This window comes from Pogona vitticeps, chromosome 1 (assembly GCF_051106095.1).
Source record: "Pogona vitticeps strain Pit_001003342236 chromosome 1, PviZW2.1, whole genome shotgun sequence".
NCBI lineage: Eukaryota > Metazoa > Chordata > Lepidosauria > Squamata > Agamidae > Pogona > Pogona vitticeps.
Genome location: NC_135783.1, coordinates 222,694,696 through 222,838,874, shown reverse-complemented (window position 1 = coordinate 222,838,874; position 144,179 = coordinate 222,694,696). Strand labels below are relative to the sequence as shown.

At 40.6% G+C, this 144,179-nt stretch overlaps 1 long non-coding RNA gene across 1 annotated transcript; it reads left to right on the top strand.

Annotated features, from left to right (window-relative positions):
* Positions 1-76,665: 76,665 nt before the first annotated feature.
* On the top strand, positions 76,666-134,796 carry LOC110086138 (uncharacterized). Its single transcript, XR_012080923.2, has 3 exons — positions 76,666-76,833; positions 130,930-131,126; positions 134,402-134,796. It is a non-coding gene; the product is annotated as an uncharacterized LOC110086138 (long non-coding RNA).
* Positions 134,797-144,179: the final 9,383 nt, after the last annotated feature.

Here is a 144,179-nt window from a genome sequence, read left to right as displayed (position 1 = left end):
ACTTGTCTCTTGTAAAACATATTTCTGTGATGGTCTCAACTAGAAAAAAAGACAGGCAATATTTACCTGTCTCAAGTGGAAAAGTATTCATAACACTGAAGACATGTTAGAGAACACTTTCATGCACAATAATATAAATTACTTCTGTTTGTATGTTTTAGGACCTCCCAGATTTATGGTAAATCATGAAAATGCTAGAAGAATAAAGATTTGTGTTACCTTTGACTACTTCTCAATATGAAATATGCAGAGAGGGGCAAGATACGTGGATATTTTTCCTTTCTGTGTTTTACAGAATTGTCATGTAATCAGACATTTGTTTATGTAGTAGTAAATTTAATGAGACTTACTTCCAAATAGGGTACCCAGGGTGATGTAGTCGATAGAATAACGGGCAAAGAATAGGTGACCTGAGTTTGACTCCTTGGTTCTGCCATGGAAACTCATTCTAAGGATGAGGGCGGAACTGGTAAAACCACTTCTTAAATATCTCACTTAACTTGAAAACCCTGTTAGGGTCACTACAAGTCAGTTCTGATTTAATGCCATGTAACTTCAAATTTCCAGAAGCATGCCGAGGATTGCAGCTCTAATTTCTAGAATGATGGCCAGCATTCAAAGGTAGACATACTTACTAGTGAAACAATTTCATTGGTTCCACAAGAGCAACAAAAATGTTCAGTACTGAAATTTCTGAATGTGCAGTTGAGATTTAGCAGTATACAGAAACATTGGGAAATGCTTATGTGATTGCCCTTACGTAACTCCACGAGCAAATAGAATTTTGGCCACTGAAACTTGGGAAAAGGTTTGCAGATCACTAATGTATAGTGTAATCTTAAACAAGTCAATTTTAAAAAATGCCATGGTATGTAATGGGGCTTACTCCAAGATGAATTGATATAGAATTTCAGACTGATGGTTGGATCCAGAATTAGACCCATTCAAAACAATGGCACTTGCATTCATTATGAATGGGTCAGCTTCAGGTATATCAAATCTGGATCCAGCCGTTAATATTCTGCCGGGGTTTAGACTGATCCTCAACCATGTTATTTCCCCCTATTTAATATGACAAATGACTCTAAAGTGTGGGAAGTCAGTTTTTTCTCAGCTACTCAGAATGTGTGAGTGGCAGATATTTAGCTCTGCATCATTAAAAAATTAGGAGAAAAAAAAACATTTTTTAAACTGGGGAATTCTTAACAGTCATTCAGCAAGGGTTTAGTGTTTTTCCAGGTCCCACAAAAGTGTTTAAATTAAACTCATCTGGTATCTAACAGCCCTTAAGCTAGGGCCTTTGATACTCATAATACATGGTAAATTTATTTCTCATACCCAGTTTATTAAAATAAATCTGATAATAATAGGATAGCTAGAAGATTTAATGAAGTCAAAAAGGGTTCAGACAAATGCTTCAGAAGCATTTAGAATAATGGATAAAGAATAAGAAGAGTTTGTCCTCACCTAAGAAAAAGAATTAACGTTATTAATTGTTTTTTTTTTCAGAGATGACAATTAGAAATGGCATCAGGGGACTGTTACAAAGTTTAATCAGAATAGTTTCTTTGAGAATAAACCTCTCGGGTGGGGAAAGATAACTGAATATTTTAGTTTGGTTCCAAGGGAATCTCTTCACTTAGTTCTATTCTTGCCAGAGAATAGTTTTCTGTCAGGCCTTTAAAACCATCTAGAGTTGCAGGGAAGCTCTTCAACATCATGAGGTTGCATAACTTTCCTGTGTTTCCCCAAAGTGCTGACTGTGGAAAGAAGAACCTGGGAATGCAGCGCTTTCTAGATTTATTTATTCACAAGGCACACAATAAGTGGTTTAGGTATCTGGCTGTGGAGCCAGAGGTTGGGAGTTTGATTCCCTATTGTGCCTCTTTGACAGGAGCTGGACTCAGTGTTATGTGGAGTCCTTCCAGCCTTGGAGTTTTAAGATGATGGTGATTAAAAGCCTAGGCAGCTGGATGAGGTAAACACCACTACCTTGATGAGTCTCCCTTTGGTCCTTCAAGGCTGGGTTGGAATAATCCCAAACTCCCTTCTCTTGTATTTATCCAGATATATCTGCAAGTGTTCGATTTTTAAATGTTCTCAGTGGAGTTATTACCCAACGTTTTGAAACATTACCAGTGGAGTTCTTACCCATCCCTACTTAAGGCTTGGTGTTGCCTTTCCCCTGAAAATACTTTGTCTTCTAGAACTCTTGCCACTTGCTTTGTTAGCAGTGATGTTTCCTTGCTGGGTTGGGAAAGGGTTGCAACTGTCACCGTTCCTTCAATTCCCAGTTCCATGCGTGAGGCCACCTACACCCTTTTCTCTCATTAGCAGATCATGTATACTGTACTTCCCACTGGCAAAGGAAACATTCTAGCCCTCATCCCTCTGCTTATGTCACTCTTATATACAGTACAGTGATGCCTCACGAGACGAATGCCTTGCGCAACAAAAAACTCACAAGACGAAAGCCTTTTGAGATTTTTTGGTGACTCGCAAGACAAATTTTTATATGGCCATGCTTCGCAAGATGAATAGGAATGCATTAATTAATTTTAATGCATTCCTATGGGAAACCGTGCTTCACAAGGCAAAATTTTCGCAATGTGAAACGGCTCACAGAATGAATTATTTCAATATGTTCCTATGGGAAAATGTGCTTCACAAGACAAAATTTTCGCAATATGAAATGACTCACGGAACAAATTATTTTCATCTTGCGAGGCATCACTGTATTTGGAAATTGAGGGACTTTGCTACCCATGGAGGCTCTACATGGGAATTGAGGTGCTGATTTTCCAGAGTCCCAACTCATAAGGAGTCCCCCACCCACCCAGGAATATTGGAGGTGCTTCTCTTCAGACTCCTCACTCTACATATGTGGGAGTGCAACAAACCCACAAATGAAGGCAGTGAGTCTATGGCTCCCCTCTGCCCATAATGATTTGCTAATGATTGGATACGTTTCTAGACATGGCCACAGTGTTATATACTGTCTTCACTGCCTTCAAGTTGGCTCTGAGCTTAAAACACTTTCCTAGTTTCTTTACTGGGCCATCAGTGTGTCAATCAAGCTCCCTTAATCCATGCCTTAACACTTTCTTCAAAACTTGCCATATCCCACTTCTAGCAGGCCTTCTCAACTTAAGGCTCATAACTGGTCAGAGTTGTTTAGTACTGACAATGATACCATAGGAAATGATTGGTGGTAAACTTTTGAAAGAGATGCTTGGGGTGTTGCATCTTAAGACTCATTACAACATACTGTTACATGGGTATAATGATATGAAATATTTGTGCAAGGAAATAAGGAACCATTTAGCACTTTTGGTTCAACAATAATTATTAGAAACATCTGCTGTTGAATACATTTCAATCTGTGAATTTTAATTTTCTAGCTGGTTCAACCAGGAAAGTCATATGAATGTTTCCTGGGAAAACATCAAATATTTGAGAAGAGTATATTTTATGGAATGATATATTACACTTACCTCAAGTGGATTTCTAATTTCTTCCTGTTGGGTTTATAAAAACAACGGTTTTGTAACAGTCAATAAAAGATTCATTAGAGGGTATGTGATTGGGGGGGGAGAACATTCAGGTATCCAAGTAAAACCACAGACTAAGCTCATCATACATTGCATCACAGCTCCACAACTTGTGACCCACCAAGCTGAACCTAGCTTATCCTCTATATTTTCTGTGGGCAGCCTGCTGACCATTCATTCCCTGTATGAGTAATTCCAGAAAGGTTGCCCAAACAAGAACAGCATGAAGGTTGATGGGCTACCACACAATGCTAAGTCACTGTGTTTGTCATGATGGGTCACAGGTTAGGCAGGTCTTATCTGCACATATACATACTGTTGGATCTGATCTGTACTTCAACATTCATAAGGGTGGAGGGGATAGCCTACGTGAATATTCTTTTACAAGCCAGTGTTTTATTGAAATCTGTCAGGCAACCCAGGGGATGCAGAGTGTCCTTAACAGTGCACACGCGTGCACGCGTGCACGCACGCACGCACACACACACACACACACACGCACACACTTACTTCTGAACTGGGGCAGCTGGCTCCATCCTGAGCACAGCAAGAAATCTATCAAAAGAGAAAGGGGGCATAGGTTCATCTTCCCCTACGGCGTAACACGTATTATGAATTAAACATGAAAATAGCTAGTTATCTCTCTGTACCTTGGGGGCAATGTAATAATGTTTTTACTCTGATGATTTGCTGTGACTAATGCTGATCCAGAATATCAGTATGTTTGCCTTTGGGGCTGTATTATTGTTAGGGAGGGGGAACGGCCTTTTCTGTATAGGATTAGCTGTCTTAAAAGCACCTAAATGCTTGATAGTAAAAGCTGACATTCTGCTGGCACGATGTGCAGAAATGGACTTTTGGATTTCAAATCTACTTCAAGAGTACAGTTTTTTCTTTGTTTAAATCTGGAATCTGGGCAATATAGTTCTGGGTGGGTGAAGAGGAACGTGTCACAAGTTATGACTTTACCTATACCATGATATCTTTGGGTTAATAAGGTTATAACAATTTTACTTTTAAACAACTAGCTAACAGCTGGTAATGTCACCACTTGTGTGCGTGCGTATGTCATAAGGAATGTTTTCATGTCACTCCTGCAAGTTTGGGGAGAATCCATTGGGGAGGATTTGGGGTCATTTTTATAATTGTAAGTGTCTTTAATAAATGTCACGTCTGGCAACATGCTGATAATACATCACTCTGCAAAAAAAAAAAAATGTAATGAGGAACAGTGGTAAATCACTTAAAATGCAATGCATAATGAATGGCTTTTTAAAAAAAATAACATTGCAAGCCCTGGGTAGGAGCCAATGCCTTTCGCCATAAATATTCCCCGAAGAACTCTTTGATTGTCTTTAATTCAATTTCCTTAGCACAACTATGGATACTCCATGCATTATGTGGCTAATGAGATGTCAGATCTGTTAGTCATAAAATTCTACTTTAAAGCGTAGATCAGGCGGGCAATAATGTATCTTCACTCTGTTCCTCCACCCTGTCATTTACAAAAGTGACGAGAATACTGGGTTTTATTTCTGCATCAGTATATACAGAATGGAAGTAGACGTTTAGGCACTGGGCCTGATAAGCCCACCCTGTCCATGTACCTGACTCTATGTGGCTTCAGTGTGCCACAGGAATGCAACTCCGCCATTTGTCTTGGGCTTTGTAGATCAATAGGATTAAATTACTGAACCATGCACTGAATAGTGATGTAATCAAACTAGCCATACTAGAAATAGAAAGAGGCTTCAGTATGTTGTTTCAGGGATAATGGAAGAACAACAGCCCTGTAGTGTGGTGGGTTGATAACTAGACATTAAAGCTTCTGTTTTCCTCATATTGTGGTAATCCAGACTGCAGGGAATGATTTTCATCCCTTTTTTTTCCTCTGCTGCTGGTGCTACTTTAGGAAGAGAGGAAGCTACTGGCAAAGCCATCCTATTAGTTAGCTGCCGGAGAGCTCATGAAATATATTGAAAACAAGGCTCGCCAGGGACCATGCTTTCCATAAGACCAGACTTTTCCTGAAAATCATTCTTTCATTTCCTATTCGCAGTAGGATAGAAAATGTTCCTTTGAAATGAAGCAACTTGTTCCTTTATCACCCACCTTCAAAACCATGTAAAACTAGTACAGCAAAAGTTTGGCATAAATTTTGTGTGGATATGGCCATTTGTTTTGAGGTAGTAAATTAAGAAAACTGATTGGATATGTCAATGTATGCTTGCTTGTACAAAACTCATGTTGTTTGTGTAAGGATATAATTTGAAGTCAGTTCTCTGGGAAGAGAAAGTATATTCTTTCTTTCTTTTTTTTTCTCCCTTTGAGCCTTGATAGATCATTACAAATATTTAAACCAAAGACTCTTCGGGGTAAGATGTGACAACAGTGGAAGTTTGTGCTTACGTCTGGCCTTGGAATAAGAATGTTATGCAAATAAACCTGATTCGAAATTGCTGGTGACCTTTGTGAGGTGGAAACACTTTTCTACCTGGAACATTTGTTATGTGAGAAAATGACATTCTGCAGCCACATTCTTTCTCAGTTATTAAATATTGAAGAAGCTTCTTGGAAGATGCCTTCTCTTTTTCTCCCCTCCGCCCTCCCCTCTGGGAAATCTTACATTGTAGTACTTAAGGCATTGTTGAACACATGCAGGTTCTGCCTTCAGGCAGAAAGAACAGAGGGGCTGTGGGGGGGGGGGAAAGATTAATACTGTGCTGTTCTTTGCAGCGTTAATGAGCTGAAGTGCCCACACATTCTTGCAAAGGAAATTGGTAATAAGCAAACAAGAACAAGGAATGCTAATTAACAGGGACACCATGATGGAATGTAGGTAAATACGATGGAAGCTTACACTCTCCTCCACTGATAGCTATATATTAAAATCAGCCTTTCAAACATAAAGGAATGCAAAGAGAAGGTGGGAGCATATCAAGCTTTACATGAGGGAGCTAGAGCTCACCAAGGAAGGAGGGCCTGCTGAGATAATTTAGGGAGACATAGAGCAGGTCCACGCAGGCATTTGTTCCCATTCGGTGTGTTGCTGGGGCAGATTGGAACACTCTTTTTTCCAGCAAATACAAGTGGACCAATTTGCTCCAAGTGCTTCATAAATGACCCACTTCACGATACAGGCCGATCGAACGATTTAAGACAGCAAAGGCACACAGTTTGTGTGTGTTTAGTCGTTTAGTCGTGTCCGACTCTTCGTGACCCCATGGACCAGAGCACGCCAGGCCCTCCTGTCTTCTACTGCCTCCCGGAGTTGTGTCAGGTTCATGTTGGTTGCTTCGCAGACACTGTCCAGCCATCTCATCCTCGGTCGTCCCCTTCTCCTCTTGCCATCACACTTTCCCAACATCAGGGTCTTTTCCAGGGAGTCTTTTCTTCTCATTAGATGGCCAAAGTACTGGAGCCTCAGCTTCAGGATCTGTCCTTCCAGTGAGCACTCAGGGTTGATTTCCTTTAGAACTGATAGGTTTGTTCTCCTTGCAGTCCAGGGGATTCTCAAGAGCCTCCTCCAGCACCACAATTCAAAGGCATCAATTCTTCGGCGGTCTGCTTTCTTTATGGTCCAGCTCTCACTTCCATACATCACGACAGGAAAAACCATAGCTTTGACTATTCGGACTTTTGTTGGCAAGGTGATGTCTCTGCTTTTCAAGATGCTGTCCAGATTTGTCATCGCTTTCCTCCCAAGAAGAAGGCGCCTTTTAATTTCAGGGCTGCTGTCTCCCTCTGCAGTGATCATGGAGCCCAGGAAGATAAAATTTGACACTGCCTCCATATCTTCCCCTTCTATTTCCCAGGAGGTGATGGGACCAGTGGCCATGATCTTAGTTTTTTTGATGTTGAGTTTCAGACCGTTTTTTGCACTCTCCTCTTTCACTCTCATTACAAGGTTCTTTAATTCCTCCTCACTTTCTGCCATCAGAGTGGTATCATCTGCATATCGGAGGTTGTTGATATTTCTTCCGGCAATCTTAATTCCGGCTTGGGTTTCTTCCAGTCCAGCCTTCCTCATGATGTATTCTGCATATAAGTTAAATAAGCTGGGGGACAATATACAGCCTTGCCGTACTCCTTTCCCAATTTTGAACCACTCAGTTGTTCCATGACCAGTTCTAACTGTTGCTTCCTGTCCCACATATAGGTTTCTCAGGAGACAGATAAAGTGGTCAGGCACTCCCATTTCTTTAAGAACTTGCCATAGTTTGCTGTGGTCCACACAGTCAAAGGCTTTCGCATAGTCAATGAAGCAGAAGTAGATATTTTTCTGGAACTCTCTGGCTTTCTCCATAATCCAGCGCAAGTTAGCAATTTGGTCTCGAGTTCCTCTGCCTCTTCGGAATCCAGCTTGTACTTCTGGGAGTTCTCGGTCCACATACTGCTGAAGCCTACCTTGTAGGATTTTGAGCATAACCTTGCTAGCGTGTGAAATGAGTGCAATTGTACGGTAGTTGGAGCATTCTTTGGCACTGCCTTTCTTTGGGATTGGGATTTTTTTTCTCCTCTTTTTTAGTGATGGTGGTGGTGGGTTTGTTGCATTCAAAAGAGAGATAACTCTTTTGTGTGTGTGTGTGTGCATGTGTGTGTATAATACAAGGTGCAAAAGGGGGGTGCCTCTTTTTTTTGTTTCCATTGACAAGACCAGAGGGCAGCGGGAGATTGTACGCACTGCTTCTCTGCACATCCTGCTCCTTTCTTTTGGCCTCCCCCTCTCCAAATAGGAGCACAAAGGGCAGACGGGTGTCTGCTTTTGGTTGACTGCTTTTTCTCCTGTTGCACCACTCCACATAGATTTCCCCTCTCTTTTTATGCCATTTGGACACAAGAATTGCACTAAAAGTCATATCACTCCCCTCCCCGACCTCAACAGACCCTTTTTATTGTAAACCAACCAGAGAGTGCTTTAAGGACTTTTGGGGGGAGGGTTATTATAAGCAGCACACTTTGTTTTGTTTCACTTTCAGTTAGACATGACAAGGTCATCTTGATTTTAGTGGGCATGCTTTAAGTATGGCTTTTACATATAACCTAGGCAAGTTAACTTTGTCAGAGGATAGGTTTAACTGGGGCTCAGTAGGGGAGGCTTCTGGGCTGGACATGATGAAAAGTCTGCATATTAATATGTGGAATGTTAAAATAGTATTTGTGTGCACCTGAATTTGTGTACATATTTGTGTGCATTTTGCTTTTGTAGCTCTGACAGTGCCACTGATCCCTTGTAGACAGGTAATTCAGTGCTGCAATTCTTGTATTACTTTTGCATTATGAATTACAAGGTAGAATGGAGGGAGCATTTTGTGTTGCTTGCCCCAGGTACCAAAATGGTAAGTTATGGCTCTGCCAGTAGGGTTTGTCTTTCCTCAATCCATGCCTCCCTATATGTTTGTTTTCTCTGTGATAGTGGAAAACTAAGAGCTTGCTGTTATTTGTGGAATTGCTAGAAGGGTACGTGTGGGTAGAAGTAGTATCCCCATCTTTACCACAGTGCAGTGTCAGACTCACCCCATGTAGATCATAGCCATTTGTGTTTTCATGGAAATGATTTTTTTTAATGGGTATCTTAAAATACACAAATAATATCACTGTCCTGGACAAAGATTAGGTGGAAGTGTCACCAAAAGGACTCACAGGGGAGTGACCCTACCATGTGTTCCCTTGTTTTGCGTGCAGACTAGGGTGTGTGTATCTACATATCTGTAGAGTTCATCAAACCCAGGTGTCTTGGTCTGAGAATATCCTTTTTCAGAGTGAGACACTGAGGGGGGAAAGTAGCAGAAAGGGCAGCTGTCCTCTGTCCTCAGGCACTGAGATATCGTGAAGTGTACCTGCAACATGAATACATGATGTAAACAATATGGATGTCTAAACCTAAGACCCTTGACTAGCCGTTTTTAAAAACTATTTACAATTTACAGGGAAACACTGGGTCTACATTTAGGCCTGAGTACATATCCATACGAAGAGGAGAAGGGGACGGCAGAGAACGAGATGGTTGGACAGTGTCACCGAAGCAACCAACATGAATTTGACTAAACTCCGGGCGGCAGTGGAAGATAGGAGGGCCTGGCATGCTGTGGTCCATGGGGTCATGAAGAGTTGGACACGACTAAATGACTAAACAACAACAACATATCCTTTAGCCTGTTGTAATGTGCAATCTGTAACATGTCCGTTCTCTTTAATGAACAAGCATGGAAGGAACCTCATGTGTTCCCTACAGACAACCAGCCTTATAAATGTAGTTTTGTTTCACTCACATTCACACACACCCTCCCTCGGATGGTGCGATACTACATGCAAGGCATAACCTTTGTGTTTGCCTATCTATTGGCGTTACCTGAAATGCTGATGCATATGTTGCTCAATTGTATATGGTATGTATTATAGTTTTTAGATGTTATGTTTATTTCTTAGGGGAACCCCGTGTACCTTATCCTCAGAGGTTTAGTAAAGTGTATATTTAAACATATATCTCAGTGTCTGGCAACCTCCTTTATAAATTACACAACATAGCCAAACATATCTGCCATGGACTTTGCCTAAAATAATACAGTGGTGCCTCGACTTATGAATGTCCCTACTTATGACCATTTCAAGTTACAACCAGCTCTGGCTGCAAAATTTTGCTTCTACTTGCAACCGGAGCTTCCACTTACGAATAGAAAAAGGCAGGGGGAAAAAGGTGGGAAATTCAAAATTCTGACTGTAGGTGGTGACGAGGCTGCTTCTTTGTAGCTCTTTTGCCCCAGCAGTTAGAGTGTGCGTCATTGTCAGAGGCTTCAGAACTGCCTCCTTCTGCTTCTGACTGTGTGTTTGCAGGGAGGCTTTGGGGTGCCTAGTAAGGTAAGGTGCTGTTTTCTGCTCTTTAAAAACTGTTCTGTGTGTTTTTGCAGTGTGATTTTTCAGCTGGGGGTTAAGCTTCTGTGCTGTGATGGGTCTTGGGAGGTTTGTTTGTTGGTTGGTTTTTCCCCATTTCCGATGGGTCTTGGGGTTTTTTGTTGCTTTTTGGAGTGTTTTCCCCATTTACGATGGGTCTTGGGGGGTTTGGTTGCTTTTTTGGGTTTTTTCCCTCATTTCTGATGGGTTTTGGGGGGGTTTGTTGGCTTTCTCTCCCCCATTTCTGATGGGTCTTGGGGGGGTTGGTTGCTTTTGGGGGTTTTCCCCATTTCTGATGGGTCCTGCATGCTTGCCTTACGTTTTCCTTTGTTTTCTTTGCATTTCTGCCCTGCCCCCTTTGTTCTCTGTGCGTTTCCAATATGCTCCGTTTGTTTTCTATGCATTGCCAATGGGTCTTGCACTCTTGATTGCTTTTCTTCCCCCACCCCCTTTGGCAGGAAAGGATTAATTGCATTTCCAATGAGTCTTGCAGTGATTTTTGGGGGGTGTGTGATTTTTTTTCTTTGGCCAGAAAAAGATTAATTGCATTTCAATGCATTCCCATGGGAAATGGTGCTTCAGCATACAACCATTTTGAGTTATGTCCACCTTCTGGAATGGATTATGGTCATAAGTCGAGGCACCACGGTAGCTGATATCACACACTGGGAGAAAATAGTGATTTGTATAAACTAACTTCTGAAAGTAAGGGTGTACTATTAGTGGAACCTGTCCATCCTCTCATATCTGGAGTGGCTCAAGTGTAGCTCTTTTTATGTCGTGGGACTGCAAATTCCATCAGTCTTAATCAGCTGTGTCAATGATAAGGAATTATGGGAGCTACAGCCCAGCAACATGTTGTGCATTATAACTTGCCCTCTCTTGGTCTACACTGATTTGTAGTAGTAGAGGAAAAATCAGCAATTGTCAAACATTTGAACCCACCCAGTGGTTGTTTAAACTTTTGGATTGGCATTTGCCACTATTAGGAAATCATAGTTTCATGGTTGTAAGACTAGGCATTGCCTTGAAGTAGCAATCCTAGGGAGAAAGTTCAACTGAATGTGTCCATGCTTAGGGTTAAGCTGAAGCCCAGTGTAACAAGTTAGTGAAGGAAGAAGACTGACAAGTGAATTCTACAGTAACTGAAATGTTTCTGGATGCTTTTGGAACACATTCTTAAAGGTTTCCAGTTTTGTGTAATGTCATTATCACATACTCCACATTTAAAGTTCCTTTCATGTGTCAGTGAGATTGCAGGAGCAGCCTTATAAACAAGAGGCAGCTTTCAATGGCAAGAGAACTTCTTACAACATAAACATTACATTACCATGTGAATAGATTTTGTATTTGCATGTATCTGTAGAGGCCAGACAAGCTATCCAGATGAATGGCTTTCATAGCCTTGAGATACAGTCCAGGAACACATTAAAGGTACTGGAATGCTACCATCATTTCCTATTTGAATCGTATTTTCTTTAATGATTTTTCCCATTAAATATACCAAGACCATCTAAGTCCATCTGGTATCCATGAAAAGTCATGTCAATGTCCTTATTAATATAAGTAAAAGCTTATAATCTTATGGAACTCATGGAACACGAAGATGTGAAAGTGAATGTTACACAAATATGTGTTGTTACTAATACCCTATTTTATATGGTATAAGATGATTTTTTTAAAAAAAGTATGTGTGTGATTGTCTAAGACTGCAATCCTCTGCTACTCGCTTGGCAAGAAGTAAGCCATATTGAACAAAATAAGTCTCCCCTCTGAGTCAATGTTATATATGCAGTGTGATATTGTACTGTATAAGACCTGATGCATGTCCATATTCATAAAAATGTTTGCATGGTAGTGTTGTCAGCTGTGAAAGACGAGGAAATTTTCCCAGATGTGAAAGACAAAAACATAAAGCAAGGACGGGCAACTCTGGAGGGCCTGAGAAAATTGAGTTTCACTCTCTCTGACCCCCTCTCCCTGCAATCGACATGGATTGGCTTCTGCCCACAGTGGCTCCCCCCTTCTCTAGAACCCAACAGTTGGCTAAAGCTCCTTCAGGAGCTGATTCAGTTGAGGTGACTTTGGCCTTTCTTCACCTCCTCTGCAAAGGGAAGGCAGAGAAGGAGTGAAGACATCTTGACTCAACAGGAACTTTTACGACCTTGGGAACCAGCCAGTGTTTTGGATCATTGCCTGAGTGGGCTACTGCCTTTGCTGCTCATTTGCCTTCCTCACATAATGAATGAATACTTTATTATGGTCAAAGACCAGAAAAACCAAATCAATATAAAATAGATACATATAATTATGGCTTGGTAAGATAAATCAGGGTAATAAAATTCCATTAAAATATGATAAAACAACCCTTCTTTCCAGTTAATAACATCATGTATCCTTAATACAAATAAAACCTCAGTCAGTGTTATATTAAAAACATATCCATCTAAAATCACCTACCCAAACATTTGATTACGAATAACCACTGCTGCAGCACAGAATTTGGCTACTTGTCTCGTAATATAAGGGGTATTGTCAGAGAGTAGCAGCTGGACATAATCCTCCTCTGATCTCCCGGGAGATTTACAAATAATAGATGATAAAAGCTCCATACGAAGATCCCGATAGCAGGTACAGAAAAGGAGAACATGACCAACTGATTCAACTTTCTCACTATTTCAAGGGCAGAGACAATCTGATGTAGGCAAACCTCGAAATTTTCCCTCCAAAAGCTTAGAAGGAAGTAACATTGAGCCTAGCTAGCGTAAAAGCCCTTATGGCTTTAGGTGACATTGTGCTGGCTAAATACGAGGAGGTAACAAAAGCAGATTTCTTAAAGTAGTTATATTTCCCTAACTGGCCAACATGGTCCTGTAGTTTAATGTCCCATACCCTTAACTTCACTGCTTTGATGGCATCCTTGAGACCCATTGCTATAAGTACACTGGGGGAAAAGCCAGTTCTCGATAACTCTTCATTTAAATGCTTCTTCCACTTTGACTGATAGGAATCTAGTAGGATCAGTGGGGCCAAGCCTTCTAATGCAAAAATCAGTTTAAGCCAGTATTTCACCATAAGGACTTTAGCCCGTGCTTTGATGGATATTAACCCAACCTCTAAGCGAAGAGTCACATTGGAAGTACAAGGTGGAACTCTAAGAATGGCTCTCGCGAATTTGGTCTGGACAATCTCCAGAGGTTGTAGATTAGCATAAGTGAATAGTTGTGAGCCATAAAGCATTTGTGAAATAATCCTGGCCTTAAAAACTTGTATTGCCGATGGCACATGTTTACCCCCATCAGTATGGAAAAATCTTCTTTGTGCTCCAGTATTTTTCTGGGCACTCATTGCTGCGTAGTTTACATGAGAAAGCCAGGATCCTGAAGAATGAAAAACTATGCCAAGGTATTTGTAGCAAGCTACTTGCTCTACAGGGTGTCCATTTAGAGACCATTTATGCTTTATTCTCCTACTCACAACCATAATCTTGGTTTTAGCATAATTAATTATTAGTTGTTCTTTATTACAGTAAGAGGAGAAGGATCTCAAGAGTCTTCTAAATCCTACGCACTTTGTTGACAATAAAACAGCATCATCAGCATAGGGTAAGATTGCAGTTGGGCGAGAGGCAAGTTTGGGTTGATGAAAATTTGGCTTACTTAAATTCCCAACTAAGCCACTGATATAGAAGTTGAACAAGGTGGGGGCTAGTATGCATCCTTGTCTCGCTCCATTAAGTACAGGGACTTGGTTGGAGAAGATCCCTGCAGAGTTACAAAGAACCTGCAAATCCGTATTTTCATGAAATCGCCGCATCAATAGGAGAAGCCATTTATCGATACTTGTGGATTCAAATTTTGACCACAGGCGTTCCTTTGGAATGAGGTCAAAAGCAGATTTGAAATCTATGAAGGCTGCATATAGAGCACCACCTTTGGGGGCAGAGTATTTAGATGCCAGGTGGTGTGAGATAAGACCCTGGTCTATGGTGGATCTTCCTAGCCTAAATCCTGCTTGTTCCTCTGCTAGTATATTCTCCTCAAGTAGCCAATCTTGTAATTTGCCCAATAAATGCCTTGTATATAGTTTACTAATGGTGTTTAATAGACTTATTGGTCGATAGTTAACAGGATCCCCTCTGTTTCCTCTTTTATAAATTGGGACTACGATGGCTAGGCCCCAGTCCCTTCCTCACATAAGGGAGACAAACAAAGAGTGAAGTGGCCAGCTCTTCAAGGAGCCATCAGAATTCTGATATTGGGATCAGCCAGCACCATAAAATCCCACCTGGGTGTGTAGATTTGACTTTTCCCTCATCTTACCTGCATGGTGAAGATCTGAAGAGGAGCAAAGCACCTGAGGCTACATATCAATCACTCAAATACCCTTTTCCCATCCAACTTGGCAGTTCTAAGATTGTTAAGATCTAGGATCACATAATGTTTCAGTCATCATGTGACAGGCAGGCTTAGTGGAAAAAGCCCTGTGAACATTAAAATATAGCATGCAAAACCTGGGGGTATTCCACCCGTCAAGAAGCTACTGTATTGTGATATCAATGTAATTGCATGCATGGAAGATGCATCGTATCAGCAAAGTGAAGAAATAAATTCCTGTCCAATCCACAGGCCACTGCTCCTTGAATCACATAAGGCCTTCCACTAAACAAATCTTGCACAGGACACCAGCAGCATACGAGGCTTTTCAAAACAGCGGCAAAAATTTGCATGAAAAATTCGCAGAAAAAATGCAGGCATAGCAATATGCTTATTGCTTAGAATTGCTGGTAAATCTCGGATAATACACAATCAACAACACTGAGTAAAGGAGATGGTGCTATCAATCTAGACAAAGGAGCATTATGGATGGAAGAACTTGTTCTGTGCAGCAAAGAGGGTCTGGCCTTATACATCTCTCACAGCAGTTCTCACATATACACTCCATCACCCATGCTACTGTACAAGCAGCTTCTGAAACCCCAGACTTTCTAAAACAGTGTGTGAAGTGACACTGGCCTCAACTGTTTAAACGATGGCAGCCAGATTTCCAGTGAGTCTGCCCTTCGCCATGCCCTAGATAGTCACTCTAGGTGCCAGCCTGTCTTGGCAATATCATACTTTCTTCTCTGTATAGGGGGGAAAAAGGATTATATGAAATGAGGAACACTAGTCCTTTGCTCAAGAAATGTAAGTGTGACATGTGTAATGTAAATGGAAGCGTTCTGGTGGCTCCTGTTCTCAAATTACCATCTTCGTCTGGAGCATTAATAGCTTCAGACCATTTACTGGTTGAAGCTGTCATAGTAATGATGCTTTTTGCTGCTCCTGAGGGGCCATGCAGTGGCTGAGGAAACAGGCAAACTGTCCCTCCCTCATTATCCAACACCACTCCTTGTAACAATTTTTCCCTATATTTTTTTTTCCTATTAATGTCTGGGTTTCAGAAATCAACAGAAACCAGAAGCAACAAGGTGAGAAGTGATTCCTCGACTGACAATGACCTGGTTCTTGTGCAGTGCAGTTGCACCTGGCCAGAACAGATGCAGATGTGCTGGAGTCACGCAGTAGCTTCAAACAGAGGGTGAGGGATCTCCTCATGCTGGCCAGAGGGCGGTTAAGTTGGATGGAGCGTGAGCTCTACCGCCTGTGCTAATATGACTGGGATATTTGAGTTTTCCATATTTTGCTGATTAATGGACGACAGTATCAAGGACCCTATAAAGAACATTTATATTTGCTGCCTTTCTGTCTGTCAATATAAAAATAAATTTATCCCTGGCATGTTCATTATTAACCGTGCACTGTCCCCTTAAAGACAGTCCCATATTCTAGCCTCCGTTGCCTCCTTCTCCCGTGGCATGGGAGAAGTCTTATGTTTATGAGCTCTATAAAGGAACTGTATATAATCTTGTCAGGAAACCTGTTACAACCGTCTATGTGAAGTCACTGAATTAGTAGGCAAGGTCCAGCAGGCATCCCGATGAAACAAATTTTAAACCCTCACAGCTTTTTAAAATGTCAAACAGGAAGGAAACAAAAAAGCATATCTATATGACCTTACTGGCAACATTTGGTTTATAGCAACCCACAGTGAATAACATATAAATACTGTCAAACAACCTGTTACAAAGCTTAGCACTGGTTTCCTGTTCTTTGTTTAAAATATCAAAAAAAAGAAACTAAACTCCCCCATTGAACCATTATATGCTAAGACCATGGAAAAGTAAATTTAGATTGGGAAAAAAACATTCGGATAGTACTGAAAGTGTGGAGACGAGAATGCATAAGTGTGTACTGGTTTCACTGTGATAGAGGACTTCTGGTCTATATGTCCTTGCATGCAATGTAATTAAAAAGCTCTCGAATAAAAGGAAGATAATCCTGAGCAGTAGTGTGGCAACACAGCTTTCTTAATTTCTCTGGAGTGTTAGATGCATGGATAGATAATAGATAGAGAAGTGTAATCCAGGGATATTGAACCAATGTAAGGGCATTTGACCCACAGTTTACTACAGGCTGGGGATGGTTGATTAACTTCTTTTACTGACCACCATATGACATACCATGAGTTACCCAACCTCTGATTGATGGCTACCAGTACCTTTTTGAGGTCCTTGCCATGGGCTATTGTTTCCTTTGTTTTGTTTTGTTTTGTTTGTAGTGGGTGGGATCACTCTGTTTTGGTTTGATTCCACTGTGTTTAATTGCTGGGATAGTACCAATGTGGCTGGCTGGTTGACTCTTTGCGGAAGCCAATTAATGATCTTGAGAAATCTGAAGTTTCCTTTCTGCTTTCCTACATAGAGGAAGGGAGATGAAGTTTTATTTTTAATTGTTGCTAATGCTGCATCAGCAGTGGGCTGTCTAGTCACACCCTAAGATCAGCCATTGCCAGACACCACATAAATATAAGACCATCATGACAAAATATGTTGTTTACATGGTATCACTTGTGGATGGGATTAGAAGAGTATCTTAGTGGTTTCAGTGGTCTCTACAAAATTAGCCTTTTCCCGTCTCCTGAATTGGGAGAAGAAATATGCCTTGCCTCCAGAGTCCATATATTTGCTAAGCTTATACAGTAACGCATTTGGGGGAAACAAAATATACACAAAACAATGTTCATTTTATCAAATGAGAAGGCAAAAACGAAATAAAACAAAACTGCAGAGTGCTTTAATCAATGGAATAATGTATGCAATAGGTAAAATATGTAAATAAATGCACACATTAGGAGAAATTACCATAAACCACCAACTCCTCACAATCCAATAAGAACCAAGAGCAAAAAGAAAATGTGGGTGGGATTTGGAGAAGAACAGTGAGACCAAATCAGAGAGATTTTCATACTCCAGGGATGACCTCTGTTTCTGATCTGAGGCTGCAGTAATCCATCCCGTGACATCTATTGTCAAACAGAAAGGTGCCCAGTATGAGGAAATCTTATCTGGCTTTCCTCAGACTCCTTCAGATGTTTTTACTGAATCATCAAATTCATTTTAAATTCTTTTAAAATTCAATTCTGATTTTGGCAGTCTTCCCTGCTGCCAAATGTTCCTCTTCATCATGCACCTGGCAGAGGAAAGAGGAGAGATAGGATTTCTAAGTGGGAGAAGGGAGCGTCTGATTCTACAGCCCTTTCCCATTGCTTACTCTGTGGCTTAGCGAACAGGAGTGTTTTCTTGTACATCTGTCCAAAGACACTTGTGGGAGGGAGATGCCTTTGTGGAGCAGGCTTGGTTCATTGTGTTATTGGACTAGGGAAACAACTTAATTACCAGCAGCTTGCATTTTTGCCCCTGCTTCTCAATTCAAGTAACAACCGTAGAAAGAAGATGCTGATAACTCTTCTGTCTCTTCATGTAAAAAGAAAGATGAAAGTGCAAAAATAATGAGAGTTCCCTTAATCACTACTTCTCCAGCCTTGTAAATATTATCGAAGAAAGTCACAAAGTTGTGCTCTGTTCTTTAAGGCTTTCTCTCGGCCTTTAATGAGGCAAGCATCTTCAGAAAGCTATTTGGTTTTGCTTCCCCTATCCACAGCGGAGTTAGCAGATTTGTTATCGCCAGAATATAAAAGCAAACAGCATATGGTTTTGTTAATATTGCCATAATGTCACAGCACAATCTGTCACAATGTAAACCCCTTCCAAGCAATTTCATTTGAGTGGAAAATGCAGCAAGAAATGAAGCGGGGGGGGGAGACAAACACATTGTTCATGATTCTTTCATAATGTTCAGCTCCTTTACTCATTTGCACAATGTAAACTCTGTGCATTTCTATTTTGATGGCTATAAATATAAACACTACCTTCCATGACTCTAATTCCTAGGGTGGAAACCAGTTGGCTTCAGGAATTAAAAGGTTATTTCTCCTTGATGCAAAGTCTTTTCTATCAGATAAGTAACTGCTTAAGCTGGGCAATCCATCAAAAAGGTTTAGAAATTAGAGGCACTGTTTGAAGATCAAGGAGATAAGGTGGTTTGTCTCACTTTTCTCTCCTGGAAGACCCTGCTAGGTAACCCTTTGATATTCAAATTAAGAATGTTTTAAAGGGGTCTTTCTCTTTCTCTCTCCGCCTAATGAATGCTATCCATTGATCCCTTAGAACGTCTTGCTTATGCAACATATTTTCAGGAAGAATGCAAAGAGATTTGCTCTCATGTTTCAGCAGCGAACCAATGATATCCCCCCTATCCTCACCCTTGAATCCCTGATTTGTGCTACCAGCCATTCATTAACAGGTCTTCTCCATGCACACACAACATTACCAACTAAAACACAGTGAAGGATTATCCATCCAGCTGAGAGTCACTGACCCTTTTGGCAGAGGGATTCTGGGAATGGTAGTCCAAAAAAAAAAGTTAAAGATATGGTAAGCATTTTAAAAAGGAAATGCTCCAATAGAATAGGAACATTTACATTAAAACTGAATTAATCCTTACTATGTGACCGTTGATAAGCTCATCACCCTTGGAATCTCTTCTCAAGACTTAAAAGGCCTATACGTGTTTTACAGGCTGCTGCCAAAAAACTGTCACACTGCTTCATTGTCTGTGAGTTGGATCCTAGAAGCAGCAGCTTGGTCCTTTCTGCATCTGGAGGTCCCGACATTTTCCTGGTTAGGGGCAAAATATATTTCTCCTGTCTGCCCTGATAGTACGGGCACTGGAATAAAACTTGCTCCATGGACTCAATCTCCCCCGAGCCACAAGGGCATACTTCTTCTGAAAGGGATATCCTTTTAAAACGGCCTTCAAGTGTGGCCGAGGGGAGCACTCCCCATCTGGCCAGAGAGAAAGCCCTCCTATGATGCAGGACTTCTAATAATGAGAGATATGTAGCTTGTTCGGCTGCATGCTTCTTATCCTCTGCAGCTAAGAAGTTAGGGCATTGATTAATGTAGCTATGTCTTTCTATGTTCAGTACTCTTTGTCTCAGGACAGTTTTTGCATGATTTGTGTCCACAGGCAGGACAGCTTCTGAGGGAAATCCCAGGTGTCTCATCTTTGCTTATACCATCTTAGTCCAAGAATATTGGAAGTTTTCACGTAGGACCAAGGGTGCTAAATCTGATGTTGTATGATTAAGTTTGAGCCAGAGGTTGATGGAGGAAAGTAAAACTCTGGCCTCAACTTTTATCATCCCTGTCTCCAGTCGTAAACTGGTATTAGATACATAGCTGGAGACTGGGAAGATGGACCTTAGGAATTTTGATTGAACTCGTTCCAATGGGGCAAAGCTAGTGGAAGGAGGGCCCAATAAGTTCCTGTATAGTAGTTGGGGCAGGACTTTGGCTTGATATAATTTGCCACAGGAATGTAATGGCCACCTTTGGTTCATGCAAACTTTGCAACAGCTTGGACCAACTGATGACCAACTGAGGCTACGTGTTCATGATGGACTGTCCATGCCCCAGTTGAGTGCAGATTAACCCCTAGATATTTAAAAGCAATTACCTGTTCAATCCTGTGTCCATTAATTATCCACACCCTTTTTAAGGCCTCCTGCCAAATGATACAACCTTGGTTTTGAGATAGTTATGCTCTAGCTGATTATCATCACAGAACTGGCTGAACCGACTCATCGCCCTTTGGAGGCCCACTGGGGTTCTAGATAGAATGACTGTATAATATGTGTATAAAAGTAGCGGCACATTGCGGTTTGCTAGAGTTGGGGGATGTGAATCAGTGTATTCATGAATTTTACCAAACCATTAATATAAAGTGGTTGTTGTGGGCTTTTTGGGCTCTTTGGCTGTGTTCGGAAAGTTGTTCTTCCTAACGTTTCACCCGTCACTGTGGCCGGCATCTTCAGAGGACAGAATATTATTAAATAAATATTAAACAGTATGGGTGTCAAGACATATCCCTGTTTTACCCCTTTGTAAGTAGGAATTGGGTTGGAACGGTGCCCATTTGCAGAGCATCTCACCATGAGGGATGTGTTCATATATAATACTCTAATCAAACACATCAGCCTACAATCAATAGATGTGCCCTCAAGCTTCTCCCACAGTTTTATCCTTAATATAGAGTCAAGGGCTGTTTTTAGATCTATAAAGGCTGCATGCAATGTCCCTGTGTTACCTGCTGCATATTTTTCTATTACATGTTGCATTATCATAACCTGATTCTGTGTGGACCTTCCCTCCCTAAATCCTGCCTGCTCCTCTGCGATCATATTTTCTTGGTTTACCCAACTTTTAAGTTTATATAAAGGGTGACTAGCATAAAGTTTGCTGATTGTACTTAATAGACTAATAGGTCTGTAGTTAGCTGGGTCATACACCCCTCCTGACTGGAGGGTTCGATGTTTATTTTGGGCAGCTTTTTAAGATGGACTAACTGGGGAGCTAAATCTATATTTAGAAGAAGAGGCAAGTGATCGCTCTCCAGGTCTGGAAGGACTTAGGGGCTTGTGACTAGCGGTAATACGTTATTGCTAACAAAAATGTAATCTCTGGTGCTGCACCTTGTACCAGCCATAAAGGTGAACTCTCCAGGATAATCTCCTGTGGTAGACCTGTTCAAAATTTGGAGATTGAGTTGTCTAGTCATTGTTGTTAACTGGGTAAAGGTAAAGGTTCCCCTTGACAATTTTTGTCCAGTCGTGTTCGACTGTAGGGGGCGGTGCTCATCCCCGTTTCCAAGCCATAGAGCCAGCGTTTGTCCGAAGACAATCTTCCGTGGTCACATGGATTTGCGTGCTTTCGAACCGCTAGGTTGGCGGGAGCTGGGACAAGCGACAGGAGCTCACTCCGTCGCGTGGATTCGATCTTACGACTGCTTGGTCTTCTGACCCTGCAGCACAGGCTTCTGCGGTTTAGCCCGCAGCGCCATGCACCATGTTAACTGGGAGCCAGCAAAATTGCCTTGCTGTCTCTAGAGAGTCGTGGGTAATTGGCTCTGTGACTTTGTTCAACTACGGGCTCCTCATTTAAGGGGGAATCATGTGGCATATTTATATTTATTTCCAGAGTGTATTTACCGGAACTGGCCACTACAGGAAGCCGGAAACCATGCAATGTATAGCATTTGATACACATTTTCCAGCATCCACCGGGGGGGGGGGCGGCAGCTTGGAACCGATCTCCTGCAGATACTGTGGTCCTACTGTACAAGGACTCACATGGCTGTTTTAGGCTCACAATATAAGATTTGCTACATAAGCACACAGAGGCATCATAATCATACACGTTTAAAATGGTATGTGGAAGCATACCACATAAAGTTGAGAGGACCTCAGAGAAGTGAGGGTGGCACTGTAGCGAGCGCGCTGAAACCTCTATTATCTAAGGCCTCCAGGAGGTGCTCACTCTTTTTCTCAGTTGCTGCCACCAATATTTCAGTTCAGTATCAATTATTTAAGAAGACAAGTGTTGCTTTGAAACTAAAAATTGTTTATTTGATCAACAAAATAAAATAGGTAAATCACAAGTTGATAATCAATATCTCTCACTCACTGACACACAGACCCTTCTCTCACTGACTTATTGGCTCACAGGCCCACAGACTCACTAAATCTCTCTCACAAATCTCAAATCACTCAAAAATCTCCCTCACACACTCCACACACACCCCATTTATATCCCAGCTCCTCCCCCTTTAGCACCACCTTCCGTCCCCTCATTGGCTGCTGTTCCACTGCTCAGCTGTGACGAACAGGTGAGGGCAGGGCTGAATGCTACAGGCACCGTGCAGCCTGAAGTTATTAAGCACATATAAGAAAATAAGCATAATAAAAAATGTCTTCAGCATTGTTTGTGGCACAATAAACAACTCCAGTCAGATGGAAAGATAATTGGTAGCCTCCAAGAAAAAAGCAATATATTGCTATATCCTTCCATTTTCCCAGATCCTGTAGGATCCTGTATCTGTGGGAGGTTGGTTCCAAGCCCCCCCCCCAAAACAGTACATAGATAATAGTGAATGGTATACATAGCATTGTCTCTGACTCCCTCTAGTGGCCACTTCTGTTAACAACATCATGGGATTTTATTATTATTGTTATTGATATTTTTCTTTTAATATTTTTAATATTTTCAGACCATGGATTAGTGAAACCATGGATACTGGGGTCCTACTGTATTTTCCCATTAAATGTTCAGAAGTAGGTAGCATTGTATGGTGCCATGACCACCACACATTTTAGCCTCTCATAGTATTTTACTAACCCTTTTAGGGCTATTCTCATACCTGCTCATATATATATGCGCCATGGATGTTATGCATATGCCATAAGAACTCAAAACCATAAACACTAAGATGAAAGCTACTGTAAGTGTTTATCTAGTCAAGCATTGATAATAACATATACTAGAAATGTTATTATCATACACTGCAATCAGATAATTGCTGCAAAATTATCTGCTAGGATGGCTTTATTCTGGAATGCTTCATTAGATACACCAAGACAGAGGACTTGGTGCACTAAAATTGGCGGTAGCAAGAATCGGCATTATTCATACTTTATACAGTATCTCAACAATGCAGGATTAACATTCTTCCCACTATAACTTTTGAAATGTAAAAGAAGTGGTTACTTCTACCAATAACATTGACTGAAATCCAATCAAAAGTGATAACTACAGTAGGCCCATTGACTCAATAGAACCTTATAGAGGAGCTGATTCACTAAATCCCCATTGATTCAATGGGGATTTAACTGTGACTTACTACGAGATTCCAGTCATTACCTGGCTCTCCGGGTGGAAATGCTGGTATGCCAAGTAATTGCATAAAACTCTCATATACAGTGAGATTCTTTTGCCACATGATGTACATATTACATAGCATTGAATAAAAACTGTTATTCTGAAACAGCTTCACCACAAGTATTGTATAAATTGGACATAAGAACTTTTGACAAGATGTATCATAGAGCACAGGTTTTGGATGACTATGGACAAGATGGCTTCAGTCTAAGTTCCTCCTTCCTATTGAGGCTCCATCTACTTCCTGAAAATATCACTGCTGCCCAGAGGGAGAAGGCAAGACAGATGAAGGATGCTACTGCAGCTTGGAGGCAACTTGCAAATAAACAAAGGAATAAACATTACAAAGGGTAACATTACTTCTTTTGCAGTGGAGAAGGGATACCACATAGCGTACGCCCTGCCTCATGCTGTGCCCCGTGCTCTCTGGTGTATATTGAAGTGATGACAAGAATAGATGAAAGAAGACTGTGCTCTTTTCACAGTACAACCTCTTGTAAGATGGAGGCTTCTTTTAAAAACAATTAAAATGCTACTGTTTGGTAGTTATTTTAAGGAAATGGGAACAGAATCCTGTTGGGGATTTATACCTGCTTATGTTAATTTACATAATTAATTGCAGTGGATTGTCATTAACTAATAAGGTGCCAGTCATGTTATGAGGCATTATTCATACAGTAACGCATTATTACACAACAGATCCATGTTTTCTAATACAACCAGCACCTTATTAATTAGCAACACTTTGCCACCAGGACTTACATGCCTTATGTATATGTAAACCACCAACTGGACTGTGGCCTAGAAAAGAAAGAGACATTTGTTGAAAACTAACTCTAACAGAGCATTACCTTCTCTTTTTTTCTTTTCTTCTTTTTTTTACCTTGGAGGTGATTTGTTGAATTTTTTAAAGAGTAACTTTGCATGCTCTGGATTATTCTGCTCTTGCTCCTTCCTCCTTTTATTGCTCTTTATTGCACAGTTAGGGAGGACCGAGGCATGGAGGATAACAGCAAGGAAGAGCCTGCAATGAAGAACAGAGCGATTAAGCTCTCTGCTGTGGGGTAGACCTTGGCAAGCACTCAACAGAACTGAACCCTGAAGAGAAGTCAGTGCTGTACGAAAGAAAGAGCCCGTAGATTTCTAGAGGTGGACATTTTCTGTGCTGGTAACACCAGCATAAGGCACATTTTCCTCAATACTGCATAGCAACAGTTTCAGATGCCTACCAGGCTGGTGCAGATGTCAATTTATCGCCTTCAGCTGCAGATGTGGCTAGATGAAACAGCTTTCCACCTGCTGCCTGACAAGCTGAAGGGTTTGTGTTACAAAATAATAGGCATTCTTGTCGCTAAACTCAGGTGGTAATAAGATACTGCATTTTATGACGCATTCTATTTTTCTCTCAATTATTGGGCTTGAAAGCAACAATGGCACTATCTGAGGACATTAAAATTAATGGTGGGTATTAATGCCTTGCATTGTTGGGAGTACACAATATTCATTTAAAGACTACTGTATTCCCAGTGTTCTTTTCTTTTCACTTCCTTACAGATCTGTTGACCTTAAAAATCTAGAAATAAGCTACAGTTGTTGTTACAAATGCAGCTTTAAATTTCTGTGCCTCTGGTTGCCACCCCCCACACACTCTGGGGGAGTATGTGCCAGTGGGGGGGAAAAGGGAGGGGACTTTTGAGTAATCACATCTAGGATTGCTCAGTTAATTATCAAGTAGAATGATTTCAGAATTATTATTTGTTCAATAACCAAACAATAAGGTAGAGTGTATTTAATTGTTCCTTTGCTGGTCCTTGGGAGAAAACGGGAATACGTTTAAGAGACACATTCATGCTTTTGCAGCTCATTCTTGCTCTGAGATGAGAATAAAATAAATGAGGGAATCACAAAACATTACCCAGGTGCTGTTTGGCCCACCAAGAAAGTTCTCTAGATCTGAAGGATTATAATTAGGAGGTCCTCTGTTTGAAGGCATCCTCTTTTGAGAGGGTTGTCATGACCAAGTCTAGTTTAAAGAAAAAGTACCATACGAAGGGAGAGCCAAGGCCCCTGAGTTTCCACCAATATTTAGCCCCTGAACAAGAAAACCAAACAGGCATATAGGATCATCTTCCACACCAGGGCAAAGGGCACTGCCTTTCTTGATAACAGTCATTATTTCAATAGCTATATGTATATATTTCCACACTCCAATGTTATGTAGATCGCTCCAAATTTTCACGTTTTGTTCTGCAACACATCTGAACAGAGTTTGGAGGCTTATCAAATCATAGCCTTTGCAAATCTGATTGAGGCAAGGTTCCCTCTAAGATGTGCACCTGCACACAGGCAACTCTCCGACCTCCATGCTGTGTTCCTCTACTCCACACACCAATAGCGATAATTTTCAGCCCTTTTGATTCTGGTTGCAATGGAACTCGTTGGGGGGGGGCAGAGTTACATGGGGGGACAGTCTGCCTAGCAGGACTGAAAACTAGAGGGAATGTTGGAGTGAGGTCTGCATTTATCCTTCCCCACCACCACTCTGCCTTGGCATCTGCATTTTCTGCTCTTTGCTACATACTTGATGCATGCTGTCCACCGACTGTAGGTCACCTTTTTTTTCTGTGTCTTGGCCCAATTATATTACTGAATTTTGCTTCTTGCCACTCTTTTGCCCTAGACTACCAGCCTCCTATGCATGCTGAATTTCACCTTTCTCAGAAATTAATTAATAGCACTATTATTAACATCAAGGTTAGGAGCCTTGAGGGAGGCAGATGATACAGTATAGCATTTCCAGATGCTTTATTACCACTACACAATACAATATGTGAATAATCTGTCTATTCAAAGGGAAAGACAGTCTCCTACGTTATTGCTAAGGGAATAAAGGGATCGTGTGCCAACAAGAAATGAAGTATTTTATACATTATCGCTGCATGGGAATGCAGCAAAAGATATTGTGCAGCAAAGCAAAGCAACATTCTATAAAGCAATTCTAAAAATGGAGGCATCCCAAACAAAAAAAAAATAACTTTGAAACTGGATCTTTGATCAGCACTATATTTGGCACAGATGTAGCAGATAGTCAGATTTTACTCTGTGCCAAATTTGGGGACGTTTGGGCAATAATTTTCTGAGTTATTTTTTTTTTAAAGTAAAGCTCCCCCCATGCAGACAGAAGCAACCTTCCCCCACCCCATACACATTTAAAACACATAAAATAAATTGAAAGGACCAGCCTTGCTTATCTTGAAAGAGAATGGTTGGCCTCACTGGCTTTTTTTAAATTTGGAAGGAATCTAAACCGCATGTATGTGTCTAAAATATTGAAGCTAAAAAAAGGCATTTTAATAGGGAAAAACATTGAATTTCTTATAATAAAGTGTCTTGCCAGCACAATGTTCCAAACATAGAAATATTGTAGCACCTTTTGAACTTGGGAAGGAAGATCTGAACTCTTTACCCTGCCGGTCAGAACCAAATTAAGACTCTCAACCAAACATACATTAAAAGGGGGATTCTGTTTCGAGTTGTAAAAATACTTTTAAAAGGTATTTTTAAAAAGAATAGAGAATAACCATTCAGAAGAAATACTCATTTAAGCTGTGGAATTACTATTTTGTGCTTTGTGGCTGGAGATGGTCTTACTTGATGGTAGAAGAGCTTTTGGTGCCTATGAGCTGCCATAGTTTCAACTTTTCCACCTGTCTTGTCAGTGTATAATTGTCTGGTAATTAACACCCCCCCCAAAAAAAAACACCCTTCCCAAGATGTTATTTGCCATTAAGTCACTTCTGATGTGTAATAACTATATGGGTTAATAACCTTCAAAATGTCATAACATCAGCAGTTCTCTCAGATTTTGCAAACCAAAGCATTTCATGTTAGGTTGTTCTCTCTCCCTACTTCCCTCCCACTTTCACGCGACGTTTTCCTTTCAAATAAGTACTGCTCATATCTTGCAAGTTAACAGCATTGGCTTTCTCTAGTGAGTCAACCCATCTGATGTTAGGTTTTCCTATTTTCCTACATCCTGAACTGCTGTAGTCCCTATGTGGCCTGAAATATGTCAGACAATGGTGGAAAGCATTCCTATCAGTTTTGGGGTATGGGTATGTGTTTTAAAAGCACTATTCATTGATCTTCCCAGATCACCATGGGATTAAGTAAGAGATCGGAAACCTGCTACCGGTCGTGGTTTATGGCAGAAGTAAAATGAAGTGTTTTTTTTCCCCCTAAAACTTCATTGAAAAGTCATTGGAGCCTTTTTCTGTGCTTGGTATCTTTATCTCACAGAGTAGCTGCCTGCGCAATAGACATAGATTTATATTAAACATTTTTCTTGCTTCTTTTTATGGTGTTATTGATAGTTTAAAATGTTTATATGGCATAAATCATAAATGATATATTTCCGTAACTGTATGAAGTGAATTGCTTCTCTTACCTTTATTTTAAAAATCTGAATTTAGTGTCTATGAAGAGAAACAGATTGACAAAACCAGTACATTAAATCCCCCATTTATCTTCAGCGAAACTGTAACATCCAACAAGAGCAATATATTTTCCCCCACACCTAAGCCCCTCTCCTTGTCTGCCAAATGATTCCTGGATTTTTATTAATTATTATCAATTACTCTGTCCCACTTAGGCTTCAAAATAAAATAAAATAAATGTAATTCTGGAATTTAAAAAATCAAATAAATTTCAATTAAAAATAATTGGAGAATCATATCTTGTTTTTCAACTCTGCCTCTAAATTGTCATATGGATTTGGGCTTCTATTTTTTTTTCTTTCCTATTACAAAACTATCAGTTCTAATTACTTTAAAATTATTTAAAGATAACAAATCAACGTAGTAGGTTGTTTCCCCTATGGGCAGGTACAACTGTTTGATTCACATTTTGAAATGTTCAGAGTCCATATCCTGTACATGAAAAGACCTCTTCCACCCATATATCTTTTCTTCCTACAAACTAAGACAAACATATGATCATACAGTTGGCAAAACCTTTAGCAGCAGCAATTAAAATAAGATCAAACACTGTTTCTAAATTGTAATTCTCTGCAGACTTAGCCATTTAATCTTACTGGGTATGTATGCATAACTGACTAACTCAGTATCTTTCTGCTTTTAGTATATTGCTCTTATAGATTGTGTTATGTACCACCTTCAAAGGCATGTGGCTAGTGAGAAAAATAAAGAAAAATAATAAAATCTTAAAAGCACAAAAGGGAACAGTGTAGGTGCTGATGAGGGTGGTTACACAGGAGGACAGAATACATGAGATCACTCCCAACCAGTTTTCTACCAGCAGGAGCATTCTGGGTGTGGGCCTCCTGAAGTTGTCAGACTACTGTGGCCATCAACATCTACTGGCAGCATAGTGATTGATAAGAGGTGGTCAGGAGAGCCATACATCCCACTTTTATATCTTAAACAAAGCAGTTTTTCTGTAGCAGCCTGGGGTGTGTGTGTGTGTTTCTCCTTCTTTAATGCCTCCCAGAAATGCCTGTATGTAGTATCATCTTACATACATAGCAAACTATGGCAAGTCCTTAACGAAATGGGAGTGCCTTATCACCTTATCTATCTCCTGAGAAATCTATATATGGGACAGGAAGCAAAAGTTAGAACTGGTTATGGAACAACTGATTGGTTCAAAATTGGGAAAGGAGTACGACAAGGCTGTATATTGTCTCCCTGCTTATTTAACATATGTATTTGCAGAATACATCATGCTAAAGGCTGGACTGGAGGAATCCCAAACCAGAATTAAGATTGCCAGAGGAAATTTCAAAAACCTCAGATATGCAGATGATACCACTCTGATGGCAGAAAGTGAGGAGGAATTAAAAAACCCCTTAATGAGGGTAAAAGAGGAGAGTGCAAAAAATTGTCTGAAGCTCAACATAAAAAAAACTAAGATCATCGCCACTGGTCCCATCACCTCCTGGGAAATAGAAGGGGATGATATGGAGGCAGTGACAGATTTTACTTTCTTGGGCTCCATGATCACTGCAGATGGTGACAGCAGCCACAAAATTAAAAGATGCCTGCTTCTTGGGAAGAAAGCAATGGCAAACCAAGATAGCATCTTAAAAAGCAGAGACATCACCTTGCCAACAAAGATCCATATAGTCAAAGCTATGGTTTTTCCAGTACATGTTGGGACATGTTCAAGGAAGCCATGGTTTCCAAGACCTCAAGAGCTGGACTGGAAGTCTCTCCCCTCACATGGATGTTGAAGTCACCCAGGACCAGAAGTCATGGGGAGTCCAACAGTGCCGCGGAGAAAAGTCCACCAGCTCTGGTAGGGAGATGGCTGGGTCGCGGGGAGCACAGTAGCCCAGCAAAATACCAATACCATCCCTGGCCCCTATTGACATGTGGAGGGCCTCCAAACCTGGCTTTGCCACAGCAGAGCTCCTAGTAACCTCCAGGGTGTTTTATATATACAATGGCCACTCCCCGCCATCCCTCCAGTCTACCTTGGCGCTGGACAGCATAACCAGGAGGACAGACAAGGGCCAGGAGAGGACCCCCTTCCCCACTAATTCAAGTTCCAGTTATGCATGCCAGGTCTGCATCCTCTTCCAGAATAAGATCATAAATAAGCTGGAATTTATTGGATACAGACCTGGCATTCAACAGCACCAATTTTAGAGTGGAGGGTAAGCTAAACTGGCTACCTCGATACTGATGGTTGGTCAGATTCCCAGAACGGTGTACAGCTTTCAAACATTTGTTCACTGTTCTTCTGACACGAGTAGGGGCCCTGCCAACGCCATATCTCCCTCTACCCATGATGCAGTACTTTGGCCATCTCATGAGAAGAGAAGACTCCTTGAAAAAGACCTTGATATTGGGAAAGTGTGAAGGAAAAAGGAGAAGGGGACGACAGAGGATGAGATGGTTGGACAGTGTCATCGAAGCAACCAACATGAATTTGACCCAACTCCAGGAGGCAGTGGAAGATAGGAGGGCCTGGCGTGCTCTGGTCCATGGGGTCATGAAGAGTCAGGCACGACTAAACGACTAAACAATGATGACCCGTGATCACCCGGATGTTCAATGGCCCCTCGCTGGGAGGACAAGCCTTCCACTCCATACTGAACAGCAAGAAAAAAGCAGAAAGAAAGCAACAAATTAATACAGCTCAACAGAAACGTAATAAGAAAGTTTAGGAAAAAAAGTACCAAGCATGTGTAACAGGTAATATTACACTAAACAATAAACAGTAACTATAATCAAATTAAGTTTAAAGTGCATAAAATACAAAAAGAGTGCATAAAGTAATAAGTATTAAAATAGACAAATAAAAATAAATACAGTGGTGCCTCACTTAGCGACGTTAATCCATTCCAGGAAAAATGTTGCTAAGTGATTTCATCACTAAACGGAATAAAAAAGCCCATATAAACACATTAAAACGTGTATAATGCGTTCCTATGGGCTTCAAAACTGACCTTATGCAAAGATCCTCCATAGGGGCAGCCATTTTCAGTGCCTCTAAAGCGAGGCAAAACAGCGGGCGGCCATTTTGTTTTTCCAGCGGCCATTTTGGAACCGCCGATCAACTGGCCGAAAATGGGGGCTTTGCGATGATCGCTTCCCCGCAATCATCGCAAAGCGATTTCCCCATAGGGGCCATCGCTAAGCAATCGCTCTGGTGATGGCCAAAACCCCATCACTAAGTGATTTCATCGCTCAACGGAGCGATCGCTAAGCGAGGCGCCACTGTACTACAAAACAATTTAACATAAAGTAAAATAAAATACCCATAAGTTAAACAAAACTAAAATAAACAACATAAAATAGTATATAAAAAGAAGCAAAAATTAAGCCCAGAAAATCCCCCCCTACTCAGTGCAACAAAGAATAAATAAAGAATTAAATCCACAAGTTTTTCTCCCCGCACTCACAGTCCTGTTCTGTCCTGGTTTGTTTGGCAATCTTGTCTTTCCAAGAATGTTTAGAACACTTGTGAGCCTGGTCTTGTTTAAGATGAGTTTCAATGATAAGCAGAGAAAGAAGCAGCATCAGGAAGGTTGGAAAATAAAATGGGGCTGTTGTAGCTGTTTTCCAAACGAGTTGGATAGCTGACAAGTCCTTGCTGGTCTTGCTGGTTTCCTCAGGGGAAGGGGTGGGGGGCGACTCTCAGTGGAATTGGACACACAACATCAATCAGGGGAGCAACCAACAGGACCCCTCAGTAAATGGGACCCCACCGCCTGCTCCCCAGCTCCAGAGTTCCCACGGATGCCCCCAGCTCCCTAGCCAGTTTAAATGTTCTTCTACGCCTCCAGATCTCCCGGCATTTCCCCAGTCTCTCCGCACAGGACTCCGCAGATGTCCCCATCGAGTTCCCCTGGATCACCCCAGGCAGAACCTACTGGGACTCCTAGCTCTCAACCACCAGTGCGTTCTTCTCTGGACTCCGCTGAAGCAGACCAGCCTTGGTCGAGCACCTGCATTTCGAGCTCTGGCCACCAGGTCTGATTCGCTGCCTCACTGCCTCACTGCCTTGCTGCCTGCAGCACCAGCCTCAGCTATAGCTACCAAAACAGCCGCCCTTTCTCAGCCTCACAAGCTCAGATAGACCACCACGAACAGCGATGGATTAGGGAAGGAAGGAGAAATGAAACCAAAAACACACACTGGACAAAGAAAGAAAAAAGAAAGAGAAAAGAGAAAAAGAGAGTAAACTGGTACACCGGAGAGAGCGCAGCTGACCAGTCATGGCCCGCCATCTTAGAAAAAAAAGGAACATTTTGTGCACAGATGGACATGATAAAGGACAAAAATGGCAGGGACCTCACAGAAGTAGAAGACATTAAGAAGAGGTGGCAGGAATACAAGAGGAACTATACCAGAAAGATTTGGATATCCCAGACAACCCAGATAGTGTGGTAGCTGACCTTGAGCCAGACATCCTGGAGAGTGAAGTCAAGTGGGCCTTAGAAAGCATGGCTAACAACAAGGCCAGTGGAGGGTGATGGCATTCCAGTTGAACTATTTTTCGGGGGGGGGGGGATCTTATTTTTAATAGGGACTTGGAGTTGGAATTCAGGACTTGGTACTAAAGACTCAGACTTGGACTTGGGTCTCAGACTCAAAGACTCACCACAATCCCTGGTTTTTGGTGTTGCTTTTGTTTAATGTATTTTAGTGTGACATTTGTTTGATTCTTTTTAGTATGTCTTCTAATTATATAAGCCACCTTGGACTCTTTTAAAGGAAAAAGCAGGATAAAAATATTTTAAATATATATATAAACCCATATTTCATATGAATCTATGCCTTCATTTGTCTTCTTTTGGAACTATGCTTTTCTTTCTTTCTTTCTTTCTTTCTTTCTTTCTTTCTTTCTTTCTTTCTTTCTTTCTTTCTTTCTTTCTTTCTTTCTCTTTCTTTCTTTCTTTCTTTCTTTCTTTCTTTCTTTCTTTCTTTCTTTCTTTCTTTCTTTCTTTCTAATTGGAAATACTAAAACACTGTTCTCCAATAAGCAAAAGATGAAACTAAAAACCATTAACAAAAGAAACGAGAAAGAGGACCTCCAGTCTAGCACATTCTGAAGGAGGCATCACGTGCTGAACAAGCAAGCACTGGGAAAGCTAAGGATATGCTTATTTTATTTCTAGCACAGCAGAAGGGAAATATGTTCAGAAAACAAGTTCCACAGGAACAGTAGTAGGTGTGCCTGTCTGCATTTATTTATAGTAAGAATTTTTATCTTCCCTTTCCATCTGGGATGCTTAACAACAACAAAAATCACAAGTTACAATAAAACACAGCGGAGTCCTGTATCACAAACTGTAGGAGAGAAGATAAAAGCTGCAGCCATTTCAAAAGGTAAAAAACATAAAACAATGAGACAAAGTTGCTGAATAGAAAAAAAAATAGGAAGGTCAAAAACCAAGAGAAGATGGACAGCTTTGGCCAAGACGTGCCAGTGCTTGGATGCAGCCACTAAGAAATCCCTCTCCTGCATTTCCACCAAATGCACTTCAAATGCAGAAAGGACATGAAGGAGAGCTTCTCCTGCAGATGATATTAAAATATGAGCCGATGGAGAAGAGATATGTAGAACTTGTTTATCTGTGAAGTGGGACAGATTAATGGGTGAAAAATGCTTTTCAGGGTTCAAGGTCTCTTTCTTAAGTGGCTGTTGGGGAAACAGTAACAGGCTATTGTTTTTCTTACTTGTTTCATTTTGCATTCAGCAGCTAGTGACATTTGCCATTCCCTCCCCTCCTATTCTCCTGTGGCCATGTGTGCAGGACATTCCATCATGTGGAGCAGCTGACTTCCAACTTAACTGTCTTCAAAAGTTCATCACTGCCTGCCCGTTTGCTTGACACTTCACTGTTTACATCAGTTGTCTCTGTTATTAATCAAAGTGAGAAAAATAAGAGCTGATTTTAAGGCTCAGAGAAGACTCGGCTTTGACCAGCGCTTAATCTCTTCTGGGACAGTCGTTTCTAAAATAGATAAACAAAGTAAAGAAATGAGTTCTTGCTGTTTTCTTCATCTTCCAGAGCCCCCAAATCTGTCTTGTTTTTAAATCCTTTCTTTGTTATTAGCCTTTCCCTCCCTCACCAGGAGAGTGTTTTTGTTAAGCAGAAGCAGCCCCTGGAATCTAGCATTTTCCATTCTTGACTGTCCTGAATTAAGGTTGGAAATGGGGATGAGCACCATCCCCTAGAGTTGAACACGACTGGACAAAAATTGTCAAGTTTACCTTTACCTTTACTAGTGACCTTTAGGTAAATAAACAGCGGCAGGAAAGGGGGTGGAAAGAACGAGGCAGGAGGGCCTTCCTGAAAATGAATGAATGAATGAATGAATGAATGAATGAATGAATGAATGAATGAATGAATGAATGAATGAATGAATGAATGAATGAATGAAAGGAGTGGGTTTAGTTTTGTGTTTGAGGGTCAAGACCCTGAGTTAAAAATCGGTGGGCTGGCAGACTGACAAAAGGTTAAATAATAGGCCTCCATTAAAGTAATAGGGACCTGAAAACATGACTTGGAGAAATTGTTCCAAGTTGCAAGTGGAGTCCATATCTTTAAAGAAGAAGAAGAAGAAGAAGAAGAAGAAGAAGCCTGAGTCAAATCTGAATCGAGTCACCAGTGTGACTTAAGTCTGACTTGAGAGTGAGGCATGACTTGAGAGTCCCCATCCCTGGTTGCAAATGTACTACAAGGGGAAAGGGCTTGATATTTTAATGATCTTATATGTTTGTCAGGAACCAGTAAAATGCTGGACACTGTCAAATATCTAGGTAAATCTCAGACTTCTAGACTTATGATTGCTCTTTCAAATGATTCTTTTTTCTCTGTAGGCTATATGCACAGATTTTGAAGCAACTCCAAAGAATCGTGCATTTATTTCAACGTATTATGAGATTTTTTTATTTGAAACAAAATCACTTTTACACAGCAGAGAGCTTCATAACGAAGCCTATTCCACCCCCACCTCACAATAAATGATATGAATTTTTATATTTTTATTAAATCATTCTTAATAAGGCATAGTGAAAGGTAGGCTTCTACTATATTAATATTAATTGTTATTAAATTGGATTATTGGTGCAGCCTCTACATTTATCCAGGTTATTAGACAATGCATTCCTAAAGTCTGAAGTCCAATTCTAAATAATTTTCTAAACAGAAATAAACTCCACTTATTTCAATATAATGCTATGCAATATAATTTACTAACCAATAATTATAAATAGGATATTTTGGTCTTTTCAGAAATGCATATTTTTTTTAAAAAATTCTAAGCTGCTACCATAACACATATATTCCATAATACATATACACATATGAAATCAACTGAACAGGATTTGCTAAGAGCAATGATTCAAGCATGAAACTTGCCTAAATCTTAATGGGCAAGATTCAGTCAAAATGTATCACTGGTTTCAATTGAATAGTTTAAGTTTGTGTCTTTATCTTTTGTAATCAATAATATTTGCTTATTTGTTTAATTTTTCGCTGGGTTAAACACTGACATTAATATAGTTTGAATACTTATGATGGGTCTTAATCTATAGCCAGAAGAGTGGTCTTCTCTTGTTACAAAGATAGTGATCTGTTTCATATTTGGTTTCCTTTTTGCTTCAGTCATTGATTTCACTTTTTAAATATGTTTTTACCCTGCTTCTTATATTTTCATTCTAGAATAACACTGAATTTGCCCCCCATTATAGGCATGAAATTATGTAGTCCAATGCATTAGATCAGAACAACTGGGGTGGGAGAGTGGCAGACAAAAAAAAGAGGTCAATGTGGTTTCACAAAAAGATTAGAGAGGACCTCATAACAAATAAAGGACACATATAGCAAGTGGAAGGACAGCCAGGTCGCAAAGGAAGAGTACAGACAGATGGCAAAGAATTGCAGGGATGGCATTATGAAAGCAAAAGCTGAGAATGAGCTGAGATTAGAAAGAGACACTAAAAGCAACAACAACAAAAAGCATTCTTCATGTACATGTCTAGCAAAACACAGAGAAAAGATATAGTAGTCCAGCTATTCAGTGGGAATGGAAAAATGATGACAGATGAAAAAGAAAATACAGAAATGCTCAGTTCCTATTCTAGCTCAGTCTTCTTGCAAAAGATAGTCTATGATCCTTTTGGCAAGTGTGACGTACAGTGGAGGAAACAAGTATTGAATGATCTGACCGAAGAACTCTGAGAATCACTGTCTCTTATTTGGAGGATTGATGAAGTGCCAGATTGATTGGATGAGGGCTAATATAATAGAGCTAATATGAACAAGGAAATTATAGGCTAATCAGCCAGACATCATTCTCGGGGCAAATTGTGGAGCTGATTATAAAGCAGTCACTCTGTAACTACCTTGCAAACAATGCAGTAATAACTAGAAGCCTACCATGGATTTCTCAAGAACAAATCCTGCCAGATTGATCTTATTTCAGTTTTTGATCATTAGGGAATCTCCCTAGTAGACAGTGGGATTGCTGCAGACATAATATATCTAGACTTCTGAAAAGCTTTTGACAAATTGCGCCATTGTATTCTTATTAGGAAGCTAACTAGGTGTGAGCAGGATAAAACAACTATCATGTGGATACACAGTTGCTTACAGAATCATATTCAGACAAACTGGAGCAGGTTCAAAGGAGAGCATCAAGGATGATCAGGGTACTGGAAGCCAAGAGCTACAATAAAAGACAGAAAGAAGTGGGCAGGTTCAGCCTAGAGAAAAGATGACTGAGCAGAGATATGATAACACTTTTCAAATACTTGAAAAGTGATCATACGGAGCAGGTGTAGGATCTGTTTTCAATCATTCCAGAGTGCAGGACACATAATAATGGGCTCAAATACAGGAAGCCAGATTCAGTTTATTATCAGGGAAAGCTTCCTAACTATTAGAGCAGTACAACAATGGAAATTATTACCTGAGGGAGTAGTGAGGACTCCAACACCAGTCAAGAGAAAATTAGACAGCCTTCTGCTATGTATACTTCATTGAGCAGAGGGTTGGGCTTGATAGCCTTATAGTCCGGTTCCAACTCCATGACTCTATAATTCTGTAAGGATTGCAAAATGTGGGGGTGGGGATGGCAGTTGATGGACTGCATATCTGACCAGTCCTTGCCAGCACAGCTAATTATGAGGTGTGCTGGGAGCAAGGTCAGATGGAAGTCTGTGCCCTTCTCATCCTGGAAGTTGTTCCAGATCAGTCTTGACTCATTAAACATATCCGTGGGAGGAGAGAAGATTAATATGATGTGACTAGGAAATATCTGGGATCTGGGGATCTCGGAATGTTTCAGTGGCGAGGTTTAGCTTTTGATAAAAATGAAACTGGTTGTTGTGGGTTTTTTGGGCTCTTTGGCCCTGTTCTGAAGATTGTTCTTCCTAACGTTTCGCCAGTCTCTGTGGTCGGCATCTTTAGAGGACAGACCAAAACCCACAAAAACCATTAGATCTCGGCCGTGAAAGCCTTCGTGAATACAAAAATGAAACTGCCAGAAATTAACAACTATTAAACCAAGCCAGTTTAAATGCTCTGCTGATGAAGCAGGTGGGATGGGGAAAAACGGGGATGAAAAACTGAATGAATACATTTGCCCTCTTTCAGAAGAAAACGTTTTCCCACAAGGGATTCCAGAAGTGGAGCAAAAAGTAATGATTGAAGCTTTTGCCTTTTCTTTTCCTGCTCATCCAGTGAAATTGACAGCTTTTGCTTTTTTTCCCCCCTGAGCCCTGGACCAATGTTCTTACTTTCAGGTCTGTAACACACTGGTGCTCCCAATCCAACGAGGTCCGACGAACTTCAAGAAACCCTTCCTGCTTTTTGGGGCAGCACATTTAGTTTAAAAAACAAAATAAAACAAAACACCAACCCTACAACTCTGATCCTGCAGAAGAGAATATAATATGCCAATGATCTCATATGTGGACATGGATACATTCTAGGCATATGAGCAGTCATTTGACCAAGGTGCAAAAATCAGGGTGTGGGGCAAGACTGTGGGGCGGAGCAAGAAATTGACCTTCAACCCCACATGGAGCAAGATATGAACTGATCCTTCATATTATATTTGGCATTCATGAGTTCTAAAAGACAGGCAGCAATTTGAGGAAAAGCCAAAAGGAGGAAGTGAATGCATGTCTACTTCCATATCATCCCAGGAGATAATTACAGAAAATGGGTGCAACATATTAATCAGCATCTAATGTACAGTTGCAAAGTTGGTTACAGCTCTTTTCTTGATATCTCAGGGCCAAAAACTGAGTCCTGTCACTAAGGGCATCTTCAGTAATGATTGCAAATGGGTGGGGGGAGGGAAAGAGCATCCATAAATAGGACAGTGAACTTTAAGGCCACTAAAGTAGTATTACCAAGGCTTTGCCTTCCAGAGTTTGTCGAGAGGTACTTGAAAGATGTTGGCTAAAACACTCAATAAAAATCTGTTTTCTGATCCAGAAATGGGCCAAGGTAAATTGGTACTTTCTAGTAGCCCCCTAGTTGATTTGTAATAAGTCAGCTAGGGTTTATGACTCACACTCATTGTTGAATAATGGCAGCAATATGGTGGGCCTTAGAAAGCCTGGCTAACAACAAGGCCAGTGGAGGTGATGGCATTCCAGTTGAACTATTTAAAATCTTAAAAGATGATGCTATTAAGGTGCTACATTCAATATGCCAGCAAGTAGAGACCCAATTGCCAACATGCGCTGGATTATAGAGAAAGCCAGAGAGTTCCAGAAAAAATCTACTTCTGCTTCATTGATTACGCAAAAGCCTTCGACTGTGTGGACCACAACAAACTATGGCAAGTCCTTAAAGAAATGGGAGTGCCTGACCACCTTATCTATCTATTGAGAAACCTATATGTGGAACAGGAAGCAACAGTTAGAACTGGATATAGAACAACTGATTGGTTCAAAATTGGGAAAGGAGTACGACAAGGCTGTATATTGTCTCCCTGCTTATTTAACTTATATGCAGAATACATCATGCAAAAGGCTGGACTGGAGGAATCCCAAGACGGAATTAAGATTGCCGGAAGAAATATCAACAACCTCCGATATGCAGATGATACCACTCTGATGGCAGAAAGTGAGGAGGAATTATAGAACCTTGTAATGAGGGTGAAAGAGGAGAGCGCAAAAAACGGTCTGAAGCTCAACATCAAAAAAACTAAGATCATGGCCACTGGTCCCATCACCTCCTGGCAAATAGAAGGGGAAGATATGGAGGCAGTGACAGATTTTACTATCTTGGGCTCCATGATCACTGCAGATGGTGACAGCAGCCACAAAATTAAAAGATGCCTTCTTCTTGGGAGGAAAGTGATGACAAACCTCAACAGCATCTTAAAAAGCACAGACATCACCTTGCCAACAAAAGTCTGAATAGTCAAAGCTATGGTTTTTCCTGTAGTGATGTATGGAAGTGAGAGCTGGACCATAAAGAAAGCTGACCGCCGAAGAATTGATGCTATTGAATTGTGGTGCTGGAGAAGGCTCTTGAGAGTCCCCTGGACTGCAAGGAAAACAAACCTATCCATTCTAAAGGAAATGAAACCAGAGTGCTCACTGGAAGGACAGATCCTGAAGCTGAGGCTCCAGTACTTTGGCCAGGAGAGGACCCCTTCCCCACTAATTCAAGTTTCAGTTATGCATGCCAGGTCTGCATCCTCTTCCAGAATAAGATCATAAATAAACTGGAATTTATTGGTTACAGACCTGGGATTCAACAGCACCAATTTTAGACTGGAGGGTAGGCTAAACTGGCTACCTTTATACTGACAGTTGGTCAGAGTCCCAGAACAGTGTACAGCTTTCAAACATTTGTTCAATGTTCTTCTGACATGAGTAGGGGCCCTGTCAACGCCATATCTCCCTCTACCCATGATCCAGTACTTTGGCCATCTCATGAGAAGAGAAGCCTCCTTGAAAAAGACCTTGATGTTGGGAAAGTGTGAAGGCAAAAGGAGAAGGGGACGACAGAGGATGAGATGGCTGAACAGTGTCACTGAAGCAACCAAGATGAATTTGACACAACTCCGGGAAGCAGTGGAACATAGGAGGGCCTGGCGTGCTCTGGTCCATGGGGTCACGAAGAGTCGGACATGACTAAATGACTAGACTATGACGAATGTCGAGGCCCAGCTCTGTTAAGATGGCCATTAGAGGGCAACTCGAAGTTTCATTTTACCAAAGACATAAATGCAAATTCAGTGATGCAAAGAAGAATAAATCCCCAAATCCAAGTTTCAGAGCCAAGGCTGTGAGATGTGGAAACCAAAACGGTCAGTAGAGATGTCATATCACATGCTTATCATGCTGTTTCTTTTCACAAGGGCCAGACTGCACAATGGACTATCATAAATCGAACATGCCTGGGATGTCTTGACAGGAAAGTTATCTGCAGTGTAAGGAGGGTACTTTACCCTGTTTGGCCTTCCTACATTTGTTATATAGCCCATGTCTTTCTCTCAACAACAAAGGTTTACAGTAATAACAACTGATTTGTAACCCCATTTAAAAACTGTTCTGCTTTTGTTGTGTGCTCTCTGATGCATTACAGCCTGGGTATTACTCTAAGCTGGTTTGTGTCAAATTCTGCTGCGACTTGGCCTCAAGTCAAAAATAAAAAAATGTTTTGTTAAATAATTGATCTAAGACTATGGGACGAAGCAATTTATCACTGAGTCATGATTTTGAGTCTCTTTCCAGTAAATTGTTACAGTGTAATTTCCTTCGGTAATTCATCTTAACGGACTTCTAACACTTAATGGCACTGCACAATACTGAATTTAGCACATATACATTTTTGGAAAGAACATTAAGCATTTATTGGGACATTAAGAGGATCTGAACATTGTCTTTCATACCAAAACAATAAAACCAGTTATATTTGCAATGTATCATCTCTTTAAGGTAAATTGAGCAACCTGCAAAAGTTCAGAATGGACTTCATGCTTAACAATATTTGTTATTGATATTAAGGTGGGAGGAATGCATGTGAAAGAAGATAAGGGGGTGCAGAGGTAACAGATACCTTCCATTTTGAGAAATTTAGAAGACTCCTTATGGGCAGACAATATAAGGAGCTCTACAGGAATGGGGTGGGGATGTGGTGGTGCTGCGGGTTAAACCGCAGAAGCGTCTGTGCTGCAAGGTCAGAAGACCAGCAGTTGTAAGTTCAAATCCACGCGACGGAGTGAGCTCTTGTCGTTTGTCCCACCTCTTGCCAACCTAGCAGTTTGAAAGCATGTAAAAATGTGAGTAGATAAATAGGTACCATCACGGTGGAAAGGTAACAGCGTTCCGTGTCTAGTCGCGCTGGCCACGTGACCACAGAAACTTTCTACGGACAAACGGTGGCTCTATGGCTTGGAGACAGGGATGAGCACTGCGCCCTAAAGTCGGACATGACTGGACTAAATGTCAAGGGGAATCTTTACCTTTCCCTTACAGGGATGGGATGTTTCTACAAATACTGTAATTCTCCATTCAGGGAGTTTGACCTACCCTGGAGGCACCTTTTAAGGACCTCAATGTGATGCACCTGGGAGAGAGGCCTAAATTAGAAGGCTTTCAGCCTTAGGTAGGCCATGCTCTTCCAAAGTGTTCCCAGCTAGCATCAGGGTAGAAATAGGATGCTTGGGCCAGGTTTGGCCCAGCTATGCCTTATAACCTTCCAGTCTAGACCTTTCTCCTAGGTATATCACGTCCAGGTATTTGCAAGGTGCCTGTAAGGTAGACAGAACTCCCAGAGTGGATAACTACTGTATGGTACTTCTAGTTCCAAAAATCTGAAATTCCATCCCTAGCAGCACTATCTTGGTTGGATATTTCAGTAGGTTGGAGTACCTGTCTGGAATGCCAAGTGTCAGGAATCTTATTCCCACTGTACCACCTGGAGCATGAACTAGTCTTCTGTGGCCTTGGGCAAACTGCATAGTCCCAGAACACCAGAAGGAGGGACTGGTAAACTAGTTCTGAGGCCTGAATATCAGAAAACAATTCTTAACTATATTAGAGCAGTACGACAATGGGACCAGTAATCTTAGGAGGTGATGAGTGCTCCAATTTTGGAGGCAATCAAGAGGAAATTGGACAACCATCTATCAGATCTGCTTTGATTTGAATCCCTGCATTGAGCAGGGGGTTGGACTTGAGGGTCTTACAGGTTCCTTCTGACTCAAAGATTTTTTTTGATTCTATGATATGCAGAAAAAAAGGAAGGACTGTATAACATCTATTTTCTGAGAAGGTACAATGCAGCAAGCAACAATATTCTTCTCTCTGTCCCCATAACAAAGATGTTGTGGAATACTTAGCCTACTGCTGGTTACTTGGGGAAGTAGTAAGGATGCAGAAGCCAGTTGTATTTGGCTGAATGTCAAAGGACACTAAAGAAAGATGCCAAGTTATATACTCCAAATGTGCCAGGGTGAAGAATTTTAAAAGTGATAAGGGTGCCCAGGTTGGGCAGTCCTAGTAGGTGTTATGCTGTGATGTTCATTATCATTTGATGCCTGGTTTAGTTTGCTAATTAGTGAGATGCTCTTTTATCATTTTGCCAGTTCATGAAATGTAAACATCCAAAATATAGAGGTGTATTAAATGCAGGGTGTACTGCCGGAAAAGTTAAATAAGGGATGAGTATCTGGTCCATTGTTGAACCTCAATGCTGATCTGCGACAGAAAGGTGCAGCACAAATGGGGATGACAATGGATCATCTGCCACCATTGTTCTGGGGCTTCTAAAGTGTAGAAAGTAGCAATAAGCTTGAGCCGTCTCTGTATTCTGCTAACTCGGCTGCTTATGCTTTTGGTTCTGTTGTTTCTCTAATAACATTTTGCATCTTTTCCTCCACTGAAAATGTTCATTGTCACGAAATCCAAAGGAACCCATGTCAATTTCGACAAGACAGGTCACAATAAGCCAAAATACTAATAATTATTATTATCTTTGTGAGACCTGCTGGCCCTGATTGGTGGGCAGTCCCTCGTCTACACCTTGATCCATGGACTTGGCAACAGGTGCGTCAATAAAATAAGGTTTCTTCTAATTGAGAAGAGGGGTACAACAAAGCTAGGTCTATTGGGCTAGCCTGCTCTAGGAATAGTCAATGGCACTAGCTCTGATTGAGTCTTGGTTTTATTCCCACCCCAGGTTAATGGCACTGGAATGGATGAGTCTATACGACTATTTAATATCAGCCCAAACATGGAAGCCTCCAAAAGAGAGGGATGGCATGAGGACAAGGCATGTACTGTACTAGGGTTCCTCTTCCTGCTGAGTTTGACATCTCACCCTGCTCTGCCTGGAGATGACACTGCCTCTCTCTCCGGTGCATTATCCTCCAGTATCGGAGTTGGGTCAGCATTGATTCCCCAGGCCATGCCCTAGACTGATGCTGGTTCAATCTCAGGGCTCTTTCCATCTAGTTGTAAGGGCACAGAGGAGGACAAGAATTCTGGTGCTTTTTTCTCTCCCATTTCAGCACCCTCGTTTGTGCTGGGACCCCTATGATCCCATTGTCTTCCCTGTCATGTCTTCTCCTCAGCTTGTGAGACATCCCACAGTTTCTCTAGGATGTCTCCCCAAGCACCCCCATCCCCTTCCTCCTCCTCCGAGGGCTGTGCTCTCAGGTCCTCAGCCAGTTTAATCTCAACCTCAGATTGAAGGTTTCGTCTCTTCTCTTCTCCTCCAACTCCTGAGTTCCCCCTATTGCCTCCATCACCTCTTTTATATCCTCCAGTTCCCAGTTATTGCCTGCCATATTCTCCTCCTCTAGAGAATGTTATCTCTTGGCTGAGGTTTCTATTACCGTCTCCATGGGCAAGGCCTTTGTCTGAGTTTGGCAATTGGGGGCATAGGTTTCCCCTTGTTAGGGTTTTTCCTCATGGGTAATGGGACTGATTTCCCTGGGACCTGGGTTGGGGTCAGCCTGGCTATACTCCTCAGGCTCTGGGCTGGGGCTACATGGCCCATCAGCAGAGTTGCTTTTCCACTGTCCTGCTTGCAACCTAATTATAAGCTCTTCCTGTTTCTGTCACATTAATCAACTCTGCCTAAGTAGTGTATACTCCTTGACCCATATCACAGTCTCCTGTAACAAAATGAGAGGCATGTTTTTTTAGGTATGTCAATCACATGTCTCTTGATCTCAGTGAGATCAAGGGGATTCTTTTGATCTCTTCTTCCTTACTTGTTTTCAAGTATCACATTTCCTGAGTCCTTGTCATTTCAAAAGAACAGACCCTTGTGATGTCATGTAGCCATTATCAATGCAAGCTTGTAGACGGGCCAGGACCACTTCTGGGCCACATGATTCTGGAAATGGGCATGTGAAAAAGCCTAGAATCTGGATAAAACTCAGCTCACCAGATAATATGGCACCTCAGAGATGTGTGGGCTAGGGAAATTGGTGGTCAGCGCGCTCTGGTGCCAGCTGGCAATGCTAGAGAAGAGGATCAGGCTTTAAAGCCACCTCATACACAAATCAAATTTTCTTCTCTAGCATGACTCTCCCTGAGAGCTGATGCAGTACTTCTGGACTAGCTTCTTGACAGGCTTTTTAAGAGAAAAGTAAACAAAAATCACTCTCATTACCCACTCCCACTTCTGATAGGAGGTTGGTGGGGACCAAATAGGACAGTTTGAGCTCTGCATGCTATTTGGATGCAAAGATTACACCAAATGGCACACTGGCTCTGTTAGCAACCCTATATAGTACACTCCAGCCTTACTAAAAATGTATGTATGTATGTATGTATGTATGTATGTATGTATGTATGTATGTATGTATGTATGTATGTATGTATGTATGTATGTATGTATGTATTCATTCATTCATTCATTCATTCATTCATTCAATCATTCAATCATTCAATCATTCAATCATTCATTTACTTTTGTGATTTTTGCACTGCCTATCTGGCTACCATGGCTGCTTTGGGCAGTTCACAACAATATATATATAGAGAGGGAGACAAAGACCCTTCTATGAATTCTTGTTCTATTCTTCATTTTCTTTCTTTTACCATAATGGTTCCCAAACTTTTTCAGCTCCTTTTCTTCTGTGATCCTGGTCGGTCAGCCCCTTCACCCACTGTGGGAAGTAGTTAGAGAGGTGTGAGGCTGGCCTGGACAGGGCATCAGCCTCTGGCCCTTTCCTTCCCGATACTGGGGTGCCCTTCCATCATGCACGGCTCATCCTCCTTCCCAGGTGCCAATTCCAGCCCACTCAACTGGGCCTTCAGTCTCAGACAGGGAGGCGGGATCCCTTTGCTGCTGCCTCAGGGAAACCTCCAGGCCTCAGCACCTCACAAGGAAGCAGAATCAAAAAGGGCAGCTCTGGCCTCTTCCCACCCCTACCCCATGCGGCTCGGCCCCTTCACTCACTGCTGCTGTAGGAAGTAGGTAGAGTGGTGTGGGGCTGGCAAAGGCCATCTCTTCTGAGGTTGTCAACAATGGTGTGTGTGTGTGTGTGTGGTGTATATTTACTATTATCTGTGGTTTTCAGGATATGCAGGGGAGGTTGGAACCAATCCCCCACAGATATGAGAGTCCTACTATGACACACAAAAACAACAATTAACAAAAGTGGTTAAGATGGTGGGATCACAAACTTAGGGATTGGTAGATGCACTGTGTTCTGTTGGTGGTGCATTCTCAAAGTCCTGTCTAAATAACCAGGTTTTCAAAGATCTCTTAAAAATAGCCAGTGAAGGGACCAGGTGAATATCAGGTAGAAGCTGATTCCACAAATGCAATCCAACCACAAAGAAGGCCCTATTTCTGGTATTTTCTGGTATCTTATTTATTTATTTACGGTATTTTATTTATTCCATTTATACCCCGCCTATCTAGTCATTGTGACCACTCTAGGCGGCTTCCTTCCAGGCCTCTCCCAGGGTCACATTCCTCAACTGCCCCATCTGGGATGAACAAGCATGGTGGGCAGAACCCATTGGAAATAGATATTCTGCCAGGTAGCCAAGCCCCAAACAATTTAGGGCCTTATATGTATGCCACCAATCCCCAAGCCTGAGAGCTGCCTCAGGAGGCTGATGAGAAATTGAAGAGGACCAACATGGACATTTTACCCCTGTCAGCCATGGACATTTTACCCCGGTCACCCTCAAAAGGTTATCTTGCAATGCGACCAATACTGTCCCATACTGTGCTGTGGTCAGAAATTGGACTGGAATGGGTCAAGAGTACCTGCAACTGATCAGCCACCCACCCCCCTCCACCAGCTTGCTTAAAAATGGAACCTTGGCACTGAGCACAAGTGAATGACCAGTGATGACAGTGGTAAGAAGGGGACCTGACACTATTTCTTTTCACATCTCTACTTTGTGCCTCCCTTCCATTTATTTTTATAAAGGTTATCTTGCAAGGTGACCAATACTGTCTCCATGCTATAAGGTTTTTACTAAGAACAGAAACAATGTCTTAGAAAGCAACTTATTCTTCACAGACACACACAGACACACAGACACACACAGACACACACACACACACAAGTGTTGCTGTGTCTGCAGAAAGAGGGACTGTCTGGAGATAAGCAGCACTTCTGCACCTAGATTGTCTTCAGAGTTACTGAAAAATTAGAGTTTCTGAGTGAATGGAGAAGTTCCATATGCAGCAGGCTTTCTCATCTAGGCTATTGGTGTACAGTGTACAAAATGAAGAAGGAGCATTTTTTCCTCTGTGTCAAATGAATGACATAGGTCTAGTGGTATTCATAAAGGGGTTCCATAACTTGCTGAAACTAGTTGCAGCAAATTAACATGGTGTCAGGGCATGTCTCCATAGTGTGCCTGATCACATGTCTGATTGTGCAACCCAGGTGAGTTGTACAAGCAGACATTTGACCAGGCATGTTGTCAGTTAGCTGTGGCAAATTAGCCAAACCCAACATGAACAACAATAGGCTTCCAGCCATAGACAGAGGCCATGAGTTGGTGTGGGGGCACCCTAAATAGGTGTATCTGTCCTTTTTGAACACTGGTCTGGCTCCATGAGGTTGTGTCTGCTGAAGAAGAGAAAGTTTGGTTGCCATATGCCCTTCTGGAAACAGAAGTGTTTTCCATGATGCTTCAGGTGAAGTTGGAATGTCTTGGGGGAAAACGATTCTCAGACTTTTGCCCTTTTTCACTGAAAAGGATTGAAAATTATAGCTTCGATTTGATGTGAGATGTGAGAGTAAGAGATCCCAAATTCTGCCCTTGTTTCTCAGTTCAAGATATCCAGTTGAATGCTCCATAAATCCATGCATTAAGTATATGATAAATACTCACACTTCTTTTCATCCTCTATGAAAAAAGATCTGTGATGTAGCGAGACCCCCTCCCCCCACCAAAAACAAACAAAGAGAAATGTTCTGGGGTCTTGGGAGAATTGTTGCTGCCAGCAACAGCATTTACAAAGGTATGCGCTTTCCTTGAAAAACTTGTAATTTGCATCCAAGATGTTGTATCAACAAGTATTAGGCAAAACAAAGGAGGTTTCGGAGTAGAGAAACTTCCACATTTTTTCCTACATCGACCAGGATGTAAAAAAATGCAGAAAAGTTCTCACAATCTCAGCCAGTGGGGAGAATTTTTTTCTGTTGTTGTTATTGCTATTCTTATGCCTATATATACACATAGAGAATTGCATATGGTGCACACATGCACATACACCCCTGCACCCTGGTGCATCTACATGAGGTCTTATGCATTCATTCAAATTCATACTGGATAACTGTAACTCTGATGCATGAAATGAAATAAAATGAACAGGTACCTTTGATCTCTAGAGTTTTGGAATTAATGGGTTTCTCTAACATGAATACAATTTGCTGCTTTTTCAGTGCCTCCCCCGTCATCTTCTGTGAACGTATTCATGGCTATCCAAGGGATTTCTTTAAATGTTTTGGAACTTTTTGACAATATATGGATGAGTGGAGCATTGCACCATTTCCAACATGCAAGAACGTACTTGTGCGTAGGTAAGACAACTGCACCTGCTGTATTTCCCAAAAGGCAGTGGGAGTATGAATGGCAATTTGAGGGCACGACACAGAACTGGGAACCGCTAGTGTACCTGTGGTTTTCCATCACGGGCAACAATTTATAAATGCCATTTCTTGATTGACAGCAAATAATTAATGACTGAATGGCTAAACAGTTTGCTTGGAAAGAAATCCATTTGTAAGCTTTGATCACAGAAAATAGTTTTTAAAAACACTGCTACTAACAGTAGGTAAAAAGTTAATGAGAAACATGTAAATGAGAAACATGTAAATAATTAATCTATGCTTCCGTTCTGAAAAAGATTTGTTGATGCTGTGGCTTAATAAACCGTAAATGGGTTGTTTTTAATCCTTTACAGTAGGGTTGGGCTACTCTTCCCATACTTTTAGGTGGCAAATTGTTATACTAATTACTTCACAAAGATGGCCATTCATGCGTTTACCTACCAAGCAATATCTTGGGTTGCCTACGGCAGATCACTTGGCAATATTATGCAAGAAGACACACACTTGGGCATTACAAATTGAAAACAGCTTATCAGTTTGGGACGAAGTAGTATTGGATGCAGGGTTATAATTACACAAATTGGCTTTGTTTGTTTGTATGTGGTTGTTCTTAGCTGAGGTAGCTGGGTCAAAGCAGCTAATGTTTAGGGCACCCCTGAGGCCACAAATGGAATTTTGTGTTTGTACTTTGTGTTGCTGTTATCTTCTTAAGCCTTCCGAACAGGATGTTGTTGTTATAAACATGGGACTGCTGGGAGAGATCAACCATTCATTTAACCCAGTTTGGTGGCTCCTGCATTATTATTGAATTCTTACAACCTTCCTGGATGGTGTGAGGAGTTACATTGTTCAGAAAGTATATGTTTTATTCCACAGCAACCTGTTATGCCCCTTTGCAATGGGTATCTTTGTTTGCTTGCATGTCAAGCTATGAACTGAGATCATAACATATCCCAGTGTGGAAAATAATTTAGGTCAAGACTGGAGACATGAGCTGTGAAATTCAGCGTCTAACATTAACAACTACACATATGAGAAAAGCTTTTTGTCAAAAGCAACAAACATATGCCACAAGAATCTACCATTCACCTCTGCTTTCTGTCCAAATTATGAGCAGTTGTCACAATTATTCAGAAATTAGCATTTAAACAGTTTTGCAAGTTGATTCTCAAAGCTCCAAGGAAATTATGTGCAGTTCCTGAAATGATCCCTAAGGAATAGCATCTAATGATTGTCAGTCTCTGGAGCAAAAACACACAATCCTGAGACAATCTGTTTTATTGCTGGATAGCTCAGTGGTTTGTGTATCTGGCTGTGGAGCCAGAGATTGGAAGTTCCATTCCCCACTGGGTCTCCTTGACAGAATCTGGGCTCATTGATCCATAGGGTTCCTTCCAGCTTTGCAGTTCTAAAATTATTACATTATGTTTCATCTTATCTTTTTAAACAAAGTTTGTGATTGGCCCAGAGAACAAAGTAACTGGGCAAGCTTATATATTAACCATTTAATTAGATGCTGTCAAGTAGATTCTGATTGATGGCAACCCCTCCCACCATTTCTGAATTAGAGAATCATCAGAAGTGATTTACCATTCCCTTTTAGATTTAGTAAATAATGATAAATAGCAATGAAAATGTTTGATGAGTATATGAAAGAGGGCCTTCTCAGGGGCAGCTCCCAGGCTTTGGAATGCACTGTCCTGAAAAGCTAGGTTAGCTCTGTCTCTCTTGTCCTTCTGTCATCAGGCAAAGACCTTCCATTTCAGGCAAGCTTTTAAGTAATAGTATTTTAATGAATTATCCAGCTTTTTTAAAAATAGTTTTTTGAAATGTCTTTAAATTGTTTTAAAAATATCAATACATGTTTGTTTTCAGTGTGTTCCCTGTAGCGTTTTAAATAGCAATAACTGCATGATTTTATTTGACTGAAAGCCACTTCGAGTCCCCTACGGGGAGAAAGGCAGCATATAAATAAAATGAAATTATATTATAAATTGTAACTTGTGTCTCAGGCTTGCTTCTTTGCCATGTGGGAGACAGGAGTCATAATCAAGGTATGGATGGGGGCATACATATAAGCCCTGCCTTCCATATATTCTTCTCCACCCCAAAGACAGGCAGAGCTTTGCATGTTCACAGCGAAGATCTGTAACAACTCAGTTTAATACATGTATAGCATTTCTGTGGCTGGCAATCCTGCCTTATATCATATGCTCCTGACTACTCAAACATCATAAGTGCATTTGAGCAGAATGCACCACTGCAGACCTTCCCTGTGAACACAGAAATGTTTTCATGACTTCCAAATGGGGAAAGGACATGGCAGATGTCACTTATCTGTGTCCCCATGTCACCACCATAATTCAAGGCTTATGTGGCTTCAAACAATAAGGGTACATTCTTTATTGTAGATGTGCCTCTCTTCTTTACTTGTATCAGATAACTTCATTGTCCTCTGGCCCTTAAGACTTTCACTTGTTTTGTTTCTAGATAGGAGCACTTCCTTTCCTTAGACTGTGCTTCTTATGCTGCTGCTGAGCCTTTTGGCTACCATCTCTGGAAACTAGCCTACACACGTACCCTAGACTGCACTGTATGTATTTGGCTCCTCTGACTGATAAGGTAACTTGCATAGATTTAAAAGCTGTCTGTGTATTAGATCCAATATGGCTTTGACAAATCCCCTAGGAAGCAGCCTGGGTCAACATCAGCGTTGAGTGCTGAAGGAAGAGACAGCAGCTGCAATGTTTTCATAAGTGCAAGGCTGGATAGGAAGGTCTGCCTACCAGAACACTTTACATTCCTTAGAACTAATTATAGCTGCATGGACAAATCAACAATCTATAAATGGAGGCAGCCCAAACATAGATAGATAGATAGATAGATAGATAGATAGATAGATAGATAGATAGATAGATAGATAGATAGATAGATAGATAGATAGATAGATAGATAGATAGATAGATAGACAGACAGACAGACAGACAGACAGACAGACAGACAGACAGACAGACAGACAGACAGACAGACAGACAGACAGATAGATAGATAGATAGATAGATAGATAGATAGATAGATAGATAGATAGATAGATAGATAGATAGATAGATAGATAGATAGATAGATAGATAGATCTCGATCTCGATCTCGATCTCGATCTATCTGTATCACTTGGGTCACTTGTTTCTCCATCTAAAAAATGGAGACAAAGTAAAAATATCAGTCTCGCTTATCTTAAAAGAATGGTTTGTCACACTCCTTTTTTTAAAAAAAATAAATTGGAAAGAACCCAGGCTGTAGGAACTGAAATATTGGTCCTTGTGGTGATACCCTCTGAAGCCCCTATTCCCTCAGGCCTTCACGAGATTCTCGCTCTTCTTCTTTCTTTGCTGCCACCAGGTATTGCTGTTTCAATACCATTCAATCAAGGAGACACGTGTGCTTTTAAAACTTAAATTATTTATTAGATCAGGGAAGTTCATATAGGATTATTACTCAATAGGTAAATCACAGGTTGCTAATCACTTGTATCTAAGTCAATCCTACTTTAACTTTAAAACGTTATCAACTCTCTGTTCCATTCAGTGTTCTTACAGGCCTCTAACTCACTCTAAGTTCACTTTTAAGTTTCACACTGTCTGTCACTCACAGAATCTCTCTCTTCATACTCCATACAACAGCCCTCTCCCCCTTGGCTTCGCCTACCATCCTCTCATTGGCCCCTACTCCACTGTTCAGCTGTGACAGACAGGTGAGGGCAGGGCTGTTCGCTACACTCCTCAAAAAGGAGACAGCAGAGGCTGCCAGCTTCAACTCCAGTGGCTTTATGGGGCTGGGAGGGGTCCACCTATTGACAGGGATGGCACAATGCAGTCACGCAACCCCCCTCTCCCCTCCCCTCCCACTCCTTCCTTCCTTCCCTCTCCCCCCCCACCATTGTGACGTGCCCCAGCCGCATTCCGGCCACAAGTGCCGGCAGTGTAACTTGAAACTTTGAAATTTTTTTTAAAATAAAAAATTGCACTGGGCCACATTATGAGCCAACCTGGGCCACATGCGGCCCTCGGGCCACAGGTTGGACAAGCCTGAGCTAGAGTGTTGCAAAGTAGACATATTGTTGGAGCTTTGTGGGCCAGGAACAGAGATGTTTGGAACACAATGAAAGGTCATAGAAACAGTCAAAAGACAGGTTGTCTTTGAACAGGCAAAAAAGAATCTTGCTTTAAAGAAAGTAATGGAGTGACAGTTCTCTAGAAAGGGACATTTTGCCATGTATCTCCAGGGAATTAACATACAGTTTTGTAAGGTCTATTCAAAGCATTTCCAAATTACAAAAGCAGAGAACATTTTGACCCTATAGCTAACTCTTGTGAGGAGAACTTTTTAGCTCCTTCCTGGCCAAACATGCATTTCTCCTGGTAAAGAGATTCTGTGTCTGGCTGTGAAAATATTTTAAAATATATTTTAAAAATAATAAAGAACAAATATTCAGGAGCTCACATTTAAGCTTAGAAATGACTGTTTTCTGTTTTCTGCCTGGAGATGATCTTTCTCAATGTTAGCAGAGCTTTGGTGCCTATATCCTATCATAGATTTAACCATTCCACCCATATTGTCACTATACATTTGTCTGGTCATTAAGACAAAAACTGCAAAGATATTATGTGGCATCAAGTCACTTCTGATGCATGGTGACTGTATGAATTAATGACCTCCAAAATGTCATAGCATTAACGGCGTTACTCAGATCTTGCAAATCAACAACATCACCTGTTAGGTTGTCTTGCTATCCCAACCCTGGAATAATGACGTGAGACAACAATATGGATTAAATATGGGCCAATTTATTGATAACATCAAAATACGGTAATGGCAATCCTTTGCCAAGAGAGGGGGCCTGCTGTAGTGCGGAAACAGGTGAAAGGCAGGGGTATGCCGACACCCCTTAATCAATAAATGGGCGAGTCCCCAGCCCCAAGTTCCCGCGGTCTCCAGACAGCAGGAACCCGGCCAGCCACTAATAAAACACCCCCAGACCTCAAGCCATCTTTCGCTGATGACTGTTAGTCCAGAAGTGGCCCAGCGCATCCTCCCGCCACAGACACTGTAATCGCACGATCCGCAGTGCTGGGAAGTGGGATGCGCTGTTGGCTTAACTGAGATTACAATTGGGACACACCGAAAATACCTGTTATTTCCACACTACCCGCCTGTGTGACCAAAATTAAACCACCAAAATGCCAACAACCCTTATTCAGTGTGGGATAGGCAAAAAATCCCCCCATCCATAAGCCAATCAGGATGAAGGTCAAAAATTCCTATCCGGCCCCTGAAAGGTGACCAGACAAACTCACACTAGAAAAAGGGAGGGTGGGTGGGAGCCCGAAAAAGAAAGAGGGCAATGCAAGGAGGGAAGCCACTTAAATACCGAGGGCTTTTCCCGCCTCTCGCACAACCTCTCGTGAGACTTAAATGCAGGCTCGCTCTATCCCGGGTGGATAGCAAGGGTACTGTAGATTGCTTTGGCCAAAGGCAATGCCTTGCCAGCAATCGCAGCATTCTCTTCCTATTATCTGTCTTCTATTAGGTCTTCCTCTCTTCCTACAGGCCCCCACCCTTTTCCCAACAATATAGTCTATTCTAGTCAGTTCTGTATTTTCATTCTGTGTGGGTGGTAGGATAGCCTCTGTTTACTCATCTCTGCTCTAGTGAAAGTTCAGTCTTGACCTGATTGAGCACCCATGTTTCTGCCTTTCTGGCTGTCCCCCAAAGCCGCATTTCAAATGAGCTGATTTTGGTGCCTGTCTTTCTTTGCTGCCTTTCTTTTACATAGTATGGATGATTTTGACCTTGGTTTCCAGTGACATTCTTTGCTAACTCCCAGCTCTCCCTTTTTTTTTAAATTTTCAAAAGGTGAGGGGACATATTTTGGAAAACATGCAAAGATGGTTGAAGAGTTTTTGATCCAATATAGTATTTCTTTCTCAGGTTGCTTACCCCATGAAAAGAGTTTGGAAACTGGAAGGTAGCTTTCTCCATTAGGTGGGGCAGGCATGGCAACATTAGTTTACCTGAGAGGTTAAAAAGTGTGTGAATTAATCCATTTTATGTGTTGCATTTATTCACACCTTTGTTTCACCATTTCAATAAGTTGAAAACATCCATTCATAAATATTTTGGCACAGAGGGACTGCAGCCACATCCAAACTGCCCTTGTTTCTGTCCTCCCCAGCAACCATAGTACATCTCATGTACTTCTAGGATCCTCTACCAGTGGGTAATTCTACATGACGGATGTTTCAGTTGGAATTTGCGTGTAATGTATACATATATTTCTGTTTTAATAAGTCAGGAAATTCAGCTTTTCAAAAACCCTCCAATTTATGAATGTGGGACATTGTGCTTGACAACACCAATGACAACAGTTAGGATGAGGTACAGAAGATTCACTTGTGCTCACTACTATTCATACATGCTGAAAAACCTGAATTTGGGTGAGAAGTGGTTAAATGATAAAAAGGCATCAAGTTCTGGGATTTTCCCTTGCTTGGTATCTCTGAATGGTCATCAGCAGAATAGGGTATTCTATAAACCATCAGTTCCTAACTTTGGGTCCTCAAATGTTCTAGGACTAAAACTCCCAGAAGCCTTCACCACTAGCTGTGCTGGCCAGGATTTCGGGAGCTGCAGTCCAAGACCATCTGGGAACCCAAAGTTGAGAATCACTACTGTAGATTATTTTAATTGCTGCCATTGTTGTTGTCAACATTTAGGCTTCCCTTTGCTAGGTAAAACTTGGTATTCTTTTTTTCCTGCTGGCAATGTAGGCAATATGGGGCCATTTCCAGGTGTTTTGAACCATGGTAACAGAAGCGCAATATCCTGTATTCATAAACTGGGGGTGTTTTGAAGAACTGAATAATTCTTTATTGAAGGCTTGTAATTTTTCTCTCGTTATTAAGGTACAGAAAATTAGAGGAGAGGAGAACACTCTACGTGGGCAGCTTAGTAGTTAAAATTAATTAGAAGGGAATTTTGACAGCTATTCACATAACAAATCTCAGAAACAAGACATACTTTCCATTCATTTCTTGGGATACATTTGTTATGTTTACACAGTGTCCAGTAGATGGTGGTGTTCTTTCAGCATCTCTATCACTCTCTTCTTGGAACCACTGGCCCAAGGAGATGTCTCTGTCTTTGGAGCTGGAGAGAAAAAAAACTTGTTGCAATTGTGTCAGGATGGGACCTTGGGAAACCAGTTTTTTTTAAAAAAAAAAAAATTAGTGTTATAGACCAACACAGAAATCTCAGTAATTGTCATGGAAATTATACCTCAGTCATATGAATACAAAATTTCTGTTTCTTTAAGTATAAAACAGGAATAGTACACAGCTGATTGTTAATTTTAACAGTTTGCCTCCTATTGATTGATTGATTGATTGATTGATTGATTGATTGATTGATTGATTCGATTCGATTCGATTCGATTCGATTCGATTCGATTCGATTCGATTCGATTTATATCCCGCCCATCTGGTACTGTGTATTTCTGAAATTGAAGTTCTTAAAGATTCACATACTTTACACAGCCTCTAGATTATCACCTCTTTTGGGAAGCCTTTAGTGCAGAAGAATGCCTTGTTACAAAAGGGATTTTTAACAGTAATGTGAAGTTACAGGGTTGTCTGGTTATCTTCCTTATATGCATTATTTAGTTATTAAATTTGCATCCTGATTTTCCACTGAACCAGGCTCAAGGTGCCTAACGAGGATAATACAAATGCAGTGGAATGTGATATGATGATATAAAACAGAAATCAAATACAAAGGGAAAAACAAAGTGGTATAAAACCAACACATGTGAAAGAGTGCTAATGTAAGTTTTCAAAAGAACAAATTCCAGCATATTTTTCAAGCCACCTTATGCGGCAAAGCTCTGTCTACATCAACAAATATTGACAACCCCCCCCCAGTAGATAATTAAAGATTGGTGATCCAGGGCAGAGAAGGAAAATAATTGGGACCTGGCTATCTTACTATGAATCCGATTTTAAGATCTTCAAGGAAGATCATCTCAAGAAGCTACAGAGCCCCAGTTGCCAGGCCCACAGGAGAGGGCTTTCTTCTAACTGGTTTGCAGGTTTTGCAATGCATTTCCCTCAGAGATGGAATCAGTTGCCACTATCACAGCTTTTAGGAAGGGTGTGAAAAGGTATCTTTTTAAACTGTCTTATAGCATTTTTCAAAAATTATTGTGATGATTTTAGCTTTTTGCAGATTTTAATGTTGGTTTGTTTTTTTAAATGGTTGTATTTCTTTTTATTTTAATGATTTTATGATGGAATTTATATTTGCTTAGGGTTTTTTTTTCTGATTGTGTCTTACGCTGATTATAAGCCATTTCGAGTGCTACCTCATACTAGAAAGGCAGTGTAGAAATGAAATGTGGCAACAAGTGACTTTGAACAATAGCTATTGAACAAAGCTATTGTTCAATATAGTTGAACAATAGCTTTGTTCAACTATTAGGTTAACCTTTTATGTAAAGTTTTGTAGAACAACTAGTACTAAGACCTATTCAATGTAGAGATCTTTGTCCCCCCCTGGATGTATCTGTTTTGCCACAAATGGAGGCAGATGACAACAGTCACATCACATCTTGACTAACAAACTGTTTCTAAGTTTGCTTTGATGCAAAGGATTTCCAAGAAATTTCTCTCCTCTTAAAAACTCATTTCCTACTCAAAATTTCTTGAATATATTTCCTGAAAAGAAGCCATCCATTCACCTCAGACTTTAACTAGGTAAAATGTAATGCCAACTCTAAACTGTCCAGTAAAGGATGCAAAAATGCCGCATCGTGCAGTGTCAGTCCAATAGCCAAAAAAATCTCCATTCCACTTGGAGCCTCTACAAACAAGAAAGAAAACAAAAGCAATTCACATCCAGTCAGTACAGCATGGAAAGGTATTAAAATGGAAAGCACATATGCAGGAAGCTACCTTAAAAATACAGAGACTTTTTTCCCCGTAATATAAAGCAATTTATATGTAAAGCATCTGTAATCGCAAAAGTGCCTTAAATACAATATTCAAATTCCAGCAATAAGAACTCCCATATTTGACAATGATAAATCAACATATTAAAAGGGAGGCTGCTCTCTGCAGTAGTTGCCATTTAGAAGGAAAACAACGAGTGAGGTTTGTAATATGGAGTGAAAAATAGTGACAGCATAAAGGAGGAATGTAGCTGAAGGCCAGAAAATGCAGTTTCTACAGTAGCAGTGTGGAGGAAGATCCCATCACTTTCTGATCCTGATACAAATATTCTAGTAACTATTTCAGAATCTGCCTGCTCATCACACACACATGTACCATGACTATAATCGTAATCACTAGGTGCCATCAAGTCATTTCTGACTTATGGTGGTTCTTTTCAGGGTTTTCTACACAGAGAGTATTTAGAAGTGATTTGCCATTTCCTTCTTCTGGGGGCATCCTGGGACTGTGCAGCTTGCCCAAGGCCACACAGGCTGGCCTTTCTTGCAGTAGGCACCACAGGGCATTGAACTCCCAAACCTCTGCCTCTGCAGTCAGACAACTAACTCAGGGCCTGATCACATGAGGCAAATAATTCCCCACCCCCCTTCTAATGATATTTTCCATACCTCTGCTGTAGTGAATCACAGTCACATGGTATATATATCTGGACGAATGTTCCCATTTGTTTCAACATTACAGATTTATTTCTTCCTATTTGTAATGTTATGGCCCGATACACTATAGAACCAATTTATTTTCTCTCTCGTTTCCTGCAGCAGTGCAGCCTTTGACTTTTTTTAAAAAAAAAAAATTACTGATGCGTCAATATGTTGGCAAGGAGTTCCTGTTCGGTAACACTTTACCTGTTGTACTGTGGGCTGTTGTAGAAATGCATTGCACACAATGGACTTGCCCCTCCCCGTAAGGCTGTGTCACTTGCCAGAAAGGAGGTGGATGCTCTGACATACTTGGAGAACTTTGGGTGGAGTTCCCCAGCTGTCAATCCATGTCCCTTTAAAGATGTTGACATACATTTACCTATCTATAGATATATCACCCATGGAAAAATTATTAAAAATTAATAGCAGGGCAGCCGTGGGGCAGTAGTGGAAGCCGCCTTCCCCAGTGACTTGGCTTCAGAAAAGAATTGGTAGGGTTGGGCACACATGCCATAGAGCTAAAGAATGAAACAACATGTCATTGGAACAAAATAACACAACCCTCTGGGTGAGAGGGAAATGTTCTTCAGTTACACCACTGGCCAGTAAAATGATTTGGTAATGGACATGTGTTGTGCGACCGGAAATTTGTACAAGAAGCTAACAGATGTATAACTAGAGAACAGTTGCCTCATATGATCAAGCAATTGTCCAAGACTATAGATATGCAATAGTGTTGGCTTAACGCATGGCGATATCCAATGATACTTGAACCCACAGGAAACTACTTTCATAGGCTTTTTGGAGGAATTTCCTAGGACCTAATGAAGGCCTAGGAATTTCTTAGGACCTAATGGACTGATCCTGAAGCTGAGGCTCCAATATTGGCCATCTCATGAGAAGAGAAGACTCCCTGAAAAAGATCCTGATGTTGTGAAAGTGTGAAGGCAAGAGGAACAGAGAATGACAGAGGACAAGATGGCTGGACAGTGTCATCAAAGCTACCAACATGAATTTGACCAAACTCCGGGAGGCAGTGGAACACAGGAGGGCCTGGCATGGTCTGGTCCATGAGGTCCCGAAGAGCCAGACATGACTTAATGACTAAACAACAACAAAATGGAAACCTCAGCTTCCAGGCCTTATCATCACTGACTATGTTTATACACGGCAAAACAAAAGGAAAAGGAGTAGCTACAGTGGTGAAAAGAGCTTGCCTTATATTATCTGTTGTTATTGTTATGAATATACTGTAAGTCCTTTCTAAAACTGCTATGCTGTTTTCAAGAAATCCACTTATAAGTCACAGTAACACAGCATCATGCCATCTAGCACTCAGTTCAGCCTAGTGGTATTTTTAAATCCCCAGTTACTTTAGGAATCTGTAAAAAGCATTTAAAGGCCTACATTTGGCCTAAAGACAGAGTTATGTTTAAAGGCAGTTGGAGTGCTTCCTTAGCCTCTCAGGAATCCAGATAGCCAATTAACAGGTGGCATAGTAAAGGCTGATTAGATTAGGAGCCCAAGGAGATAAACTATTTTCAATTTCAGGAGGTTCTACTCTCGATGAACAGCACATGGCAGCAGCACTCCTTTGTTCATGATTGTGGAGTGTTCTGGCAGTTCGATTTGTTTTTAGCTACATTTAGAGATAATGCATGCTGTCTGAGCCACATTTTCTGTGAGATGGCATACAAAATGGTGGTGGAACTTTGTTTTCTGGCAGCAGTTTATAGATTTATTTCTTCTTTCAGTCACATTAAGTGTTAAAGCGGTGGCCAAACCATTTCCTAGTTACTTATTTTAAGTTTTTTATTTTTTAAAACCTACTCTTCTGCTCAAAGCATCCTACCAGAGCTACATACAGATGGATGAGGAATAAAATCGTCCCTGCTCCAAAGTTTATAGTTTTAAATTTACCCTGTACTTATCAGATTGGACTGTCTTTTGTTTTATGTCTTGAATATCTGGCTTTCATACTTCTCTGTTTTGCCCTAATATGGATGCCACCATAGTATATGGCATCATAATTCTATCTAGTGCATTTTTCTAAGCCTGGAGGAAGGAACTGTGTGCAAAATTGTGCTGGTAAACTTTACAGTCCTATAATATATGTGTATGCTTAGAAGTAAGTCCCATCAAATTCAGTGGGTTTTACTCACATTTAAGCGGACATTGAATTGCAGGCTAAATGAGCTTCTAACACACTGCTTTGCCAGGAATTTCAATTTATTCTAGCCACCACGCCAGATCACATCATAAGACTTAAGAACATCAAAATATCTACATGGTCAATACATTGAACTCCTGTAAGGAACCTGACAGAATTTACAAATGTAATATTCCACCTGGCCTCTTGAGATGTTTTTGTGGTGGTGCTTCTGTGTTGTTCTTCTTGTTGTTTTACTTCCTGCATTAGACGATCTCAGTGATGTTGGTCACATTAATTACATTCAACAAAACTGGAATGCAAATTACAAACCTTGCATGCAGGCATGAGCAACTTGCAGGTGCAGGCTTTCATGTTTTCAGAGTATGCCAGCATATGGATCTGCAAAACTGTTTTTTTATTTATTTTACATTTTGAGATCCAAGTGTCAGATTCAATTCTCCCAGACTCCATCAGCTGAACATACTTCAGCTGGGCTTGTAAGGCAGAAAAGTATTGAACATATGTTTGCTAAGATATGGCGCAGCATGAGAAATAACATAATGCAACAGCCAATAAAGACCGAAGGGGCCAGGGAGCACAGCACAATGCTTGGTGCTGCATCAGATGGTGTATCCAGACATCAAGCAACACATGTCTCACTTGTCAAGTCCAGATGCTGGGGTGTTCCTGAAATGATGGTGAGAATCACCCAAATAACCACTACTATCCGGTTGTCCTACCACCTGTGATTGGGACAGGGACTACTCCCCAACCTGGCAAGTCCCTGTAAGCCTCAGATTCAAGCTCTTTTAAAGGGATCCCCTCTTCCCCTCCAAATCTGCCCTGATGCAGAAATGGCCAGAAGCCATCTCATCCAAAAAGAGTACCCTGTCAAACCAAAACAGGTGGCTTACCAGTAGGAAACCTTAGGGTGCCACTCAACCGGTGGCTAGAGGTAGTTACAAAGCATCCCACAGAGTTGCTGACTCTTGTTTTTGTCACCCCAATCTTCTCAGTGCACCTACTGCCCCACCATCCATGTCTCTTCATCAAGTCAGACGAAAACAAACAAGTCCTAAAATAGCATGCCACAAAGGTCATGAGGTCAGCTTACAAACATTTGTGATATGTCCAGCTCACCGCGAACTGCCAGGTCTTTCTCTCCCAACTGGGTGAACAAGGTCTATGGAGAGCGGAACTGATCTACATGTTGCACTATCACAGGCAGCACTGCCTCCCACACAATTCCTCTCCTGCCAGCCACATAATTCACAGGGACTGTCTCTGTCTCCAATGCATCCCTTAGCCATTTGATGAGGTATAGATCCCTGCCCAGTGAATGATACTGTGGCTGCAAATTTATATTATCTTAAGCTAAGGCAAAGAAACAGAGGGAGGTGTTTACTCAGATGGTTGATTAAGGCTAACTGTAGATTTTATAAGCACTAGAAGATCATCTGCCAATGCACCATATGTGAGTTGCTAGCAGCAAAGGATCCAAAGCTGAAGTAGCCACCTCTTCCTTATTGACTGAGTCCTGAAGCTCCTTGGTGGGAGACCCAAGTCTATCAAGTGTGTTCACACAACTCTGGTAAACTGGAACCTGATGAGGAGGGAACAGTTCCTTTCTATTACAAAAAAGACCCCAGTAAAACACCCAGATATGTCTTCAGTGATGTACATGGGACAGATGTGTAGTTCACAAGCACAGCTGTGCTCCCTTCCACTGCTGATCCATCTTGGACTTATGTGTCACTAGAATTAAGAATCAGACATCCCCCAGTCCAATGGCTCATGCAAGACAGCTGTACTTACAGCCAACCAACCACTTGTCCAGACTAAAGACCCCAATAAGGGGCAGCAGGAATGAAAGCTTGAGAAGCTTGACCTCAAATACTGATTAGCCAAACTCTGTAAAGAATGTTAGGTTAATAGGTCTAACATATTACTTCTTCTTGGGTTCCCACTTAAATAGACTCCAAAGTATCAAGAAATATCTGTGGATAAGTTCCCAGCAAACATTCCTCTTCAAATTAAGAGTTTTTATTTGTGTAGAATCCAAATAAATTCATTTCAACCTTTAAAAAAATCCTCTATACAGCCTTAATATCTGTTTCATAAAATCCGTCCCTTTTCTGGGTAAGGAATGAACTGAGTAGCAGGCAAGCTGAGTCTACTATATTTTCTTTTTTATTGAAAAAGATTATATCTTAAGTGTCAAATAAAAATCATTCCAGGAGTATAAAAGATTAATGTTATTTGAAAGACAGCAAAAAGTAAATGTTAACTGTATTTTATAGTTAGAGCTTATTAATCTTTTTTGAGTCCTGAAATAAGTTTTTTAATTAAGGAAAGATTATATAGCAGATTTAAAAGATACAATATGTAATAGACTAGTATTGTTAGAACATAAAATGTCTTTCTTTTACCAAATATTAAATAGATAGCTAGTAATAAAAGCTCTATCTCTGATGAATGATTTTGCAGATTATTGTTTATTTATTTCATTAATTTAAAATATTTTTCTCTCACCTTTGTCCTTAAAAAGGACCTGAGAAATGTCATTTCTTCTTCACAATCTCATCTAAATTTGCCTTATATTTATACTTCTGTTCAGTCACTAAAACTGTTATCTCTTCTTCAGTCAATGATAGTTGGCCAATACAGTAGGACTCCCATATCTGTGGGATCAGTATCCACAATTTCACTTATACATGATCTGCAAATATTAAAAATATTAAAAGAAAAAAATCCAGAAAAAATATTTTACTTGCATTACCAGAACTGGCCATGAGAGGGAGCAAGTGGCCATGCTATGAATTGTTGTTGTTGAAGAAAACATTGCATGGTCTCTGGTGCCCTCTCGTGGCCAGTTCTGGTAATACAAAAAATATTTTTTCTGTATTTCTTTTTCTACCATGTTTTGTATAGCATTACTATTATCTGCAGTTTTCAGCATCGGGGGGGGGGAGCTTGGAACCAATCCCCTGTGGATATGGGATTCCTACTGTATTTGCTAAGGTCAATCTGCAGTAAAAAGGTAGAGTTTCATCTACTAGCATTTACCCATTAATTTGGATTCAAGTTCTTTCCTGTGCTGTCTATCTTCCAATTGCTTGTTCAAAGGGTCTTACCTATTCTCATTTACTAATTTTATTTCTGCCATTCTTATAACAGCCTTAGCATTCTTTGATTACTATGCCAGCTGTCATCATTCGTCAAATTTAATTAGGTTTTGGCATTTTTTCATCTTTTTCAAACTTTTTGCCATTTATGATGTCTCTCTGATATTGCCAAAACCAATTAATCTCCCCCTTTTGTCTTTAGATTGCTACTGTTACCATATGATAAATATTTTAGTTCATATTCTGATTTAACTGGTTACTGCTTCTTGATAAGCATTTCATTCATCTTACCACAAATTCATAGCACAACTAAAAGACTCTTCAAAGGCTCTTTGACAATTATTTTTAGTTCATCTATAACTGGCAATGATAACAAAGGTTTTTTCCCTCACATTATCTCTGCCTTTTGGCACATTAAACACATTATTATTATTTTGGTAAGAAGCTCTGTCCTTGAAAGAATCTATTATCTCAGTTCAGTCTTCGATTTAACTTATTTTTCATAGAAAAAGCCATTGTGTACTAAGCAGTTATTTAGTAGATAGTTTGTGTTGTTCAAAGTCATTGAGCTAATTATTTTCTCATTAGCAAAAACATCTCTTTTTTTGCCAAAGGATTTATGACATTTACAACCAGATTGCTTTTCTCCTGACAGTTGGATCTGAGAAGACTTCATTGTTCTATTTCTCTTCTTCTCTTGACCAGACAACCTAATAGTCAGCAAAAGGATGTGGTAAGTCTTGAATGTCTGGGCAGTGGCTGGGATGGAGAAACCCAGCCCCAGTCAATGGTGCTGAGAGAAGTGACACACCAGGATGAATGCAGCCATGTAGCAGTTGTTGTTGTGGGGTTGTTGTTGTTTTTTTTGGCTCTTTTGGCCGTGTTCTGAAGGTTGTTCTTCCTAACGTTTCACCAGTCTCTGTGGCCCGCATCTTCAGAGGACTAGCACTCTGTGCTGTGATGTAGTTGGCTTGGGAATGCCTACACCAGAGCACAGAGTGCTGTCCTCTGAAGATGCCGGCCACAGAGACTGCTGAAACATTAGGAAGAACAACCTTCAGAACACGGTCAGAGAGCCTGAAAAACCCACAACAACCATTAGATCCAGGCCATGAAAGCCTTTGTGAATACACAGCCATATAGCCTCCATCCTAGCCCACCATACTGCCAGAAGATAGTAGCAGCTTGGTTTTTTTAATCCCCCTCAAACACAAGAATGCAAATCAGATATCTGGGTAAGTCAGGGACCACAGCTTGGGCTATCTTCCTTTTTTTGTTAACTAAAGGAACATCCGATTAGACTGCTGAGTTTTCTATCATGGGAAAAGATGGAGCACTGTTCAACATCTGTTCTTGAACTACATGTCCATTATTTACCCTGCACTTCCATTGTTCCCAGAATATTAAGATATGGGCAGGATCAGTGCAGGCAAAAGAAATGTTCTGTCTCACAGCTCTGCTGTTCACAAATCTGGAAGATCCATTTGTTTCATGAATCCTGAGCTCCACCAATGCCAGATCTGATCGCTGCTTGCTAGTAGCTCCCAGTCTCCTGAAACTGGCTTCCCTTTAGTGGACTGAGGCAAATATAAAGCTAGTCCCTCTTTCTTATTCTTGTGGTCATTTAAAAGCCCAGGAGGGATTTAGGATTGTAAATGAAAGAGAAATGTACGGGAAACAATGTAAAACAGGGAGGGAGAGTTAGTCAAGCTTCATATACTTCAATTATCTCCCCAAATCCCTGAGACTCCTAAGCATTCATACATGTTTCTTGTATTGCTTATGGGGAGAGCATCAGCTTGCCTGCTACTCAGTTCATTCCTTACTTGTGTCGTTAAGATGACATGAAATTCCAAGAATCCACAGTGATCCTGGTTTAATGGCCACAAACAGCATTTGGTGCATGCTGCTCAATCTTTCCCATTAGCAGCGAGAACAGCTAAAGAAACCACAGAGTAGCTTGGCTTATGGTTTGTTTTTGTTCCTTTGCAACATGGATACAGTTTTGTGTGTGTCTCTGTGTTCCAAGATATCAGGGGAATAACCCACTTTATTTTAGACTTGTTTTTCTGGATTGTTGGATTTTTTATTTTATTTTAATTTTTTGCTTTGTTTTGTTTTGTTTTGGCAGGTGGGGAACAAACTTCCTTTATTTAGATGGCACAAGCCCTTACTGGGACTTTCATGGAAAAATAATTCAGAAGTATGAGCTGGGAAAGAACTCTGCTCTTTCCCCTCTTTATTGCTGTCTCTTCATGAAGAAGGGCAGTCTGCTATTTATGGCGCTTTCCCATGCAATGGGATCCTCAAACAGGTGTTAGACCTTTCTAATAGGACATGGCCCATCTTCCAGTGAAGAACATCCATGAGCCAATGCTGTTAGAAATGGTGGTTCATAAGCACTCCATGGGAGGAGCCCTTCGGAATTGCCTAGATGTTTTGTCCTTTCTCTCACATTCAAATTAACTCTTTCTTGAATGGCCAAATAGGACTTTCATACACACTTCACAGTATGATGTTGCATGGTTTATTTAACTGCTCCTGCGGAAAGCAGGAGTTGTTAAGTGGCCTGCACTAGCCCACTCCACATCCACAGTAAACCAGGACTCTTGTGCTTCCCTAGCTAACCCAAAACTATGGCTAATTATGAGTCATTTGACAACAAGGTGGAGCCAAACTTGGCTCTCTGCTACCGAGTACACACTCAAAAGGGAGTTGTAACCAATCATGTTTCCCTTAGCAAGTATAGCTGGATATGCGTTTGCAAACATGTATGTGGGGTACATCAGATGAAGCAGGTCTTTATGTCAGTCTATGATGGAGTTGTGTGCAATGAAAACAAAACAGAGCCATGATACTGGGTAATAAAAGGCAAACCTGTGCAACATTTATCTTTTGGTGACAATTGTGATTTGAAAGGCTTGGAAATGCTTTTGGAGTCACTAACCTTGCCACCAAGGTTAATAACATCTTTGCCTTGAGCTGGTTCGCATAGGCAACACATCCCAAGGTGCTTTTAGCCACTAATCTGTGAGGTCGTTCTGTGTTCCTGTGCAAAATACAAATATCACCCAGCTCTTCCTGGGAAGGTAATATCACTCTACGAGTTACAGTGACTTTTAAAGCAGTTACACTGGGGTAAACCAACGATGAGAAACTGCCTTCTAGGGAAAGCAGGGGCCTCCCCTCACTCTTTCAAAATACCTGTCTTGGTTTTACAGTTTGACAATATAAATTTCAGAAAAACAGTCCAGGCCTGGAATAACTTCCCTTTGGGTTCTGAGTTAGTTTCCGCTGTCTATTAGTACAAAGAAATTTGGAATTTTAATTTCCAGAATGACACTGAGTTCCTTAAAATAAACTTGGCTTCACTCATCATCAGGGAACTGTGTTGTAAAACAAAACCAAGCCATACCAACCACCCCAAATATGACAAATAAAATAAAGTCACATGTGGTCACAGACAACTTTCCTCTGCAAAAACCTCTGCCATTGTTCTGCAGGAAAATGTACATTTTAAGGAAACTGCTTGGGCCAGCAAAAGAAACGTCGACATGGATTGAAGGGTTTTGAAAGTTCTCATTAAAATTATCCTATCAGCACAGCAAAAGTGCAGGAACCTGAAGCAAAATAGCTTCAGGTTCTTCAAATTTAGTCCACACCCTTTCTTCTCATTAACTGGCACTTACAGTTATAGTAACTCATCCTGAAGCATTATTAAAAGAAAGAATAAAAATATCTCATTGACTCAGAGTTTACAGATCAGTCAGCTTACTGTACAACATTACTGCTTACAGTAGCAGACCTCAACAGACTTACAGCCTGCTTCCTGCAGACTACATTTTCACTGCAAGGGCACAGGAACTGCCAGCAGACTGGAAAAAAAGGGTGTGGGGGAGATATTTAAGAGAGAGCTTTGACTCTTTGAAAGTAGAGGCAGGGAAGGAATAATTGGTTACTGATAGATTAATTAACAGCCACCCCATCCGAGAAAGGTCCCTCCAAGGAAAACCTACTGAAGGCAGCATGCAAAATTGAAAGAACTCCATCTGTATCCAGCTGCACTGTGAGATGGCTGTACAAGTTTCAGCGTTGGATGAAGCATAAAACCTGAGTGGTGAATCTGGTTATTATCTCACTGTAAGTGAATTAATAAAAACCATAAGCACTATCATTCTAATTTTCAAAGTGACATACTACTTTTAATAAGTTAGCCAATACTTCTTCTTCTTGTTGTTTAGCTGTTTACTCATGTCCAACTCTTCGTAACCCCATGGACCAGAGCATGCCATACCCTCCTGTCTTCCACTGCCTCCTGGAGTTGGGTCAAATTCATGTTGGTTGCTTCGCAGACACTGTCCAGCCATCTCATCCTCTGTCGTCCCCTTCTCCTCTTGCCTTCACACTTTCCTAACATCAGGGTCTTTTCCAGGGAGTCTTCTCTTCTCATGAGATGGCCAAAGTACTGGAGCCTCAGCTTCAGGATCTGTCCTTCCAGTGAGCACTCAGGGTTGATTTCCTTCAGAATGGATAGGTTTGTTCTCCTTACAGTCCAGCGGACTCTCAAGAACCTCCACCACCACCACAATTCAAAAGCATCAGTTCTTCAGTGGTCAGCTTTCTTTATGGTCCAGCTCTCACTTCCATACGTCACTACAGGAAAAACCATAGCTTTGACTATGCGGACCTTTGTGGCAAGGTGATGTGTCTGCTTTTTAAGATGATGTCAAGGTTTGTCATCGCATTCCTCCCAAGAAGCATCTTTTAATTTTGTGGCTGCTGTCACCATCTGCATTGATCACGGAGCCCAAGAGAGTAAAATCTGTCACTGCCCCCATATCTTCCCCTTCTATTTGCCAGGAGGTGATGGGACCAGTGGCCATGATCTTGTTTTTTTTTTTTCTTGGTTTTTTTAATGTTGAGTTTCAGACTGTTTTTTGCAGTATCCTCTTTCACCTTCATTAAGAGGTTCTTTATTTCCTCCTGACTTTCTGCCATCAGATTGGTATCATCTGCCTATTGGATGTTGTTGATATTTCTTCCGGCAATCTTAATTCCAGTTTGGGATTAATCCAGTCCGGCCTTTCGCATGATGTATTCTGCATATAAGTTAAATAAGCAGGGGGACAATATAGAGCCTTGTCGTACTCCTTTCCCAGTTTTGAACCAATCAGTTGTTCCATATCCTGTTCTAACTGTTGCTTCCTATTCTTCCTCAAATGGTCCGCTATAAATTTGGAAGGTGAAGCTACAGCTCAGGTGAAAACAATAAGATTAATCTAATTTTTACTTGCTGTTTGGGGTTTGTCTTTGTTTGTGGGTGTTTTTGTTTGTTTATGTTTTTATGTTTTTGTTTATTTGTTTGGTATTACCAACCTCCTCGTAATTCAAGGTAATAAGATGCAAGCAGAACATGGTTTTAAAAGAGAGAGAAAGAGAGGTCTTGGGTTCCCATTATTCTGAGTCTTAAAAGGCTATTTTGTTGCGAGCCATAAACTTTAATGTAGCAGCTGAATCCAATATCAAAGAATTCTCCTCAATCTTTTTCTCATAAGGATTTGACCTTTATTTAGATATGTCTCTTTTATTGGTTACAGAATATTTTAAGTTGCTTAGTGTTCTTGTCTTCATGAGCATTTGAGGGAACTCAAAACCTGATTGGTAGACCATCTGGAAGGGTCCAGAATGTGATGTTTACAGTCGAAAATGGGTTCGCAAGGTACTTTAATTGGCCTAGTCTATGACTAAGGAGATGCTATGCTCAGTTGCTGTCCTGTGACGCTGTGCTGGGTGGGCTGCACTTTGTGCATGCTTCAAATTCATGCCGTTGCTTCACTAGTATGTACTAGGTAGCTTAGCTAGCTTTCTTTCTTTTTTTTTCTGGTGTCTTCCTCTTCTTTGATCTAGCCTTTGCCTCAACATTGTTTGTTTGCTTCATATATGTTTGAAACTTTTTTGAAACTTCTTAGAATTCTTGCTTTTTTGTCCTTTTCTCTGTCTTTAATAAAATATAAACATTATTTAACCATTTCTCTTGGCAAGGAGGATTTAAAACCAGGTCTTGCTCTGACCAACTACTGGTAGCTTTTTGTATGTTGTGGTTGCGGTAGACGTTCTGCCTTATAGCATTGGTGTAAGCGTTTTAATTGCCTCACCTTGTGAATTCTTGGAACTCCCTGAAAGCTTTGCTCAGTCAGGATATACTAGAGTGTTGGGAGGTACCAGGTCCAGGCAGATTCCTTACATCACATTTTACTTTTCTGGGCTCACCTACTCCAGGATCAACTAGGTAGTGTGGCTGAATAGTTAGAGAGGAACCCCCTGAACCCAGTAAGTCTGTCACACTAGATCCTTGTTGGGGAAAAGAACTATAATAGCAGTGGCTTTGTGTTTGTTGTTTTTGAAGGTAGCAGTAATCCATGGTTTACCATTACTTGAATTCGCACCACCGTGGTCTCACGTCCCTCCTCTCCTCGGACATGAGAAGATTGGAAGGTTATACTTTCACTTTTAACACAGCTAGTCATAAACCTTTACAAACGGTGGTGTGTCTTAAATAAAGTTTTCCAAAACAAGCCAATTTTATGCCCCTTGTGTAAAAAACACACCAACTGAGTTACACCAGAGGCTGTAACTAACAGGATTCTGACCTTTGTCTCTTACAGCTTGCCTAAAAGTTAATGTGACCCCTGCATCTTCCTCTTCCTCCGTGGTCACCTGGTAATAAAATTGAAACAAATAGAAGCACAGGAGCAGGGGAAGAATCTTTTAACTCTTCCTGAGCATCACTAGCTATTGTATGCTTGAGATGTTTTTCTTTTCTTTTTTTCTCAGCTGGCCATTATTTTGTTTCTTTGTGCTTTTCCTTATTATTCTGAAGACTTTTTAAGCTGACAGAGCTTGACTGCTGTACTATGTACCAGAGTCAGCTTTTTGAAGAAGCGCTGTGCACCACTACACATCAGCATAATTCTGAACTTGTGCTTCTGTAAGAGGAATGATGTGGTAATGCATTTATGTGGGTGCTCAAAAACATACACAAATGGATGATGAGGGTAGAAAATACTTGATTGCCTATCTTTAAGGCTCAGTGAGAATTATGAATTTAGCCTTTTATCTATAGACAGGAGGTGCAGTAGAACTATAAGCTATGCCAGAAAGAATCCTCTGATTTGCAAGGGCTGGCAGTCATTTACCATAAATAGTGCATAACATTCCACACTTACGTGCCCTTGATTGACTGTGAGGAAATAGAGGAAGGAACAAGATGGCGGCAAAGCAACAAACACTGGAGTAAAGTGCTGTTCTGTCTTGAATCCTGCTTTTAAAAAATCCAAACCATTTAAATATGGTATCACATAAGAAGTTCAGATTCTTCTGATTAGCAAGCTCTATTAGAAAACATGAATTTGTCAGCACATAGAAGGAAATGCAAAAAAAACCACACACACACAGACAAATCAGTCATTGTTGAAGGCAATGGAGCCGTCCTGATTTACAACAGCTAGCGATGTGGCCCATTAGGTTTTGTGGCATCATCTTTTTAGCAATTCTGCAATCTGATTGCTATTACAAGGTCCATAGAACTGACTTTGGGCGTAGAGAGAGATGTGGGAAGAACTGGAACTAGAGTGGCGTGTTGCTGGAACATGGGACTTGGGAGAGGGAGGATGATTTTTCTGCCCTACAATTGTGGGGTGGATGAGTGGGTTTAAATTGCCTATATTTCAAAGGAGACGAGGGACATTTCCAGAGTTCCAGTGATTCTTCTGCAGCATCCGTTCACCTATGCCTCCATTTGCGGAGCTGCTGGGTGCAGATGGGAACACAGCAACATGGCTGCTCTGACCTCTGCATCTTTTGGATGACTTCTCTTGCTTGGCATCAGACATGACCTTCCTGCTTTCCGCTGTCTTGCAGCTCTTTTCTCCCAGTGAGCTTTTCTTCACTCTGATTGCACTAACCTTCCCCACATGCATATGTGCTGAACGGGGACAGTGTAGCAGCTGCTAAACAGGATTTCTGAGGAAAGATGGATTTAATCGTCTACTTGGATTTGTTCTACATAGTGCCACTTATGCAGCATGAATAAATAACTGCTTTGAAGATTCTTTGAAACAGAAGGGCTTCTGGGTTCTGCTTTTTCACTTCCAGCTACATTAAAGGGACAGAACAATCCCCCTTTGTTCCCTATACCTGGCCAGAGAAAGCCAGCTTCTTATTCTCTCATTCACACTGCAACCTTTCTGTCTAGTTACAGAGAAGGCTAGTGACTTTTTGCATTGTGTATTCACCCTGAGATGAAAAGAGCAAAGGAATTAAAATCATGAAAACTGTTGTTTGAACTCAAAACAGAAGGAAAAATAAATGCCCTGAGTTCTTGTCTCATTTGTGAGGCTCATTAACTCAATTGAGGGTAGTAACCCATTGTAACTTCTTGGGAAAAAAAGATCTGGATGTTTTAGCCATCTGACGTTTAGAAAAAAGGACAGGGAACCTGTACTGGAACCAGGAAGAGTGGGGCTTGCATTTTGAAAAAGCAACACATAGCACTGGCTGCTCTTGACCAGCCAGGTAGCTGCTCTTATAGTTAAAATATGCAATATCCCTAGCATATGTTTCTTTTAAAAAGGTTTTCACGCAAGCAGTAAAAGAATTCAGCTTGTCACAGCACATTATTTTCCTCACATACATATCTTATATTTAGTGTGCTGTGTTGCACATTCAGCACTTGGGATATATTGGATGGTAGTTCCTAGAGAGGGGCACAAACTGGTTCATCCCAGTTCGTAAAGGCAGCATCATCCCTCCTCTGGCTTGAAGAGCCACTCACCAGGCCCAGCTGGCTTGTTTTTCACACCTCCTCAACTGATCTTCCAGTCCCAGCAACAGCTCAGATTTCTCTGCCCTTCCCTCTTGGCTGATCTCCCACTCAGGCAAAAGGGCAGGACAGAGAAATCTGTCCTCTTGCTCCTGCACTAAGTACTTGATGAACTGAGATGAACCAGGACAAACTGGTGTGCACCTATCTCTAATAGTAAACACAAGCTTAATTTGCAAGTCTGGTTGTTTGCATCATTGGTGCTAGGTAGAATTTTTTTCTCTCTCTCATCTAGATTAATCAGTTTATAAAATATTTTACTACTAGTATTGAAAGTCTATGCAATTGGGGTGAGTGCCTGTGTTCCTCAAAAACACACAGGACCACTTCGTACTTTCAGCCATGTCAGGGGCAGCAAAAGTCCAGTTTGCTCTCCCAGGCATGTATGGGCTTTGGTTGGCTAGGTCTGAAGGAGCATGCAGTGTTGGTCTTTTCTCTATCTCTACCACTACCTCCCCCCCCTTCCTTGTACTGGTACGAATTGCACAGCCTGCTGGTTGAAACAGAGAAAAAAGAGACGGGGTGGATAATTTACTCTAGATACTTGGTAACTGTTGTGCTGGAAGTGCACCCAGTCTGCCTTTAGTGCTCTTTTAGGGCAGTGGCCCAGAACCTTTCCCAACCACGGCATGATTGGGGGTGTGTGGCATGCCCACAGGGGAGACAGAGCTCACTCACACTCATGCAGGGGGCTGCTCCCATGTATGTGTACGGTGTGCTCGCAGGGGGCGGAACGTGCTTGCGTGCATGCACACGCTGGTGCTTGTGGGGGGCGCTCGTGGGGGAGAGGAGATCTGTATCTGCGGCCTGGTCCTGGATAGGCCGCGGACTGCTGTCAGGTCGCAGACTGGGGGTTGGGGACCTCTGCTTTAGGGAATACTCTCCCGAATGTTTCTCATCCTCATCTCTGCCAACTCAGCGTAACAGCACCCTCTGGACACCTGCCTCCTACTTTCCTGACCACAGGAATCCTAACTCTACCTGCTTAGTTTGGCCCTTTGGGATAATTTACCCTGGACCTGTGCAGTTCTCAGTGGTACTTCAGTCTAGCTATCTAGCACATGGCACTGCATGTTTCTGCATTTTCTGCAAGGAAAGCTGCTGGAAAGCCTGTTTGGCTGGTGGTGGCTGGAAAGACTCATGCACTTGCTAGCAGGTCCAGATGAAATAGGCTTCTTGGTATTGTGTTTCTATGTGCTCCTATGTTCTCTGCATGGAAAGCCACAGTGAGGCCTGGCTAGATCTGGATAGAAGGGAGACTGGATTCCTTAGTATAGAATGGGGATGGAGAAGATGGAGATGGTATTTTATTGGGAAATATTCTGCTTGTGCATGGATGAAAAAGAATTTGGGGGTGTGCATGAGAAAGCTCATGGGACTGCCTCCTTGTGCCAAGCAGTTTGCATAATGACAAGGTAGCTCAAGGTCCCCCCAGTGCATTGCATGCCATCATCCATTTCTCCAGAGGTAAAAGAATGAAACACCTGTTCTTAGACCAGTCACCTGTGGATAGTGCACAAGAGGTGAATCAGTAAACTGCGTCCCCAACGCCTGGCTGTAACCAGCATTAAACTCATCTTAAGAAGATACCTAGCAAACTTTTGCATGCCTTTTTGGGACATTTATTTTTAACTTTTCTTCACTACTGTCCACAAGTTACTAGTGTATGCCTGATGAAGTAATTTTTAGTTCACGAAAGCTTGCATTACTTGTTTGATTTTTTTTTATTTTTGATTTTTTGGTTAAGTGGTCTAATAAAGGTGTCACATTCTTCTATATTTGTATTGTGGTTTTTTTCTCCAGATGTGTCATTTAAAGGAAAAAGAGAGACCTTTCCCACTGACAACCAGGAAGAATTTCAAAAGATCCTTCTTAAATAGCTGCATAGTCCCATGCTTCTTTTGGTTTTGTTTAGTCCCAACTCCTGTGTAAGTTGGTATTTGCAGCACAACCCAGCCTTCACCATGTAACATGGGAGGGAAAATCTCATCTGGGGCTGTTAACTTGCCTTCAGATTCTGTGTATGCAGAGCCCCTCTTTAAGCCTTCTGGCAGGAGGTAACATTTCCCCCCCCCAAAAAAAAAATTGAAAATGTATTTATTTATTCATTTTATATATCGCCTCATCAGTGCACGCACTACTCTGGGCAGTTTACAAGTTTAAACTTTAAAATGCCACAGTCCCCACATAACACTGTATAAGGCAAGACGGAGATATAGAAGAAATTCATACAAAATACAAAAGAGAACAAGAAAGAAAAGAAGTATTAATATTAACAGCATCTGGGAGACTCCATTGTTGAAGGCAGCTTTGAATAGTTCAGTTTTCAACAATTTCCTGAACATAAGGAGGGAACAAGCCTGTTGTGTCTCCGCTGGGAACCTCGGTTGGAAAGAGGATAAGGATATTATGACCAAGAGATATTTAAAAGCCTGTTGTTAGGAGGTTCTTTGGACGGTAGTGGATTCCATTCCTCATCCCCTTGAATCTTTTTCAACTAAATTGAGTAGCCATAACTGTTTCCTTGGAGAGCACCAGATGTGAGGCCTAGTTACCATGGCTACCACTCTTCCCATCCCTCTAGCTCTATAGATGTTCCACTTCCTTTACCAACACAGTGCCTCCATCCACTGCCTAGCATTCCTTCTTCTTTGGTGTAATCTTTATTGAATTGTTGCCCCCCTGCCCCAAACAGATTCCCTAGAGCAGCAAACACCTGATCAAAGTATGTCCTCCCCCCTACTCAGAAATGCCCCATGCCATACCCATCCAGGGAGGAAAGTCAACCATACCCCACTAACCTGGCAATCCATGCCCATCTTTCTTGTGGGACTTTGATCTAGTGATATGCCCTCCTGAGAGAGAAACGTCTCTGCAAAGGATAACAATGTGTGAATTACTGAGAGCAAGTAGCACCTAAGTCCAGACAGCTGTAGCCATCATTTGGGATGCCTTTGCACACGAGGTCAGTTTGCAGCCAGAAAGGAAAGTGGCCTTAGTTGCACATTTACTGGTTCTGACCAATGTCTTGGAAAGAGCAAAGGGTGGCTTGAGGCGATGGGAATTGAGTGGTTTCATTTGTAGGAGTGTGCTGCCTTCAGTGAGAGGTATAGCCAAGCCACCCTAGAGTGGCTGCTTGTGGGAGGTTTAAAAAAAGGAAATGGGCTTAAGCGTGAAGCATTCTTTTCAGAGAATCCAGTGATGAGTGGCAACTGGGCAAGGAGGGCCTACCTCATAAGGGCAAGAAGGGAACAGGCATCAAGCAGTTCCCTGCAGTGGGTTCAATGCTGAAGGGGAACTGGATTGCTGGGGGTGTGGGAAGAGCCTGAACGTAAGCCCACTCGTCATCCTTTGAAACCCCCTCCGGATTTGTACAAGGGTGGTGGCAAGTGAACGTGGTGTGGCCTTCCAATGCGATGCTTCGTCCTGCCATCCTCACAAGTGCATTTGGTAGGGACATGGGAGAGAGGCTTTTCTTTCACTTCTTTTGCCAAACTCTGGAGCTCCCTCTCATGGGAGGCCAGGCTGGCCCCATCTGTGCTGTCTTTCCACAAGCAGGCAAAGACCTTTGTTTTCAGGCACGCTTCCCCTTAATAACTGCCTGTTTGAGAAGGGATTTTAAAAAAGGATTGTTGCCTTTAAATGTATTTTATTTACCATTTGAAATATACAGTAGAACCCCCTTGTCCTCGGGATTAGTATCCACTGATTTGTTTATCCACAGTCTGAAAATATTAAAAATATTAAAATGAAAACAATCCAGAAAAAAAATATGTTCACATGTGTTACAAGAATAATCCACTAGACTGAGCCAGAGACCACACTATGAATACTTTTTAGTGAAGAATGCACACCATGGAGATTTCTTAAGTTAATGGAAATTCATTTCCAAAAGTTATGAAGTTCATCTCTCTCTCTCTCTCTCTCTCTCTCTCTCTCTCTCTCTCTCTCTCTCTCTCTCTCTCACACACACACACACACACACACACACACACACACACACACACACACACACACACACACACACACACACACACACACACACACAAGTCCCCCCACTGACATCCTTCTTTCCACATAGAGATTTAGAGAAAGGGGGGAAATGAGCTGGAACCCATAGATTTCCTCTCTCTTTTTTAAAAACCTGTTGTGGGGGGGATATTAGTTGACTATCAGGAGTGGAGGTTTAACCTCCCCTCCTCATGTCTGGTAGTTCTCTTGCAGATTGGGGGGGGGGGCTGTGTAACTATTAATAATTAGAAGCAGTAGCGTAATCAAATGCTGTGTATTTAATGTAGTGCTTATTCTCACCCACAGCATGGCCTGTCACAGGTTGTCTGTAACACTGCATATAGTTGGCATTCGCATCTGGTTTAATCATCTGCATCTGACATGTCCATATTGAACAAAAATGAATACAAATTGGTTGTTGCTGCCTTCGTTTCCTGACCTTGGCTGCTCATTTCACTCTAGGCCACTTGCATTTTTAAGAGATTGGGATCTCCAAAGCCTGCGGTGAGTTAGCAGCCCAGCTGCAAATAACTACACCAAACACTAAAAATGAATGCACAGATTGCATTGCGGGGAAAGGTCATGCGAGTTTGAACCATTTGGATGCTTCCACAGTATTTGAAGCTCATGTGACCTTCTTTGTTAACTTTCCTATTTAGTCATCAGTTAGTTTAATGAGAAGTAAAGCTGTCTGCTCAGGATGTGTTTTGGGAGTGTGACACAGAGGCACTTTAAAAAACAACGATAAACAGGTATGTGTCCTTTAAAATGGGTCACACTGCATATATTTTTAAAATAAGGCACATTAAATGTAACTTGACCATGCCCTTTAAATTGCATGCCCTTTCCTGTAACTACTCTATTACTCGATGCTGACCAAACAGGTCTCTTCCCCCCACTCCTTTCTTGCTTTCCAAACATCCTCTCCAGAGGAAAGGCAATGCACAGCAAGCTTTATGGATATCAACTTGTGAAAAAGAAGTTTACAATGGATTTGCTGACAGACCTTCAACTATTATAGACCTAGCCAACCAGCTATAATAAAGGGATTTATCTTGGATTAGAGGCCCTGGAATTAATCATTAATTGGATTAATGAACAGCAATTCATCATGCATGCCAAGCTTTGCCTGCTTCCGACTTCTTGCTCCAATCCCCTTGTAAAAAATTATCAAGGGGAAAACCTCTACTTGTAGAAAGTTCATGAACAAGTTTTAGAGATCTGTAATTTTTGCCTTCTGTTGAAACATCCCAAGTGAGCAAAATTCCTGTCACATTCTCTTTTGAATTCCCCTGTACTTTATTATAATAATTTCTCTTTATCCTTTGACTACTCATGTTTCAAATAAGGAGGGCATGCAAAAAATAGCTTTTTACTTTTCCAGCATGAACAATAATGGTGTTTTGACTATGGATAACTTTCTTGTGCCATATAATGATTTCACAGTGACATCTTCTAATTTTAGTCTCAAAACATATTATATAGCTTTCCCATCTTTCTCCACTGAGAGGGTGGGGTTTGGGAAGGACATAAGCAGTGATACTAGAATACAGGAGGGAGACAAAAGAGGAGATGCCTTCTACATTCCCATAGGATTCAGTGGCTGAAATCCTGTTGCTTAGTGTAGTAGTCACAACTAGAGTAGGTCCATTAAATCAGCAGGGACTTTGTGAGTCAACCTCCATAGGTTCCATTGATTCCAATGACCCTCATCTACAAAGAGGGCCATTGGAATCAAATGGGCAAGTAGAATAGACTCCTTTGAATCAATGGAATCTATGGAGGAGTTGATCCACCAAAACCCCACTGAATCAATGAGCCTACTCTAGGGTAAGCAATAGGATTTCAGCCACTGATTAATACAAGGAGATTACAAAGTGAAAGCATTGCTTGAAAGCACCCATGCTTTATTTTAACCATGTTTGATTTTGACTAATGATGATTTATTCCAGTTCCCTCTCTTCTGGGAGTTGTTGCTGTTGTTTAGTCGTTTAGTCATGTCCGAATCTTTGTGACCCCATGGACCACAGCACGTCAGGCCCTCCTGTCCCCTGCCTCCTGGAGTTTTGTCAAAGTCATGTTGGCAGCTTGTTATAGAGAGCTATTCTCTGACTTTATATTTGAATGTGTCTGCATTCTTATAATGTAACTTGAAACATTTTCATTGTTCTTTTGTACTCTTAAAAAAATGCTCCTGTATTTTGAAGTATCTGACTTAAGTTTAACACCTTTAACTTTCCATAACTTGCAAGGATGCATTTTAAAATATATGTGCCTACATTTTGCTTTATAACTGGAAGACTGTCTTCAGTACATTTTGACCTACTACTCTTTGAAGTGATTTTTTTGTATATGTAACATAGAAGCAATGCATACACTAAATAAAGCTTATAGAAACAGAAAAGCAGACATTGCCTGGAATTATGACAACAATGAAAATACTTTGATACTCAGATGAATATTGAAATGACTTTCTGAGATGGTTAGGTTTCATTCTTGGATTAACCCTTTACTGGGATAAATGCCAAACGTGCTATGCAGAGACTTATGATTTTTTTTTCCTCTTAGAGATGTTTAAGTCCAAAGGACTCTTGTTAGACTCTCTAACCTGACAGAATTAGAAAATCTCAAGTGTAAGGATGTGTTACTGGAGACCAAGACCAAAAGAGAAAGAAAGGACAGAAGCCACAGAAAGAGATAGGATGTAACTACAGAGACTCTTTTGCAGCAGGCTGTGAGGGCTAAATAGGGTCACTTACAGGTCTGGAAGGTGGCATGGGGAATTTGCTTAGTTTCGCCTAGGAAGAGAATGCTATGCTTGCATACTATTACACTATTTGATTTATAATCTGAATATGCTCTGGAATTATGCTGAAGTTTTATTTCACTGTGAGTAGTCTGGGATAATTAACTTTCTTGTTTTCTGTCGAAACTGTTCTAGAAATGACTTACCCTTCACACTTTCACAAGGATGAATTAATCTGTTCTGTTTCATTCGAAATTGAAATCTTACAAATATCACATTCTATCTATTAAATTTTACCAAGTTCAGTACAAGCACAAAAGGAGTAATATTCTCAGCCATCGGCACTGATCCAATTCAGTAAGTACAGATATTCTCGCCCTACAGAGTAGCTGTTCAATATGCAGAAGAGCTCCTCAGAAAAATCTAAGGCAATCTTAATACAATGCCACAAACATGTTTTAAAATATAAGCACCCAAAACTGGACTGCTTTGAATTAAGGATTAAAAATCCTTGCCCTAGAAGGGCTTATTGATGGGCTACTGCTGAGCCCAGCTGGGTTTATGAATGACAGACACAGACACTCTAATTGGGACAACAAGGCCACAACTTTATTGATCACAGTGGCAGTTATTCTGGCCAAGCATTGGGTCAGATCCAGCTCATCTGTGAACCCGCATGTCCTCCCCAGTGCAGACCATTATCTCTCTGAGAGACCACTCGGGGTGGCAGTTCTGTCTGGAGATCATGTGGATGTAAGTCACTCCGTGACTCCACAGCCGACCAGGGGCGGGGGGGGGCAATTCTTCCCTCCTGAACTGGGGTAGACATCAGCCCTGTCCCTGCTTCCCCTGCTGGGATTTCTCCCTCACCTGGGCATGCAAGTCCCTGCCTGCTGCCCTAAGAACCACTTGGATCTGTCCCCAATGCCACAGAGCTCAGTCAGCTCCCACCAGATCACTGCAGCTGTAACCACATCTCCATGGCCATTGTGACATTACTGAGCCACCTGTTGTGCTCGTTGTCCTTGAAATATACCTCATCTGGCCTTGAAATGTACCTCATCTGGCCTTGAAATGTACCTCATCTGGCCTTGAAATGTACCTCATCTGGCTGGCAGTCTATCTTGTGTGATATGTTCTGGTGTCTTCCCAGGTGGAAACCAAGTGACCCACCGCCCTGGTCGCCTTCTGCCAGGCAATGTCCACTCGACATGGGTCACATGCCCCCCGCCATGTCAGTCTTTCCAGCAGGTCGGACCACATGATGTGAATATTGGGATAGGAATCATGTAGCTCAGCTTTCATGGAAAGTAAGAGGTCCAAGCTCTTCCAAGTCATGAGGTCATTTTCGCCGAGCTGAATTAGCAACATATCAGGTGGCCCAACCGCTTTCAGCCATTGCCAGAGGGCTGGAATGAGGTTGTCTCACTGCATGCTGTGGAGTCCCAGCAAGGTGAAGTGAAGGCCATTGTGTTAACCCAAAGGCTGACCCCAGTGGGAGTTGGTAGCGTACCTTCCAGCCCAGGAGATGATGCTATCTGGCCAATCAACCAGACTTGCTTCTGTGAACCTGCAATGAGAGCTGGAGAGAAACTGTATTAGAATGTCGGCTGGGATGTGTGGACATATACGCAATTGAATGTGATATGCCACTCTTCTGGATTCACTCTGGTGTTAAACCCATAGCTGTTGCCCGTGTTGCAATGCCAATCCTGAAGGAGTGTGAGGCAAAGTCTCTTGGTGGAAACCCAGACTTCTCCAAAGCCTGGAGCAGAACACCAGCAAATTGGTAGCGAGTGAGGGCTGTACCATCCCTATGAATGAGAAGAGGCCCTCCAGCCTGTGGGCAGTCCTGAAGGAAATGCCTCAGTGGCAGAGGCCGCCTGCCTGTTGAGGACAGAGGAGGATCTGCGTGCTGCACCCCTTCTGGTCCGTTTTCAAAGAACAGAGGAACAGGTGCAGGGCTCCATCTTGTATAAAGACATCCAGACCATGGAGAGCCTGCCCAATGCTGTCACCACGGGAATTGGCTACCAACTCACTCACCCTCAAGGCTCCAAATAAGGCTAGTGTGTATGCAGCCCTAAACAGGGCAACCTCATACTTTGACCAACACAGTGCTGGTAATTGTTTAAGCATTATGGAGTGAATATTGAATGCGATTGGTCTCCTGTCATCTGGTATCTTTGGCTGTGTCCTGTCCCAGCCCCTTATGGCTCTCCTAATGAGAAAGGTCCTGCAAGGGTCCTTGAGTCCCCACACCTGGCTGAAAAAGGAAATGACTATGTGGGTGCATAAGATTCTGACTCCCCCTCCCTGTGGAGTGAAAGAAAGGAGAGGTATTGCAAAATGGCCAGTTATGTTGCCAGGATGCCGGGGGGTTGCCCTGATTGGGTCTAGAAGGCATCAAAGGAATCCGTGGTGAAACTGTATGCAGGTGCCATGGAATGAAGTACTCCCTTAATCACGTCTTGTTTCCAAGCATCCACATCTCGTCCTGGAATGGATCTGGCCTGCTGTTTGCCTCTGGCACCAGTTGGCAGAACCTGTCTTCCTGGAAAACAAAACAGTACATCCACAATGGTATTATCAATTCCGGGAACATACATGGCTGAAAAACCAATGTTAGTGGAGAGACATAACAGTAACAACCTGCATACAAGCCACATGACCCGCTCTGATCATGCTGGCAGTCAGTGGTGGCTCCTTCCTTCTTGGGATAGCACTTGGTGAGATGGAGGGTCTCAGCCAAAGCATGACCCTTCTTCTGCCATGCTGGTGGCCTGGAGAGGAAAACCCCTCTCTCCCAATCTGCCAGCAGGGAAACCCAGCCTCCGCTTGCCACACCAGCCAGTGTGGGGCTGGCCCGCATTCTTGGAGGCCCATTGTTGGCTTTCCCGAGATCCCTTTCGCATGGCCCACATGGTGGGTGCCATTTTCCGCCTGGCCGCTGTGAGCGGGAACTGCTGCTGCCATCAACACGGGACCGCGGGTAAGTCTGGGTCCCAATTATTGTCAGCTTCACATTCGTCCATGTTCAAATTATTTAAAACTGATTTTCTAGCCCAGTCTTTCATCAGATCACCCTAAACACATGACTGAAGAGGGTAGAGCAACATATTAATATGAGATTAATCCAGTATGACCACTTTGGATGGCATGATAAATCACAGGAAATACAGACCAAGATTCTAGATGAAATACTGGTTTCTGAAAATGTGTTTTATTGCCCTAAACAACCACAGACTGGTTTGTGGAGTGACCCAAGTCATAATTAAGCTAAAGAACTGAGGTTTAACATTCTATCTAAAGCTGGATAAGCTGGTTTAAGAAATCTGGGCACAAACCATCCAAAAATAAACAGTTTGAACTCCCATTAATTTCAATGGAAGTTCAAAGTGTTTATTTGGCTGGGCCATGCCATGTGTAATTAGCATTGATATTCTAATAAGCAAATGCATCTTACACTGCAGTTGACAGCACTTAATGCATCCCTTTGGAGGAAACACACTACAGTACAGTTTTAATTCTCTCACTGTAGCTTGTTGAAGATGATAAATGGTCAGAAATATTAAAGAACAGTTGGCAAGTTTTTTTTTTCTTGGTTAAGCAATTTATACCTTCAAAGAGAGCCATTCCCAAGCTCTGAACTTACTGAATGAAGTAAGTTCCAAAATAGTAAAAGTAGTGCTGTTTAGTTTTTAAAATCAAATTAGAAAATGCTTCATCCTTAGATGTTACTAATCATTTCCTTCCAAAACTCTTAGCGGTTAAGAATGCTTATAATGCCTCTGTTAACAGTGGGCTAGAATTAGAAAGGCAAATAATGTCTAGAACTTCAAAGTCCCTTCACTGTAGGTCTTCTTATTGTGCATGCACCAAGTTTCAAGCTGAAATCAAAGGAGGCCTTGCAAGCAAAATTATGTTAATCATTAAGGCTGCAGTCTTGCACAAATTGTCTTGGCTTTAATGGGATTTAAGCAGCCTAACGATGTGCAGGATAGTAGCCTAAATCCTTTCTTCTAAGAGAAGATTAAAAGGAAAATGCATAAACCAGCAGCTTCAGCAGTGTCAGGCAGTCCCTATTAAAGGAAGCATACCTGCAAAGGAAAGTTAGGGTCAGTGTCATCTATATAACTGCATGGATCTATTTTTCTTCCTCTTTTGAAGCATATCCTTTGCCTAGTACAATTATGTGATATCACAACTGTTCTTTAAAGGGCATGATACGTGCTTGCTGCAGGGTTATACACGATGATGGGTATGGTTTCCTTTCCTAAGAAAAGCCCTGAAGAAGACATTTCTTTCCAGAGGCACCTTCCTGCTTTTCACGGCAGGTAACAGCTAGTCGGCTAGGTGATGCACTACTGGGACTTTGCTCAAGATGTTTCTATAGATGCACTTGAAGTTATATGTCTGCCTACATGGAGCGATAACTAGCTGAATGGATGTACTAGCCATTGCTCATTTGTACTTCAGAAAGGAAAAGGACAGGCATCCCGTTTCATAGTCCTTTCTCGTGTTTTTCCACTGGAAAACAAAGTAGCAAGAGACTCTACAGTCAGCCATGTTGATTTACTCATACCCATATACCATGTCCCATTTCTATGGCTTTTTTGCTCTCCTTGCAAATATGAGTAAAGAATACACAGTGTGCTCGGCTCTAATTTTCTGGCATTCGTAGATGGTTCAGGACTGGCCAAAGGGGAAACAGTTTTGGTGTGAGGTGCTCCTATCCCAGTCGGCAAACTGTCCCAGTCGCATTACAGAAAAGAAATGGTTGCTCAGCATCAAATTACACATTACAACTAGGTCATTATTAGAAGAAAGAGCACCTGAAATGCTGGAACAAAAATTAATATACATTTCAGGCACACAAAATCCCTCCAAAATGTCCAGTTTGGTGTCAGCGCTAAACATTTTAAAAATCCTGAGGAACGAATTCACAGAATCAATTCTGTGACACTGTTTCTAATACATTTAATGACAGTGTTAAAAGAGGAATTCCACCTACTCCTTTCCTTGCTTTACCATTAACATAGTTAGGCCAATGCCAGCCACTTCTGCAAATCCCTTAAGCTTCTTAACTGAACCATTGTAGGGCTTTCTTTCGACACTGCTCATGCTAATGTGTGAGAGATGGGTTTTTGTCTGGTCCCTCTGGAAGCATCAAACTGTCTTTAATTGAGTTTAGAAAGCCATGTTTGCATCCTAGGCATGGCCCAAAATGGTCTGCCGAGAAAAAAATGGAACAAAAATGAATTTTGAAACAATTCAGATGGAATGGTTAAAGAAAATTGACTTAGGTGGACAAAAGCCATATAATCCATAAAGTAGCTCCACAGAACTGTGGAGAGTGCATCTGCTGAATTGTGTGCTCACAATTTAAAGGTGGAAGCACCTCGCCTCAGGGAATTATTGCTATACAATTGTGTGGCTTAGATAGGGATTCTCTGGCTGCGATTCCTCACGAGATAAATAATGGCATGTGCCTCAGAGAAGTGTGAATGCAATGGCATTAAAGAAAAAGTTTATTACATATAATTGCCTGCTCTGTTTATGTGACTTCTGTAGAAGTTGGACAAGCAATTTAGTTTACAGAGATTTATAACGGTTTTCATGAAGATATATGAAACTAAAAGTCTGTGAACTTTTCCAAACCGCCCACAAATCATTTCACACATTTGGTTTCTCCTAGTTGTTTATAAAAACAAAATTTAAAATTAAGACTAGCTTTCAGAACTAACGGATATTTTCTCCTATTCAGTACAGCATTTTTGATTCAATTCATAAAATAAATTATTAGAGTTTAACACAGGGATAATGGATTCTATCATTACATTTTTTGAAAGGAAAAAAAATTCCAGGAAATAATGTTTTATGCAAGCGGGTTTATAGAATGCAAAGTAAGGTGAATAATTCTAAGCATTAAGGAAGGTAAAAGGAATCAAATGAGTCTGTTTGTCTCCAAAGGAGCCTAGAAAGCTGCTGGTTATTTGGATTTATTTTCTCTCTTCTAATACAGGTATTTCTCAAATGAAAATAAGGACACTCTTATATACTTGCAACAATATCCTGTCCTCATATTAAGGATAACTAGTGAAGTGCAAACTGACATGGATACTGAGATTTGTTTCTCTGGTGAAGGGAGAGGCCAAAGACAGCAGCAAAGAAGCAGTGTAGCAAGAATAATTCATTTACCAGTAAATAATGGGTATGGCCTATTCACAGGAACAAAGGAGGGCTGCTGAAGGAACAGACAGGAGATAGCAACAAAGAAGGAACAACTGGCCTTCTGTGGCATATATATGGAGAGACTGTAGTCATTCCTGGAGAATTCAACCGTTCATCTGTTATGATGATCAGATCTATTGGATGTGACATCTGAGTAGTTCTTAATTTACTGAAGATATTCTGCTGCAGAGTTTTAAATTTTTGGTTAAAAACCCCTAGCTGTGCAACAAACTTGCAGAGACTTACAGAGCAGAATTAGCTTCAAGTTTCTCCAGAGTAGACCAGCCCTTATTGTCTCACTGACTGGCATGTACACTGACAATAAATCACTCGGAGGCACTGAACAGAGAAAGAATAAAAAACATTTCATTTACCCACAGTTGAATAGATCAAAATAGCACAGTTTACAAAAAAAAATGACTGCTTACAACAGGCCTCAACAAACGTCTCTATTTCCAGCATACTCCTGCAGACTACATTCTAACTGCCTAACTGCCAGCAGACTAAAAGAGAGGGAAACAAGCAGAGAGGCATAGTTCTCTTTTAAATTAACAATTGGAACCATTGGCTATTACTGGCTTGATTTACAGTCTTCCCAACCCACAAAAGTCCCTCCCTGCCAAGCCTACTAAAAGGAAGCATAAGCAGTTGAAACAACTCCAATGTATTCTTCCCTTTTAAAAAAATCAACAGATTTTTAGATAGAGGTCCAATAGATGCCCAGGCTTCGTTTGATTGAGGACAGCAGAAGGGTCATCTTCTGACACTCTCACTACAAATTATGAGCCCTTGACTAGAGCTAAATGAGCCTGACCTAAGGCTGGAAAAGTGGCACCGATGTCCGGTAAGATGGAGTATTTGTGGGCCTGAATTTCAAGAGAGATCATTGGGCTTTCCAGGGACATCTGAAGTTATCTTTTGCTCAGTAAGTTTCTGATTTTAGAAACATTAGATATGCTCCTGTAACATTAGTGCAGTAACTATACAAGGGACCTTAATAATAGTGGGTGCCCAACACCAAATCTTGAACTTCTTTAACCAACTCACTTGTAAAGATAACTGTTCTAGAATATCCACTGATTCCTAAATTCCTGAGTCCAATCATGCGGAGAAATATACTGTGGATTATTCCCGAGAACCAAAGACTGAATACTCCTGACTCATTCCTGTCCATTTGTTTCATCACTGCCGAATATACATCTGTTTTATCTCAACCAATACCAGTTCTGAGCATAGGGGAAGTTCATCTGGAAATTCCTCCCCAGAACAAAGTAAAACTCCACTATTTGGAACATGGCCCTGTTCATCACAGACCTGGTTTAAAAAGTGGATTGTGTCAAAAACATGGACCACTTTGCCTTGATCTAGTTGATTATGTCGGTCTTTGTATATCCTAGTGTTTCCACTCTGGTAGGCTCCACCTCAGCACAGACATTAGATGAAGATGCCTTAATTTATAGCTGTATGAAAGGATACCCTTCTGTAGGTGTTCAAAGAGTTCCTTGGCCCCCTGTCTTTGCAAATCATTTGAATGGGAAAGCCACTTCCCAGTGGCTAGTGAAGTGGTTCTCCAGGGAAGTCTTACAACATTCAAGGCAAGTGGATCTACATAGTATTACTCATTAGAGTTCCTTCATAATGGGAACTGCTCAACATTTGGCAGCATTCTATACCATAATCATTAAATCTACTCATAGGGTCTAAGGTGGGAGTTGGAGTATATTGCCACTCTTCATAAACAATGTGATACACCTTATATGCTTTGACAAAAGTCACATCAGACCTGTCTCTCATTTCTTACTACAAATTGATGACTCCTGTTAAAAGTACAATGTAACCTATGCTTCCACATAGCTAGTTTAATTTTGTCACCTTCTCTGAATGTTCCTCTAAATAGTGACTGATGTTTGACTATAAGGGCATCAATGACTATGTTAAAGTTCAAGCAGCTAACATGTTTCCACAGGATATTGAACACAGTTTTTTCAGTCCAGGTACATTCCACTATCAATCAAATCAATCAGCCAAGATGTCAGGTGTTCTTTTTTTATGTTTGTATGACTTATCCATCCTATACTGTAAAGTTAGCCTCTACACACTAATAGACTATAGTAAAGTTGTACTCTGGGCTGAAAGCTGAAGTAAAACAATATTGTTGATTCTTTAGGATATGGGTGGTTATTCTGTTTCTTAGGCTTCCATTAAGTCTAATGGCATGATTTCTCTTCCACCGCCTTACATGTTCACAACAATCACACATTCTCTGCTTACCATTATGCCATCTGGCTACTTTATCATATCCTCTTATCTAACTTACATTTTCATCCATTTTAAATTTTTTAATGGTTTGATATTCTGTCTACTTTTCTTTTGTCCTGGTCAATTTCTTTCATTTGGGATTTGATCAGGCTGAACCAGTGTCATACAAATCTGCCAGATTCTTTCCTTAAATGAAAGGACCTCCTATTATGAAATTTCTTGTAAAAGAAGGGGATTACTCTAAATATGCCAACCAAGAGGGTTTAATGTGGGGCAAGGCAACTAATTTTCTTCAGTTCTAAGAGACAAGTGAAGAATAGGATAGATTTCAGATAAGAACCATTCATTTTCACCTTTGAATAAATACCCTGGATGATAACACTGCCCCTAAAAGTCATACTATAAAATTTCAGCAAAGAGGGGTTTTGGATGATGAATAAGAGAGGGAAAGGACATTATTGTCTGAGGTAAAATAAAGATGAGTCAGTCTTTGACTTCTGTCTCATCCCTCATCCTAAACCTCTTCTCATTAGGAACATATTCAGGCTCCCTTTCTTCTGATATTCCTTGTTTCTCCAGTGATACTAAAGCTTCCAGGGCATAAAAAGATTCTTCAGCATTCTGTACTATTTGTATAAACATGCAAAAGTTACTTTCAAAGTTGTTGCCTTCTGTAAAGGATTCTTTGGTATTTTCATCACTGCTGCCTTGCAGAATAGTCCTTTCAGATTCTGTTTCAAGGCTAGCTATTTTCTGTATATGTTGTCCTCCTTGATCTGACAGTCAGAAATCCAGTGCCTTCTTGGTTATGATTTTGGGGCTTAATTATTTGGCAACAGCCATGCTTGAGCTAAGATATTTCAGACTTAAATTCAGTTTGGGGATCTTGTTGTATTGAAGCATCAAATTTTAAACCATTGATCTTCTGACACACATATAGAGAGGTAATTTGGCCAAACGGTATGAACAGAGTATTATCATGTGTTATTTGTTCAGTCCAGAATGTGGCAATTCCCCTCCCCTCCATTTCTGAAGTATCATATCCAGTGGACTGACTTTTGGAATGATTTGAATCCATTTCCATGTTGCTAGGTTTTCCTAACCTGACCTTTCCACAATAGATAACAAGATAGTAGACAAATATAGTTGAAAGTGATATGGCCCCTTCAAAACAGACGTAATGCCATTCTGTCTGGCTGTATTACTTTCAGTTCTGCACTAGCTAATGTTTCTGGGTCAAAGGTAGCTCCACATAGAACACACAGATTATCAGAGACTAACCAAGGAATTGGTTGCATCCTTGTGCCAGATTAACTGAAATGCATCCCACAAAACTATACTAGAAGAGTCTGAATGATGACGGCAAGCTCAATACAGGTAGGGGTGACTTTGCTCACCCATTCAGGAATAAAGAGGCAAGACACACATGTTGGGTTGAAACTGGGGCCACAATGTTATTAAACTTTAAACTGGAATCCTCCTGTTCCTAATAAGAGAGGCACCTGCTGTAGTGTGGCTTCCTGGTTTGGAGACAGGGTCTGCCCTGACCTCTTCTCCAATTTTAAGTGGGCGAATCCCAAGGCCTGGCCTCAAGACAGCCCAGCCCTGGCTAGCCAATGGTCATGCGCCTCCCTGATCCAACAGCCTCCCACCCCCTTAACCCTAGGTGGCCTGTGACCCATGGAGGCCCCCTCATCCCCCTGCTAGCACTGTAATCTCAGGATCCACAGTGCCAGGAGGTTAAATGTGCTGGCACCCCATGGTGTTCCACTGGGAACTCACCAATAACCTTCCCTTCTGCACTGTTTGCTAGTGTGACCTAGTTAAAGAATGACCCAGGCCAATCTGCCCAGTAGTGCCCATGGGTATACTCCTGTGTGGGATAGGCAAAAGAATGCCCATCTACATTTTCTGAATATGCCAGTCAGATGAGCTGGGCCAAACATTTTGATCCGGTCTCCAGAGGTGACCAGCTAGTCTCATAGTGTGAACCCAAGATGGATGGGTAGGTTGATCACCTTGAAAAGAGACTGGGGCTGGGGCAGGGCAGCCTCAATGGGCTTCCTGGCCCCTCCCCCTAAGAACATGTGGATGGGATAGTGTCCTGTGCTCACCTTTTGGAGTGAGAAAAAGACCTCCACCCACACAGCTACTGTGCCGCAGCAGATGCAGGCTTTATACCCAAAGTGTCTTGCAAATCTAAGAGTGTCTTACCACAGCCTATTCAACAACCCATTCACATTCTGCTTGATGAAAACTTGAGGAAACCATGATGGGTAAAGACTATGAGCAGAAGCAGTTTCAGCCATGTGCTCTTACTCAGGTCTCCCTTACCATTCCAGCTCGAACTAAGTAAAATACTTCTAGCCCTGGAGGTTTCTACAGGTGGCACAGTGTCATACCTTTCTTTCTGGGTGGGACTTCCTGAAGGAGGTAACACTGATCCCTGCCTCTCCTGTTAGCTCTGTCTTGGATTGCAAAACCTCAACAAAGCCACCTTGGACTGATGCTCCTTCCTACTGCTCTCACTTCTGATCTTCATCACTACTGTATTCCTTACCCTTTTAGGCAACCTCTCTGAAACCCACCAAGGATAGTGCCCAGCGAATTAATTTAAATTGGGGGAAAGTCTTATAAATTCTTCAGCCATCTTGAAGGTTAATCTGTTTTCCTTCTTTTCCAATGTGTATGTTTAAAATGTTTAAATTATCATGAATATGATCTGTTTCTTGTCTTGAAATGACTTTGGGGGGGAGGGACGGCACACAATGTGTGTTCGAAAGTGGTACTGCTAGCATCTGCAGTTCCCTGAAGCATTCTCATTCAAGTTTAAATTGAATGGCCAGCATGAAATGCTACATATGGTGTTGCCAAGATGAGTGTATCTATTGTCCTGCATTGGGTGTGCGCAAATTGCTTTTCCTTCTGCTGATAATATGGACTATATTTTACAAAAGGCTTCACGCATCTGGGTTAGTTGCTACTGAAATTATGGCAAAGGAAATGTTAAAAGGCTTTTGAACTAGCCTTATGAATATTATTTTGATCCATTAGCAAGGTTGTTTACTTTTTTGTGCCTGCCAAGAAAAGAAATATTTTGGTAATTATATTGCTTTTGAAATTCTGCCAATGAAAGATGCAAAGAGAGATAGGTGAACCAGCAGATTTTTTGTCTCTACTCCAACACACACACACACACACACGCACACACACACACACACACACACACACACACACACACACACACACACACACACACAGAGTGAGTAGCACATCTCATATTAATAAGTTACCTTCCAAGATTAAAAAAAAAGACTATGAACTGATCCATCCACCTCATCTGGGGGAAATGAAACATTTAGATTTTGTTCCTATTGAGTGTATGGTTTGATCAATTAAACATCATTATAGTCTATTTGGGTGGTTCTGAGGAAGCCAGCCACAAGGCAGTGGAGGCTTGAAATCAGAGTTTTCCTTCTCCTAGATGAGCTGCCTTCACTCATGGAAAAGGCTTCAGGAGTTAACCTAGAGGCAAAATCCGGAGCTGGAGTCCCGAAGGCAGCTCGTGTCGTTCTGCCAACTCCTGCGACATTGCTGGAACCAGTTGTATTGGCTCTTGCCTTTCCATTGGACCATTTCAGCAATGTGGAGAGGGGGGATCTGCTGCTTGGGTAACAGCCTATCCTCCATACTACTTTACCTAGGCTTCATGCTCTGGAGAGGACACTCCCCGATTCAGAGCATGTCACCATAGTCTCTCAAGACTGAAGGATACCTATGAGGAAGCCAGAGCTGGCTAGATATGTTAGTGGGCTGATGTATCAGTCTGTACTACTGCAAGGTGGAAGCTATAAATCACTTCTTACACTGAGAAAATCCTGATAAGGATCACTGTAAATCAGAATTAACTTGTATGCAACACTCAAAAAGAGATGGGTGCAAACATGTAGGCTCTACCACCCACATCCCATAACATCAGGAAGTGACACAGATCTTCACAGTCTCAGCACAAAAATGTGCCCAGGGACTAGAAGCATGTTTAGCTGAATATGCTTACAGTATATTCATGACTGGCTGCATGCTTCCTGCACCTATGCAAATCTTCACATCAAACAAAGATCTTCATGACTTCCAACTAGGATTCAGACATGGGGGGAGGACTTATGTGCATGCCCACATTACTACCCCCCTTTGAGTACTGTACACTTTCTGGCTCAATGTCTGAATAGTTCTAGACCGGTAGCAGGCCAACTGGCGTGTAGAATAAAGAAAGCAGCTTATTATACTATAGGGTGCAGCTGTGCAGTGTTTCGTTGCCCAGTTTATTATTCCCTCCTTTTCCCCCCTCTCTCATCCATCTCCCCTCCCCTAAAACTGGAAAGGCCACCTCAAGAAAGAGCATACAAGATGGAAGAAGAAGCACAGCATGCACTGGTGTCATAGGCTTCCAATAAACAGAGTCCTCTTGAAATTCTAGCTCAGACAAAGTGATCCTGCAATCTCCCATCTGACCCTTTGACACTGATACTTTTGTAATGCATCCATTTTGGTCAGCATTGTCTGATTGTATGTGATTTGAGGGTTTGCACCAGAGTACAGTGGTGCCTCAACTTACGAATGTGCCTACATACGAACAATTCGACTTACGAACAGCTCCATTCACAAAATTTTGCTTCAACTTGCGAACGGAGCTTTGACTTATGAACAAGAAAACACAGAAAAAAGTGGGAAATTGACTTTGGACTGTGTGGTACTGCCTGGTACTGTAATTTTAAAATGTAAAAAATGGCTTAAAAGGTGCTTGGTTTAGTTTAAAGCTGCTTGGTTTTAAAGGTGTTTTGTTTAAAAGGTGTTTGTTCCCTCCTGTGACGGCTGCAATGATGTCACCTGCCTGTCATTGCTATGGCTGGAGTTCATCTGCCTATAGCAGGACAGGAGGTAGGACTTCAGAGGGAGGAGCTAAGGTATATAAGGGGGAGTGAATGATGTGTGAGTCAGATAGGGACTTGGTTAGGGTCTTGTTAGGGACCTAGGGCATGTGCAGGTTATGAGGTACTGTGTTAGTGAAGGTCTGTGTGAGAGAGTGTATGAGGGGATACTTTATTATATTGATTGCCTTGTTTAGTTAATACAGTGATTTACTATTACTTATGTTGTATCAATAAACAATCATTTTATTTTTAAAATCCATACAATTGTCTGAGGAGTCAGATATGTGTGTGGTTGGTGGCAGCGTGTAAAGTGTGTATGTAAGAGTGACGTGACACCTCCTTTGTGACGTGAGAGGAGGCTGTCACAATAAAGCTGGTGTCCAGTGGTTGGGATATGAGTTGTCCAGTAAAGCCTTGGCCAAAGTGACCAGAGCAAAAGGATTTCAGTTAGGGTCACCTGAAGTGTAAAGCTTGGGTAACTCTCTAGAATTTGACTCAAGGGGAGCAAATTTAGTGGAGAGGCGCTTGAGCTTCAGAGTGGGAGAACTGATATATGAGCTCTGTGGTGTCCATTTTGTGAGGGAGAGTGGCCCAAAGCGGAGGCTGTGCTGATTTGGTCAGAGTGTCCAGAGTTAGGTGAACTCTGTTGGGACAGACCAAAGGCAGCAAAGCTGAGGGATCTCCATTGTAAACAGCAGAACCTAAGTGTGTGGGTAGAGCTGTAATAAAATTTAAAGTTGTGCCAAAGGCAGAAATATAAAATAAAGTATCCTTAGTTTGGCAAGAGGCCCAGTATAAGGGGAAGAAGACGCCAGAGAAGCGTAGTTACAGTTACCAGCTTAGCTAGACCAGCTGGAATACACTGCTAATAAATAGCAGACCTTAGCACAGGAAAGAAAAATAGTGTTTTACACAGGGGCTTGGAAATAGTAAGGAGCCTCTTGTGCAATTAACATGCCTTTAACGCGCAGTAAAACGGCTGAAAGTGAGCCAAAATCTCCAGGGATGTCTGATAGGTCTGGGGATGAGTTTAATGGTGAGGAAAGGTTTGCCTCAGTGCAGGAGGAAGAATTTACTAGTGAACATTTATCAGAATTGAGGAAAATTCAGTTAGCCCAGGCACATGAATTTCAATTGAAACAGCTAGAAAAAGAGGAAAGAATGAGGCAATTAGAAGTAGAAAATGAGGAAAGAATAGAAAGGGAAAGGATTGCCCTAGAAAAAGAGGAAAGAGAGAGACAAAGACAATTTGAACTGGAGAAGGAACGTATGGCCTTTGAGATTAGAAGGCTGGAATTGATGAACCAGAATAATAACAACAACCGAAATTCTAGTCTGGAAGAGGGCCAATTATCAAAAGCAGATTTAAAGAAATTCCCTTCTTATAAACAGGGGGACTCTCCTGAATCGTTCCTCACAATTTTTGAAAGAACATGTTCAGATTTTTCTGTCAGAGAATCAGAGAAAATGATAATTTTAAGGTCTCTACTTAGTGGGAAAATGGCTGAAGTCTATGCTGATATGCCAATTGAATTCAGTAAAGATTATTCAGAGTTTAAAAAGATGGTTTTTACTAGATTTGGCATAAATGCAGAACACCTGAGACAGAAATTCAGAAAACTTTCAAAAAAATCAGATGAATCTTACACACAGCTTGGTTTTAATTTAGAAAAATGTTTGGACCGGTGGCTAGCACAGGAGAATGTACAGACGTTTCAACAATTAAAAAAAATGTTATAGGATTGGAACAGTTCTATTCCTTACTCCATGGTGAAATTAAATATTTGGTACAAGAAAAGAAACCTTCAGACATTAAACAGACAGCTCAGATTGCTGATTTTAATTTCTCAAATAAGGGGGCCTGTAAATTCTGAGGGAAAATACATGAGGAAGACATGGGACCCTAAGTACCCCAAAGGGCTAGTTCAGAGCCAGTCGAAAGTGGGTGGCCATTTTGTTGAAAAGCCTTCAGGACAGAGCCAGGCCAAGAGCCAGGTTTTGGAGGGAAAAGAAAAATCAGAAAGATTTGCTGGCAAAAGCTCATGGGGAGAGAAAATTTGCTTCGCTTGTCAGGGGAGGGGACACATTGCTTCCCAGTGTTTTAATACAAAACAAATTAAAGAAATTTCTCCTCAGAAAGTGAATTTAAAAGAGACCAAGTCTGTATATTGCATACAGAACAGTCAGATGACTCCCTCTAGAGGTAGCTCTGTAACCATGGAAACGAAAACAGAGGCAGCTAAGACCTCTGAAATTGATACTTTGAGTGAGCAGATTTCAAGCGATGATGAAAATCTGCCTATAGCTGAGATTAGACACTGCTTGTATATTCAAGCTAATTCTCAGTTACTTGAATCAGCTGGTGACAAAATAAAAATATTTGAAAACAACTATACAGCCTTAAGAGACACTTGCTCCCAAGTTACCATCTGCCACTCTGACATTGTACCTCAGAAATGTATAATTCCTAATCAGCACCTGACTCTCAAAGGGATTGGGAAGGAGGTAGTGATTTTACCTGTGGCAGAAGTTTTAATAAATTATCAAGGATGGCGGGGTAATTGGCGAGTTGGGGTTTCTTCTCAAATTCCTACACCAGTCCTTATTGGTACTGATTTAGCAAAACATGTCAAAAGTGCCTTGGTGATTACACGGTCACAATCAGAACAAATTAAGGCTGCAAGAAATGGTACTGAATCACAAGAGAAAGAGGAAAATATACCCCAAGCTGAGGCGTTTTCTTTAGAAATACCTCAGAAAAATATATTCGCCAAAGAACAGATAGCAGACCCCACTTTAAAGATTTGTTTTGAAAAAGTGGATGACAAAGAATTATCCCTTGAATGTCCTGAACGTTTCATTATCAAACGTGGGTTGCCTTACAAAGAAAAACTGATCAATATTTCAAAAGGGGGACTTGAGATTATAAGTCAGTTGGTTGTACCTGATAAATATCGTCCCATGATTCTGGAAAAGGGACATGCAGACATTTTCGCAGCACATTTGGGTATAAATAAGACCAAACAGAGAATATCCCAGAATTTTTATTGGCCTGAAATGGGAAAACAGATTAGAATTTTCTGTCAGAGATGTGATGTATGCCAGAAGCAGGGTCATAACCGTGACAAGACTAAAGCAAAGCTGTGCCCTTTACCAGTAATTTCAACGCCTTTTAAATGTCTAGGAGTGCATATTATAGGTCCATTACCCACAGTCACTAAGAGAGGGAACAGATTTATTCTTACCATTGTGGACCATGCCACGAGATACCCTGAGGCAATTCCTTTAAGAAATATTGAGACCCATACCGTAGCTGATGCTCTGGTGAACTATATGAGTAGGATGGGTTTCCCTTCAGAGATTATCACAGATTTAGGAGCATCATTTACCTCCAAACTTATGAAGAAATTATGGCAGATTTGTGGAATAAAACACCTAGAAACTTCTCCCTATCATCCGGAAAGTAATGGGTTAACAGAGAGATTCAATGGGACCCTCATGAGGATGATTAAAGCCTATTTAGCTGAGAACCCTAATAACTGGGACCAAAATTTACAGCTACTTTTATATGCCTACAGATCAGTCCCACAAGAGAGTACTGGGTTCAGCCCTTTTGAGCTATTATTTGGATCTAATCAAGCAAAATTGGGAACAGTGTATTGAAGAAGATCCCCAGAATGTAGTCACTTATATTGACTCCTTAATGAACTGCCTTAAAAGAAATCTGGATTTGGCTGTTGAAAATCTAAAAACTCAAAAAGCCAAACAGAAACTGTGGTATGACAAAAAGGCAAGAGAACATCAGTTTAATCCTGGGGATGAGGTTCTCATGCTGAGACCCATTAAGGGGAACAAATTACAACTAAGATGGAATGGTCCATATAGAGTCATTCATAAAATGAGTGACCTCAATTATATTATTGAGGGAGACGAAAGTTTAGGCAGGAGGGTCGTTCATGTCAATGCCCTTAAGCCATATTATAGAGAAATGAAAAATGTGCTGTTTGCAATGAAAGCAGCTGGAAAAGAGGAACATGAGTTACCCTTCTGGGAAGGGAGGGGTCAACAAAAGTTCAACCCACAAGAGGTGCAGATCAGCCCTGCTCTATCCAGTGAACAGCAAAGTGATCTTAGAACATTAGTTACAAAGTATCAAGAAGTGTTCTCCAACAAACCTGGTGTCGCCAAGGAAGTGTTGCACAGAATTGATACAGGGACTGCTTCCCCTCAATCTGTAACTCCTTACAGAGTAACTGGCCCTTATGTTGAAAAAGTACGCAAAGAGCTAGATGAAATGCTGAAAGATCAAATTATTGTGCCCTCATCTAGCGCGTGGTCAGCCCCTATAGTTCTAATGGACAAGCCAGATGGAAGTGTCAGGTTCTGTGTAGACTACAGAAAGTTAAATGCAGTAACTAAACCTGATGCTTATCCCATGCCCAGGCTTGATAACCTAATTGAAACTATTGGAGGTTGCAAATTCATTTCCTGTTTGGACCTAACTAAAGGGTTCTGGCAAGTAAGAATAGACCCTAGAGACCAAGAAAAAACCACATTTTGTAGTCCTTTCGGCCTGTATGAGTTCCGGGTCCTCAGTTTTGGCCTTCGAAATTCACCAGCTACATTTCAAAGGCTAATGGACAAAACTTTGCAAGGGCTCAGTGCATTTACTGTGGCATATATCGATGATATAGGGATCTTTAGCAACACCTGGCGGGATCACCTATGTCATTTGGAAATAGTATTACAGAGATTAAAAGATGCTGGGTTGACTGTAAAGGCCAGTAAGTGTCAACTAGGAAGCCCTGAAATGAAGTACTTGGGTCATAGAGTTGGGGGAGGCCTTATCAAACCCGTAGAGACCAAGGTAGATGCAATCCTTAAATGGCCCAGACCCAATACTAAAAAGAAAGTAAGATCCTTCTTAGGTCTGGTAGGGTACTATAGGAAATTTATTCCCAGCTTTAGTGAGACCGCTGCACCCTTATCTGAGCTGACGAAGAAAAGGAGCAGTGACCGTGTTCCCTGGTCCCAAGACTGCGAGGTGGCGTTTGGGAGACTGAAAGAAGCATTAACCAACCACCCTGTGTTGTATGCTCCTGACTTCAACAAAGAATTCATCATCTATACTGACGCCTCTAACGCCGGGGTAGGAGCGGTGCTGTGCCAACATGATGACAATGGAGACCAACATCCTGTGTCCTACCTAAGCAAGAAACTTCAACCAGGAGAAAAGCATATGTCTACCATCGAGAAAGAGTGTTGGGCCATCGTGTACGCGATCCAGAAATTAAAAGCCTACATCTGGGGACGACACTTCATATTGTGCACTGATCACTCACCTCTAATGTGGCTAAAGACTATGAAAGCCCAGAACAGTAAACTGATGAGGTGGGCGCTTCTTTTGCAGGACTACGACTTCGAGGTTAAGGTTGTCAAAGGGACTATGAACTGCGTTGCTGACGCCTTATCCCGAAGACCTGAAGACGACGGATGAATAAACAGGGACTCTTAAAAATTATAATTAAGTGTAAAAGGTTGTAAAATGTTATTGTGATTGCATTATTATCTGTGTATACTTTTGCATTTGCTTATTTGGAAAGTAAGTATATTTAAAGAGATGTTTATGCATAAAAATGTTATGTGGTTGTGCTATGTATTGTATTGGGGTATGTATTGTTATATTTGGTGTGCAGTTGTTTTGGGATGAAAAGCACTTTAGCTTTTCCCCGCAAAACAACTTTATAAGGGGGGAGGTATGTGACGGCTGCAATGATGTCACCTGCCTGTCATTGCTATGGCTGGAGTTCATCTGCCTATAGCAGGACAGGAGGTAGGACTTCAGAGGGAGGAGCTAAGGTATATAAGGGGGAGTGAATGATGTGTGAGTCAGATAGGGACTTGGTTAGGGTCTTGTTAGGGACTTAGGGCATGTGCAGGTTATGAGGTACTGTGTTAGTGAAGGTCTGTGTGAGAGAGTGTATGAGGGGATACTTTATTATATTGATTGCCTTGTTTAGTTAATACAGTGATTTACTATTACTTATGTTGTATCAATAAACAATCATTTTATTTTTAAAATCCATACAATTGTCTGAGGAGTCAGATATGTGTGTGGTTGGTGGCAGCGTGTAAAGTGTGTATGTAAGAGTGACGTGACACCTCCTTTGTGATGTGAGAGGAGGCTGTCACACCTCCCTCCCTCCTTTCCTGCCCTTTTTTTAACCTTAGGTCATTTTAGGTTAAAAAAAGTTCTCCCCCTAGTGGCAAAGGACAGATTAACTGCTTTTGTATTAGTTCCTATGGGAACTAATTAGTTCCTATGGGAACTAATCCTTCGACTTACAAACGATGCCTCTACATAAGAACAAAAAAACCTCCAGAACGGATTAATCAGTTTTCAATACATCCCTATGGGAAATGTTAATTCAACTTATGAACATTTTGACTTACGAGCACCATTCCGTTACGGATTAAGTTCGTAAGTCGAGGTACCACAGTACTAAGTATTGTTTGAGTGTAAAGCAATTTGACATCACTTTCTCTTCCAGTGCCTCTCTGTACAACAATCTACATGCCTGTAGCATAGTTTTGAAATTGGTGGATCCATGGAGAATTCACATCAAGAGTTTTGTTGTTAATCTTTAGCTCTGTAGTCATCAGATTCCCTCCTTTCTGCTCAGCTGTTATCATTCTCTTAAGAACTCAGGTCTTACCTCTGCACATTGCATACATGTATACATGTATACCTACATTGTCCCATAAATCAGCTATTGAACAGCACAAGTTGCACTCTATTTGGCCTTTGATAATTCATGCTGTTTTTCATAGAGCTGCAGCACAGCACACAGTCCCCTTCGGAAAGAACTCACATCCACACTTCCTATTCTAAGAAAAAAGACAGTGTTTATTACAGAGATCCACTGAGATAGGAAAGATAAGAGGTATCGTAGGTTTGGTAACGAAAGCAGAGTTTACTCTCAGAAACAAAGGGAAGATGTCTCTCCTCTGTCTTCTTCCAGAGGTGTACTCAACAACAAGAGCAACCCAAAGAATATTAGTCCAGGTTGAGGGAAGGTTAATGTAGGTCAGAGCAGGTGAAGAACAACCTAGGGAGCTTGAGAATATCCTTCTCTCATTATCTACACCTCTCCATACAAAGACTTATGTCTTCTTCACTATAAGCCAGGTCTTGAAGACTCTTTCTGTTTGTTAAATCCGCAACAGATGTGATAAAATTTCTGTATGGAATCCTATTAATTACATTGCAGGCATTTACACATTTTTAACTTCCTAAGAAGATCAGCTATAAGGCCTGAAAGAATATGCCTAGTAAGATTAAAATGATCACTTACTGGTTTGTTAGTGTTCTTCTCCTTAGATGTGGTTGTTAATTTTTTTGCTTTAAAGAGATTCCCATTCCTCCATTATGCATGGCAATTGGACATTTGATCCAGGAAATGAAGTGAATCATATTGGTAGAGATACATGCATATAACTGATGCTACAACTCAGTCCACACATAATGTTAGTCAGATTGATTAGAGAACATGGTTAGCATTTAGATCTCTTACAAAATCTTACGCTTTACAAGGTTCTACTCTGTAAATTTGTGCTTGCCACTGGTAAACAGTTGGCAAGTTAAGTTTTGTGGTTGTCTGTATGCCAAATCCTCTTCTTCAGGCATTTAAGATATACTGTATAGCTCATTCTTGTGAACATGTTGTTGCTTTTTTGTGCAGTGTGGGGTGAGCTGTAGGTAATAATGAGAAATAGTCTATCTTCCCTTTGGGTTTGTTTATTAACAGAATAGTTGTATTTTGGGAATGATAAGATATTACCTTTTCCATCTTCTGAATCTAATTAATTTGAAGAACCATTTATATAAACAGAATATGATACACATCACTCTGCACGTTAGACATTGCCCAAATTCATTAATTAAAAGTTTTTTAATGAATACTTTTAAAAATTCTTCCCCTGCTTGCGATGTTTTGTCTCTTTTTCAGTTCAAAACTTTCATAATTAAACCAGAATATTACATTTCTTTGCATAATTTTGTCTGGTAATTAGGAAGTGCATTTTGACCTCAAAAATTAAATGACCCACTCCTTAGGATTCTCTTTTAATCATAGTTAATTATAATTAGGGATATGTTGAGATTAAGACATCCGGATTCTGTGGATGTTCTATGCAAAATATACAGGAGGTGAATTAGAGAGTTTGTGGGAATGGGCAGACTTACCGATCCTTCCTACCTTGTACAGTATATTTGGATCACGTTCACTGGGACTGAACAATGGGAATTGTCTATATGGAACAGTGTCCATACCAAATAGGAGTCTCCACCCCTAAGCCTGACTGTTGTGACCTTTCCACCTGAAATAGAGTATGTTATATATACCAAATATGTTCACTCCTCTGTTGCTTGTGTAACATTATATGCCTGGTGGCAAGCAATTACCACACTGCACTTTCCAGGTATGCACACCAGTCCTTATTCTCAGTGCGTTCAATCAACACAAGGGCATATATCTATTATCCACTTGGCAAATCCAGAAAACGTAGGAAATCAGACATATACCTTGCATTGTAATCCTACATGATAATGATTGGAAACAATTGCTGTTGATTTCAGGGGAGTGGGAGGGGTAGGTCAGAGGGTAGCCTACACCAATTACAAAATATAATAGCCCAAATCCTGCTGCCTAGGATGGTAACTTCTATTAGAGTAGGGCCACTGAATAAATGAGAGTGATTCATCTCCTCTGGAAGTTTAATTGATTCATGGGCATACTCTAGTTGTGACTTACTTTAGTATACTAAATTGCAATTAGTGTAGGCCCATTTGAATCAATGGAACTTCTGGAGGACTTGATTCATGAAATCTCCATTGATTCTGTGGGTCTACTTTAGTGCAATTTACTATACTAAGCAACAGGGTTTTAGCCAATGATGGAGACAGAAGCTGCTTTTTACAGAGAGAGACACTTTGAAAGATTTGTGTATCACATACTGTAGCTGTGTAAAGTAAAAAAAAACCTTGATTGTGTGTTCGTATATCTACATTTTATACTATTGCAAATACACATGTATAACATCAGAAAAGTCTTTATCTCAAGATAAATACTATGGTGTTATCCTTGTCTGTAGTGATCGGTAATCAATGAAGGTGATTATTTTGTTCAGAGGGGTAGGAAAACTGAAGATATCCAGAGCATTCCATCATCTTTTAAAGTATAACTTGAACATACTTTTAAACCGTATTTGCCAGCGCACAAGGTGACCGGCCGTATAAGACGACCCCCCCCCCAACAGGAGGAGGAGGAAGAGGGGAAACGGGTGGGTGACGGGCGAGCAAGCGCGCGGCTGGCTCAGCTGTGCGGGGCAGCGGGCAGCCCGGTGGCAGCTCAGGCATGGCAGCAAGAGGGTGAGGAAGAGCGGAAGAGGCTGAGTGGGTGGCAGCACGAGGAGGAGGAAGAGGAAAAGGGAAATGGGCAGGTGGTGGGCAAGCGAGGGTGCGGCTGGCTCAATGGTGCGGGGCAGCGGGCAGCTCGGCGGCGGGCTCTGGCCACTCAGGCATGGCAGGCTGTGCTTCCCTCCCTCCATCCAGACCGACTGCCTGCCTGCCTGCCTGCCCACCTGCCTTCCTCCCCGGCCAGCGCGGCCCCGTGTCATTCAGTGTACCCAGCGTACAAGACAACCCCCCCACTTGGAGGCATGTTTTTTGGGCCCAAAAGTTATCTTGTACGCCAGCAAATACGGTAACTTTACTAGCTATTAAAAATAAATAGGACGAGTGTTATATGCTTCATTACCCATATTCACAAGTTTAAAACGTGTTCAACCTATTAAGTTGCAATTGAATTAGTGCATAGAAATAATGCTTAAGGCCAATTCAAAAAGAAAAACTGAACCCACAAAAGCACAGAAATTCCCAAAGAATGCAGACTTCCAGGGAATCATTAACTTCTCCATACTTAAGATGACACATGATCTCTCTAGTCTGCAATTCTTTTCCATAGAAAAAGCCAATGGAAAGCCAAGGCACAAGATATGTGTGCCACGTCTCCACTCACTCACTCACTCACTCACTCACTCACTCACTCACTCACTCACTCACTCACTCACTGATTGATTGATTGATTGATTGATTGATTGATTGATTGATTTGATTTGATTTGATTTGATTTGATTTGATTTTTATCCCCACCCTTCTAGACATATGTCTACTCAGGGCGGCTCACAATAAAATTATTCATAAAAAGAATTAAAACAATGATTTACATTGACAATATTAGTATTAATCAAGATGGAAAATATGAAACAAAAGATTAAGTAGAAAGTAAAAGTCAAGTATTGACAGGAGGTAAGGCCTGCCTAAAGAGCCAAGTTTTAAATTGGCTCATGTTCCTAGCAAGTGATATGCTGGTCCAATTCTTGAGGAGATAATCTAGAGTTATCATGACTAGCAGCCATAGATTGCCCTACCCTCCAAGAGTTTGCTTCACCTGCATTTAAATCAACACAGGCTGGCAGCCATCACTACATGTTAGCAAATTCCACAGTTTTAAGTACGGAATGTTTGAAACAGTACTTTTTTCCCAGTAGGATCCAATATGCTGAAGGCTTATTATATGTAGAAGATAGTGGCACTGTAAGTGAACTGACAGGATTCTGTGAAACATCCTTCTGGGTTTGTCTAGCCTCATCATTATTCCACATGCCAGAATGTGCCCTAGCCTGACATATCAAACTGTGCCTTGGCATTATAGGGAAAGATCTATGCTGTTGAGTTGCTGATTTGCGAACAACTTATCTGACTCTGCCCCTGTACTGTGCTTCTCCATTTGGAGCCAGCGATAAGTCCCCGCATAAGCAGGCTGGTGTTAAAGGGAATACAAATAGAACACCACTGTCCTGGAGAACCATTATACATATTGATAGCTGATAAAAAATAGTGGTGTTTCTACATCCTCCTCTTTTTAGCAGGGCTATGAATAACATCTTAGAAAACCTCGTCCTCTTCCATTGTACACTTGTTATTTATATGGCATGTTTCCAAGAACAGGTATTAGTAAACAAACTATGTGTTCCCATAGTGCTTTATGTGGCAGTAAAAAAGTTCAATGTCTTTTCATTACTATTGCTGAATTTACCTGTTGAGACATTCAGATTTTTTTAAAAAAATACATTTCAGTTCCATGCGTAAAATGGTACCACTGTGGGGTATCAACTTGCATTTTAAAGCAGTAAATCCACAAAATTACATTACACTTATAGTTGTCATCAAAGTGTAAAAGGGAGAATTAATCTTCCAGAATTTAATTTTGCCTGAATTTTAATTCCTTTCTTTATTACACAGGGGATTTATAGATTTTTTTCCTCCCTTAATGTATCTGGCTTCACAAAGTTTATGCTTGAGTAAATGATATGCTACAGTACTAAAGTAATTTTCTAGCTGATAGTTTTAGCATTGTCTTCTTATTTTCTAATAATTTACATACAACTATTACGATACTGAATTTATGTCTCAATTCAGCACAAGTGTTATGGTTACAATATTTCCACACTTGGCTGATCTTCTCAGTTAGATGTACCTTTGCTTGGGAGAACTTTGGATATTTCCACTCCTATTTTCTATCTGTATGGTTTGTAATTCACATAGATATGTAGAGATTTTGAAGGAGGGTCCTCTCTGTAGACATATTTGAACAATGAGTTCAAACAGCATGCCTCTGACACATTTTTGCTTTTGTGGGATAATCACGAACTGCCTAAATATATATATATTTAAGTTAGCCGGCCCGTCAGCCAGCCTTGGGCCATCTGTGCATGTCCTCGCTTACCACCTGACAGGTGGAGACATGTGCAGATGGCCCCCGGCCTGCAGTGGGGCTCTTAAAATTGTAGTGGCAGCTGAGGAAGAGGAGGCAGTGGCAGGAAAATGCAGGGAAGCAATGGGGGCAGTGGGAAGGGGGGCAGGCTGTAGGGGGACAATGGACTAGGAGGTTCATAATTTGCCCCAAACTTTGTTGGTTCAGGAAAGTTCAGGTTCTCCAGTTTGGATGAACCTGAACCGATCCGAACCAACGAATAAGTGGTTTTTAAAATTAATCTCCTGGTTCATTTTTAGCTTCATGCCCATCTCTAATCTTGAATCATTTCATACAAAATGGATGCAGCAGATAACCCTGGTTGGGAAATATTGGCATAGTCTTTTACTTTTATTTACCTTAACATTGCAAACCACATTTCTGTCTGATGGTTACCAGATGACACTATAATCAAGTGAGGGCAAATGGGCAGCACCAGCAAATAAGAGATCAGTTAAAACAGTACCAGAGCAACATCGTACTAGTGGAAAAACCCACTGAAGTAAGGGTTTCCCGACTCTTATTCTTGAGAGCTGGTTGATAGTACTGCGACACAAGGACTCCACCAACCTCCAGGCAAAAAGAATCTAAAAACAGAGCCATTAGAAAAATGACACTGTCCTGGATTACCACTAACTGCATCTTTAATAGTTTTGGAACCCTAAAAAAGGCAATTCTCTAAGTATTTGAACCCAAACTGTGTATTTCACATCTTGCAACCACCTTGCAAAAACCTAATAGTTATGCTGCTTGTCTCCCTTTTTAGTTACTTGTGTGAAGTGTGTCCCATGAGACAAAGTGCTCAGTGTGCAAAAAGGAATTTTGCATAGATGTTGAAGAGTTTGATAAGCACGATGGCAGACAGTCCAGCTGAATTTTGAAGGTAATATTTCAGTCTAGCAGTTGAGGTAGCTGGGCTGTCTTCATACTTATATATTGAGTGGTATTGCTAGTGTTAAACCATGGTTTCAGAAAGAGAAAATTGATTCTTATATAGCTGATCAGGAACTGTACTATTGTAGAAGTATGATGACTCCGCATCAAAAACAAAGCACTCTGTCCACAAAGAAGCCTACTTCCCAGCATGCTAGCTTTCTGTAAGCGGGGAGTTTTTGTCATGCTACAGTAGTCCCAACCTGGTTTCTGAAGTGGTACATTCCAGATGCCTTGCACCCAATAGACTTTTTGTGTCTTTTAATGCCACATAATTCAGAAATGTTTTAGACTGTATTCAAAGTAGCAGCATCTGAATGAGCTGAAGAAATACTGTACTGCTATTTTGTTGACTTCCTGAGGCACATATTCTATGGAAGAAACAGGACAAGTTTAAGTGAAGATATATTCATTTAGACTATGCCTTTAGCAGTCATTGTGGGAAGACAATGAATAACCTATGAATATTTAAATGTAGAAATATGACATAACTATGATAATTCAAGTTATAAATATTCTATGGACTGCCTAAGATTGTATATTCTTCTACTTCACAGCTTCCTAACTTGTACAATCTATTTTTAGGATTCAATTATCATTTCAGGAGCCATGTTAGCATCATTTTAAAATGGAAAATCTTGCCTTTAGTCAGGGCGTGTTTTTATTTAAGCCAGGTAAAACTTTAAAGCTGCTTCTAATGATCTATTAATTGTTTTCAAAGCAATTGTTAGCTTTACTCCCTTTATTTAACCATCCTCAGCTTGTTGGGTAGGGGGGAAGAGATAACTTCTGCAGCAGGGACTCCTCAACTTGCCTGGATTCCCTGAATAATTTATCGACCGTATTTTCTAGTAGGCTAGCTCAGTGGTTCTTAACCTTGGGTTACTCAGGTGTTTTTGAACTGCAATTCCCAGAAACCCCAGCCAGCACAACTGGTGGTGAAGGCTTCTGGGAGTTGCAGTCCAAAAACACCTGGGTAACCAAGGTTAAAAACCACTGGGCTAGCTGAATAGCTAAGTGAGGGCCTAATCACACCTGCCAAAAGAACCCCAGTTATGCTGAATCTTTCCATACCTTTGTTGTACTGATACATTTTTTTTCGTGGTCACCTAGTATATATACTGGCAAGTGCATTCACTTTTTATCTTAATGGTATCATTTCATTTCTTTCTTTCTATTTGAACTGTTATAGCCGGCTACACTGCTCTTAATTTTTTATTGATTCATTTCCTCTACTGTCTCTTGGGGCAATCATGTCCCCATGTCCTTTAAAAGAAAAATAACAAAATTGATCCATCAGCAGTGCAATAGAGAGGTCCAAGCCTTCTCTCCTCCTCCCCTTTTGCCTCCCCTCCTTTACTCAACCACTCTGCAGAGGAAATAAATCACTTTGCAGGTCTTTTGCACAGCTTTGGGAGGAGGAAATGAGTTTTGAAAGACTTCCAAAGGATTAAAAAAAAACAGAGTGATGAGATGCAATGCTTCTTTCTTTACAATTAAAATTAGGAAATGTTTCTGCTCAAGCCTTCTTTCACCTTAAAGGAGGGAGGAAGGCTGTATCCTTCGAGCTGCCTCCTTCTGAGCAATGTATTCGTGTTGTTTTTGCTAGTACTAGCTGTTACTGCCAATGTGTCAATATACCTTTAAAAGAATTTAAGGGGGGGAGGTACAAGCACAGTGACCACAAAGTGGCCACAGCACCCAGAAACCCAGCTCCTTTGCAAAAGAAATAAATCAATGTCATCATTCACCGCAGGCTGAAACGATAAGGAATGAAGTGATTTGTTCATTGGTACAAAATAAACAACCCTCCTGGCAAGGGCAAAATAAACTGGAAATAAACTGCGAGTCAGGAAAATGAGTTGATCCTGGCTGTGCGTTGTGTGCTTGGAAATTTATGAAACAATCTAAAAAAGGGCCTTGTCTGTATAACTGGGTTTTGTTTGTTTGTTTTTTGCCAGGTGTGCTCAAGCCCTAAGTTAGGTGTATTGACTGCAGAGGCAGAGGTTGGGAGTCCAGTTATCCACAATGACTTGCAGAAAAAGAGCTAGCCCATGTGAACCTGAGCAGGCTACACACTCCCAGAGTGCCCCTTGAAGGAGGGACTGGAAATCCACTTCGGAGTACTCTCTATGTAGAAAACTCTAGAGAGTCAGTATAAGTTGGAACTAATTTGATGATACACTGTGATTATTTCTTACATCATATGGTACAATATGCCTGTTATTTCCTCTCTTCAGCATGTTCTTTGACCCAAGTATAAAGTACATGTGAATAGTAAGAAACAGATACTAAACAGTGGGGAAGTGTGACATTTTCAGGGATACTGCAGCAATATAAGCATTAAAAAGATTTTTCTACACTGTGCTAAACAAAAAACTGAATTAGATTGCCAGTGTAGTTAAGCAGTTGATATAATCTTGGACTAGAGTTGAGGGGACCTGGGTTCAAATCTCTACTCAGGAATTAAAACTCCCTAGGAAATGGCTCTGGTAAAAGCATTTCTTAATTATCTCACATACCTTAGAAACCCTACTAGGGTTTGACTATTTTAGTGTGTTTTTTATATAAAAAAGATTAAATGATATCAGTTCCAAGAAACAGAAAACAAACAAACAAAGGTTGTATCCAATACGTAGTGTTGTCCCATTGGCAGAATTCCAGCACAGCCTTCCTACACCTCCAAAACTAGCTCTGGAGAGCTGGAAACCCCTCTGAAATGATGATTGGGACATACACGGAACTTGAAGAAGGAAGGAGGAAAATCAACATGAGTGGATCCTTAAGAATCAACAAACAATTCTTAATGCATTGATACAAATATATGAAAAAATGAAAAGACAAAAATGGGGGGAAGGGGATCCAGAAATCCAAGTGCCACATTGTTCAGTGGCTTAGAGGTTGGGAGTTCAATTCCCCACTGAGCCTCCTTGACAGGGCTTGGACTTGATGATCTTTGGGGCCCTTCCAGGTCTGTAGTCCTAAAATGATGATGAAGAAGAAGATTTTTCCTTCTTCTCCACATTTTTTAATTATTACTATTAAAGCCAATCTTCAACACAGTTCTTTTTTCAAAGATTTGGGGTGTGAGGGAGAAGAGCCATCCTGAAGATCAGAGTTGTGAAACTTTGGAGAGGGAAAAATTCAGCACGGTAACGGAAATAGAGGAGAAGGTCAAGAGAAAAACGCATCTAACCTCATCAGGAATCCTGTGGAAGACAACTCTTTCACTACTGAGTTTTCTTTCTTCTAAATCCAAGGAGATTTTTAAAGGGATTATTTCAGTCTATTGTTTTACTTGTGTTTTTTATATTGTTCTTATTTGTGAGTGCTTAATATATCTGCTTCCTGCTTTTTTAAATATGGTAATATTTTATTATTTAGCTTTTAAGTTTTTTTAAAAAAATACTGTAAGGTGCCTTGGATCCATGAGGGAAAAGGTGGCATAGAAGTATTTTAAATAAATAGATAAAATATTAACAAGAAGAAACCAGCAGTCTTAGCTGCATTTGGATCATGTGAGAATCCTAAACCTCTCCTCCTCCAGTGATCCTTACCTTGATTGCCGCTGTACTCATGTGAAAAATAGGGCTATGGTGATGCCCTGTTTCCTAGTGCCCGTCTGATGGCTAATCAGCTGGGCAGGAGACAAAAGTGAGCAAGGCTCTCTTGGACAGACAGAGAACTGTAGAAAGTGGTCCATGGGTTGTCTACCTGCCTTCTGTGGCACTCGCACAGGAACGCGCTCACTGCATTTTACGTGGAACGATTATTCCCTCAAAACCTCAAGGTTTTCTGAAAAGCTTCTCCATTCTTCACAGCCATTTCAGCGACACCGAATAAATAATAATCAATTGCTATTTGCCACTGTGTTCACAGTGACAATCTTTCACCCATATGCTACACTCTCCAGGAAACCATTGTACCTTCCATACCAGTAATGCTTTACTGACTTTTTTTTGAAAAGGTTAACAAGTGTGCTTTCTTTAATAGCCCCTTGATCATTGCAGAAGTCATGCTGAAAACATTAGTCATGCAGTCCAAGGGATATATCTATGTCTCATCCAATTATACAGAGGGTTTTTCTTAGTCTGGCATCTCTATATTAGCCCAGCTGGGATTGAACTGACATGTTTGTTAGGGGAAAGGGGTGCTTGATTCAATGAGTTTTGGGCGTCTGCCAATCCTGAGGTACTTGCCGGGATGCTCTCCATCTGGTCAGTCAGTTATTTTTGACTGCATAACCCATCTTAAAAATGGATGGGCACAACATGCCGTTACTGTTATGCAGTTTCCCCTAAGAAAAGTACTTTCCCAAATTACATTGTTCAATGGAAAAGCTCAATCACATAATGAACAGAAATGCTACCTGTATTTTTTGGATAAAAAATTTAGAACTTCCCATTTCCCTGGACCTATAAATAAGTTTTGATCCACCTTGGGACCTGAAATTTGCTTGTTCATGCCATTGGAAAATACACACATGCAGGGACAGTGTCAGGGAATTAGATTATTGGGTACCTTCCAAAGCCAGCATTTCAAAGGGGACCGGCTGTTGATAAATACAGTCTCCTGGTCCTGTTTGTATTCTTTATTTCTGCTGCTATGTGCTTTGGCCTGCAGAGTACCTGGCTTGCTCCAGTGATATTCTCCCTCCCTCTCTCTCTCTCTCTCTCTCTGTGTATATTAGCTTGTTATGTATATCAAGTTGCAACCAACTTAGGGTGGATACTACTTAGGGTCTTCAATGTATGCAAGATGTTTAAGGTGCCACACACACACCCTGTGAATCTCCATGGCCAAACAGGGATATGACTTCAGGTCTACCTGAGTCCTATTCCATTGTTCTGCTCAATACATACAGTTATGTATTTCCATTATATATGTCATGATAACATAGCCTCAGTTGACCCATTTTTGCTCTAGTGAGTTTTGACTTGATTGAGATTCCATTTTTCTGCCTATCTGGCTGTCAGTGAAAAAAGGAACGGCAATGTAGTCTCCAAAAACAATTTAAACACAGGAACAGGAGATACCTTTATTAGACCACTAAGCAGACAGCAGACAGCAGACAGCTAGTTTTTGATTATTTATCTTTCTCACATGGTGCATCAAGATTTTGTGGATAGTTCAGATAAATTATATTTATTTATTTATTGGATTTCTATCCCACCCATCTAGACTAAAGGTCTACTCTGGGCGGTTTACGAATTTAAAAACAATAAAGCCAAAAACATATATTATAGGTGCAGGATGGCAAAGTATAAGAAATTAAGATATGGCAGGAGGGAAAGCCTGCCCAAATAGCCATGTTTTAAGTTTATTCCTGAAAACACTCAGAGAGGGAGTGTTATATGAGAATCCCAATGTTTCACAGCAGTTGTTCTGTGCCAGGCAAGCTTACAGTGAGTTCAGCCTGCAACAGTCTTGTGGGATGTGCGTATACGGTTTCAAACTCCTCCCCAGGCAGCATTTATTTGGAATTCACTCACCAACTCTTCAGACAAAGAGCAGTGAAGTAATTTGCATCCACCTCAGTCCCCCATCACCTCCCTTTGAAACGCAACCTTTCTGGCTGAGGAAAAAGGCAATGCAGTAACATGGCCAGCGTTCATCAGGGAGCTGGGATGCAAATTACTTGGCTGCCCTTTGTTCAAAGAGTTGGTGAGTAAATTCCAAATTAAGGCTGCCTGGGGAAGAATCTGAAACTATATAACCCTCACAAGCCATTTGTAGACTGCCTCTGAACTCTCCATGAAACTTTGGCTTTCTTTGGTATCAGCCATGCTTTCCTCCAATGCCACATTTCAAATGAGTTTTTGTCTCTTCATTTCTCTACTGTCTTTCACATCATATGGATGATTTGGTTTCAAGCAGCAATCTTTGCCAACTCCCAGCTCTCCCTTGTTCTTTGTTTCAGAAGGCAAGGGGACATCTATCGGAAAACATGCACCCATCGCATTCATAGAGCTTTTCATCCAATATAGTTCTTTTTCCTCATATTGTCTGTTCCAAGGAAAAGGTCTGGAAATTGGAACATAGCTTTCTCGTCTGCTTTCTGTGTGCCAAATATGGCAACATTGGTCTACTTAGGAGGTTAAGGGAGATGTATGTTTTTTTCCACTTACTCACACCTTTGCTTCATTAAGTTCAAAAACAGCCCTTCAAAAAGGGTTTTGGCACAGAGGGACGACAGCCACATCTCAGCTGTTGTTGCTTCTGTCTTCTCCCAACAACCCTACTACAGATCATGTGCTCATCTTCCAGGATCCTCTTGCACTACCATTCACCAAGTGATACCAAGCAAGAGAAAAATCCCAGGAACTGACTCCTTTTCTCATCAATTAACCATTTCACAAAAATACAAAGTAATTGTCAGGGCTGTTGTGTGTGGTTTTTTTTGTTTTTTTTGTTTTTTTTTTTTTTTTTGACAACTGTGAATGGTGGTGAGCACAGGAGGGTATCTTGTAGACCAGTGCTTCCCAACCTTGGGTAACCCAGGTGTTTTTGGACTGCAATTCTCAGAATCCCTGGCCAACATCGTTGTTTGTGTTGATGGTTTTTGAGAGCTTCAGCCCAAGAACAACTGGGTTACCCAAGTTTGAGAAGCATTGCTGTAGGCCATCTTGACCATTGCCATTGGTGTTGTTAACATTCAGGCTGCCCTTTGCTATGTAAAGCCTGGCATCCTTTTCCCTGGCGGCCATGTAGGCATGATATTGTGCAGCATATGCTGGCATTTAGATTCATGGATAAAAGAAGCACAATGACCCACATTCATAAACTGTAGAGTTGTTGTTTTGGAGAACTGAATGTTAATATCTACAATCAAAATAAAACAAGGCAAATCCAGTGAGTTTATTTAATATTACAAGGATATTCCTACTCATTTACACTTACTAAAAGCTAAAACAAGAATACACTTCATGTACCTTTGCTAGCTGATAAGGAGGAAAAAAAGGTGTCCCAGTGCAATTTGAAATGCATAAAATAGCAAACACATATCATGCAATGCTGAAGGACAACAAGAATCTCCAGCTAATGCCTACAAGCTGTTATTAAAGACACAAAAGTAAGGGACAACAACAACAACAAAAATCTACCGGCAATTGTAGCTTCAGGTTCATCAGTTGAAGATGGGGACACTAGTGAGCATTTGTATTTGTCTGCTACAATGTTGATTTGCAGAATCTTTTCTTTGAATATGTCTTCTCACTCCAGATCATTCTACTGTGGCACTTTCCTAGAAATTATTTATCCTTTCTTCCCTTTATTCTTTCACACCACCAGATGTGACTTGCTTTAAGTCTTCCTTACTTTCAGCTTTGCATCTGAGCAGTCAAGACACAGACTAAGCTGCTGTTTGACTCCTGATCACAAATTGCAAAACAAAGCAAGCTAATTTGCAAGCTATGGAACATCAGAAAAATTCTTGAGTTTCTGATCAGCTTTTAACACCAAAGGGACTGTTGCTCCATAAAAGGAGCCCTTGTTTAGAGGCTATTCAGCCATTTGGCCCATTTGAAAAGCCTGGATTCCACTATGTTCGTTCATCTTCTTTTTAAAAAATAAAATAAATTATTTTTATTCATTTCAAACAAAAGGGAAAAAAAAGAGTGTGTGGGAAAAAGGGCTAAAAAGAAATGGGAAACATACATATATAGCGGTGTCAAATATGTCTGTAAGGTCTGATTTTGTTTAATCAAATGTAGATTAGATTATCTGTTAATTTGCACTGGACAGTCAAGTTCTTGGTTCTACTCTATTTTCATTTTGTTAACCTCAAATTCAGTGCTTCATTTTGCTTCTTCATCTTTGCGTATATTTGGCAATGCCTTTGTTTGTATCACTGTGGTGATGCCTCTGTCCTGCTGAACTGGCCTAGCTGCTCTCGACTACCATCAGAATCCAGGCAGCTGCTAGAAACCTTTGCTGTAAACGAATGTGAGGGATGCAATGCATCCGTTCTAGTAGGCCACAACGATATTTATTTATTTATTTAAAATATTTTTGTTCTGCCTTTTTCCTTGAGAAGGACCCACGGCAGGTTATATCATTGGAAGACAACATTTAAAGCTAAAAAGAGTAAGCATACAGATACTGAACAGGATCAAACAAATATCACACTGAAAGACAGTAAACAAAAGCAGCACCAAAAATGCATTCAAAGCAGCAAGGCATAACCATCCATTTAAAAACCCTACTCGGACAGTTGTTGGGAAAGGAAAGCTTGCCTGAAGAGAAAGGTCTTTGCTTGCTTGTGGAAGGACAGCAAAGATTGGGCCAGCCTGGTTTCTTGTGGAAGGGAGTTCCACAGTCTGGGAGCAGCCACAGAGAAGGTCCTGTCCCATGTCCCCACCGAACACACTTGTGTGGGTGATGAGATCAAGAGAAAGGCCTCTCCTGGTGATCTTAACAGCTGGGCAGACTCATAAAGGGAGAGACGGTCTTTGAGACCACTTGAACCCAAGCCAGTTAGGGTTTTAAAGGTTAGGACCAGCACTTTGAATTGTGAAACAGATAGGCAGCCAGTAGAAAAATGTCGCTATGAAGTCACAATGTCTGGTCATGGGCTTGACCATTTCTGTAATATTTAAAGGATGCTTTCATTTCCCGTAAGGGTAGACACTTTTAGCAATAGTTGTATAATAGTTGTTTCTGTATCACCCCAAGAGCTATTTGTCCACAACTAGGCTGAAATCCTTTTGCACTACTGCACAATAGAAATCTCCCATTCAGCCGTGGCAGATTGCTACTAAAAACCACAAAAGGCTCCCTTCGGTGCACCCAGCTTGCATATAATGCAATGAAGTAGTTTGCAATCCAAAATGGCAAAAGGAAGCCTTTAGTTAATGATAACATACCGCTGCTAATGACATGGTTCCCGCTGTGCAGGCAGACCATACGGAACAGGTTTCTGGCCACTATATAAAGAAACAAACTGTAGCTTTTTTCTGCTAGTAATGAACCAGTGTTAAATGAATGTTTCTTGTTTACATCTACAGATGACACTTTTTTCAGAAAAGTTCTGACCAAGTAATAAAAAGGTGTTTTTTTTAATGAGACTGAAAATTGGTAGTCTATTCCACTCTTCCATTACTGGCAATGATTGACTCTGACATTTGGCGATATTGAAATATATTTAGAGATTCTTCTGCATCAGGCATGGACTTAAATAAATTGTGGGCTTAACATTGTACAAAAACGAGTGGGGCTCCTGCCTCTATTTTCCACTGTATTATGATTCTGAAATTAGGTAATTTATATATATAGATAGGAATTCAGTGAGGCAAAATGATAGCTTTGTGTTTATTTCCTAAACATTGGGTTGAGAAGTATTTAGTAGGACTGCATCAAGTGTTTTCTACTTTGGTTTTTGAGAGAAATTTCAAGGTAGGTGAAAAAATACATTAAAAAAAACAATTTTGCTATGGAAATAGTCAAAGCAATCATTCCTCTTGGTTTTTACTAAGCCTTTTCTCTTCTAATTATTGCATTGTCTACCTTAAGAGCCTTGTGGCGCAGTGGTTAAACTGCTGTACTGTAGCCAAAACTGTGCTCACGAACTGGGGTTCAATCCCAGGCAGCCGGCTCAAGGTTGACTCAGCCTTCTATCCTTCCAAGGTCGGTAAAATGAGTACCCAGCTTGCTGGGGAGGCAATGTGTAGCCTGCATAATTAACTTGTAAACTGCCCAGAGAGTGCTTGAAGCACTATAGGGCGGTATATAAGCAGCACCCTTTGCTTATGCAGTAGTTCATTGTTGATCTTGCATAGTCAGAAATTATATGTCAAAGAGGCTGATGCTACAATGCGATCTAGCTAATTTGGCTAAATGATGTCACTGAGGGCAACCGAAGTCATCCCAGAAGACAATGCTCCTTGGACCTGTCACATGTATGAGCCTAGCCAACAGACACATGCGTTTGTTACACCCCGGCTGGATTACTGTAACACATTCTACATGGAGCTGCCTATGGAAAGTGGCAGGAAACTTCAGCAAGTCAAAAGTGCAGCAGCCAGATTGCTGACTCGGGCTGGTTACAAGGATAACATACCCCCTCCCCATTGTAACAACTCCACTGGCTGCTGATCTGTTTCCAGGCACAACCGAAAGTGCTGATTTTAACCTATAAAGCCCTAAACGGCTTGGACCCAAGCTATCTCCAAGACTGTATCTCCCATTAAGAACCTGCTCAGGTATTAAGATAGTTAGGAGAGGCCTTTCTCTCAGTCTCCCCCCATTTCACAGGTGTTTGGTAGGAGCACAGACGAGGGCCTTCTCTGTTACTGCTCCCAAACTTTGGAACTCCCTCCCACAGGAGGCCAGACTGGCGCCATCTTTGCTGTCCGTCCACAAGCAGGCAAAGACCTTTCTCTTCAGGAAAGCTTTCCCTCAGTGACTGACCATCTGAGTGGGATTCTTCAATGGATTGTTATGCCTTATTCTTTGCATGTGTTTTTATATTTCTTTTGTGTACCGTTTCTCAGAGTGGTATTTGTTTATTCCTTTTTAATATATCTATACTTACTGTTTATAGGTTTAAATATTGTCTTTTAATGATGTAAGCCACCTTGGGTCCTTTTTAAGGAGAAAGGTGGGATAAAAATATTTTAAATAAATAAAATTGACCATCACATAGGAAACTACATGATCTCAGAAGGCCATGTAGCTAATCATGTTTTGGCTATTTGCAGATATTATGGAGAGTAAATGGAAGCATTTCTAACTAGGTTAAATGTATCTGAAGCAACTACTGAATATATATATATATATAAATGTATTGAAGTAACTACAGAATATATATATATATATATATATATATATATATATATATATATATATATATATATATATATATATATATATATATATATTCTGTATATGAACGTTCCATACTAATGTTTTCTGTTTTTTTTGTTTGTTTGTTTGTTTTGAAAATCAGAAGTAGCTTAAGTCTCAGTGTAGTCTTTAGAAATATGTGGAATATTTAAAACTTTGAAGGTGAAATATAAGTGTTTGACACACATAAAGTGCAATCTTATACTCCTGAAGAGCAGATTGAAGAGTAAACCTTTTACTCTCCCATACTTTGTGTGTAGGATTACTCTTCTGAGGGATGTTGAGACTTTGGAGAGCCAATTATAGCTGGGCTGACTTGCTGGTTCTACCGGCTCTCCTTACTCAGCTGTATTCCGTGTTCTGCTGAGAGGACTCTAATTCCATGTTCCAATGAAAATCTGTGTTTCTAAATGCTGACAGCAAGATGAGGAATATCCTTGGTTGCAATGGAATGATCTGAATCAGCTTACGGTAGGCTTAAGAGAGCAGCAGTTCATGGAAATAGATGATGGGGCAAGTGATGGGTCAGAATAGAGCCCCATAGGCCTTTTAGGAGCTTCACATCACAGGACTGAAGAAACGAAAGACTAAAGTTTTTTTAAAAATATTTATTAAGAAGTTCTTCTGTTATTTATCTTTCTTCATTGCTCTTTCTCCTTAGCATGCACAACAATGCATTCCTAATCAGCAAACCATTGCAAGTAAATAATCAGAAAGAAATCTAATACCCAATATTCAAGAAATGTATACTCTGACATATAATTGCTCTGCTTCATTACAGAAAAAAAAGTTCCTGCAAAAATATTAAGATACCATATTGCTCAGGTAGCTGTTCATGCAAGAGTAATAGAAATGTGACTGGGATCTGAAAAGAAGTGTGCTCTGGCAGATGGGACCATATTTAAAATGAAGTGCATAGAGATTTGTATCAAATAAACTTGTGAATCATGTCATTATGTGCCAAGTGCATCAATTACTCCACATATACCCACAGTTTCTCAGCTAAAGGCATGGCACAAAAACCCAATTATTTTTTATGGTTTAAAGCATTTTGCACAGTGGTACCTCGACTTGAGAGTCCCCCCCCCCACATAGGAATGATTCGAGTTAAGAATGCAAAAAGTTCACAAAAAGTTGCTTCAGATGGAGCCTCAAGTTAAGAACAAACAAACAAACAAAAAAACCTTTCCTGCCCTTTTTTTGACCTAAGTTCACCTTAGGTCAAAAGAAGAAAAAAAAATTTAAAAAATTCACCCTCTAGTGGTAGATACGGATTAACCAGCTTTGCGTTAGTTCCTATGGGAACTAATGCTTCAACTTAAGAACAATGCCTTGATTTAAGAATGAAAAACAGCAGATACAGATTAAATGGTTTTCAATGCAGTCCTATGGGAAATGGTGCTTTGACTTAAGAACATTTCGACTTAAGAACGCAGTCCCAATACGGATTAAGTTCTTAAGCCGAGGTACCACTGTACTGATTACTAGGGGAGAATTTCTACGACATTTCACATTTCCTCTGCAACCTAGATTTGAACCCATAAGCAAGTTCAAACACATTTATGAGCACTCTGGCCTTTCTCACCAGATTACTCACTCGTAAACATGTTCAAACCTGCCCATAAACTCAAACATAGGTTGCAGAAAAAAATCCTCCCCCTACCAATTACTACTTTAAAAACTTTTGAAGCAATTAATAGTAATAAAACATGGTGTAATGCAGTAAAACATGTCAAAATAGCTGCAACACTCCAACAGAATAGCTCCAGCACTATAAGTTAATTCCAGCTGTGGGACACCAAAGGCCCCCAGAAGTTGCAGATTTTAATTATCAGCCAAAGGGCATGGATGTGTGCATGTATATGGTGATATTTAAAGTACATTATAGGGATAGGTCTCCACATGCATACAATAAGGAAACAAACACACCCTCCCAACATAGGTTTTGAAGCAACCAATTCATGTCAGGCAACGCACATAGTGTTCTTCCACTTAGTTATAGATGCACATGAAAGTAAGCTCTCCAATGGGGTTGCCATGCATGCCTCAGCTCCCTTTGAATGCAGCTTAGATTCTTTTCTGGGCGTCTATATTTTCTCTACAAACTTCATTTCCAGTGTTTTAGTAGTCAAATTCAAAAGAATGGCAATTAAAAGATAAATAATATAGTGCCTGCTACTGTTCACCTCAAAGGGCCATTTATAATGAAGCACTTGAATACCCAAGAGGAACTATCAAAGAGCTGAGCCAGTGTTTAATGTCTGACATACTGAAATATATATATAGTCCAAAGAAACATGTGATTGCCATTAAAAAAATCCCTTTAGACTGTTTGATTTAAGAAGCTGGTGACAGGCAAGGGGCACATTCTAATAAGATGCAACTAGGACATGAGGGTAACAGCCACGTATCCAGTTGTACAAAACTCTACAGGAAATGTGAGCATATCAGCAAGGAGATATATCTTTACCATTACTCTACAAATTAACATACTTTAGAAACTATGATCCCCCGGTAAAGTCAAATGGAACCTACTGGTATGTACATTTGACATACTGATGTTTTATACCACAGAAGAAACAGTAACAATTCCTTAGTGATGTTGCTTTATATATGCCAAGGTATAATAAATACTTTTCTAACAAATGCTAAATACATTTGGATGCAATATACATCAAAATAAAGAATGGTTGCAACTCAACTTTCATTCTGTGTTTACAGATAAAATATCAATGCACAGGTGTAGATGATGGTGGCAGCAACATTAGCCCACGAGGCACCCCAAATTTTGGTGAGCTTCATCTTGCCTTCCTTGCTAGATCAGCCTCTGAATCATTTATTCATGACATGTGAGACAATATTCTGAATGATGTAAGGAAATGTCACAAACAGCTTTTAAAGATGCACGGAAAGGAATCAATTTCCTGCATTTTTTTAAGCTTGGTGCCTCAATCTAGTGACCATTTCCATGCAGAGAAACTCCAGTCCTCAGAGAGAAGTCACCTGCATAGAAAAAGGATGATTGTCATTATTTGTTTGTTTGTTTATCTATCCCACCTTTCTCCTTAAAAGGTGGCTTACAACATGAAAAAGACAATATCTAAAAGCAGTAAATATGCAAGTATTTAGAATCGAACAAGCATCGTATTGAATTGGTAAATAAAATCTATACAAAAAAACACATTTAAAACCAACAGAGCACAATCCAACTTGAAAAACCCTTTTCAGATTGCCGGTAAATAAGGAAAAGCCTGTCCAAAGAGAAAAGGACAGCAAAGATGAGGGCAACCTGGCTCCCTGCGGGAGAATATTCCAGAGTTTGGGAGAAGCCACAGAGAAGGTCCTCTCCCGTGTCCCTATGAAGCACACTTGAGAGGGTGGTGAGACTGAGAAAAAGGCCTCCCCTGATTATCTTAAAGATGTGGTCTTTTAGATAGCTTGAACCCAAACTGTCAATGGAATGAATCCTTATGCTTTTTAAAAAATATATCTTAGTCCAATCATATTCTTCAGTTCAAATGTATCACTTCCTCCTGATATAAAATGTATGGAACTGATTTCTGTACTAGGAATTGAGCCCATACTTTTCAAGGCAGATCATCTAGAACGGTACACCTTGCTCAGTGCAAAGATCATTATAGTAATTTGTTATCTGAAAGCTTCTCTTCTCCTGACTGAAGCTTTTTCATGGTCTTGTTGCTCACTAGCATCGTTCAATGCTTTCTCTATTATTCCCCGCGCTCTCCTTGTTCTTATAACCTAAATAATCTCTCAAAACCTTCTATGCCATGTAACATTGCTTCTTGATCCTCCATGTTTCTTACTTTTTCTGAAATTCCCTGTTCCTTTGATCGAAAATGGTATCTTCTTGATACCCCCACCCTCTCTTCTCTTTTAAGAAAAACAACACATATTTTCAAACTCATTCTTTCCCCTTCCTCATGTACTGTATTCTGCCATTCTCTGAAGTTTTCTGAATCATAGAAAAACAAAGGTAGACCCATGAATTCGTAAGAACAACTAAAACAAACACTTCCACAGTCAGGCAGTTATTGTTTATTAATTGGAAATATTTCCATATCATTTCTATTTTCGACCATTTATATTCCAACCATTTATGAATTCTTATAAACAGTGAGAGAAACCAGTCAATAACTAGCACAATATTGAGGGAGTTCATTTTTCAAAGGATGTTTTCAACAATCACCTAAAACATTCCAGTGTTAAGGCCTGATGCTAGTGCAATGGGTAATCATTCAAAAGCGCAGGACACACTCAAATTTGGTCCAGGTTGCCACAAACCAAAAATCCTGACAGGACTGCTTTTTTTTGAAGATTGTGGTGGTCATTAGGTTGATATAGGGAGAGCTATTCCTTGAGATAACCTGGGCCTGAGTTGTATTTTATCCTGAGACCTGGCAACCACAAATGCATTATGGAAATCAAATCTCAATGCACTGAAGTGATAAAGGGGGTCACCTAGCTATGAACTGTTCCAGGAGGTGTAACTATTTTCTCTTTTCTTACCCACCTCTGCAAACTCTTCCCTTTGACATTATTTCCCCCAGTTCTTTTGTTTCAAATCTCAATTATATTGTAAGCCAGAAGGCAGGAAGTTTTCACTGCTGGGGTTGCTTTATGGCTCATTGTGTGGATACCCTAATTATAGGATTTTTTTTTAAAAAAGGGAGGACTTGTGAAACATTTATACGTTTATTATTAGTATGTGGTTTTAACAAAGCAAGGTCAAAGAAGCAAACAGGAAATTGTATTTCAAAGGGCATGATCAATTGAAAGAACACAACACTGTTTATGCCAAAGAACAAGGAACAAAATTGTGCAAGGTCTCCCTCATTAGCAGGCAGCCTCCTTTTGTTTGGACAAATTGGAGTGCTCTGCCTTGGCCTAGGGCCTGTTTTTCACTTCACAAGGTCACAGAGCGATCTACAGTGATTTCAGAATAACGTTCTCCTTATAATCCTTCATGGGTTTGATAGATTATTTAGGCAAAAATGAAAATTATGGATGTATATGTAATACAGGCAAAATTAAAAACAAAAATAAAATGTTAATAGTATTATCTTGATCATTTGCTATACTGTATCTTCTTTTGCCCCACCAAGTGTACAAAAGATCTAGCAAATGGCTGAGATAATGCTATTGAAGTCATCTGCTCCTGGTAAAAAATAGTCTAATTATCTTAATAATTTGTTTTAGTTTTACTTATATTTCATATACATCCAAAATTTTCAATTGTGTAAACCTCTGATATAAAGAAAGAAAGTACTCAATAAGATGATTAGGATGGGTTTGGCCCACTGCATTCATGCCTACAGTTGTACGACAATGCCATATTCAGTGATTCAGATAAGATCTCCATGCATCTCGGAGCCAAACTGTAAGATACACTACATGCCTCCCTCTGAGTTGCATGAAGCAACTCAGGGTAAGGACACCAGACTGAAAGTTTCAGGGAATTCTTATGCTTTCCCAGGTCTCCAGATGCTGGGTTAGGAAAATTTGACTTTAAAAATATGTTTAAAACAATCACTAGACATGGGCATGAACCACCGGTTCAGTGATTTGTATCAATTTATTTATTGGCCATACAAGTGTTTAGTGCTTTCCATCCCTGCCTCCTCTGGTGGGCGTCCACTCAGAGACAGCACCCAGAGGAAGCAGGGCAGGGAAGCTGGGCTGCTGCCTCTGAATGGGTGCCTGCCAGAGAAGGCAGGGCTGGGAAGTTGCAAACACCTGTTCAGCCAATAAACAAATCACCATGAGCGACCAAATGTGCAATTTGTGCCCATTTCTAGTGGCTACCCATCTGTGGCCATTCCCAGCTGGTGCAAGGACACAGTGACTAAATTCAAGGTTGTTTGTGTATTTGTTGTTTTTTTGTTTGTGTGTGGTTGCACAACATTGACATACTAAAAATGCCAGGAGTGGAAGAAAGCATCTGGGCAAAAGATGGTGGGTATCTTTTGAAAACATGGTATTTTAGGCAGGCTTTCCCTCCAGTCAAGCTGTTTTCACCTTTCCTTTAATCTTTCCATCTTGGCAAGGCTTTTATATAATTGTTAAAATTTTGATATTTTAATATTTTTAATGCTTTAAGACTTTGTTTGTAATGTTTTTATGTATGTAAGCCGCCCTGACTAGACCGGGTCTAGAGGGGCAGGGTATAAATCTAATTAAAGTAAAAGTAAAGTAAGTTAAAAAAAAGTATACTGTATGTGCTTTAGCCCACATATCATTCTGGGCAAGGCAAGGAGTAAAGTGGTACAGTGGACCCTTGACTTACAGATGGCTTGACTTACAGACTTTTTGAGTTACAGACTTCTCTGGCCGCAAAATTTAGGTTTGACTTGCAGACTGAGATTTGACTTACAGACCAGAAAAAAATCAAAATGGAACAAAAACGGCCTGTTACGGGATTAATCGGTTTTCAATGCACTGTAGGTCAATGGAGACTTGACCTACAGACTTTTTGACTTGAGAACCACCTTCCAATACGGATTAAGTTCTCAAGTCAAGACCCCACTGTAGTGTTATGATTCCTGAGCCTGCTTGATGTTCTACCTGGCATCCAAAACACAGATCCAGGTGTGTGTGTGTGTGTGGAGGGGAGGATCTCCTTGTGGGCCAACAGCAAACCTTCTACAAGCCCCAAACTAGAAAAACTCCCTATCTGTCTCCTGTGCTGCAGATGTAGGATGAAAGCCATAATCTAAATAAGGATCTCATGAATACGTATCATTTGCTGTTGTTGTTTAGTCGTTAAGTCATGTCCGACCCTTCATAATCCCATGGACCAGAGCACACCAGGCCCTCCTGTCCTCCACTGCCTCCCAGAGTTGGGTCAAATTCATGCTGGTAGCTTCGATGACACTGTCCATCCATCATCCTCTGTTGTCCCCTTCTCCTCTTGCCTTCACACTTTACTAACATCAGTGTCTTTTCCAGGGAGTCTTCTCTTCTTATGAGATGGCCAAAGTATTGGAGACTGAGCTTCAGGATCTGTCCTTCCAGTGAGCACTCAGGGTTGATTTTCTTCAGAATTGATAAGCTTGTTCTCCCTGCAGTCCAGGGGACTCTCAAGAGTCTCCTCCACCACCACAATTCAAAAGCATCAATTCTTCAACAGTCAGCTTTCTTTATGGTCCAGCTCTCACTTCCATACATCGCTACTAGAAAAACCATAGCTTTGACTATGCAGACCTGTGTCGGCAAAGTGATGTCTCTGCTTTTTAAGATGTTGTCTAGGTTTGTTATCACTTTCCTTGCAAAAAGCAGATGTCTTTTAATTTTGGGGCTGCTGTCACCATCTGCAGTGATCATGGAGCCCAAGTAGGTAAAATCTGTCACTGCCTCCATATCTTCCCCTTCTATTTGCCAGGAGGTGATGGGACCAGTGGCCATGATCTTAGTTTTTCTGATGTTGAGCTTCAGACCATTTTTTGCGCTCTCCTCTTTCAACATCATTACAAGGTTCTTTAATTCCTCCTCACTTTCTGCCATCAGAGTGGTATCATCTGCATATCTGAAGTTCTTGATATTTCTTTTGGCAATCTTAATTCCAGTTTGGGATTCCTCCAGTCCAGCCTTTCGCATGATGTATTTTGAATTTCATACCCTTTTCCCTCCTTTTTCTGTTCATAACTCGAAGCTCTGTCACAAGTAGAAGCAAAATTTTGCAGCCAGAGCTGGTCGTAACTCGAAATGTTCATAAGTCAAGGTACCACTGTATTTAATGATGTAAGCTGCCTTGGGTCCTTTATTAAGGAGAAAGGGGGAGAATAAATAAATAAATAAATAAATAAATAAATAAATAAATAAATAAATAAATAAATAAATAAATAAATAAATAAATAAATAAATAAATAAATAAATAAATAAATAAATAAATAAATAAATAAATAAATAATAATAATAAAAAGAAATAAACAAGCAAACAAATAGTATATGGTTTTACTCAGAAAAACTTGCATTTTGCATAATTTTAAATAAATACAAAATATTTAATGCAAAATATCATGTTCTGCCCAAAGCATTTCTGTAATTTTATTGTAAAGAAAGAACTGACAAAATGTGAAAAATGCACAAAAACTCTTATAATCTCACCCAGCAAAGGGAAAAAATATTTTGGAATTTTTTAGTTATCCCCAGTGATAAAGGAATAAGTGATGACTTCCATCCCAAAGCAGTTTTGGTATCTGCTTCGGGTTGTATTTTGCCAACAGCCTGGCAATCACTCTGGTTCTTGCTTGTCATATTATATAATCACTGGTATTTTATCAGTTGACCCAGAAGCATTTCTTGTCTTTAACACCTAAACAAGCAGTAACATATTGAGAACCTTCCATTGGTCTCAGGGTTTTGGCCCTGAAATCACACAACTAATTATATATTGTCATGTACCTCAAAACAATTCAAAATGCAAAAGGAAAAGGCACAGAGAGATGTGAATACGCACAGTTTGTTTCAGTCATCCTGACCCATATAAAAAGCAAAGTGTGCTGCTTATATAGTGCCCCATAGTGCTAAAGCACTCTCTGAGCAGTTTACAATTTAATTATGCAAGTTACACATTGGGAGCCGGGTACTCATTTTACCAACCTTGGAAGGCTATCAACCGTGAGCCAGCTACCTGAATCCATTGGGATCGAAGTCAGGTCATGAGCAGAGTATTGGCTGCAGTATTGCAGTTTAACCACTGCACCACAAGGCTATTTAACTAGTTTCAGAGTGCAAACACATGAAACCAAGGACTTCTCAATTTGATGGTTGTTGTGGGTTTTTCGGGTTCTTTGGCCGTGTTCTGGAGGTTGTTCTCTGCTGTCCTCTGAAGATGCTGGCCACAGAGACTGGCGAAACATCAGGGAGAACAACCTTCAGAACACGATCAAAGAACCGAAAAACCCACAACAACCATCAGATACCAGCCGTGAAAGCCTTAGAGAATATTTCTCGATTTGTTTGAAATATTGTTAATATAAAAAAAATGCTGACCCTAGAAAGCTCTTCAGCGATTGTATGCTAGCTATATGTTTGACACAGGTTTCAATAAAAAAAGAACAAATGCTTTAACCAGAAAAGCAAATCCTGTTGATATCTCCAGACATCTTCCAAGACTTAGCTTTAAGATACTGAGAGTTTATGTTACAGTTTTTAGCACAGGGCTGTAGAGACTTGAGACTTTCAGTCTTGTTCTCAGGAAGCGTAGATCCAATGGTCTTGTTATGTCACCATTGAACTAAATTCCTTTTGTGCAATGTGTGTGCAGCACTTTAGATTATACCCACAAGCTGTCAAACAGTCAGTGGTTAGTGGGAGTAAGATCTAAAAGCAGGGGCATTTCATTTATTTGTTGAGTATCAGGAAAAAAAATGCTTATCCCTACAAAGCCTGTTGGAGGAATTTGGAATGTTATTATTCCCTTTTCACTGCAGAGAAAAGCATGGATAGATCTGCCCAGTCTCATCCCCACATCCTTAAAAATGATCACACCCAGATGTTCTTGGACCACATCTCCCAGAAATCCTGGTTAACAGAGGTAGCGGCAAAGACTTCTAGGAGTTTTAGTCCAAAAGCATCTGGGGACCAAGACCATTGCTCTAGATGCTTCCTAATTAAAGAAAACAAAAACTTTTACTTACAGTTCATGGATTTGATCTTTATATGTAGTGTGGAACTACATCTCCACAGGTCTATCTTTTGAGAGCATCAGAGAATAAAGAGGGAAAGGCAGCTAACAAAGGAAGCAACAGGTGGGAAGGGCTCTGAGTTAGAAAAAAATGTTGCAGGCACTGAGTGTACTTCCCAAAGATGCCCTCCATAATAAAATTGGACTCTAAAAAATTTATATACATATAAAATAAAAAATAACACCAGAAAGGAAATGATTGCTTTCCAAATAAAGGGCTCTGTCACTTGCCTCACATTTTATATAGCAGAAAACACATTGCTATCAGTAAAGTTACAAAGCATAACCCTTTCCAGATGTTTTATTGAATTATTTAAATACATGAGTCTATTAGTACCAATTCATGTCACTGCTACACTTCAGGTGTGAAATGATCTGAGATGAATATCAGATAAAGGATGGACCTGTTGCAGCAATAGATTTACTGTTATAGATTTAACAGGTCTCCACTGTATTCCCATTACTTTATTGCCATTTAGTGCATTCTAATTAAAAATAAAAAGACTGTGCCTTGCCTTCCCCCTCTTGTGTGTTTCTGAAGTGATTTAGCTTTAAAGGGAAAGAGCAAATGACAGATCACAAGAAAATGTTAAACTATAAATCACCAACTTCTCTGGACATACTGGCTATTTATAAGGTTGCAGGGCAAGTTCTAGTTAAGTTTCCAGGCATTAGAATACATTAATTCCCACGAGCTGCTATGCCTACCCTGCATCCAACTTCTGTGACAGTTCATCTTGCAGTTAAGGGAACACTGCCAAATGTTTAGATGGCTTGCATAGTTCAGCTGAGCCAGGCTGTAGTTTGACACAAATGACTGCAGGAGGAGACCGTTTCAACACTGAACTCAGTTTCGCCTAGCATGACATTGCTAGGTTAACAGTAGGAATTAAGAAGGCATTTCCGGCAAGGCGCACTGAATTAGCTTGGTTAGCTGCCATGTCTTAAAGTCTTGGTAGCTGCCATGTCCTAAATATAATAGAGTAAGGTCTTCATTATTAATAATCAACAGCAAAACCCAAAGTTAGACTTTAATAAAGCTAGTTGTAGGAACTTCTGTAGTCATGACCACTTTTTTTACAAAGTGGTTTTCCTGAAGTAATAAATGCCAATTTCTATTCTTTTCTTAACTACAAATTCTGGAATATGTTCTTGTATTTAGTAGGCAAAAGCTCAGCACTAGCCTATGCTACTAGATACAATACTGACCAGGAATGTGGACTCGAGTTGCGGGACTCGTTGTCAGTTGAACTTAAGTCGCAGTGGCATTCAACTTGGACTTGACTCAGTTTTGTTTTTGTTTTTAATTACTTGGACTAGACTTGTGACTTAGAACCCACCCATCCCTCCCATTTTTCAGGCGGGGGGAAGCTTATTTTTAATAGGGATTCGAACTTGGGGCTTGGGCCTCAGGACTCGGTACCAAAGACTTGGACTTTGGGTCTGAGTCCCTGATAAACCAAAAGAAAGCAAAGAAACACAGGCTATCTCCAATACCACAAGCATACAACAGTTGTGTCAATTGCTGTCAATTCACTCAGCTGGTGTGTGAGTTGAGGTCTTCCATTGCATGAGGAGATTTGCATGTATACATCATGGCATGCAGAGATTCCCTTCACATACCAGTCAAAGTGTATGCGGCAGTAAGCGTGGCCACCGCTCATATGTGCCCTTTGAGTCCCTCAGGTGTTCTTTCAGTGCACGGGGAAATTTCCAGAATGTCTCTGGCGGCAGTGCAGGTAAAGAAGAGAGACATTGAGGGATTTTGGATCCCTTATACCTGTCATTCAAAATCAATAGACTTCAGAGGAGGAAGACTGGAACCCCTTTTGGGTCTGCACACTTAACACACACGGAACTATTACGCATGAAGGTATGAAATGACGATGCCTCCCTCAGCATATCATTAGATGCACAGGCTAAAAAGAGCCAGAGGCCAGGTGGTACAGCCCGGAATTGCCATTGTAATGATTAGAAATTCATCCTATGTTTTAGCATATTAGAAACTGGAACCATTCCAGTCTCAGTTTTATTGAGTACTCCTACACTCTCCCCATTTTCCCACTAATCTTTCTCTAAAAAGAATCTGGGTTTTTGGGTCAGGTTAAGCAAGTCTTAGTCATGAAAATTTGTGGCATAGTACTTCCTTGATACAAAGCTTGTAAGGAAACCATAATGTGCTTAGCTTAACTCTTCGAATTTTTCTGGGTCACTGAAAAATCTAAACCCCAAATTTCTAGGTGGGGAAGAGCCAGCTACACTGCCTCCTCTGAAGGAGTATATGTGCCAAGAGGAACCCTAGAAATAACAATAAATTCAGAGCTTCAAGAATAAATGTTAGCAGACTCCTACTGATGATTTACACGGAAGTGAGATCATGTAAGTTGCAGCAGTGCATTGCCACTAATTAAGGAGATGCCAGTCATTTCCTGGCCTTCTGCCCATCAAGCAAACAGACACACAACCAGAAATGCTGCCAGAGCATGATCAATGTAGTACTCTAGGTTAACCCACAAGTCATCTGTCATAACACAAGATTGTTGCGGAGGAATATAAACATTGATAAGTAGTAACAAACACGTAGCGATTTTCAGTGTCAAGGCAGAAGCTATCCTGTTGGAAAAATCCCATGTCACTACTTTTGCCTGTAACTTTGTTGATAAGAAAGTGACCATACCACCTTTGGGTTGATTATCACTGGGTGAGGCATTAATAGAATATGCCACATAAACATTTAACATTGGCTCCTTTCTTGTAGTAGAATAATATCAAAATTACTGATATATTCAATGAAAGCAGGATCCGAAGCCTTTGTCTGCCAGCCCGCAATATTCCAAGACAAAATTTTAATTGCAGGACTCTTATGCTGAAACATGGGGTCTACCAAGTCAGATAGCTGAGGAGATGGAGAGTCATTACTCAGGCTGCAGGATAAGGATGGCTCTAACTGAAGGGGAGAAGATGACCTAACTAAATTAAAGTTAGTTTGCATACTAACTTCATTTCCTGAACCATTGAACATAGTATGCTTTGGCACCATTGGGCTCTGCATCAATTTGGGTTTTTTAAGGCCATAAAGAGCAGACTCGGTGGCCTTGCCAAGGCTGTTTAATTGATTTTAGATTTAAATTAAAAAGAAGAAGAAAATTAATTAGGAAACATTCAAATACGGATTGGGGTAGGGGATAAGGGTGCTTGTTAGGGGAGAGAAGGCTTACAGCCCATACCCAATACCCTTACACTGTTTATAGGCTGCCTTGGGAGTAAAAAGAGCCAAACTCCTCTTTATTCCTTGCTGAAATTTAATATTATTAATACTATAATTCAGTGACGGCAAACCTTTTTGGGCTCGCGTGCCTAAAATGAGTGGGGGGGAGAGAAACCACTGGCTGTCATGCCACCGATAAGACCGGAACCGGAAGTGGCAGTTGCAGGGGGAATCATGGCGACAGACACAGAATGGGAAGAGAAAGGGGGAGGAGTCATGATGACAGACACAGAACTGGAAGAGAAAGAGGGAATCCTGGCTGCAGCCACTTCAAAACATTTCTATCCACAAGGGCGGGTGAGAGGGCGACTAACTCATCGCGTGCCAGAAGAAAGGGCTTTTTGTGCCACCTGTGGCACCCGTGCCATAAGTTCGCCATCACTGCTATAGTTAAATATTCCCAATTATAATATTGAGTACTGCTGGAGGTTGAGAGTTCAGGTTCTGGAACACCTGGCCCAGCTTTACAACTTTTTTAAAAAAGGAAAGTAATAATAATTATTAATTAATTAATAATTATTTTAAAAAATTAACACATAGTATTTAGTGGATTGGGAGCAACTGAGTGTTAAAATAGTGTGTGCGTTATAGTCTTTGGGGCAGCTTACACAGGCATTATGGCACCCAAAAAAAGTTGGGAGGGCAGTATGGGCAAGCATTCTGCAAAGCACAAGGCACTGACTCAATCCTGGCTTGTAATTTCCTCATCAGATGATGAGGATTGGCTGGATTACACTGCCATATGGGAGACATTGAGTGCCTTTGAGAGGGAAAGAGCACAGGCTAGGGCAGCCTCAGGTCCAACTGAGCAGCGTAGGTCACGTAAAGAATCCAACGCCTCATAAATTGGCGGATTTTAAGAAACTAAAGAGCATTATATATACTACGTACATACTGGAAAGATGGAATTGCCCCCTGGAAAAATTAGATATCAATGGTCAGAGACTTTGTCAGATAAAGAATGGCAAGTTATTATGCAAATGACAATATTGACAGGATTTAAGCAGGTAAATGAGCATCTTAGCCAGATCGAAGACTTAATGAAAGATTTAAGGGAAGAGAAAATACCAGATGTTAAACTACAGTTAAAAGAAATGCCAGAACTGTGTGTATTGAGTGCGATACCAGGCAATATAAAGGAGATTATGTGTCACCCAGTAAGCTATGTAGCTACAACAGTCAGAAAATCTGAGGTTAAAAATCGAATTACTGTTTTGGAACTGTCTTTCCCTCTCAAAAAATGGAAGAAAATAGAGTCACAGAAACAAAAGAAGCATATTGAGAAAATAGGAGAAGTGATTGAAATGCCTCGCTTAACGAGCACACCGTATAACGATGAAATCACATAGCGATCCATTTTTTCGGATCGCTAATGCGATCGCTCAACGTTTTTTTAATGGGGCAAAATTCGCTTTGCGAAGACCGGTAAGCGTTTCGCTTACCGATCTTCGCAAAACGACCCCCGATGATCAGCTGTTCGGCGGCCAAAATGGCCGCCGGAAGCCTGGAAATGGCCCAAAATGGCCGCGCGCAGCGTTTTTGCGCCCTCGTTAAGCGAGGCGATGTTTAATGCGTTCCAATGGAAATCCCTGCCCCGTTCAGCGATGCTTCAGCATAGCGAAGGTTAATCTGGAACGGATTAACCTCGCTATGTGAGGCACCACTGTATTCTGTTAGGCCTGTCTAAAACAAAAGGAAAGTGAAAAAGGGGATGTATTTCACAACTGGTCTCGGTTTCCTGATAGTGTTGGAATAACTTAGATTCAAATTATAACATAATTGCAAGTTGAAAGGTAGGGGGTAATCAAATAGTTTAAAAAAAGAAGTAGAAAGATGAGATTTTATTGGAAAATGAATAGATTACATGTTTATATACTTAATATGAAAAGATTGGATGATTATATATTTTGTGTTCTCTTATCCTTTATCCATCCCTTCCACTGCCTTTTACCTTCTATATTCCCTACCCTATCCTTAATAGTTTAAAAATAAATATTAAAAAAATTAAAAAAGAAACTGGGGGACATTATGCTCTCTTGCATTACTATTCTAGAAGCTGAACACCCTGGACCTCCTAATGCAGTTGCTGCTAGGGATACACTGGTGAGATGGCAAAGTGACCCAATAGCTTCAATGCAGCGAACTGAGGAGGCACCGGCTGAGTCAGCGAGTAGGCAAAAAGTCAAGAAGACAATAGTGTGCTAGGTGAAGTAGTCCCAGTCACACCACAAGCTGAAATGGCAGTGCCAGGTGAGTTACACATCACACTGGGCACATCACGTTTAGGGTATTGGCCATGGGGCACCTGGGGTCAGGCTATCCCGCTCTCCCTACAAGCATCTTTCAGTCAACTGGTGCAGGAACCCCAGTGGTGGGAAGTTTAGGAACAGCAACATTGCTAGGGGTGGCTCCTCAGGCAAGCACAAGTCTAAGCTCAGATGGGTCAGCTAACAGACAGATTCCCAACACCAGTTACAATTTAGTTCCTCAGGAGGTACTCCCTGAGGGTGACCAATCATTGCTGCTTGGTGACCACCTCCTCTCCACTACTATTGAGAAAATTTGAAAAAGAAAGTATGTTGATATTTTTGAGTTACTGAATAGAAAGTTGGAAGAGATGAAGAAAGACAAGGAGGATGAGAGGGAAAGGGAGAAGATGTGTAGGCACAATCCTGAAAGGTGCTGGGTCAATTGGTTACTGGGATTCTTTATTTAAGCTGGGACCATCATTAGAGCCCAACCAGAATGGGCCTTCTCCTTAATACAGTACATGGACCTGATATCTAGGGCATATGTTGATTTCCCAGGGAATGCATTGCTTTCTTATGATGAAGGCTTCTGTATGATGGTGGTGGTGCACCCTAGCATGTGCTGGGACATGCCGCACAAATGGCTTTGGCTTGGATACATGATCCCTGCATGACCGATCCTTGGAGAAAGGTTTGCCAGTGGACACTTAGTGTATAAAGGGACAGCCCTATTTTTTAAAAATTAGTTTAAGGTGATACATGACTCCAGTGAAATTGAACATAATAAATTCAGACTTTTCTAAGGACTGTTGGAAATGTGATGAAGAAGTTGCCACGTATTATCATATGTGATGGGAGTGTAAATTGATTCAGAAATTTTGGAAACCGATTTTTACCCAAATTTGCGATAAAGTTGGGAAAGATATTGAATTTCACTCAAAAATTGCTTTACTGTCAATTTTAAGATAGAACTTCATTATTACTCAAAGGAAATGATTTATAATTTATGACAAGTGGTAGATTATTAATTGCTAAATATTGGAAAGACAAACATGATATCAAATTAGAAGACTGGTATAATGAAGTATGGGACATTGTGTTAAATGACAAATTGACTACTGAAAGATGAATAAGTCTGAATTTTTTTTATGCTATTTGGGGTAGATTTATTGAATTTGCATTAGTGAAAGGAAAGTGGAAAGCCTCTAAGCAGCAATCAATACAATTTTGGAAAATAGGCTTGTAATAAAAAAATTTACTCCAAAGGGTCCCATGGGTATGGGAGTGCACTGGGTTTTAGATTGTTAGTCAGTATTTTGTATTGTTTTGTATTGATGTATTTGTTTTGGAAAATAATAAAAAAAATTTTAAAAGAACTCATCCCATCTCTTCCCTCTCTTGGGCAAGACAGGCATTTCAACCCCGCTTGGTATGTTGGGAATTCAACATCCGAGGGTGTTGTAACAGACGGCCCTTTAAGTTTTGTCACCAATGCCCCACATGTGGGGGACCCCACACAGCAACCACATGTTTCAAAGGTAGAGGAGGGGGAGCAGGGGCAAGGGAGAGCATAGGAAACCACTTCCAGGTTCAGGTAATCCTCCAAAAGGGCCACAGCCCAATTAAGATCCAGGTTTTGCAAAGGTGGCTACAAGGTTACCCAGATAGGGCAGTAGCCAAGTACTGTATTTGTTGGAAGGGTTTAAGTGGGGATTTAGTATCCCAGCCGTGGGGGATAGGGTGGCCACCTTGACCAAAAACTTGAGATCAGTAGTGGGGCAGGAAGCTATAGTTAGGGAAATAAAACAGTAAAGAAGCGGTGGAAGGCAGAGTGTTGGGTCTGTTTCCTACCCCACCAGTACCAGATTTAAGGGTATCCCCACTTGGAGTAGTGCCAAAGAAGGCTGCAGATGAATTTAGGCTGATCCACTGAAGGGGATTCAGTTAATGATAGAATCCCGCAGGAGCTTTGCAGTGTCCGTTATACATCATTTGACACTGCAGTTTGCATGGTACGTGCCTGTGGGGTGGGGGACAGAGTTAGGAAAATCTGACATCAAATCAGCCTTTAGGCTTTTACTTGTGCATCCTGAAGACTTTCCGTTATTGGGTTTTGCTTTTGAAGGACACTTTTATATGGACAGGGCGCTTTCCACAGGATGCTCTGTGTCCTGTTCAGCATTTGAGACGAAATTGATGTGTGGCCTAGATTTGAATTGATTTGTAAATTCAGTTTGCTTCATCCTGGAATCAGGCCATTCCACTCGCCAACGTCTCCTCATACAAATAGGTCCAAATTAGGCCAATTCAGTTTTCAGATGTCAGTACACAGCCATATCTGAAAATGATTATGCAAAACTAAGAACCTATTCTTGGGTACTGGAACTACAATCATATGTGCAAGTATTTAAAAGTTCCATAGAATGCAATAAGCCTTAGTTCTGTGAAATGGTGCACTGATGCTATCAAATGAACACTTACCAGGTAATAAGTTCTCATAAACTCAAAGGTACTTGTTCCAATTAAATTTAAGTAGGATTTATTGTTGTTGCTGCTATTATTTAAAATAGGATCAGACTAACAACCTAATCTTTATTTTTCTTAATAAGTAGGATCATAGTCTTTCCATCCTAATTTGCATTTCTACCTTGCCTTTTCTCTGGAGCTAGGAATCCTTTTTAGAAGTTAAAATAGATTTCTTAAACGATGTATAAAGCAACAAAACAACCTCGACAAGTTATTTTTCTCCCTTGGGCATTATGCTATTTTAAAGCTGATTTTCAGTGTATCTCTAGCAAAGTGGGTCATTATCAGAGCTTCTGCCCATCATGGAAAAATGTTTGTGTTTGTTTTCCATTATCTCTCTTGTAGCAGCCAATGTTTCAATATTCATAAAAATAAAAAGGCCATTGTGCAGCATATAGACATTCACACTTGTGCCAGAATCTGCTGCGCTTTCCCACAAAAGCTGAGTGAATCCTGCTTTGAATTATATAGCTGTCCTTAGACCTTTTTCTAGCAGCGGCTGCCAAACTCTTTGGAATTACTGGCTATATTTGTAACTTACACAATTGCCCACTGCGGATAGATTAACACCAATTCAGTGTAAACCCTTTTCCACCTGGCCTCACTTTTGCTATTAAGATTGTCTTTTCCCAGGAAGAACAAGAAAAAAGAGCACAGTTTTCCTGGCCACTGGTTGTCTTGGCTAACAAACATTCTTTCAGCTTGTTGTCCCATAGCTTGTTGTTTTCTTTCTCTCTTTTGTTGTTCCAGCTGTCCTTACAAGTTCCAACTGTTGCCTTGTTAGATTAAGGCTGACTGAATGGGGGCAAAGAATCTAAAATGCAGCCCTTCTGAATGTTCTGCCAGCTTTCATTCATGCCAATGTGAGCAAAATCCTACCTCAAGAAAGACACCATGAACTGGGCCAGAACAAGGTAGAATGGATCACTGCAGGGTGTTCCTGGTTATTATATCCTATGTTGTGGAATTGTGAATTTCAGCACAGGAATTCTGAAGAAATGAGACTTTGCTCTTCTGCCTCAGGCTCAGAGCCTAGGACACTTCTTCAACGTATACTTGGTGTTCTTGAGAAAATCAATGCATATGCAAGAAGTCTGGAAATGTTTGTGCTTTACAGCTTGTGATTCATTGTTGGGTTACAGCTATGTTACAATTCCCTCTGCGCTAGTTGGTTGGTGCTGAATGTGATCTTTACTGGTGATTCCAAAGAAGCACAAGGTTCAAGGTTTCAGCCCTTACTTTCTTGCTAGCTGAAAGGAAAGAATGTCCCACAAGTCCTGAGAGTATCCTGGCTCCAACTTTTGGGTGAGAAAAAGGGTGGTGGTAGTTATCTATTTGGCAGAAAGGATATTTGCTGGGATAAGTCATATCTGAAGTGGTTGTAGCTTTTGGGCTATAGCCTGTGGCATCTTCATAAAGCACCATAAAAAAAGAGATAGAGGCATTTGAAGTGTTGTTTTCCTAGGAATACTCGAAATCTCCTGTATCAAAGTGGAGGCTAGTAGAAAGGAGCTAAGGCAAATGCTTAAGTACTAAGGAATCATAAAACACACAATATACACAAAGCAAAGGATTCTTGTGTGGTGAGAAATCAAAAGTATGAACTGTTAGAGTTAATTATTCAAAGTAAAATGAATAGGATAAGAAATATAGGAAAGAGCAAAACTTGTTGGCTGAAGAACCTAGGACATTGAGTTGAATGCAGGACAATATCTTCGTTTAAGGTTGTCACTGGGGAAGTGTATCATGAAAATTTCCATATTTGTTCCCCCCTCCATTCTTTCAGGACATGTCTCTTTCATTTTTGTGTGGGGTTTTTTGCATAAACTCTCTGTTTTACATGAAAGAACCTCCCTCTTTTAGGACATTTTGTTTTGTGTTTTCTGGCACTACTCCAGAAAAGCTTTAAGAGCTTATAAAAAGTCAAGAAAAGCAGAGGCAATGCAACAGAGAATCAATCTGTTCAAACAGCAGGCAACAGTATCTGAGAAAGCAAAATATCAGACTTAACCAAATTGTCCAAGTAGTACAGTCATAAAGTCCATGCTCTGTGATTAGACAATGACACAGAAACAAACAAAACAGTCCCTCAGAATTCATCACAACACACGGGTTTAACATAATAAATATATACTAAATTTTGATTTTAAAATGAATCCAACGGAGAAAGTGGCCCATCACAAAAATCATGAAAAACCAAGCAAGGAAAATACAATCCAAACCAAACAGCCACAACTCCCGGAAGGTCAGAATATTGTTCTTCCTTGGCCATTTGATGTCTTCTCTTTGCTTCTTTGATTCCAGAAGGGGGTAGAAAGCAGGCAGCAAAATTTATTCAAGAAAGGAAAGGACCAATGTGGGAGGAAGTTCTGTGAAAACAATGTGGGAAGGGGATAAAAAATGATCCGAAGGAAGCATGTTGGCACAGGGAAACTGTCTAGACGCAGCAGAAAAACAAGTCCAAAGAAATGGATTTGGCTACTGCCGGCAGCATTTGCAATCCTATTCAATGAAAAAATATCCCTAATTATTTGGCAGACAAATAGCGAAAAAATATTAAAAGGAAGGAAACATTTAAAAAACTGAGGAAACGTTAGTGTATCCCTCTTGTGTTAATATGAATCATTCATGTTTACAAGACTGTCTTTTGGTAATCAAGAACACGGGGGGGGGGGAGAACCTTTTGTGTTGTTGTTTTTTAACCCTTTCACGCAAACCTGAAAGGCCCTTCCCTAGCTGTCATATCCAAAGTTCACATCTGATATCTGGCAAGAAAAGAACAACAAGAAGAATCAGAACGGGCACTGATGTATAATATACACCTTTCACCGTAGTATTAAAAAAGTCAAATTTTCATTAGCCATAAATTTTCCCTTCAAGTTTTTGCACATCACTTTGCAGCTCCTCCTATTCAGGAATGGTGACGAGTGTTTAATAATGGATAGTGAAGTCTTAAATTGTACATATTGGAAACCATTTTTCTTTATCATTTGAATTACTAAAATCTGTAGCAGCTGCATGTTAAATTCTCCCTGTTATATCACTCCAAAAAAAAAAGAAGAATAATTCCTAACCCTTATAGAGAGCTGTTCATGCATCAATTTAAATGCATTTGCCTGAGTGATAGAACTGAGCAGCTATTCTGTGAATGAAAAGCAGAAGGAAAACAAAAAGAATAATGTCTCTAATGTTCATGGTGGGAGCAAAGCAGACAGAAATAAAGTGATTCTCTTGAAGTTTGACTGGGGCTCTAAATGCATTACTCATTGGGGGAAAAATAGATATTTTCATTGCTAAGCAAATAATAAGGAATATGGACCCCTATACATGTCTACTCACAGATCTACCTCACTGAGTTTGATGAGGCTTACTCCCAAGTAGGAAACTATAGGAATAAAGTCCTAAGCCAATTTTACCATAATTTCTCAATAATCTCAGATGATAGTAATGGGCTCAAACTACAGGAAGCCAGATTTAGGTTGAATATCAGGAAAAACCTCTTAGCTGTTAGAGAAGCATAACAATGGAACCAATTACCTCTTCAACAATAAGCCAAATTAAATGAGAGAAACCTCTCTGAATGAAATGGCCTGTACCTGCCATCAGAAAGACAACAAAGAAAAGGCCAGCATATTATCCTATGATGGGAGCTGTAGATCAGGTACTGAGAAAGCTTCACCAAACATGTAGCTGGGCTGACAAGTGCATCTCCTAAAAATCTTAAAATACTATGCAGGTTCATAAGAAAAAAAAACCCTTCTTCAAATAGCTTGGTCCCAAGCTGTGTAATGCTTTGTTAATCTTAACCAGCACTTAGAATTGTGTCTGGAAGTCAATGAAGCTGTCCTAACAAAGTTGCCTATTTTCTGTAACCATCCCTAGTCAATTCTCTGATTGCCATACTCTGGATCAGCTGATATTTTCAAATACTTTTCAAGGACAGACCAACATAACAAAAATCTAAATGGGAGATAACCTCCACAATATCCTAAACCCCCTTCAGCCAGTAAATTTAGGTGTTAGGACTGTGCTGTTAGTTAACTGTTCTCAGGGAATCTATGGAACTGTATGGCTGGTAGCTTATCATTTCTGTTTTTTAACTTAATGTGGTATTTGCTATATATCGATTTTTGAACTATCATTTGTATGTTTGCCTCATAATTCGGTTTCTCTGTCCCCAAGCTGCTGTTGTGGTTACTCAAGTAATTCCTCTTGTATTTCTAACAAGTATGAGGCCACTAGTCTCACTTGTGATAGAAAATGCAGTGTTTCTCATGGGATGGAGAGTGAATGTGTGCAAATATGAGAAAACTGTTTTTTTTACTTTCATCTATAGAGAGAATGCTTAAAATTAGATATACTTGAGGGTACGCTGTTCTAACAACATACTTCTGAGAAGTACAAGGTTTAACGGTACATCTCTGAAAGAAGTCAAATTACAAGATACAAGCTAAATCCGCCAAATACGGCTGGGAGGGTACTGTTCCAAGCAAAAGTTATAGAATTGAAGAAACCTATAGGCTTGAGGGAGAGGCCAACCCAGGACTCTGGGCTGAAGAAACATATGTCAAATTCATTGTGATACAGTTACTTCAACAAATGTTCTCTTGGATGTCAAGTACTCTAACTACCAACAGGTTGTGAACCAGATTGTGCATGTGTGCTTTGTGTGTACTTCACAGAAGTAAAGGAGAAACATCTAAATAAGCTCTTTCAGCAATATGTGCTATATATCAGTCAGACTAATTATGACATCATTGACTGATTTTTTTTAATTTTACAAAGAGAACCTTTGGGTACAAACTGTGCCATTTGGAGGGTTTTAACCCTTCTCTGTTTGCTGAGAATTGCAATTCTGAAGTTACTATTTATCTATAATTTGAATACTGATGACCCAGATCTTTCTCTACATGGGTCAAATACTTGTATCAGGTTGTGGGGAAGCATGTTGAGTAGGACAATGTGATAGAAGCTTGAGGAATAACCCACTATTCCCATGTAAGGAGTTCCAAAAGTAGTTCGTGGAACTCCCATGTCATGTCTAGTTTGATACTAAGCCCCAACATGCTTTGGGTATGATTATTCTTCTTGAAAGACAATGTATTGTTTCAGGAGACAGAATCACCCTTTCTTTTATCTTTTTTTTTTTTTACTGAAAAGTCATCAATCAAAATGGAGATTAGCCATCTGACTCAAAATGCAATGTATTCCAAATTGTGTTAAGTTCATATTTTTGACTCCTTTCCACAATAAAATAGCATATTCAGTGGACTGCAATATCAGTGACTGAATGAATTTTGCTTTGCATACAAATTGTCCCTTACACTAAAGTACCAAAGAGAACTAAGGATGTGATCAGGTGGTCATGTAAAGATCACACTGGATTGTACCAAAAAGAGTCACTTCCAGGGTGTGATCTTAGAAGCAATTCTTAAAGTGACTCTTCCATCCAGAAGAAGAAGAAAAAGAAGAGCAACCCTACTGCTGGAATAAAGTGGTCCAGACCAGGCACTGTCTGGTCACTGGCAAATGCAGCAAACTGGAGTAGGCTGCTAGCTCTTCCAAAAAGTGATCTAAATCTCAGTCTGATCACATCCTAATTTTTTAAGAAATTCATGCACAACATAAACATTGAGCAAAAATGGGGAAAGCCCTTAGAAAGTCAGACTAGGACTGAAGCAAGGACCAAAGTAGAAAGTCAGGTGTGTCAAAACATACTGAATTACGCTGCTGTGGAAACATGCTTGGAAACACTCAAGAGATTCTCTTTTACCATAAGAAAGGAAAGTCGGGCTTCTGTGTTTTACACATCAAATATAGAAACTGCTCTATATTGCTCTAGAGCATGTGATGAGGGTGGAAGTGGAGGGGCCACTGCTTTTATCACTTTGCTGTGTCCTCTACAGCAAATAAGCAATGCCTATAGGGAACTTACAGAAACTGGGGATCGGATACACTCATGACAGAAATCAGACTTGCAAAATGAATTTCTGTACAAAATATATTTGGTTTTGCCCATTGTGGCTGCAGTTTGTGCCAGGGAGCATCAAGCCAAAGCTTTCTCATTTCAGTTCCATGCTTATGCTTGACCCTAGAAAATGTTCCTGAACTCACATCAGAATACATTATAGAGTTTGGAAAGGTTATTGTTTTTAATTATACCTGCCAGAATCCTGCAGCCTGCATTTCTTAGTGGCCATGCTGGGCACAGAAATCTGGGAGCCATAGTCTAAAGCAGTGTTACGTCTAAGTTCAGCATTTTCCCTAGTACTAAGTAAATAGAAGGAAGTCTGGTTCAGGAGACATATTTTCACTAAAATAGCATGCAGCAGGACTATACAGTGGGGTCTCGACTTACGAACGGCTCGACATACGAACGTTTCGACTTACAAACCGCTCTCATAGGAAAATATGGACTCAACTTGCGAACTTAGATTCGAGTTACGAACTCTTTTTTTCTTTTTTTTAAAGCTAAGTCATCTTAGGTTAAAAGGAAAAAAGGAAAAAATATCCCCCTCTAGTGGCAGAAGGCGGAATAGCAGCTTCCCATTAGTTTCTATGGACGAAAAGAGCAGATACGGATTAAATGGTTTTCAATGCATTCCTATGGGAAATGAAGATACGACTTACGAACATTTCGACCTGAGAACTGCCTTCCAATACGGATTAAGTTCGTAAGTCGAGACCCCACTGTAATATGTAGCCTTATCTCCAGGTTCAGCATAGTGGAAGTGGAGAGAATTTTGTTTCCGTTGATTTTTTTTACAGAATTTGCTAATTCACAAACTTCACATAATCAGAAAGGAAAGAACAAGATTTTTTTTTTTTAAAAAAAAAAAAGAAAGTTGAATGTAGGTGAAAACAGAATGGATAGAATTGTTCTGAGTGTTTTTAACTGAATGTCTGGGTTTTAATCCCTTGCATTCAACTAGGCTAGCACTGAATTAGGTTTCTGACTTCTTGTTGTGCTCCTTTTGGGTTGATGTCCTTGTCTTTGAAATAAAGTACTGTACTTGAGTTTCCTTGATTCAAGCTTATAATCATACTGTAGAATCATAGAATAATGGAATTGGAAGGGGCCTATAAGGCTATCAAGTCCAACCCCCTGCTCAATGCAGGAATCCAAATCAAAACAGATCTGACAGATGGTTCTCCAACTTCCCTTAAATGCCTCCTGCGTTAGAGCACTGACCACCTGCGGAGGTAATTGGTTCCATTGTCGTACTGCTCTAACAGTTATGAAGCTTTTCCAAATACTGTATTCTGCCTAAATCTCTTTTCCTGTAGTTTGAGCCCATTATTATGTGTCCTGAACTCTAGGATGATCAAAAAACAGATCCTGCTCCTCCACTATATTCCAAGAATTTGAAAAGTGCCATCATGTCTCCCTAGTTCTTCCTTTTGGCCCTTTTTGAAGATTGGAACAATGTTAACTCTCCTCCAGTCACCTGGTATTTCACCCATCTTCCATGATCTCAAGAAAATAATAAGCAGTGGTTCTGTGATCCCTTCAGCCATTTCTTTCAGTATTCTTAAATGTACTTGATCTGGCCCCAAGAATTTGAATTCAATGTCTGCTTCTTTGGAAATATATTAATATAGTGGAACTAAAGCAGTACCTGACAATGTAATCCTGTGCACATTTGCCCCCTAGAAAATAGATTTAGTGCAGCCTCAGTGTTTCACAAAACTGTCAAAGTTACACTATGACACATGGAACTCTAATTAAAGTCTATTAAAATCAGCAGAAAAGAAAAATAAATGAAGAATATATAAAACAGTGATGACAAAACACTAGCAGGTTTTCAAGACAGCTGAAATTAACACACAAGCTATAGGTGCTTGACACTTTGGCATCTGTCACTAAATGCCTCTCGTGGTGAAGCCTTCTATTTTCAGATGAACTAAAATGCAGAGACTAGACTTTCAAGAAGTACATTTGGCTTCAATGAGCCAAAACATGGAACAACTCCATCTGCCTTAAATAATTATAACAATAAAAGAAAAGTAAGGCATCTGACAATACTCAAGATTGAATCTTCTGCCAATTCATCCTGTCACACTGCAAAGGCAGCCAAACTCTCTCCCTTCCCCCTGCAGTTTTTGGGCCTTTAACAGCTGAATGGTAAGCAAACATTCAGAAGCAGAAGTTCTTCACCACCATTAGGATGCAGTTACTTCACTCCCCATTTCCCAGGGCATTAGGAAATTCCAGGGCAACCTTGTGGTATGTTCAGTTTTCTTTGGAAAAGTGCTGGAGGAATTATATTATCCTTTACAATACTTGCACACATTTTTGTGGGGGTGTTGAAAATTAGAAGAGGTGAATGTTGAAGAGAAATTAGACATGGTCTAGCCTTTTAGTAAAATATGAGAGGATTAAATTACAATAACCTACACCCTTGCCATTCCCTCCCAGTCACCTTAGGCAAAACTTAGTGCAGCATTTATGTCCAGGGACTCAGGCAAGGAGAGGTAATTGTGTTAGAAGGTAGTTACATTACGGGGAAATCATATCTGATTTTTCCTTTTTAAAAAAAAATGCATTTGAGTTGGGTTTAGTGTGTTAGAATCAGTTTTTTAAAAGGTGACTATGTGAGGCACATGGAAGCTCACTTTCCACCACCCCCACCCCAGGAATCATGCTTTTCGTTCAGAATGTGAGGTGTTTCACTTGGCAGCAAGAGGGTCATTTAATTTAACTCACTTCTGAAATTCAGTTAGTTTGAATCATTTTGGCATATGAGAATGCCTCTGTCAGGATAAATTGTGTCTGTGGAGTTTGTCACTCACTCATTCTCCATGCACACACTCTTCCCCCCCTCTGTGTATATGTATGTGTGCCTGTGTCAGGCTGAAGTCTGATGTTGAGGGAGGCAAATGGGAAAGCTTGAGGTTCAGAGGCAAGAGGCAGGGGAGATGCATAACATCAGTGAGGAGTGAGGAGCTGGCACCTGAGCTAGTTGCAGCAGTTTTGAAGGGAAGAAAGTAAAATGTGGATCCATGAAAAAAAAGATCTTTATGATTTCATCTGAGTTTTATATGGAACTCTCACCAAACCAGCATCAAATTATAGATCCCATCTGTGCCCACAGACACCACGGAAATTACGAATCTTGAAGTGGCACAAAAACATGGATCTGAGGCACAGATCCTCATTATTTCATACTATTTTTAGATGGACCCCTCCCTAAACCGCTGACAGATCACAGATCCCATCTGTGTTTACAGACTACCCCACAGAAATCATGGGTGAAGTGTGGGATCTGAGACACGGATCCTCATTGACCCACATAATTCTTGCATAGGATCCTTCCTAAACCATTGTCCAATCTTAGGACCTATCTGTGCCCACCAGACTACAACACAGAAATCATTGATCCTTCAGTGCATGAAGGATTTCTTTGTTTGTTTGTTATAGACAACCTGGAGTGTCGTCTTATACACAGAAGGAGGGGGGAGAGATCAAAGCACTTTGATGCCTGCTTTCCCCCTTGACTTTTTGCGAAGAAAGTGGAGGGGGAAAGCAGGAATCATCAAAGTGCTTTGATGATCGCTGCCTTACCCTTCCACTTTCTTGTGAAGAAATAAATTTTGGGTCAGAAAATTGGAGGGGTGTCTTATTCAAGGGTGCGTCTTATACACTGAAAAACATGGTAATTTCTTTGTAGTTTGGCTTCACAGGTTAATATTATGTTAGGTAACTACCTACAGAAAGGAGAAGATATAAATATTTGTATTTGACTCCAAGTATAACCAGATTATTGATGGCTGACTTTTGAGACAAAATGGAAGAAGAAAAGCAGCAAAAATGGGAATCCTAAACACTGTTATTGGAATATCAGGATGAAGAGCATTAATATGGAAGAGAACAACATACAAAGAAAAATCTCTTCCATAAGACCAAGTAATCAAAGAGGAAATCAAACTAGAACTAAAGATCAAGAAAGAATATATTATCTGATCATGAACAGAACATGGAAACAATAAATTGATTAACTGTATAGAAGAGAAGCAGAATGACATTCTTTGAAAAGAGATTTTTTTAAGAGTGTGCAAATTTAAAGGTGAAATCTGTTCTGATAGCAAATTGGAGGGGGGGAGGAGATCAGGATAAATGGAATATCATTAGAGCTATCTGAAGCTATGGAGACCAAACCTATCAAAATCCTGATAAAAATATGCTAAGAAATATGGAAAACAAAGTAATGTCCATGCGCTGGAAATATTCAATAAACGAGTAAAGCTCGAAGAAAATAGGCATCAAAGATTGCAGAAACTAGAGGATCATTGCATTAATTTGATTGATCTGAAAAAAAACCAGTGCTCCACAACATTTGATTGTTGTAATATCAAAATTATGCTCTGGACAAGTGGCTACTTTTAAGTTAGAATAAGGAGGAATAGAATGGTGTCCAACTGGCAAAAGTGTCAAACAGTGATACATTTTATCTCCCTATATGTTTGACCTATATATAGAACATATACAGAAATCTATATGATGAAACATCAGTAATTTAAGATACGC